The sequence below is a fragment of the Amborella trichopoda genome, chromosome 2 (genome assembly GCF_054954075.1).
Source record: "Amborella trichopoda isolate Santa Cruz 75 chromosome 2, AtrichopodaSantaCruz75HAP2 v2.0, whole genome shotgun sequence".
Classification (NCBI taxonomy): domain Eukaryota; kingdom Viridiplantae; phylum Streptophyta; class Magnoliopsida; order Amborellales; family Amborellaceae; genus Amborella; species Amborella trichopoda.
In genome coordinates, this window is record NC_142337.1 from 44849236 (window position 1) to 44993414 (window position 144179).

Consider the following 144179-nt stretch of genomic DNA (forward strand, 5'->3'; position numbering starts at 1 on the left):
AACTCCAGCCCTTCTGAGCCCATTGTTATTCCTTCTGTCCGGGAAGTGACTCCGGATCTTGGGGAGGCGCCTCTGAGTCCAAGGGTTGTTCTTGAGTCAGAGCCAGCTCTGATGCGGACTGATGAGATTGGAGGTCCTGAAGCAACTGCTCCAGGAAAGGAATTTAGTGCCAACTGCTTCAAGGGTTTAATGGCCCGATTGAGGCAAAGGCTATGATTCAAGAAGAAGGGCATGTAGTTAATGATGCCCCTCAATACCAAGAGGCCACTGCCCCCGAGGGCACAGATCATGAAGATCAAGGGGCTGATATTTTAGTGGCTGAGGTTCTAGCTGTTGAGGGTGCAGGCCAGATGGAAGAAACCATGGCTGGTGCTACATCAACGATTGGCGAAGGCCCAAGGAAAGAGGCAGCTTTTGAACTTGCCAATGTTGACATGGCAGTTCAAGAGGGTGAGAAGCATGTGGAACAGGTTTCTTTGGAGGGTGCTGGGACAGAAGTGGAGGCCCCCATAAGCGAGGGTCAAGGCAATGAGGCTGGTATTGAAGAACTCAGGCAAGTTGAGGCTGGGGCTGCTTATGAGTCTGAGAGGCAAGAAGCTCTAGACTTGGCTATTGTTCCAGAGGAGCCACTGGCTCAGATGACTATCACTTCGACATGCCCAATCCTTGAAGCCAAAGCCTCTTCAGTAGCCAAAGCCAAAGCAAAAGCCAGTGTCTGGATTTCAAGGGTCACACGTGAAGCGTGTGCTGACAGATGGAGCGAGGCATTAATGTGCCTTGGTTCGAGAGACGTCAATAGTCCTGCCCTGGTGAGCATACCTTCTTTGTGGCCATGTGAATAGTTAGTGCTTTTGACTAAAAGCCCTCCAACAGATGCCTTCTTGACAATCAGCCAAGATCTCTAAAGCTTTCAGGGTGCAGGCTTCTTTAAACATGGGCCTCATTGTTATTGAGGACGAAGAGGCCCTTATTACTGCGAATGAACTGCATCCCTCTCCTCAACATCCGGTCTCCGGAGGTGAGAGCGAGTACAACCTGGTCATCATGGGCAACGACGTGATCCCTCTTACCACCTTGAGAGGGAGCTACACACTTTCTGCTTGAAGGGAACCAATCGTAGGTTCAGCATTTATAGTTACCTCCTTTTCGTGGCAAGTCTTTCACCCTCCTGTTTGACGCATTCCGGGAGGCTTTGTTGTATTACAAGCTGTGATGCCCTTTCCTGCACAAGTCACCAGGCTTAATCGTCGTAATGTCTCTGTAGACAACGGTCGTGATCTTCTTAGAACGGCTTATCAAATTTTCAGTCGGGCTTCTCTCTGCAAGCTGATCATGTTCCCTTCTTTGGCGAAGAGGCTGATAGACAACCTCCTAGACTTCAATGTTCCTTGCGTAGACTTGTTCAAAACGCAGGTGACTGAAATGGCTCGACAAGCTTGGGAAGTTTTATCTTTAGAAGAATCAGCTTCTATTGAGGAGTATCCCTCTATTAGGCATTTCCTTAAGTTCTTTCCTAGGCCTCTAACTGTCACTGATTCCGTGGCGGCACACTTAGGTAACCTCATAACCAACTGGCTCATGTGTCAGTTCGTTCACCCAGATTTCGAGATTCTCCCTTCAGAGGTCCCCTCGATTGTTAAAGAAATCGACTTCTTTGAGAATGAGGATGACATGGCGATTCTTGAATGCAACATCAATGATCTGTAGGGCTTACTTCCTTTGGCTTGGAAGGTAGGAAAGGACCCATTCTCTCCTCAGTTGGTGCATGGGGAATACCCTCCTTTGGTCAGAAAGCTTGCTCTCCTTCAGGTGGCAACCCTGAAGGACAGAATCAAGTGGACACAATAATACCATTATAGGCTTAGTCTTGAGACTTAAGTGGTCACTCTCATTTATAACCGTTTGTACTCCATCTCTTGGTTTTGACAACATCGATAATTGTATGAATTATTGGTTATATGAAGCAAGAGTCCCTTTGTTGCTTAAAGTGTTGGTGCGACATGTCTTTTGCTCTTCTGTCTTCCTCTTTTATTGCTTTGATCCCTTGTTAGTGTGAGACGAAGAAGAATATCCCACCCCTTGCTTTGCCTTGTGACAGCCCGCCGTGGCTTCAATGACCTCGAATGGGGGAGCAATGGCTTCCTCAGCCCTTAGTGTTTGATTAGAGAGGGGCTCATAATTCATGGTTCTCATGATTCGATGAGGCTGTTAGTTGTAAATGCTCCAGTCTGGGGGAGATTTGGCTTCGATTCGAGGTGCGTTGGTCTTGATCCCGTCATAAGTCTTAGTCTCAGGGGCAAACTTTTTTAAGTGCTTTGAAGTGATGCGCATAGCTTGGTCGGGATCTACAGACCTCTTTTTTGCTTGATCCTGAGGTGGCTGTGGACCTCATTCCAGAACCGAGCTTGAGACCTGGACTACCCCATTTTCTTCAAATAGGCGAGGGCCATGTCTATGAGCTGGAGTAGGGAGTGGGGCCCAAGGATGGAGGGCAGCTTGGGTTCTTGTCTTGGAGGCTGGAGGCCTGTATCTGACATCAAGTCATTGCCCCGAATTCCTTTGTGAGGCTTGAGTGTTTGGTTGACCCAAGGCTGGCTCAATATGGTACTCTTAAGGAAGACCTTTGAGTATCAGGGCTCGAGGTGCTTGCCTGGCATCGAGGAAGCGGAGAAGGAAGAAGCTGGTTCGTGACTCCACCTGAGTATGGATCCGAGAGGGACCTGCAAAGATGGTGCATGTGCACCTTTAGAGCTACCCGTCCAGGTGACTTAAGGGTCAGCCCGGGCTTGGTCATTGAGTTCGACGTAAGCAGGTCGAGACTCAGGAGCTTGTGTTTGTGAGGGACGAGGCGGGAGCTTGTGTCTTGCAAGGTGAAGCTGTGTGTGCCAGGAGGGAAGACAGAACGGTCGACCCTCCTGTGCTCGAGGTGTCGTAGAGCTGGCGGTGCCCAGAGCTGTGGAAAGAGAATGCATGGCGCATGTAGGGTTTGGTCTGAGAAGGCTTAGCCCTGGATGCGAGTTCAAGGCAACATGAGCATTGCCTCGAGGTGTGGCTCGAATGGGTAGACCACGAGCCTTTGAGTGCTTGTGAGGGGTGAAGACCTCAAGCCGTCCACCTCTGTGTACCGACCCTCCAGGTGTGGAGGCTCAGAGTGGTGAAGGAGCACATGGGGTTGCCTTGCGGTGAACCCCAGGAGCGACGACAGTTTGCTTGCCTTTCGCAGGGATGGAAGGGGCAGCCTTCTGGCGTACCGCAATAGTTTGACTGGCAAGAGATTTGCCAGTAGCAGAGCGTGCGGCAGCAGGAGTTCTTCCCATGCAACGGGCCTTCATGGAGAGTCCACCAGGGCGAGAAAACAGGGAGTTAGGGACCTTTAAGTCTCCTCTTGCATCGATCCAGGTGAGAACCTGGGAGCCAGATCGTGAGTTCTGACTCAAAAGGAGAGAAGGGAAGGAGACTTGAGCAATGCGCTTCCCTGAGACAACCACGAGTACAGGTATAAGAAAGTATCCGACCTAGATGAACGGGATGAACAACCCAGGGGCCAAAGAAATGGGTGCAGAAAGTAAAGAAAAAAGGAAATTTGTCCAACAAGAGCAAACCGACTAAGGGGTAGTAAGTCCCCAGTGGAGTCTCCAGGCTGATTAGGTGCCTCAATCTCGCCCTCCGGATTTAGGTGATCTGGCAGCACGTGTCTGGTGAACCCGGGATTTTGAGATCGCTCTCTCAAAACATTGCTAGTGGGAAAAGGAAAGTATACCAACTAATGAGAGAGGAATTTTAGGTGGGTTCGAGTCTTTCTCAGGCTGGCTCACGTGTGCGCCCTCTTAGATCACGAAGAAAGCCCCCGAGCTGCTTGAGCTGGTTCAGAATCGCCTCCCTTGACCTGTAATTCTTTTGTTTTTTCTGCACAACACTTATATGGGTAATTTTTAAGACAAGTGGGTCGAAGGGACCCACCCTTGTCTTAGAGTAATGCACGTTCACATGAGAAGGTGATGAAGTGCAAGGTTTGGTGAAAGATAAAAAAAAAAGAAGAGAAGAGAGCTTGACGTGGGGGTGAGACTAGCATGACAACGAGCAACCACTGCCTTAGAGTGGTAGCAAGACGGGCATCGTTCTCAAGACCAGCACGACGGCAATACTACTCGAAACTGAGCTCGTCGCTTCGGTGATAGGCTAGGTCTACTCTCAGTCGAGTGGAAGGAGAAAGAGGTGAAGAGGAAAGAACGAGACGGCAAAGAGAACGGCCAGTCTAGGTGTCAATAAACAACGTGGTGGGCAATGCAAGGAGACAACGCATCCCTTGAGGATGGCGCTATCTCCTGACGAGGCATACGGCGATAGCTTCTCTTAGGTCGCATGGCGATAGACATAAGACTTAGGGAGAATGGCGACGAGCACCGGGCACACGAAGAAGGCTCGCGGACGATGACAACTATTGCCAAAGCCCATAGTGGGTGATGATAGGTATCGTCATCTGCACTAAACGCGCGGCAAGGAGAGACCCCTGCAAATGGCAACCAACCTTGATGTTTGGGTTCTTCACCGATACGTCAAAGTTACATCTATGGGCAGTGATGGATGTCGTCAGAGCCTCTAGCGGGTGGCGATAGGCAACGCCATCTATAGACTTCAATAGAAGAGAGAGAGAGATTGATGAATAGAAGTGGAGGGGGACTCGTGCATGACGCTGTCATCACCATGCAAACCCTGTGGGACCAAGGGAGAGGCATGCATGGCACTGCCACTACCGTGCATGACCTGTGCAAGGAACTCAGGCAAAGAAGAGGGAGAAAAGAGAGAGAAGAAGAAGAGAAAAAGAAGAGAGAGAAGGTTTACCTCAACCCTAGGGGTACCGGTCAAAAGTTTCTCTCACCTCGCAAACCATGTTGTATAAAATGGTTGTGGTTCCACAACAATTTGAGATGCTGAAATTGTAGCTCTAGTTATAGAGGTCCATTTCAGATTGCTAGAGTTCGATTCTGCCAGAATCGTTTCTCAGTTGCACTACCTTAGACTTATGGAAATGTGACGAAACTTGGCAGAAGACTCTTGACAGACCTTATGAAGATCTTGACCAGTTTTGGGGCTGTTTTGAGACTATCTGAATTTCGACTACTTGCTAGGCATTTATAGAGCGGAGGCCCCATATTGATGAAAAATACCTTTCAACAGTCTACTGTTCTATTTTCCTTTAGATGCAAAAGACTTGTAACCTCCCTAATAATGGTCTTTTATGCTTGTAACCTTTAACTCCTTTTACTGTAATAGAAAGAGTTAAACTTTGTTTGTACTGTCTTGCTTGCTTTGCATTGAGTCTCTTTTCTTGAATATACATCATGGGTAGTATTTCTTTAGCTATCATCCATTGATAGGGGGCATTGCCTCCTCTCCATCAGGATGTGCTAATATGTAAGCTCCATTTGGAGAGATCTTTTTTACTGTAAAGGGACGTTCCCACTTGGGCTCAAACTTCCCTTTACACTGGTTATGCATAACAATCGGCCTCTTGATGGCCAGAACTAGATCCCTACGAGTGAATGAGCGGACCTTGACTGACTTGTCAAAAGCCCTCTTCATTCCCCCTTGGTTGAGTTCGAGGTTCTGCTGAGCCTCTAACCTCTTTTAATCGAGTGCATCCAATTCTTGGTACTAGAGGTTGACACTCTCATCTTCGGTTAGTCCTTGATGTATAGTGACACGCAATGAAGGGATTTGAATTTTGAGGGGTAAAACTGCTTCACCCCCATAGACTAGGGACTAAGGAGTAGAATTAGTGGCCTTTATTGTTGTGGTGCAATAGGCCCACAAGGCTACAGGAAGCTTCTTGCGCCAGTTCTTCTTCATCTTTGATACCAATTTTCGAAAAAACATTTACAAGGTCTTATTGAAAGCCTCAGCTAGTCCGTTGGCTCGAGGGTGATACATAGTCGAGTACTTCCATTCGAAACTGAACTGGTTAACCAAGCGATCAATGTGATGACTCCTGAACTGAGGGCCATTCACTCCAAAATGTTATATGATGTGATGTTGCACAAAGTTGGCCACTATTGTCCCAGGAACTTGCTTAAGGGGGACCGCTTCAGCCCACTTAGAGAAATAAACGGTTGCAGCAAGAATAAAGACATGACCAATTACCGAAGAAGGGTCGATGAGTTCTACAATGTCCATACCCCATTGTGAAAGGCGTCATGATGCCACTATAGGGTGTAAGGGCTCTAGAGGGTTGTGAATAAGGCTTGAATGTATTTGTCACGCCTGGCACTTTTTAGCATAGTTTAAGGAATCAGCAATCATGAAAGGCCAATAATACCACAATCTGCATATTCGTTCATAGAGCTTAGGACTGGACTGGTGTAGTCCACAAATGCCTGAGTGTCCTTCTTCTGACACCTTATTTGCCTCTTGCAAGTCCACACAACTAAGAAGAATACAGTCAAATGATCGTCTGAAGAGAGCATCTCCTTCAAGGAAAGTATACTTGGTAGACATTCGACGTACACTGTTGCATTCGGCACAATCTTCCGGGAGCCTCCAATGTTTTAGAAAACTAGTGATGGGCTCTCTCCAACCTTCTACCTGCTCGACTTCCACGCATATTGAGTCAAAGAACTCCGGCTCTTGGTTTCGAACCTTAACTCCTTGACCCCGTGCCATTTTCGTGTTCAATCTTGATAACTTCTTAAGCTGATATAAGTGCTCCGAATGGATAAGGAGGGCACTTGGGGAACAGATTTCTCTCATCATCTGCATCTACCTAGGTTCTTAGTTCAATGTGTCTCAACTCTACCACCCCGACAAGTGGGGGTCCTGTTGAGGATAATTGAATTGTAGCGTCAAGTTTTGCAAGTGTGTCAATCTGCGAGTTTAGTCTCTTGGGGATGTGACTCAAGGATACATCCTCAAACTAGTCCATATACGATTTTGCAGCATCGTGATAAGGCTTGAGAGTATCTTTTCTCACGTCATAGATCCCTTTGAGCTGTCGGATAACTAACTCAGAGTCACCATAGATCTTGAGCTGCTCCAAGTCTAGGTCAAAGGCAATCTCCCCCAATTATAAGGGCCTGATATTTTGCCTCGTTATGAGAACCAATCTTGGTGAGATAGAAAGAAAGTGGTAATACTCCTCTTTTCAGGGTTAGGAATACCACTCTGACGCCTCCTCGATTAGAGTGGAAGGCTCCATTCAAATACATCTCCCATGCATAAGCAAATTCTACACATAATACTTCTTCCTCAGGGAGGTCGCTCGATAAAGGAGATTCCACCGGTATGGGGTGTGCTGCGAGAAAATCGGCCAAAGCTTGGCCCTTGTTGGCCTTTTGTGGGACATACGTGATGTCAAATTCCATCAGCAACAATGCCCACTTAGCAAAACGTCTCGATGGGCGATAATTCTTCTCAGCCCCTTGCATCCTGCAGCTGAGATAATAAAATGACGTTTCTTTTTCCTTGTCATTGTTTTGTGCTAACAATGCCCCGAGTGACTCGTTCAGAGCGATCACATATACGATGAGAGATTTTCTCAACACTGATGTAGAGAGCACTAGAGGGTTGAGTAAATGTTGTTTGATGTCATCAAGGGCTACTTGACATGCTTCATCCCAGATGAATCCCAAATGAATGGAGTATCTTTCTTCAATAGGTGCATGAAAGGCCTGCAGCGACCCGAAAGGTTTGAGATGAAGCTACGAATGTGCGCTAGTTGCCCTTGAAGAGAGCACAGTTCTAGCAGTGTAGTCGGTGATGGCATTTCTTGGATTGCCTTGATCTTGACTGGCTCAACCTCAAGCCCTCAGTGTCTAAAATGAACCCTAAAAATGTTCCTGAATGCATGACAAAATCACACTTCAGCGGGTTCATTTTGAGCTGATGAAGGCATAATAGCTTGAACACCATTTCAAGGTCTCTCATATGAGAATCTTTCCCTTCGAATTTCACCAACAAGTCATCTACATAATATTCCACCTCTTTATGCGTCATGTCTTTGAAAATGGTTGTCATTGCTCTCTGGTATGTGGCACCAGCATTCTTTAACCCAAAAGGAATCATTGTGTAACAGAAGACCCCTTTTGGAGTTAAGAACGCAGTGGCTTCCTCGTCTTCGGGTGCCATTCTTATCTGATTATACCCGGAGTACCCATCCATGAAGGAAAAGACTTGACATTGAGCCGTAGAATCGATGAGCATCTCGGTGAATGGCAACGGGACGTCATCCTTAGGACAAGAGAGATTCAAGTCGTGGAAGTCAATGCATACCCTGATTTGGCGTTTCTTCTTCTTGACTGGAACAACATTTGCTAGCCATTTCAGGTACTTGACTTTGCGAATGAAACCTGCTTGTTTGAGTTTGGTTACTTCGGCATCTATTTGCATTTTGAGGTCAGTTCTAAACCTCCTTGATTTCTGCTTGACAAGTTTGACAGTCAGATCAATGTTGAGACGGTGAATGGTGACTTGAGGGTCTAAACCACGCATCTCATGGTAATATCAAGCAAAGACATCTCGGTTCACTCGCAAGAAATTAACGAAACTTTCTTTCTATTCTTGAGACATATTCGCTGAAATGAAAGTGGCCATGGGATCGGCTTCGACTCCAAGATTTATCTCTTCGAGCTCGTCAGTATTAGCTTGACCGTCGTCTTCCCATTCTTTTGGGGGCCTCTTGCAACTCTTCCTCATTGTTTTTAAAGGTCTTTTCAACAACCTCACTTGTAGAGACCCATGACCCTGACATCTTTGCCTCCAACAGGGTTTCAGGGTAGGTCATGATTCCTGCACCTTTTTCGAATCGAGGGACAGAAGGGTCAACCTCAAACATGGAAAGCCTATCAGGCTACAGGAGCTCGTCTTGGAAATTAAGGGGAAGTTGAGATTCAACGATTGTGACAAGAGAAATATCCTCGTACGAATCACACGGTCTTTACATGGGTGTCTGCAGTGTTTGCCCCGCGCTAGCTGGTACTTCATACACTTGTATCGTGTGGCAAGCCTCCTGAGAGTAGAAGCTTTGCCCTCTTGATTCTCTCAGTCTCTGCTTGAAGTCAAGCTCAGGGGAGCACTGAGGTTTCTTTGGCTTTGACTTTTTGTGCTTCTTTGAAAAAGGCGACTCTGCTTTGGCTCGAGCTGCCAGGGTGTCAATAATTGTTAAGAATCCAGCTGCCTAGGCCAAGGTCTTTCTCAACCGCCTCTGTTGCATCCTACTTATGTTGATTCCTTCAAATTCTCTGTCGAGAGCCTCGAAGTCTGGACATTTCAAGGTTGTACCTGCAAGATACATAGAAGAGGAAGGATGAGAAGCAGAAGAAGAAGAAGGGGAAGGGTCAGAAGGTGGGGGACTTTGAAGGTCATTCCCCTCAACGGACCGATCTGGGGAGCTTTTTGCAAGGGGTCTTTTAGGTCATTCCCTTCTTTAGATCGTTGGGGAGTGCTTTTCACGTAATTACCCTCATTGGAAGTGCTCTGAGGAGAAGATGACTCGATGACATCCTCTTGATGGGAGGGAGAAGGAAGCAGCATCGTGTCAAGGATACAGTCTAGTAAAGTGGGCAATGGGGGAAGGGGCCTGAGAAATTCCTACTCAACTAGCAATTGAGAGGTCTTGTTTCTCCGGTGAGCAGCCCATGGTGGTCGTCTCCTTCTAGTTTTTTGTGGTGGTGTGTGATTCGTCTCCCTAGGCTTGTGAACAGCCCTAGCTTGGTGAACCGCTTCTTGCCTTAAGGACTTGAGTCTACTTCGCTCATGGTGGACTATCCATGGCTGGGAAGTAGAGGGTTCTGCCGGATCAGAATCATTATTATGAAGGTCTTGTGTTGGGAGGCCCTCTTGCGCCAGTGGAGCATTGACTTGGGGATCACTTACTCGAACGTTGCAAGAATCTTGACATTCCTGTATTTTCTTTGTGATTATAGAATGGAAATTGGTACATTCTCATAGGTAATGCCCCCGTATCTGATGGTTTGAGCACCAACGGTCCTCAATTCCCCTGGCAAGGCCTCGAGTTGTCGTGCCTGTTTCGGTGTGATTAGGCCCTCCTGAAGCATTATAACAAAAAAGGCGTGAAGGAGACAAGGGGCTTCGTCTTTCTCTTAGACCGTTACTGCATGGGAGGCTTCTGCTACCACGAATGCCTTTTTTAGTTCTTCAAGCTCGATCTGACCCTTCGGAATCAGAGCCTCAATAGTGTCTTTCAGCGTAAAGCAGTCATCTGTGGGGCAATGGTAAGCACAGTAATTTGCCTGAGTATCGAGTCCAAGTTGATCAGGGAACTTGGCCTCTGAAAGCGTGATCATGTTCAGTTCCAGTAATAATCGGAATAGCGTAGGGACCCATTCCTTCTCAAAGGAGTGGACCTTGTTCCTATGCCTGGTCCAATAATCTTCCCGATTAAGATTTGTAGGTGGGGGTACTCGGTTTTATAATTGTTGTTGCTTGCCTTCATAAGACGTTGTCTTTATTGTGCTCAAGCCCGTAGAGAGGTCCAAAGTTTGGAAGAGAGCCTTCTTTGGATTATTGACTGTGACAGCTCAACTGATCACTCTTTCTGTTGGTTGCCCTGGGTGTTAGTCCAAGAGCTACCATTGCCCCAGTTATTTTTTGAGCTTGCAGAAGATTGTCGTAACCCACTATGGTGGCATGATAGGCTTTCTATATGGACTGATTTAGAGATCAGCTCTGACATGGAAGTCGGATTGGAGGCCTCGACATGTAAGGCAATTTCGGGTCGCATTTTCCGTACACGAGTTCGAACTGCTTCCTTCTCAGGCCTAAGAATGGGATAGCGAGCAGCCAAATTTCTCCATCTTGATATGAACTAGTCCACAGGCTCATCAGGATCTTGGGTCAGGGTGAGAAGCTCGATGGTTTGAAGCTCTCGCTCGATCTCATAGAAATGTTGGTGGAACAGTTTTTCCATTTCCTCCCAAGTATGCATCGAGTTTGGGGGAAATCGAGCACACCACTGAAAAGCTAGGTCGTCAAGGGTTTCAACAAACTGATGGAGAAGGAGTTTCCCATCAACCGTTCTTTCTCGGCACGCTGCTTGGTAATGGGCGATATGCTGCTTCAAGGACATGGTTATGTTGAATAGGGGAAACTTCCCTTTCTTGTAATCTGAGGGAAATGGCACCTGGTCAATGTATGAAGGGTACGGCCTTTGATAAGGTGTTGCACCCTGCATACCTAAAATTTGTTTGTTCTTTAAGCTATGGGTCACCATAGCATCGATATCTGTCTACGAGACGGGGGGTGGGACAGAATTGACCTGTGAGGCATAGGGAAGGGGCTGCTTTGAAGGTGCACCATCCGAGACCTCTTCTTTAGCTGATTGTCGTGCGACCTCTATACGATCAATCTTCTCCATCATTGCATGCACCATATCTTCGAACTTGTTCATGTGGTCTTCCTGGGAGTCAGGTTCATTTATGACCATTACCCTGACTGCTTTTCCTGAAAGGTCAGCCTAAGTTGCAGTTGAGGCTCACAAACTTGACCAGTCGCACTTGGCAGATCGGTCAGCAAGGGGTCAACATGCTTCTACTGGAATCGATTCTTATATGTCGATCGCATGAGGACCGGTTCTCGACGGTCTTGGGACTGTGGCTACTGAGTGGCTGGATCAGTTTCTACAATGCAAGCCATAGTGCAAGGCGCATGTACTTATTCTTCAGGCTTCGTCATCTGAAGAGGGTAGAAGGGATTCAAGTGAAGAGGGTCATCAGAGCTAGTTTCCCCAACCGCCTTAGTCACTTCCTTGATTAGAATTTGCAGACCCCTATCACGTTTAGCTTTGAGGTTTCGATGGACCTCACGCTAAAACTGTGATCGGGGACTGCGGTAGGTCGGCTTTTCTTGCACATGAGAGAGTTATTTCCATCAGTTGCGGCAAAGGATGAGGGCTAGGGACTGGAGTCATCCTGGGCCTGGGAGGATGAAGGACTCAATCTTCCATCAAATCTTTGCCCCGAGCTCTCTTGTGAGCTTTAGAGACATGATCGAGATGACGAGGCTAGTTCAGGATGGTACTCTTGGGGAAGGTCTGTGAGTACCAAGGCTGGAGGTACTTGCTCGAAGAAGGAGGAGCAGCCAAGAGCAAGGTTGACTCATGAGGACGCTTGAGTCAAGGGCGAGGGGCTGTCTGTGGGGGAGAAAGGTGTGCACCACTTGAAGAAAGGTCATGGGTGACCTGGGGGTCAGCCCGGGCTCTAGCAAGTGGTCTAGCGTTAGGAGGCTGAGAACTGCGAGCAGTTGTCTCTAAGAGGACAGGTGGGAGCTAGTTCCTTACAGGGTGTGCTAGTGTGTGCTGAGTAGGAGGGCGAGATGGTCGTCTTCTGTGTACTCAGGTTGGCACAATAATGGCATTGCCCCGAGCAGTGGGATGCATATGATCAACATATGCAAGACCCGGCCTATGGAGGTTTGATCTTGGATGCTGACTCGAGGTAATACAAGGGTTGCCTTGAGGTGTGGCTCGAGTTGATGACCCACAAGCCCTATGGTGTGTGTGAGAGGTGGAGGCCCCAAGGCCTCGATGTGTCAAGCCTCTAAGGATAGGGACTCGTGGTGGTGTAGGATTGTGGGGGGTAGCCTTGCGGCGACCCACAGAAGCAATGGCAACTTGTTTGCCTTTTGCCGAGAGGGACTGAGCAGCATTCCGACGTACCTCAGCAACATGACCGACAAGTGACTTTTCGATGGCAGGGTGCATGCTGTGTGCGATAACAAATGTGTTGCCGATGAAAGGAGCCTTGGCGGAAATTCCACCAGAGCTAGAAGACAGGGAGTTAGGGACCTTTAGGTCCCTTCTCACAACAATCCAGGTTAAGACCTGAGAGCTAGACCCTGGGTCTTTGCTCCAAAGGAAGGTTGGGAACTAAGTTCGAGGAACTTGTTCTCTGAGAACACACATGAATTCAGGGATAAGAAAATCCCTGATCTGGATGAATGGGTTACAGAACCCGGAAGTCATCTGTACAGATACAGAAAATAAAAGGAGAAACTAGCCAAACAAGTACGATCTGACTAAGGGGTAGTAATTCCCCAGTGGAGTCGCCAAGCTGGTTAGGTGCCTCGATCTCACTCTCCAGATCTAGATGATCGGACGGCATGCGCCTCGAGTTTCAGGGAAACCCGGGACTTGAGATCGCTCTCTCAGGAACCTTGCTCAAAAACAAGGGCAAGTGGACCAACTGATGAGAGAGGAATTTAAGGTGGCACCTCCCTTAGCCTGTATTATCTTGTTTCTACAATTGCACACGTATGGCAAATGTTAAAAGACAGGTTGGTCAAGGGACCACACCTTGCCTTTAGGTGAATGTACACAGGTGTGCAAATTCAAAAGAAGAGAAGAATGAGAGGATGAAGATTGAGGTGAGAAGACTTTGATCGAGTAGTGAGACCGACACAGTGACCTGACTAGCAAGTAACTGACCTGTCGTGGTAGTAAAATGGGCTCGATAGCTCAAATCAGCTCAACAGAGTTACTACTAGTCGACTGTACCAATACCGACTAGCTAGAAACAACGACTTATCTGTCGTGGCAATAAAGCGGGCACAATAATTATGATCTGCACAACAACATTACAGCTAAATGACATAACTACCATTGAAGGCTAGTCTCAACCCTTCTTGATCAAACAAGAGAGTAAATGAAAGAAGAGAGATCAGAGAGAGAAAAAATAAGATAGAAAAGAAAGGAAATAAGAGCATTTAAAGAAGGAGAAGAGAAGAGAAAATAAAAGGAAAAAGGGAGAGAGAGAGGTGAGATAGAAGGCGATAAGAGAAGAAGAAGATATGAATAGGAAGAAGAGGAAAGAAAAAGAAGAAAGAAGAGGATGAGAGAAGATGAGGGAGAAGAAAGGAAGAAAGTCGAGAGAAACAGAGAGGAGTAAGTGAGAGAAGAGAGACGCACACGGCAATGTGATAGGGAGAAGGGAGAAATTCAAATGGCAATGGACTATTGTCTTCTTTGATGAAGAAGATGGAAGAAACGACACAGTCGGCACTAAGGTTTCGCCAGCTGGGCTAGGAGAAAGAGAGAAGAGAAAACATAGGCATTGTTAACGTTTCGCCATCTAGAACAGAAGAAAGCAGAATACTCAGGCGGCGCTAAGGTTTCACCATTTAAGACAACAGAAATGAGAAAGCTCAGGCGATGTTGAGGCTTCGCCGTCTAAGACAAAAGAAATGAGAAAAATCAGGCGGCGCTGAGGCTTCGTCATCTGAGATAGAAGAAATGAGAAAACTCAGACGGCATTGAGGCTTCGCCATCTGAGACAGAAGAAATGGGAGAGTGAGAGCACAGACGGCGATTGACTTACGCCGTTTGGGACAGGAGAGAAGAAAGGTAAAGAGAGGTCAAGCGAAGCTAGGCTTGCACCACCGTGACATAAGAGAAGAAAGAGAAAGAGAACCTAAGCGGCGCTAAGCTTACGCCACTCGGGCTAAGGCGTAGTTCACTATTCATGTCTCAGGAGTAAGAAGGCATCACACGAGGCGATAGGTCTACCATGCATGAATGGAGAATGAAATAGGAACAGAGATGCAATAGACCAGAGAAGGAAGAGAGAGAAAGAGATAAAGAGGAAAGCAAGGAAGAGAAAGGGAGAAACGAGAGAGAAAAGAAGAGATAGAGACGGGGGAGAAAAGGGAAGAGATAAAGAGATAGAGATGTTGAAAGAGGAGAGAGAAAGAAAGATAGAGATGAGGAAAGAGGAGAGAGAGAAAGATAGAGATGAGAAAAGAGGAGAGAAAGAGAGATAGAGATGAGAAGAGAGGAGAGAGAAAAAAGGAAGAGAGAGAAAAGATAAGGAGAGAGAAAATTACCTCATCGAGGGGTAACGGTCCTTTTTTTCTCTCTCCTCTCTCTCTCTCCAAGATGCACGCATGAACTCAAGTAAGAATTGAAGTCTTTATTGAATATTGAAGAATTGTGTCTATATGATTTACAATTTAGCTTTGCATGTTTATATAGAATTGGGCCCAAACATGGGTGGACGCACAAAAACTACCTAAAATTGAAGATAATTACAATTTAATTGAATTAAAAGAAATTCTAAAAATTGTTGCAAAAAAGATTGTTTTGCCCCTGCGTAACAATGTGTGGAATTTCAGAACATTCTCTACTGCTGCCCAAGAACTTGAGTGATCTTCCATGACTGATCCGGAGTTTCTCTGATGCCTATTTAATTGAAAGATGAATGTTTTCTTATAGGGCTCAGAATGGTGATCGATTTGATACCAACTTCGAGCCATGATTCATGTTTTTTGGCCACGGTCATGAGACTTGAATTTTGGTTGAATCTTGAAAACTTTGGATCAATAGTGTTCTCGTTCCTTGATGTTTTTCTTCATTTTCTTCACTGAATCACATTGAGCATATCGTCACGATCATGTTGAAACAAACGAAGCTCGATTTCGTTTCCGGACGAAGGTTTTGTGGTCTTGGGTTTTTGGCCGGAATCTTGAAATCCGATGATCAGAATTCACAACAGCTTTGATGCCTTCGTGTGTGAAATCCAACCATTCATCGTACGCGGGGTTCTGACTAGAGATAACCTCGGACCTTATGCACATAATGTAATTGGTTTTGCGTTGATTAGGTATGCGAGAGTCATGATTTGGCCGTCGAAGTGAGGCATGATGCTGCTGAATTTTCTGCAACTTTCTTCACATATCAGAAACTTATCTCTCATTTTTCTCCCTACTCGAGCATCATCACGGGGTGTACCACATATCGAAACTCTCATCTTGATGAGACGAACATGCTCACAAAATTTGAGTGCGATCCGACTCAGATCGAGTGAGATATATGCCCCGAAAATCACTATCTATGACTGTGAAAATAGCCACCTTTAATGGCATTTTGGTGCAGGAAGGCCACACGAGAATAGTGTGCGGCCTACCCCTTTTCAGTATTTTACCCATAACTTTGTCCTGAAGTGCCCGATTAAGCCGAAACTTGACCCGTAAGGGTTTTCGACCGTGCCGGATCTAATAGCGGTAATCCCCATAGCAATTTGACACACCGAAAATATAGTTCTAGTTATGAGGTCCATTTCAAGGTGCTCGAGGCCAATTTTTTTCAAAATTTTTCTTTTTGTTCACTACCTTAGACATGTCTGATTGCGATGAAACTTGGTAGGTAGCTTTTTGGAGTGCTTTTGAAGATCTTGACTAGTTCTGGGGTCATTCTGAGACTGTCGAAATTTCCACTATTTTGTCAAGCTTTATTGACCTGCTTCCTCTTTATTCCGCATGAAGGACCAAGGTGCTGAAAATGTGTTCAAACGGCTGCCTTTGTGGCAACCACAGTGCCAACAAAAGACATCACAAGATCTCCATTTAATCCATCGTCATCTTCATCGTTAAGACATAAAATCTCACCAAAGGGAAGCTTATACTGCGTCGATGGTGAAAATTTAGTCAATCCTAGCCAATAGCTAGTAGACTTCACCCTAGATTTCTTCTTGTCAACACCAATGGAGCCAATAGTTGAGTTCTCAACCTTTTTAGTCGTCATACCATTATGTTTAATCACTTCATAGATGACCGTAAGCTACACCTCCATCTTCGCATCCATGTCGTCCAACATAACTGAAACCTGTTCTTCAGAGAAGTCTGGCCCCGAACCTGGAGCCACAGCAATACCCGGCTCTAACCCACCTACTAGTGCAGGAACAACTGTTATTGGAGGAGTAGCGCATGCGATGGCATTTCTCCCCTCTTGAACAACTAGGGCATCTGGACCAAGTAAAGGAGGAGGCAAGAACTCACCTTCATCCGCCTCCTCTGCCTGAATAACATGAAGAGGGTGTACCTAACCCACTTCATCCTCTGTATCAACTACAAAAAGATCATCTTTCGACACAGAGATAACCTCTGAAGGTGGGTAAATAATGTCATTATCCCTACACCCATCATCTATTGCCACTATCAAAAGACCTTGATCTTTTGGTGGCACTCTAGGGGCCACCTCCACCAACATCTTATCCCCGCCTTACGAAACGAAAGCAAACGAGCATCCATCTTGGAGTAAATCCACTACAAAGGTTTAATAGTTGCTTCTTGATCTCCCTTAAGCACCACGAGATCAACCCTCGCAATTCTACTTCAACCTTATCAAAGGAGGCAACCTCAACACCACCTTCGCCACTCTGAAATTGAGCTTCAGAGATTAACACATCACCTTCTCCACTCTGATATTGAACCTCAAATGTGAACAATGAGAAGAGGCTAACCCTCCCCACCTTCTTAGCATCAAGCAACGGACCAACAGGTGGAGCCTCATTGGAATGACCCCAGCCGCCTCCCCCATGCCACATGGTAGTTGCCCCGTGCATGTACCCGAACTCATCTTCCTTAAATCTTCCCCCAAATCCCAAGATTCTCCCACTTTACTTTTACCCTTCACATCTTGCAAAATAACCAGCATACCCCTAGCCTCTTTAATTGGTCAATCTTTTAAATGGTTGGGACTTTAGAGGTGATGGAGGAAGATGATGAGGATGCCTGGTGTGAGAGAAGGATGTTGGTATGTATGAGAGTGGCCATCGGGCCTAACATGTCCCATATTTCTTTCTTTTATTATTTATCTTAATGATTTAATGTTTATCACTAAAAATAAGGGCTTCGTAGAGAGAGAAGATGTCGTCAGCTAATGGGTAGATGATAACTACCCACCTCCCAGGAATTATGGGCCATGTTTCTCAGAGATTCTCGGAGGAAGCTGAACGTTGAAGAATGACCTCCTCCATCCCTCTATAACTAGGCCTTTCATGGCCATGGAGAGGCATACACAGAGAAGTTATCTTTGAGTTCTCATGGTTCTGGAAAACCCTGACCTCTATGATCCACAGTCTCACGACATTGGCTTTGACTCCTGGGAATTTGGTGGGTCTATATCTTCCCTCAAGATTTCAACATTAGTATCAGAACCTAGTTGTGGACGCTTGGTTGGCTCATAACGTACAGGTCCTAGGCTCTATCTTTCGTTTTTGTTGGTGTTTATATTTTATTTTTTTTTGTTTAATTTACAATAACTTTGATATTGGGCTTTGTCATTCCTATATATCTTACTGTAAATTGTTTTTAACCTTAAATTTAGGGGTGCGGTTTGTATAGAGCCTAGGCTCTAAACAATCAAATTGGAGCCCACCTTCAAATAGTGTCGAGAAATGTGATTTCAATACTAAAAATATTTGTGATAGCCTTAAAATATTTTTTATCTCTAATAATACATTTTAAAGCTTCAAAAATAGTGTAGATTGAACAGATCTATGAAAACTTGAAAACCTTGAAAATAACGGTCCAAATATGCGTTGCAAGATACACTATTTCCAAAACTTGAAATCCATTTTTTTTATGTGCATGCATCTTGATTCCGAGATGGTCAAATTGAAAAACAACCTCTTCTAGTGAAATTTTTTAGGTAGGCTCTAATTATATTATTTAGAGCCTCGGCTCTATATAAACTTTTCCCTAAATTTAATAGTCATAAATTTTTTTTAACTCCATTCTTTTCTCTTTCATGATCCTTTTTTCTATTGACCTTTTTTTCTAACCCAATAGGCCAACACGTTTCTCAAAGAAACCATATTCTCTCTCTAAGATATTATCTACTTATCCCTTGTAAGATATTCTCTGCTCTCTGAGATATTCAGTGCTTATCCCTTTTTTAAGATATTCTCTACTTATCCCTTTTAAGATATTCTCTGCTCTTTGAGATATTCTCAGCTTATCCTTTTTTTTCAAGATATTCTCTGCTTATCCCCTTTAAGATATTATCTACTTATCCTATTTTGTCTTTCAGATATTCTCTGCTTATCGCTTACAAGATATTATCTACTTATACTATTGTGTCTCTCAGATATTCTCTGCTTATTGCTTTTAAGAAATCATCAGTATTGAAAGGAGAAAGAAAACTTTGAACCAATCCATAACGTTAAGGTCTTCATTATTTATTTTTTCTCTCTAATTCAGTGAATATCAGTGAAATTCACTGAAATTTTAGTGAACTTAAAAATAAATAAATAAATAAAATTAAAATTTTCTACTATAATTTTTAGAGAGAAAAATAAAGATGCTGCTTAAATTTCAAAGAGAGTGACAAAAAAAAAATAGTCGGCTTGCATCTTCCATTTTTTGTTGCTAAAAATTAGTGTATATTTTTCTTGGATTATTGAAAATTGTTATGCACGCAATAACTATTCAAGTAAAGGTCGACATATCAATTGCATGTATTATTTGTGGCTTATAATTTAGGGATTTTCTACATATTTTATTTGCATCATAATTGTCACTTTGTTGCATAATTATTCTATGCTTTGGTCCTTTTAAGTAAGTAAATTTCAAGATCTAGATTTTGTCAATTCATTTTTTGTGATTTATGTTACGCCATATTTTTGTTGAAAAATATTAAATATCATTGTAGACTCTCTCTCTGGAGCTAAAACATATATTTATGAAAGTTAGTCTTTTGCAAGAATTACATAAAGTAAATTGTTGTCTTACCTTTTGATTTTCTTGCATCACAGTGGTGTGAACATAAACTTTTTAAGAGAATTCTTCATTGATGCCACTGCCCATACAAAGTCAGCAACGTATTGATTTGACTAGCAGACAACCCTGTTCTTAAACACAATTGGATTTTTTGAACTTTTAGGTACTATCTAAATTTTAAAATGGCATCTAGGCTAGTCATGTTAGAACTTTCAAAACTTGAAAAACTTAATGGAACTAATTTTTCTATGTGGAAAAAAAAAATTGGATATATTCTCTCCCAAGATTGGGTGGATTATGTTCTAGATACAGAACCACTAATTTTAGAGCCTAATGCCAATGGTCAAGCCAGAAGGTTACTTAAAAAATGCTTAGAAGATGACAAAGTAGCTAGGACTACTATGTTGAGTTTTATGGAAGGTGATTTAATTAGAGTCTTTGAGGATCACACCACAGCTAAAAGTATGATGGGTGCCCTATCTGAAAAGTATGGGACCACTTCTGAGACCCATGTGCAATTGTTATTAGAAAAATATAATTCTTGTAGAATAAAAGAATCGGACTCAGTGACCGAGCATGTCAATAAAATGACAGTGCTCGCAAATGACCTTGTTGCAGCTGGAAATCTATTCCCCGACTGCATGCAAGTGTCCATTGTTCTTAACAGTCTCCCTCCATCTTGGGAACCTGTTGTAATTGCATTGAACCACTCTACACAAGGGACAACTATGTTGAATCTTCTCATGCACCTCGATATTGAAGCAGAGAGAAGAATGAGGAAGAATTCTAATGAGCTCCACGTTGCCCAAAGTTCATCTTCTCAGATCCCCAAGAAACCTTACAATAATTAGAAAAATAATAGGTATAAGGGAAATGGAAGAAATTTTAAAAATCAAAAGAATAAGGTTGAGGAGACTTGTTTTTATTGTAAGAAAATTGGGCACATCAAGTTTATTTGTCCTAAGCTGAGAAACAAAAATGGAAACCATAATAACAATCTTGCTCGAAATAATCAAAATAAAATAAATGACTTGATCTGCGTAGTCCTAGAATCAATAGTTACCAACCATGACCTAAGAAATGGGTGGATAGACTCAGCCTCCACTCGACATGTCTCGAGGACCAAGGATGGATTCACAGAGTTGAAGGAGATTGCAGTCGGTAACCAACGGATTTATATGGAAAATGACGCCTACTGTGATGTACTAAGTACCGATACTTTCAAGCTGTGTTTACCAAGAGGAACAAATATTTTATTGATTGATACATTATATGCGCCCAATATGAGGCACAATTTGATTTATGTGCATAGGCTAGATGACAAGGGTTAGGAAATAAGGTTCAAGTCTGATCGGATCACCATTGGAAAGCATTCTAGAGCATTAGTGTATTGAATATTAATGAAAGTTCATCTCTTTCTGGTTATTCTGATGCCTCTTTTGTTGCTTTTGTGTGTGTGGATGATTCATATTTATGGCACTTACGGTTAGGGCATATAAATAAAGACCAAATGAATCAAATGGTTAAAAGAGTCTCACTCCCCAATTTAGGAGAAATTGTGTTCAAAACGTACGAGCCATGTATTTATGGTAAATTAACTAAAAAGATTTTCCTCGAAAAGGTCTAGTGAACTGCTTAATATTGTTCATTCCGAAATATGTAGCCTATTAAATATACAAACACATAGAGGTATGGAATATTTCATGACATTTATAGATGATTATTCAATTTATGGATATGTATATCTAATTAGTAAAAAATCAGATGCATTAGAAACATTTAAATAATATAAAGCTAAGGTAGAAAATCAGTTAATGAGACATATTAAAATTCTTCAAACAGATAAGGGAGGTGAATATTTGTCCTTCTTATTTACCAAATTTTGTATGGAGCATGGTATAATTTACCAAACAACCATGTCATATACACACAACCAAATCGTGTAGCTGAAAGAAGAAGTAGAACTCTAATGGACATGGTGAGGTCCATGATGAGCCATTCAAACTTACCACCTATGTTTTGGGGTGAGGCTCTCAATACTGTAATGTATATTATTCATCGTGTTCCAACTAAATATATAGACTTGACCCCATATGAATTATGGACAGGTAGGAAACTTGATCTTACTGTCTTGAAAGTTTGGGGTTCTTGAGTACATGTTTGTATACCACCACAAAATAGAGACGAATTACAAACTAAAACTACAAAATGCTTATTTATAGGTTATTCAGAAAATTCTAAAGGCTGTAGATTCTATAACCACGAGACTAGATCCCTAATAAATAGCCATGATGCTCATTTTTTAGAAAATATAGATGATGAACATAATTTAACTAAGCCTATTGACTTACACAAAATTAATAGAGATAAGGGTCTGGAAGATCCTATTTCTCAATCTCCCTCTACAATTGGTGAGAATGATTCAATCGAATCAAGTATACCAGATAGGCCTAAAGAACTAGAGCCCCACCTACAACTTTAAAAGAATTTTATGTATTCATGAATGAAGATAATTATTCTTTAATGAGTGACGATTCAATAGATAAACATCAAAGCTATAGTGAATCTATTAGCTCACATGACTTACCTGAGTGGACTCAAGCCATGGATGATGAATTTGATTCTATTAAAATAAATCAAGTTTGGGAGTTGGTTGACCTTCTTAAAGATAGAAAAGCCATTAGTTGCAAATGGGTCCTAAAGAAAAAGCTTAATGCAAACGGATCCTTTGATAAATATAAAGCTAGGTTGGTAGCAAAAGGATTCACCTAAAGGGAGGGTATAGATTATATAGAGACTTATTCTCCAGTAGCAAACTTTTCATCTATTAGGATCATCCTGGCATTAGCTACATATTACGATCTAGAATTATTTCAAATGGATGTCAAAACAACTTTCTTAAAGGGAGAATTAAAAGAAGATATATATATATGAAACAACCAGAAGGATATGTAATTAAAGGCCAAGAAGATAAGGTATATAAACTTACAAAATCTTTCTATAGTCTAAAACAGTCTTCTAGGCAGTGGTATATTACTTTTCATAATTCACTTAAATTGATTATATAGCCAATAGGTCAGACCACTGTGTATATGTCTGGAATAGTAGAAGCAATTTTGTTATATTGTCACTGTATATAGATGATATTTTGATAGCCGATAATGATATTGGCATGATTAACCATACCAAATCATAGCTAAGTTCCCATGATTATTTATCTCAAAAAAATTATTTAGAAAGTATTTTAAAGAGATTTAAGATGGAAAATTGCAAGCCCATAGATACACTCATTTGTAAAGGCTTGAAATTTTCAAATAAAATGTGTCCATTAAATGATAGTGACAAAGTTGAAGTAGAAAGAATTCCATATGCTCAATTGTAGGATGCATAAATTATGTCATGTTATGTACAAGACCTGATTTGAGTCATGCGTATGGTCTTGTAAGTAGATTTCAAAGTAATCCTGGGATGGCTCATTGGCAAGCAGTAAAAAGGATACTCATATATATTCAGAAAACAAAAAATTACAAGTTGTGGTTCCAAGCTAACAACTTAGAGGTTATTGGGTACTCTGATGTAGACTTTGCAAGAGACCCAAATGATAGAAAATCAACCACAAGATCTGTATTTCTCTTTGGAGGTGGATGTATTTCTTAGTCTAGCAAGAAACAAGGTTGTGTAGCTCAGTATACTATGGAAGCTGAGTATATTGCTTGTAGCATTGTTACAACTTATGTTGTATGGATTAAACGTTTCATAAATGATTTGAAGCTGGATACAGCCGACGGACCTGTTAAAATGTTTTTTGATAATCATGATAACAATTAGAAATGGAGCTTATGATTCCAAGGGTAAGCATATTGAAATTTATTATCATTATATTTATGATATTGTTGGAAAGAATGAAATAACTATAAGTTATTTTCCATCATCATATAAGATTGCAAACCCTTTAACAAAGAGATTGAGTGCAGAAATATTATCAAAGCATATAGTTGTCATGGGGCTTAGGAATATTTAAGTTAGGAACTCCCAAATGGGAATTTTTTTTTTTTAATGTCTTAATCATGAGAGGAAGAGCCACATTAGCATGAAAAGCCCCATGACATGACTTTAGATATATTTTTTTGTTATAAGATGCATAACCGCACATGCGTGAAAAACCCCATGACAAGGATATGCTCATAAATATTAAACTCACTAAGTGGTATAAACTTTATAATATTTTAATGTATCTAGCCCTCAGGGTCAAGTGGGAAATGTTGGTATGTATGAGTGGCCATGGGGCCTAACATGTCCCATATTTCTCTCTCTTATTATTTATCTTAATGATTTAACATTTATCACTAAAAATAAGGGCTTCTTAGATAGAGAAGATGTCGTCATCTAACGGGTAGATGATAACTACCCACCTCCCAAGAATTGTGGGCCACATTTCTTAGAGATTCCAGGGGGGAGCTGAACGTTGGAGAACGGCCTCCTCCATCCCTCTATAACTAAGCCTTTCATGGCAATGTAGAAGCATACATGGAGAAGTTATCTTTGAGTTCTCATTGTTCTGGAAAAGCTTGAACTCGATGATCCACAGTCTCACAACATTGGCTTCAACTCCTGGGAATTTGGTGGGTCCATCTCTTCCCTCAAGATTCAACAAAGGAGAGGTGAGGAGATTGTCTCTGTGTCTATTGATCGGGGTGAGGTTGTTGAGGCAACTAAAGGGGTTGTTCCCCCCGCCCCTCTAATGATTTATTTGGGTTGGGTGAGGGGGATAGACATTCTTGGCGTCTTTCGTAGTCTTCAGGGGTGAAATGGATGGGTCACAACAAGTTCTTATTTTGTCTGCATTCTAACTCAGATGTGGTAAGAGCCTTAAGGATTCAGGTGGTAAGAGCCTTAAGGATTCAGGTGGTGAGGTTCATGGCAAGTAGTTATCTTTAGGCAAATGGAAAAGCTCTGAGCATGCTTCCTCCTTCCAAGAGCATTGTAGACACCTCATTTTAATTATGGTAAATTCTATGGTTTCTAAACCCCTAGGACAAATTATTCTGGTAAACCTAAATCCATAATTCAAATAGCCTACCCTGTGTCCCAGAACCAGTTCGCCTGTCTGGAACCCTACAGAAACCCTGTTTTGACCTTGATTCTTGTAAATGCCCAGTTTTACCAAAAAATCATTAAAGATAGTAAACAAATCACTTTTGACCCAAATTTTCTCTGAGTTCTTCACAAGAGGCTGAGGAACACACCTATAAAAAAAAATCAGTTTTGACTAAGTTTGACATGAGCGACACTAGCCGTGTCGCCCAGCCTAGACTGGGCGACACACTCAGTGTCGCCCAGTTTTGGGCGACACTACCCATGTCGCCTAGATCCGAGACCCTCAAGACCCATTTTTTTGGATAGGTATTAGTTTGTTATGCGTGTATATCCTTCCCAGTGGATTTTGACTCCCAAAAAATATGGTCACAACGACCGAAAAGCTGAGAGCCCAAGACAACTTAAAAGAGAATGTTGTCATTCACATGGTTGAGAGTGGAGACGAAGAAGAGGATCCCAGACAATTCATATTGACTTGTGATCGTCACTTTCAAGAACACGAAGAAGATCTTTTGAGCCTTCTAAGAGGAAGTCCTTTACCTTCAAACGTCGATAACCTTTCCAAGTGAGACCGATATGACGAAGATGAAACACTAGAGATCGATATTGTCAGGATCAACAAAAAGGGATCATCTTCCAAATAAGGGGCCAACACCCCAAAGTCTCCCATTACTCTTGCTAGGGCTGACCCTATCGAGCTTCAAGCTGGCGAGGTTGATTCCTTAACCAGAAAAGGCCGAGTGTTTAAACACATTCAATTGATGGCTGATACTCTTGATGAAAGAATGCGGAACTCCTCAAAAGCCAAACAGCCAGTAGGGCAATCAGATCACGAGCTAAATAAGGATATTCAAGGATCTGCAGCTACCTACGATCTACCGGCTCATCTCGAGAAGATCCAGGCTCAAATCTCCATCTTGGACCTACTCGCTAACTCACCAGCACACAGAACCCAGATCGAAAGGGTTCTCGCTAAGACACACATTCCGTGCAACACATAGCCGGATGAGTTGTGTGGAATGATCAACCTACTGATGGCACCAATATCAATCGTGTTCATGGACGATGACATCACAGTCAGCTTCAATCGCTTTAGTGTCCCAACCCTTACACGACATCATTTTCATGCAAGGATATGACATATAAAGAGTTCTTGTTGATAATGGGGCATCCTTAAACATATGCCCTATGAAAATAGTGAAGTAGATAGGCAAAATTCCGGATGACTTCGAGCTATGTCAACTAACTATCACCACATACGACAGGACCAAACGACAAGATGAAGGAAAACTTTCTCTCACACTCAAGATCGGCCCTACCGTTCAAGTGATAAAGTTTTATGTCTTCGACATAAAACCTTCATTCAACATGCTGCTAGGAAGACCATGGCTACATAAAAACGTCATGGTCGCCTTTACGCTCCATCAATGCCTCAAATTTCCAAAAAAAATGGTGTCGCAAAGGTATGTGTTGAACCCCCTGCTTTTTCTTAATTCTAGTATATATAACGGGAAGCTAGTCGTAGGGGTCGAGCTTGGAGAAATCCCACTCGCTTCCTTTGAGCAAGCCGATTGTGCTACCTTACTCCTAGAGGCTAGCGATCCTATTCCTCAAATTTCGCAAACTTCTGCATAGATGGATGACATTATCCAATGTCAATATCGATACGGTTTCGGATCCCTCGAAGCTCGGCAAATGTTTTTCTCCCAAGGCTTCCAACCAGGCCAACGCTTGGGGAGTCATGGGCAAGGCGTAACGGAGGCAATTTCTGAATCACTCCAAGGCAAAACTAAAAACAAAGATCGAAGAGGTCTTAGGTGTTCTCTTACCTTATTTCAAAGCCGAATGAAGCCTTCAAGCTATCTGGGCTTTGTATCTGAAGGAATTCAAAGCCTCGACTCTCTCGATACCCGTCCTTCAAAATGGCCAAAGGTGATCCTTGTTTCCCCAACAGTCGAGAATTCTTCTTCCACATCTCAGCACACACAAGAACTGGGAATTGAAGACCTTTTTGCTGACCTGGATTTGAAGGTGTGTACAATCAACTCTAATACAGCCAAGCATGTTCATCTACGAATACAAACCCAGGAATGAAATTGGTCGATCACTCCTCTATCTCAATAATCGCTAGAAGCATACCAGCGGCATCTTCAAGTCCCAGTGCCAAAAAACGGATTGGTGCAGGGTGGCCATCTATCCACCCTACGCGTCCTGTCCCCAACATTTCTCTCGTGAGTTCCATAAGGAACACCTCTGGCAATGTTTCAAAATCCGTTGAAAATTCAAAACATGATAAAATTAGTAATAATGAAAAAGAATTTTCAAAAACAATGAACACTCAAGATAGCCCAATAATGGTGCACAATACTCATGACGACGAATTGGACGACCAAGATGAAGATCAAGAGAGCCAAGAGTCTGAAGAAACCCCTCAACCTGAGGAACTCACTTCTCATGTTGAGCAATTCAAAAAGAGGTTCGACGGTGACCCAACGGCTATCATCGAAGAGAGGATCGACGTAAACCTAAGAACTGAGAAGGACCCAAAGTTAACCAAGATTGGAACCTCCCTATCTCTTGAGGAGTGAAAAAATATGATTTCCTTTCTCAAGGAATATTACGACGTCTTCGCCTGGTCATACGATGATATACCAGGGCTAGATCCCAAATTGGTGGAACATCACCTAATATTCAACGAAGGAGCAAAGCCTGTAAGGCAGAAACTCCAATGTCAGAAGATCCACCTTGAGCTCAAAATTAAAGAAGAAATCGATAAACTTCTCAAAGCGAAGTTCATTACCCCCGTCAATTACTCAGAATGGTTGGCCATAGTAGTGGTCATACCCAAGAATGACAGGAGGATCCGAGTGTGTGTCGACTACAGAGACCTCGACAAGGCATGCCCAAAAAAACAATTTTTCATTACCAAATATAGAAGCCTTGGTCGACAACACTGCGGGGTACGAGATGTTGTCATTCATGGACAGCTTCTCAAGTTACAATCAGATCCTCATGGCAGAAGAAGACCAAACCAAGATTTCATTCATAACCCAATTGGGAACTTACTGCTACAAAGTCATGCCCTTTGACCTCAAAAATACAAGAGCAACTTATCAGCGGGCAATAACTAGCATCTTCCACGACTTGATGCACACCATCATGGAAGACTATGTCCACGACATTCTGGTCAAGTCCAAGACCAGACCTGATCATCTCACCAACCTGAGAACCATTTTCGAAAGACTCCGAAAACATCAACTCAAACTCAATCCATAGAAATGTGCCTTTGAAGGTGAATCCAAAAAATTATTAGGCCTTATAGTAAGCCAAAGGGGCATCAAAGTGGACCCAGCTAAAATACGAGCCATCACTGAAATGCCCTCTCCCAAGAACATTAGAGAAATGTGTGTGCTTCATGGTTGCTTACAAGCCATAAGGCGTTTTATTTCACAACTAGCAGACAAGAGTGTGCCATTCAATAGGCTCCTTAAGAAGGATACCCCATTCATATGGGATAATGAATGCCAAGAGGCATCCGTCCAAATCAAGGAGTACCTCACCAAACCTCCCGTCCTTAGTCCCCAAGTCCAAAAAAACCCCTATTCCTGTACATATTTATGAAAGACATGACTATGAGGGAAATGTTAAGCCAATACGACGACCATGGAAAAGAACAAACGATATACTACATCAAGAAAACCATGGTCTACTATGAGACAAGATACACGGATGTGGAGAAGCATTGCTTAACACTTGTGTGGTCTATGCAAAAATTAAGACACTATGTCTTATCTCATACAATCAAACTTATAAAAAAATAGACCCACTCAAGTACCTATTGGAAAGACCAGTCCTTAATGGATGCTTGGCGAAGTGGAGAATATTATTGAACGAGTTCGAGATTCAATATGTTACTCAAAAATCGATCAAAGGACAAGCTATTGCTGACCACTTAGTTGAACACACACTACAAGATAACACTCCATCAACACAAATCTCCCTGATGAGAACCTCTTCACAATTAAGGACTCAATTTGGGAGCTATACTTCGACGGTGCAAGGAATGAACACGGGTCAGGTATAGGAGTCATATTATGCTCACCTAAAAATATTTTAATGTCAACCGCCATCAGATTGAATTTCCCAAGTATTAATAACATTGTTGAATATGAAGCCTTGATAGCCGGGCTCGAGAACACCATGGGAATGAAAATCCAACAAATACGAATGATTGGTGACTCCTTATTCGTCATAAACCAAGTTCAAGGAATTTGGAAGGTGAAAGAAGAAAAGCTTAAACCCCACCAAGAAAATGTGGAATAGGTGATCCTATATTTTAAGAAAATCACATTTCATCACGTAACTAAGGATAATAATCGGTTCGCCGACACCCTTGCGACCCTTGCTTCAATGGTTGATATTCCTTCAGAAATCACCTTGCTGCCATTCTACATCAAGAACAAACATGATCCTTCGCATCAAGGATCGAAGAAGAAATAGAAAAAGAAAATGAGAACGATGGGGAAGTATTTCTCGTGGCTTCAGATGCGCTAGTTAAGGCAAAACCATGGTTCCACGATGTTTTGTCCCAGTTGAAAGATGGGTTATACCCCGAAGGAGCCACCATAAAGGATAAAGAAGTCATTCGAAGGTTTTCTATGGGATTCTTTATAAGAGGTGAGCTTCTGTTTAAGAAATCCTTCGATGGCATGATTCTACGGTGCCTCGATCATCCAGAAATCGACCAAGTTCTGACAAAGTTACATAATGAAGGAGGTCATTCTGAGGCAGCCGCCTTAGCTCAAAAAATTAGGCGCTAATGAAATTATTGGACCACCATGGCCAAAGATAGTTAGAAGTTCGTTAAGAGGTGTCCCAAATGTCAACTTTATGGAGACCTCATCCATGCACCGTCTGTACCACTCAACTCAACACCGCCTGTATGGCCCTTGGCCATGTGGGGCCTTGATATCATAGGAGTGATCTCACCAAAAGCCTCAAACGGCCACCGTTTTATATGAACAGCTATAGAGTACTTCACAAAATGGGTAGAGGCCGCATCATTTGTCAAAATTGAGGGACAATTTGCCCGTTTCATAAAGAACAACATTATATTCAGATTCAGTGTTCCTGAGTCAATCATTAATGACAACGAATGTAATCGCAAAAATGAAAAGGTCACTAAGGTGTGCAAAAATTTTGGGATAACGCAGAAATTCTCCACACCTTACTACCCTCAAGGAAACGAACAAGCAGAGCCACAAACAAAGGACTTCTCAAAATAATAGACAGAAAAATAGAAGGTGGCAAAGATTGGTACAAAGAGCTAAAGGACGAGCTATGGGTCTATCAGACAATTGAGAAGACTCCTACTCGCATGACCCCATACTCATTGGTGTATGGTATGGAAGCAGTCCTACCCACCGAAGTTGAGATACCGTCTCTCCGAGTGCTTATTCACAAAAATTTAGATGAGGAGCAAAAGATCGAAGCACAGATCGCTGCTCTCGTTAATTTGGATGAAAGACAATTACGAGTGACACAAAATATTGTTGCTTACCAGTGTAGAATCGAGAGGGCATACCAAAGAAAAGTTGTTCCTCGACAGTTCAGAGAAGGGCACATAGTACACAAGAAAATCTTCCACACTCCTACAAATCTACACCCTTTAGGCAAGTTCAAACCTAACTCGGAGGGGTCATTCGTGGTTACCCGAGTCCACGCAGGCAATTCTTACAAGATCAAAAATCAGGAGGGGTACGAATTCAACGACCCCATTAATGCGATGTATCTAAAAAAATACTACCCGTAACGGGCTAAAAAAAAAATCTCCAAGAAGGAGTTTCCGATTCAAAACACTCAAATATAGAAAAGTACTTACAAGTTCCAACAATACTACACAAACAGACCTTGAGGACGAAGACTCCTCCTAAACCCTGCAGGTTTCCAACATAACCATCTCAGAAAGATGCGGGAGGGTGACATGAATGGAAGACCAAAGTGACTTTGACGAACCCTGGAAGAACGTTGAGACTTCTCTAAGATGAATGTCCTGCAAGAATCCAGATAACTCTTTAAGGATCCGTGAAGCACATGATGAAAGCTCCAAAGGTAAAAGGACAACTTTGAGACCTTTGAGTTCTCACGATCCCACAAGGGAATCCTTTCATCATCTTTAAGTAAAACTTAATAAAGAAAATGACCACCAAAGGGACCACAGGTGGCAAAACTGTAAGGCCCATCCCTTTTGAAAATTCCCTTTTCAATTTGACTCTTAAATCATCCATTTTAAAAAAAAAAAACCCTTTTAGAAAGGACTTCCTCCATCACTACAAGAGGTTAAACTGTTAGTCATCTGGCCTCGTTCTAGAAGCCAACTTCCTACACCTGTTATGAAAGCTTGAAACTGACCAGGCACTCCATGGTTGTATGAGTATAACTACCAACTTCTACATACCAGAGATGGGCGAACCTGGTCAATGACAAAATTGGCTAGTCTAAGAGCGTTTTTCTCTTGCTTGGATCCCCTGAGGTAAAATGAGGCAAGCTTATCCCTATGTGGGTGTATGATGGTCCGATAACAGGAATTTGATAAAAAAAAAAAGAAACCTACAACTAGAGGGCTGAGTTTGTAAAAATTCAGTTTGAAAAAGTGTGTGCAAAGAAAATATCACGCTAAGGTTCGATGAATCAATTGCACACGTACAAGTCAAAAGACTCCCCAATAAGGGCAACAACAATAAATAAATAAATAAATAAAAAGAGATCAAGCATAAAAGAAAATAAAACTTTGGGTATCTTAAAATTCTAACGTTATTCATCTATTGAAAATGGACTTATTATATGCATTTACGCAAATTAAACTTAGTCTTATGACTGAAATTCCTACTGTCTCAATGGACTTCAACACAAATAAAACTACTGAAAAATAATGTTGATCATGAGATCAACTTATTCATGCCAAGAAAAATAAAGAAAAGAAAATATATGGCTATTCAGTTTTCGGCTTCGAATCAACATCCTTCTCCTTGAGTTCCGCCACGAAGGCCACCCACCGAGCCAATTCAACTTCAGCCTCTTCCAAGCTGATGTCAGATGTGTCCTTATTAATTATTTGAACAAGAGGTGTCATCTTCTTGATGAGGCACGAGATCCTAAGCAGGAGCAGAAGGTTTGTCAAGGTCTCAAAGATCTGGGGCATAATGGACGAGGACATGCACATTCCCACTAGGAATTGTAGTTGGACGTGGTAATTCTAAGTGTCATTCTAAGTATGGAGAAACTGACGAAGCACCCTCTGAGGGAAATACCCCTCTATGAAGTGCTGCCCCGCCAGAATAATACATGAATGCCCCATAGCAAGCAGCAATAGAGACACATTTTTGAGACCCTTGATCACCCAATCAAAGGACGACAACTCATCAAGAATCCCACGATAATGGTTGATGTAACAAGGACAGGTGTTATCATTGACATACGCCGGTCCTAAAGCAGCAGATACAACCGTCGTTGATAGAGGAGGGCAGACAACAGCGATGTGTTCATAAGCCCAAATCTGCAGAAAACAAGAGTCAAGATTACCCCTAAAGGTCGCAAAACAACACCCCGAACCCAAGAGCCATATAGGAACAGTTTGACCTGGGTGACCCTGGCAGTGTCGCCCAGCCCAGACTTAAGACCTTCCCGGTTCAATTCAGCCTTTTTCAAGTTAATTCCTGTGGAAAAACTATGAGATCTAGAGCCCAAAACTGGACAAAAAACTGAGTTCCAGGGGCAAAATAAAATAAAATTGTATTAAAAAATATACCTACAAAATCAGGACACTGCCCTCAATAAATAGGTCACCTCGAGTGACCTTGGTCGTGAAGACCCTAGTAAATGCCCGCCATCATGGTCAGAACAATGGCGTAACCCGCTCGTTCCCAGAAGGCATGGACTAAGGGAATAAGGGAACTACGAACCATCTTACGACCACTCGAAAAGAGAACGAAGCCTAACAGCACAAAAAGAAAAATAGGGATCTGTTCGGCAGCTTGAGATTGCTCTTGATCCCAGACCAGTAACTCCATATCAACCCACTGACCATGTGAAAAATAAGCAGCCCCCAATAGTCGCGCACCCATGATAGAACGGTCGTCAGTGGCAATAGAAGGTTGATGCGCAATCCTGGCTAGGTTTAGGCCTAAAATCCTGATGACTTCCTCCAAAGTTGGTGTTGTCTAGCCCGTAGGAAGGAAGAAGTTGTTCGTTTGATAGTTGAACCTCTCAGCAAGAGCCTCGAGGAGCGAAAGTTCACATGACAAGAGGCCATATTCAAGATGCCTATCATTGAAATTGAAGCCAGAAAGGCCGTGAGCTCAGGCAGTTGCTGAACGGAAAGAAACCAATCCCGGAACCAGGGTCCGATGATAGGAAAGCCATTGACGCGTCAAGGAACTTTACTCGATTGAAGGCCCTACGAGATATGAGAGGGCAGACCTTCAGGGAATTGCCTAACCCTAGGAAAAAGATGGGAGGCTTCTTCCTCTCCTTCATTGCCAACCCGCTCGAAAACCTTCCCCTTGCCCTTGGAGATCACGTTGTCCTTCCTAGATACCATGAAAGCCTGAGGGTGAGAGTAATAAAAATTAGTAAGATCAGAGGGAAGATGATGAAGAAGGAAGAGGATGAATATGAGAGGAATAAAATTGAGTTTGAAAGATGATAAAAGAATGGGAAGGGGATGATTTTTTTTATAGAAAAAAAAGAAACCCGTCCCAAAACGGGTCCTATAGTTATCCACTTTGGCCAATAGCGGTTTTAGATAACCCTAAAACCAAGAAAAATCATAAAAAAAACTTTTGAGGGTTGGAGGTCTGAGCGACACACCCCATGTCGCCCAATTCCGTACTCAGACTTGGGCGACATTACCCGTGTCGCCTGGGCGACACCACCCGTGTTGCCCACATATTTTTTGATAAAAAAGCCCCTTTTTCATCCCATTTCCAAAATAACAAAAAAAAATAAAAAATAAAAAATCATATGGCTGGCACTAGCCGTGTCGCTCAGCTTGCGAGGGCGACATTCCTTGTGTCGCCCATATATTTTTGTCAAAAATTTTATTTTTTAATTTCCTAGTGTTCTACTTAATAATATATATATATATATATATATGGGCGAGACATGTTCTGTGAGGGCGACACTCCTCGGTCGCCCGAGCGACACTCCTCGTGTCGCCCGAGCGACACCACTAGTGTCGCCCAAATCTTTTGTCCAAAAAAAATTTTTTTTTAGTATTCCCCCCATATTTCCATTTAATAAAAAAAAAAAATCAGGTGGGAGACAACAGCCGTGTCGCCCAGACCTGGGCGACACCACCAATGCTACCCAAGCGACACGGCTAGCGCCCCCAAAACATTTTTGTCCAAAATTGCCCTGGCTCATTTTTTGAAGTCTTTTACAGATTAAATTTGGTTATATCATGCGTTTTATGACTGGTTTTTAACTCTCTGTTAATTCTCAAAACCTTTCAAGCGCTCCTCGATGACATGAGCCTAAACTGCAAACCGATTTCCAGAAAAATAAAAATCTCAAAAAAGAATTCAATAAAAAAGAATAACACGCTCCTTAATGGCACAAGCCTAAACTGCCAACCAATTTTCAAAAAATAAAAAAAAATCAAAAAATAAAATAAAAAAGAAAATGTTCCTAGGTGGCATGAGTCTAAACTGCCAACCAAAGTCCAATCTAGGGAACAACCACCCTCTTCAATGAAAAAACGTCAAACTCGTGCGACATAAAAGAGCCGAGACAGGAAAAACATCAAACTCGTGCCACGTAAAAGAGTCAAGACAGGAAAAACGTCAAACTCATGCGACGTAAAAGAGTCGGGACAGGAAAAACGTCAAACTCGTGCGACATAAAAGAGCCGAGACAGGTACAGTCTAGCTCCGTCTGACGCAAAAGGTCAGGTGTGACCAGGGCACAACCACCATGTTCAATGGAAAAACGTCAAACTCGTGCGAAGTAAAAGAGCCGAGGCAGGTACCGTCTAAGCCCGTATGACACAAAAGGCGGATGTGACCAGGGCACAACCACCCTATTCAATAGAAAAACGTCAAACTTGTGCAACGTAAAAGAGCCGAGGCAGGTATCGTCTAGCCCTGTATGATACAAAAGGTCAGGTGTATCCAATTCAAAGGCAAACTCGTGCGACGTAAAAGAGTAGAGACAGGTACCGTCTAACCCCGTATAACACAAAAGGTCGGGTGTGTTGAGGGCACAACCACCCTGTTCAATAAAAACATCTAACCCGTATGAAGTAAAAGGTCGGGTGTGTTCAGGGCACAACCACCCTGTTCAACGAAAAACATCTATCCCCATATGATGCAAAAGGGTAGGGTGTATTCCGTCTATCCTTGTATGACGTAAAAGGGTCAAGTGTATGGTCCATTGCTGCATGACACTAAACTGCTTAGAGGGCTCTATGGTTGTAGGAGTTAAAACTGCTAACCAACTTGGTTTTTTATAATATCTTTCTCTTTTCAAAATTTTTACTACATGTCTATGTTTTCAAAACTTTAATTTCTTTGTTAAAATCGTAACCTGCCCCTGCTTCGAGTTCTATTTCAAATCTCCCCCTACTTTCAAAACTTCTAAAATGACTTTTAAGACAAATGAGTTTGGAAACCCGTATATCATGATTACCGCATTGTCACGATTACCGCGTTGCTGCCTCGTCTCTCTCTTCGAAAACGGCCAGACAAGTCTCTTCTTATAGAAAGCCTTTTCCAATAGACAACCTTAGAAAACCCTAAGGAGATCAAAGAAGATGCCAGGGTTAAAAATTTCAAACTGTAAAGCCCCTGAAGTTAAGTGGCATGGCCATAAAATTCAACTCGAGTTTCATGCTTGTGTAACTCACCGACATCTCACGCCGAAAACCCTAAGAAGAAAAATGCCCTAGGTGGGTGAGCTCCATAAGCACAATGACTTTGAGGGATAGTTAGTGTATCCTCTGACCACGTGACATCAAGAAGAAATCTTTGACGTTCACCTGTCCTTCGAAGGATAGGGAACGCCTGAGTGTCTACTTCTTTGCCACCCACCTGCCCCTTGAATGACAGAGAGTGCCAAAGAGGGGCAACTGTAGACAACCCATTTTAAATCTAGCAAATTCTATGGTTTTTTATCCCTTAGGGTCACATTATCCTAGTAAACCCAAAATCCATAGTTTACACTGCCTACCATGTGTCCTGAAACCAGTTTGCCTGCTCGAAACCCTGCATAAACCCTGTTTTGACCTAGATTCCTGTAAATGGCATGTTTTACCAAAACAATCATTAAAAATACTAAAAAAATCCATTTTGACCCAAATTTTCTCTGAGAGCTTTACAAGAGGCTGAGGAACACACGTGGAAAAAAACAATTCAATTTTGAGTAAGTTTGACTTGGACGACACATCCAGTGTCGCCTGTGTCGCTCGGATTTATGTGACACTACCCGTGTCACCCAGATCCGAGACCCTCAAAACCCATTTTTTTGGATGGGTATTGGTTTGTTACGCGTGTATATCCTTCCCAACTGATTTTGACCCCTATAAAGCCTCTTTTCGAGGACATTTGACGGATGACAGAGATCAAAAACCTGAAAGAAATCAAAAACCCTAGAGATAGCTTTAGGAAACCGTAGCTTCTTGAGACCCTAACCCTTAAGCCTGAGAAAACCTAGATCTAGGGCACAACAAACCTAGATCAAAACTAGTCCTAGGGCACAACAACCCTAGATCTAACCTTTTACACCAAAGATCTGATGGTCCACATCCAAATCAGAGAGGCAAAGAGGACGCTGGTACTGATACGGACGAGCCCTCAAAGGCCAAGAAGTACTGGGTCATCCAGCCCGGTTTGGTATTGTTTATTCTTCTTCTTTTTCTTCTTTTTCTTCTCTTTCTTCTTTTACTATTTTGATTCTATTTTATTTATTTTGATCTATTAATTTGCTTTAAAAATTGTATTTTAGTGTCTTGGATCATGCTGGCGCTGCTACATATATGAGAGCAGATCTGCTCGTTTCCAGGCAGATCTGAATTTGAGTTGTCCCACTTTGTTTACCACTTTATTTCCTTCATTTTCATAAGTTTAAGGTCTTAAGATCCGACAGATCTTCATCATAAGATCTGTCAGATTTTCATTATAAATAAGCATATGTTTTGGATTAAATTTTGGGGGGTTCCTATTCATTTGTGGAGCGTAAGAGTTTTCAACGTCTTGGGAATGCATGTGGGGATTTTTTGGGAGTTGATTGGGATGCGCTAAGAGGTGACGATTTGTCCTTTGTTAGAGTTAAGGTTAATCGGAATGTTCATTCACCAAACCCAAGGAAAGTTTTCCATCTAAGGACCCAGGGCTAACCCTGTGGGTGCTGCTAAGGCCCATGGTCCCAAGATCCTAGATAATCATTGGACGGAGGTGACATCAAGGAGGAAGAAGATGAATGTTTTTGATCGGGTTAGGACCTGCAACAGTGAAGCTGACGAAAGAAAAACAATGGAAGGAATTTCAACCGATCATATCTTTTGGAAGGATAAGCCACGTGGTGGTAGTCCATATGGCCCCAGATATCATAGGGATTTTGGTCAGTTTCCAAAATTCAAAAAGGTGTGGAGAGCTAAATCCGGAAACGTGAAAGCAAGTAACAGTTACAATGGACATCAAGAAAACTTAGTAGGTCATGGCCAATAGAGATTCGATGTTCAATCCCCACCTTCCATCATCAAGAACATACGGTCAATCAAATTTTATGCTCCCTAATAGTGCAGTTGTACTTCACCAAGGAGAAATGGATCTTGATGATGACGCGTGGCCTAACCAATAGTGATGGGTCTATGCAACATCATATAGTTGCTCGAAAAAAGTGCTATACAAGTCAGTGGACCCGCTGACCCGTGAATGTTCATCTTAAAGATGGATGTCGTGTAAAGGGCGCCGGATCAAATGATATATGGATGCCACAAAAGAAATCCCCCCAAAAATTATATTTTAAAGTGTTTCCTTTTTTTTATTTAATGTTCATGACCAGCTTGGCGTAGATCATAAATTCTACAATTTTAAGTAAAAAACACATATTTAAAGGGAATTTTATTTTAAATAAAAAAACATCTTTAAGGGGCATTTTAAAGGGAGGCTGACTCATAGAAATCTATCCTACTTGCTGATGCATGCAATATCCAGATCACAAATGCGGACTCATAGAAACCCATCCTACTTGCTCAGGACTTCATGATGCATACAAAAGTCCACATCACAATGCTGACGTGTACATGGTTTAAAGACGAGTCTCATTGGCCGCTCTGGACGGACGGCTATGATTTGCAGATCGCGGATGTGCATCCATAATTGGTGCCCACTCGATGAAGCCAACTGGAATCTGGGCCGTTCATTTAGAAATGGCAATCTTTAGTTCCTTACCTTGAGAGAGACAAGTGTCGCGTAGAACGTTGATAGGTGGAGTGTTTTGTTGTTATTTAAACTTATACACCACGCACGAACGCATTCTCACGCATCCTGGTGAGAGAAAAGACACTACCGCTTTCTCTCTCTACAAAGAAATACCTCTTTCTGTATCTAGAAAACACTTCCCCATCTCTCTCTCTTTCCCATGTTTGTAAGGAAAGAATCCTATATCTCCCTCTCTAACAGGAAGAAGCGTTTCTCTCTCTTTTAAGGAAAGAGAGAGGTCTCTCTCCTTCTAGATGTCTTCCCTCTGAAATGCATATTCTTAGACTTCCAATTTGAAGCGTTCTCGATGGCGACCACGCTATTTTACCTCTGTATAATTGGGCTGGTTCAGAAATCAAATGCACTCAGTAGAGCTCATTTCCCACATGATTTCGTTTTCGGAACCGCTTCTTCAGCTTACCAGGTCGGTCTCCCTCTCTCTCTCTATCTATCATGAAAAGAATAAACTCAGACTTGTTCTCATATGTGGTTCCAGTTTGAAGGAGCTTCGAGTGAAGGAAAGAGGGGGCAGAGCATATGGGATACGTTTTCAAGGAAACCAGGTTCGCAATTTTAAATTCCAAAACTGAATGAGAGAATACAAGGAAAGAAGGGAGGTAAAGTAGGGATTAGTGGGAACTGAATTGGGGAATGACAATGGGCAGGACGTATCTTGGATTTTAGCAACGCGGATGTTGCAGTGGATCAATACCATCGATTCAAGGTACACGCGCTTACATTCCTAATTCCACAATTGCAAAAAAAAGAAACGGAAACGGAAACGGAAACGGAAACGGAAACGGGGGAGGGCAATGTGCGTATCAGATTCAGACACGTAAAGTGCAGCGAGCGTAGAGGAGAGAAAATTTGTATACGAAGATCAATGAAAATATTTTAAAAGGTGTATAATAATACGTTGGCACATGTTCTATCAAAAAAACAATAATAATGCGTTGACACATGTAGCCTTTAAATTTCATGTATTTTAATACTTATCAACTGCTCACGGATTTTGTTGAATGTAGTATATATATGTAAATAGGGAAAGGTTTATATGCTTTCCTTACTTAATAAAAGTTCTATCCTTTACCATTCAGGCGTTCAATTTTGATGAAGGGAGTCATTCACCGTTTGATCTTAGATCTCGACATCTTCAAGTTTTTTTTTTTATATAAATTATATGAATATAAAATTTAGTACGTACCATCTTCTCGTTGAGGCCCACCTATAAAAAAATATTAAAAATAATTTTTTGATAAAAATAAAATGACCAAATACCCCTTAAATCTTTCAAGGGTATTTTGGTCATTTTATTTTATAAAAAAAAAAATTATATTTTTCACTAGTACGAGTTTAATAGAGGAATAGATGTCCAAAAATTGGTGTCAAAATAGTTTATATTAAAACAATTAAAATTAAAATAGTGTAGAGACATGATATTGTGATTGGGGCAATCTTAGCTCTCCATTTAGAATAGATAGTTGGATAAGGGGGAGCAAACCCAAAATAACCTAATTACATGTTTAGAGAAAGAAACCAACAAATCTATTTTATGATTAGAGAGAGGGAGAGTTTTAGAGAGAAAAACCAACAAACCTATTCATATTTTAGAGAGAGATAAGTTTAGATAGAGAAACTAACAAACTCATTTACAGTTTTAGAGAGATGAATATCAATGGGGAGATAGGCTTCGAGACAAAAATAAAAAAAAAGGGAAAAGGTGAGAGAATATTTTGATTTTTGTTAGAGCTACTAATAAGGGAATTCTTATTACAAATAAAGCCAGAAAATAATCCTAGGGAAAAGTATTTTGGGGTGACAGGTATTATGGAGGGAACATCTGAACTTAGGGGTTACTGAACCAAATAAAAAAAGCCACAAGCAATCCTAGCAATCAGATATGAAATTCAGGGTGTTCCAAAAAATTATTTTTGAAGGGTTCAATAGTTTCACGTCTAATGGCTATTGAATATATGAATCTAAGTTGGGAGAAATGTCCCGTTGACTTTTTTTTTATTGCCTATGGGTACCCTGGCATATACAAAAATTTTGGATGCTTCTCTCGTAAGGCCCATTAGATGTTAACTAATGGTAGCGTAGACAACCAGAACTTGCCTTTGTAAAAAGGAAAAACTATACATAACGTTCGCATTTTTATTTTTTTATTTTTTTATTTTTTTATTTTTTTTAGCATTGTATATAAAGTTACAACTTTAAAATTTAAATTTAAAGATGCACCTCACAAAAGCATCATAAAAGGTTGTGTGGATGTTGGAAAACCTCTAATTGATCATCTCGACATCGAGATATATGATTATGAAAAGAAAAAAATATTCGAGACATATGAATATGAAAAGAAAAAAAATATTTCGGGTTTGTGAAATGGTATATTTTGCAACACATTATAGCACATTGTCTGTATCAACTATTTTCAAGATTTTCATGCGTTTATAGATCTACTTAATTTGAATCCTTTTTAAAGTTTAAAATTTTATACTTAGAGATAAAAGTAGATTCTCAAGCCATCCTAAAATATTTTATAGGGTAATGATTTCATACAACAGTTGTATCATAGTATAATGCAATCACACTTCTTAAAAACCATGTTTGTAGTATTTGCAAGACCCGAAATTTTGCACACACTCTTCATCTCAATAATGAATACCAAAAAAAAAAAAAAAGTTTGATTTGAACCCTATATATGGTCAAAATGAGTCCCCCTCCAACAACGAATCTAGAATATTTATTTGGTCAATTTCAAAATCTTAGCTTTTACATACTCAAAATCATTTTTTTCTTCTTTAACGTTGTTCATCTAATGTTAGTAAAGCCATATAAAAAAATTGAAAAAGAAAATATCCTTCTAAGGCTTAGATCTAAGCATCTTATCAAAATGGACGGCCTATGTTAATTGGGCTAAAAAAACATATTTTAGGTTGTGTTTTCAAAATATTCTTTTTTGTGATTATTTATTAGAATAAAAAGAGTGTATATTTAAAAATTTAGATCAAACAAATGATCTTAACATAATTTTTGAAGACTGTTATATTATACTATGATGCACCCGTTGAATTAGATCACTACCTTTTTTATATATATTTAAAAATACACATTAATTAGATTGTTTAAGGTTGCAACCTTAGGCAAACTACACCCTTGTAAAATGCTAGATAAAGAAAAGGGGCGGCGGCCATGCAGATAAGAATAAGCAAGGCATGATGCCGCGCAGACATGTAAATCTCTTCACTGGATAATATGACACGAGGGAATACTTTTGGTCCACCGGGACCACCCCCCTTTCGTCCTTTCGCACCTTTACTATACATTGATTTATTGATTTGGTTTTGGCCATGGAGATAAGGAAAGGTTGAAAATAAAATAACCCGCACTCTTCGAAATTGAAGGTGCCATAGAGGTGGTCATTTGTGCATAGTTTTGCTATTACATCTTTCTACAAAAGCATGCAGAAAGATGCAATAGCTTTGCAAGTCCCTATTTTCAATTAAAAGACCCATGACAGACACTTATGAGCTGTCTTGGGTTGACCGGGCCCAACCTAAAAACCTATCGATTGTCTTAATTTTATTTATTTTAAATGATTTTTTTAATATTTTTTGTGTATGATGTTGAAAAGTAAGGGCATGTCAAATTTGAGCGTAATCAAATGTATATAAAAAGAGATAAAATTAAAATATAATTTATATTCTCAAAAATGAACTTGATTATAAAATATGAAATATAGAACTACTTATAAATATTAAAAATAAAGTAATATTAAAAATAAAGTAGGATTTATCAGTAAATTTCCATTTAACAAATACATATGCAAAGTACATCTTTTTCTAGTTATTGCAACAGAAAAATGCAGAAAAGCTCCCTAAAGCATACCAACAGATCTCTCAGTATAAAACATAGAAGCAATCATACTGATAACCATAAAAGCCATCATCGTTACATTGGAACTAAATTATTGTGTGCTTAAATATTATTTGTTTCGAAGATTTTCATTCATGAAGCATTTAACCAAATACTGGAATTGATCCTCTTTCATATGGATATTCTATCTCAGAAATGTACCTATAACTAGCACAACACGCATTATATACAAAATTGAATCTCGCATTGAGGGAATTTAACTTGTAAATATTTTTTTAATATTTAGTTGTGTTACTTGAAAAATAAGAACATATATACATGCATCAGATCTGCGGGAGAGAGAGACTTTTAATTGAAGAGTGCAGTACTTTTAGAAGTAAGGTTGTGATATTGTATGCCGTTCATTTTAGTTAACTAGTATAGAATTGATCCATCTTTTAAGACATTAATAAAAAATGGCATGTCTTTTAAGATAGTATCAAATCTACATCACTCAAATAAAATAGATATCTTAGATTATTGCGACCTTACTTCTACATGTGCTTGCAACCTTATATGAACATATTTCTTGAGTGAAATCCAAATCCAATAAAAAAAAACCACCATAATAATTGCTATTGGCAGGCCGACATAGACTTGATGAGGAACTTGGGAATGCATGCCTATAGATTTTCCATCTCCTGGTCACGAATCCTTCCTAGTAAGTGCCAAAACTCTTTGCAAATTAAAACTTTAATAACTCTTAAAATAAAGGGAAAATATCTTATTATCTTCTATTTTTAACTTATATATCTCATCAGATCTAAAATTTGAAAATATTATTTATAAGCAAAAAGAATCTATTTTTTCTATCTTCCAACCCCCTAAACCTTTTTGACCATTTATTATTGATCTCAACAACTTATGAAATAACTCTATCTCTCTCTCTCTGAAACTCTCTCTCACATCATCATCTCTCTCTAAAAATTCCATCTCTCTAAAATCCAAACTCCATCTCTCTCTCACACACATCATCGTCTCTGTCTCTCAAAACTCTATCTCTCTCCCTAAAACTCAAATTCTATCTCTCTCTCTAAAACTCCATCTCTCTCTAAAACCTAAACCTTTTGCTGGTAAACCCATCGAGAAGCGAAGAGAGAGATAGAGTTTTAGAGAGAGACATGGAGTTTGAATAGAATGTCATTTTAGTATTTGTTTGAGTCAAAAATTTATGATCAAAGAGGTCCAGGGGTTGTAAGATAGAAAAGATGAAGATATTTTGCTTACAAGTAATATTTTCAATTTTTAAGTCTCATGAGATATGGAAATTAAAAATAATGGATAAAAAGATATTTTTCTTAAAATAAAATATATTTTTTACTCTTATGTCATGCCCTATCCCTAACTTATAAGCTTACTGTGACTCAATAGATGGTACAGGACAAGTCAATCCCGAAGGAATCAACTACTACAACAGTCTCATAAATGCTCTCCTAGAAAAGGGTCTTACTTTAACTCTCCTCTTCAATGTTGTTTTCTTTTTTTGTCTGTTTTTTTTTTTTTTTACACATAGCTGCACATATCATTCTCACCGATTTCTTCAATATTACGACGAACTCATGAGTTTCGACCACAGGAATCCAACCATATGTTACTCTCTATCACTGGGATCTCCCCCAAGCCCTTGAAGACCAGTACAGTGGTTGGTTGAGCCCACTGATAGTGTGAGTCAAATTGCCCAAAAGTTTTGGTATTCTTGTTCGAATTCGAATCAAGCTTTTTGAACATTCTTCCACATGATATTGCAGAAAAGACTTTGCACATTATGCACATACGTGTTTTCAAGCATTTGGAGGCAGAGTGAAACATTGGATTACCTTCAATGAACCTCATGGCTTCGCATTACAGGGCTATGACCTTGGTGTGCAAGCTCCAGGAAGGTGCTCAATTTTTGCTCACTTATTCTGTAAGAGTGGGAGTTCAGCGACCGAGCCTTACATAGTCGCTCACAATATACTCTTAGCCCATGCTACCACATTTCGTATTTATCAACACCACTTCAAGGTTCCCTTCATGTTTTTTGTCCTAAAATTAAGTATATGAGATTTCTCCTGTGTAATGTTCTTAACCTAACTGGTACAATGGTCAAATTTCAGGAATCTTTCGAATTTAAGAATTTGTATTAAGAGAAATGGCGAAGTTTCTGATTTATTTTGCAGGAAGAACAAGGAGGTCTAATTGGGATTGCACTGGATTCCAAATGGTATGAACCAATATCTGATAATGATGAGGATATGGAAGCCGCACAAAGAGCTATGGATTTTGAGCTCGGATGGTAAGAAACATAATTATTCTAATCACATTGATCTCTAAAAAATCAATTCTCATTATCCTGTGGTAATAGAACTTTGCCAAAGCAGGTTCTTAAATCCCCTGTTCTTCGGCAAATACCCTGTTTCTATGCAGAACTTGGTTGGTAATAGATTACCAAAGCTTACTCCCGAGATGTCTGGATCATTAATTGGATCATTGGACTTTGTGGGTGTCAACCATTACACGACATTATATGCCAAGAATGACAAAAATAGGATCCGCAAGCTAATTTTACGCGATGCATCTTCTGATGTGGCGGTCATAGCGACACGTAAGATCAATTATGTTCATAGGAAGCCATAATTTTCATTTTCTGTTTTGTTATTTCTTTTGAAGTAGCTTTCATTTGTAACTACAAACGTTTTTTCTTTCTGTTTTTTACTTCTTTTGAAGTAGCTTTCATTTGAACTATAAACTTTGATTCCATTACTCATCTTGATGCTCTTCCCCTGCAGCCTTTCGGAGAGGAAGACAAATAGGAGAGAGGGTATGTTTCTTTAGAAAAAGTTGAAATTCTAGAAAATGTATAGGAAATATTTTTCTTGCGAGGAGGTAGGGTTCAGTTAAAGATACCATGAACAAACAAAACTGAAAATTAACTCAAGCAAAAGGAGGCCGCCCTTCAAATATCTCCAATTAGGTTTAGAAAAAAATTTATATTAATTTCAATGAACATGACGACCACATTATGACATCATTACAACTTTTGTTTATATAGCATTGCCTATGTTCACCACATAGAATTTCATATGGCTTTTGTACGATTATTGAAAAACAATTTTTTAGAAAGAAAGGGCATGATAGGCCATATTGCCAACATGCGGGGATATCTCTTCAGTATGTGGGATACAGTAACCATTGATTATCAACTTGCGCCATAGTATGTAGTTTTGAGTTGAAGTTCTTGTATTTATATGCATTTTTAGTAAAGATACATCTTTACTACCACCTTCCTGTACACTGCTGACTATTGCTTACCAATCACATTGGTGAACTGGCCGGGTAGTTTAAAAAAAAATCAAAAAAATTATACAAAATCCCAAAAAGTAAGAAATCTTTATTTTATTAATGTTTTTTATCATTTTGGTAAAGATTGAAAAAATTTTAGCCATTAATACTTATTTTTACATTTCCCATCTTTTTTAAAAAAAAATAAAAAATACCCTTAAATCTATTTTTTTTATTAATTTTCAACTTCATTTGGATGTGCTTGGTTTAATCATTATTTTAAATATAATTTTCATATTTCATTATATTTTTTTTATTTTCTAACGCAGTATTTACCACCAAGAAGTCACTCGGTTGGATTGGTTGAACCGACCGGTTTACTAGTTAGTATCGAGTATCCGCTTCCGGCCTCATGTCCGGTTAATCATTCCGATTCAATTTTTCCTACACTGTTGCAATCAAGGGTTTAATACTCGGCACAAGCTCTGCACCTAGCCCCTACAAAAGTTTGAGTAACTCAAAGCGAGTCTGAGTGGGACTCTCGACCTAGTATAGAACCCAAAAGGGCTAAAAGATGAAAAAAATGGAAAATTTTATTAAAACTAAAAATTATTAAAGACACGAGAGATGAAAAATGCAGGGTGGATCTTCCGCCTCTTAAAGAAAGTGTATGAGAGAGAGGAAGAAAAGGTGGATCCCCTTTTAGAGAGAGAAATGAAATGAAGGAAGAAGAAAAGGGAGAGGATGGTTCTGCCCCCAGAGAGATGGAGAGATGAAACAGAATGGCAGAGTTCATAACCCTTTAGAGAGAGAGATGAAAAAAGGAGTGAAGATCTCTGCCTCCCTTTTGAGAGAGAGGAAATCAGGGCGACTTGGCTGAGTTTTTGAACGCTATGCTTTATTATGAAATTTATCAATACAACTCATTTCTTTGTTTTTTTAGTTGAAGTTGTGTTCACTCATGCCCATAAATTTCTTATTTTTCATTGTAACATCACTTCTTTTATCCTCCCACTAACATTAAGTTCATGTAGCTTCTTAGGCTTAAAACAATAATTACAATGAAGTTAACAAATCTCATGGGTTTCCTACAGGCTGCATCAAGATGGTTACACATTGTGCCTTGGGGTATCCGCAAGTTAACTACATATATTAAGGACACTTATGGGAACCCACCAGTTATCATTACAGAAAATGGTGATGCAAGTTGTTGCAACTCCATGCACTGTACATCTTCTAATAATTCCTTACATTCCTTCATAACTCACATTCCTTCATGAGCAGGTATGGATGATCCAAACACTCATCACTTGGTCTTAAACGAAGCACTGCAAGACCATAAGAGGATAAAGTACCACAATGAGTATCTCTCAAATCTATCAGTTGCTATAAGGTACTTCAAAATAAAAGTTTTCCGATTCATAATACAATGAAAAAATATACAACGAGACCATTTACCTTTGGTACAAAGTGATCACAATTAATTTTGATTATTAAATATGAAATCGAGCGCTCCATTTATTCTAATGACCAAGCTCAAAGTTCAAAAGAGATTTTCTTAAACTTTGTGACACCCAAGTTATTAAATTTCATATTGGATGGTTGCAAATACTTGTGACCACCTTGTACAAAAGATAAATAGTTTCATTATATATAATCTTGTATGTGGAAGTTTATTCGCATGAATATCATTTACTGCTAAATGAATGAGTGCAGAGAAGATGGATGTGATGTGCAAGGCTACTTCGTATGGTCTTTATTGGATAACTGGGAATGGAACATGGGATACACCGTAAGATTTGGCCTCTATTTTATAGACTACAACAATAATCTTACAAGAATCCCAAAGGCTTCAGTGGAATGGTTCAAAGGCTTCCTTAAAGAAACATGATATCTGAGAACAACGAGTGTTGTTTTATATGGATCTACAATGTGTATAATGTCCAATCATATTGTGATTCATGAGAAAGCAGTTTAATACCATTTGGCTGAACTGCATTGTGTATATGTTTTTATGTTTATATGCAAGTTGCAAATTCATCCAGACTCTTCTAAAACAGACGCGCGGAGGGAGGGAGGGAGGGAGGGAGGGAAAGAGAGAGAAACTAAGCAAACGAGTATGCTGAGCAGTAGACGAGGGGAACAAATGGATTGAAAAATAATACACTTGGAAAAAACCTTACTTAACAAACATTTTTTACAAAAAAAAAAAGCACCTTGTTAAACTGATATTGAAGTTGGCAGGCATTGAAACTTTTTTTGGATTGAACTTTCAGAACGCTCCTTCATTTCCTTAACGTATGACTTAAATTTCTTTTTTTCATCCGTTTAATATTATCCCCTGGAATTTCATTTTTTCACCCCTTGAAATTGTTTATATAAGGTCTCAACCTTATCTTATACTACTGCCATAAGATGTACCTCAAAATCATCTAATAACGCAGTAGAAAATAAAAAACTATGAGAACTGCGTGAGAAAATAAAAAAATAATGAAAAATATAATGAAACTGCGTTAGAAAATAAAAAAATATAATGAAATATGAAAATAAAATATATACTACTGCCATAACGTAGACGTAGTAACAACAATAACAACAATAATAATATTATTAATATTAATAATAATAAGAATAATAATAATAATGATAATAATAATAGTAATAATAATAATAGTAATAATAATAATAATAATAATAATAATAATAATAATAATAATAATAATAATAATAATAATAATAATAATAATAATAATAATAATAATAATAATAATAATAATCATAATAATAGTAATAATAATAGTAATAATAATAGTAATAGTAATAGCAATAGTAATAGCAATAGTATAGTAATAGTAATAGTAATAGTAATAATAATAGTAATAATAATAGTAATAATAATAATAATAATAATAATAACAATAATAATAATAATAATAATAATAATAGTATTATTATTATTATTATTATTATTATTATTATTAGTATTATTATTATTATTACTATTATTATTATTACTATTATAATAATAATAATTATTATTATTATTATTATTACTATTATTATTATTATTATTATTATTATTATTATTATTATTATTATTATTACTACTATTATTATTATTATTATTATTATTATTATTATTATTATTATTAGTATTATTATTATTATTACTATTATTATTATTATTACTATTATAATAATAATAATTATTATTATTATTATTATTACTATTATTATTATTATTATTATTATTATTATTATTATTATTATTATTATTATTACTACTATTATTATTATTATTATTATTATTATTATTATTATTATTATTATTATTATTAAATCCTCAAATAGACTACTCTGTACCAGTTTTAAAATTTAAAATTCTATAACTAGGAATAAAAGTAGATTTCCAATCTGTCATAAAGTTTGACACTGAAACTATTTCTGCAAACAGAACTTAGAAGTGTGCATTACTTCTACGCCTCATACAACCTCACCCTTAAGATCAACCTCCAAAAAAAAAAAATTTGTTAATTTAGAAGTGTGCATTGCTTTTACGCCTTATACAACCTCACCCTCAACATCAACCTCCACAATTTTTTTTTGTTAATGTAACAAAAAAGAATGCGACCTTGGGATTCAGACTATAAACTTGTGCAACATCAACAGCCTTTAGCCAACTAGCTTCTAGCCAACTCCATTATTCGAAATACAAAATACAAAGTGTATGGCGATCGAGATCGCTGATCCACATTAGTGGCTCGGCAATCACCCCCAGAATCCTTTTCAAAACACTCGGTACAACGAAAGAAATTCTCACTATCATCAATGAGCAACACCTAAGATAACGAACGATAAGTACTCATTCTCCGAGTAAGCATTTGATAGCAAAAAAAGCTCCAAAGTCTCCTAATAGTACATTTATGGCATAAAAACAGAACTCCCTAAACTTTGTAAATGTGCGTCTGGCACACCAATCCCTTTTAAAAAACTTGACATTGGGGGTTCAAACCCATGGTCAGGGGTTCAAACCCATGGTCAAGGCACTAACTGATAGAACTAATATCAGAATAGAACCAGAGCTTTCAAATATATTGAAAGAACAAAAAGAATCTAATGAACCAAGATGTAACATTGGAAAATGTTCCATACAACACCGGGCAGGGCCTACACCTTCAGGGTGGGGTTTGAGAGGGGGGATTCCTGGCCACAGCGCCTAGGTGGCCCAAGTTTTCTTGAAGTTCTTCAAGATTTCTAAGAGGAATATGGTTTTTTTCGAGTTTTTTTAGCTCTAAAACGTCAAATATTCAAGTTTCATCACTAGGAAAATGATGGAAAATTCCCTTTCACGAGGGGCATTTTCACCCTGGACACAACCCTAAGCGCCTGCCCAGGGCTAGGTGCTGGTCCCTAGGAAGGCAACCAGGAACCCACTGCCCAGAGGCCTGCCTAGGCTTAGGCAATGCGTTCACGCCCCCCTGGCCACTGTTTGAAACAAATGGGTAGATATATACGTAGATAGTGCGCTTGTATGAGCCCACATGCACAATCTATACACACAATGCGCATGTGCACAGGCTGGCACCCACTAAACAACTCATGCGCAGTGCACAGACTCTAAACAGAGAATAGATGACACATATATGCGTACAGGAAAGAAAAGATGCTAGAGCCCCCACCTAATTCGCATGGGACTGATTTGATAACTCATATTTTGAAATCAAAACAAGCATAATTGCCATAACTCTATATACTTACGAAGTACTTCTCATACACTTCCTTGTAAGTTTGGAAGACCCAAATACAGGAAAATAACTCCAATGTAACAAATTGTCTTTAGAACAAACGATGACAAAGATCCGAGGGTGCAGGGTGAAAGAAACAACAACGTCATTAAATCAAGCATCAGTTGAAGGTTTTCACGACCCAAGATCCATTCCGCCAGAAAGATTAGAACTCAGATCAAGAGCTTCTCAATTGCATCCTATGAATTCAAAAGCATTCATCAGTACAATGGAACTGACTAAAATAGAAACTGAAAAACCAAGGATACTAAAGACCAGAAGACCACCTTTAGTTGTTGTATTTGGGGTTTCAATTGACTACCCTCATTGCTGGTTACAGAACACGCAATCACTGCCCTTGTGACTCCACATGCTCGACCAAGAGCTTGCTTTGAAGGAACAAAGACATAGGGTACATTCTGCAATTCCCAAACACAAAAAAATCAATATGCATTCCTTAAATATTATTTACAACTATGACACTGACAAATAATATGAAACACACTTAGAGTAAGTTGTATATCTGACTACATCCCTTCTTTTGTTTTCCACCATAAGGCAAATGAATGGTAAAGACCATGACTTGTCCTACACTAGAAAATAGTACACTAGGATAACAGTTTTCCAGAACAGAACTAATAATAATCTCAAATCATAGACCTGACACAATCAAGCTCTCACGGCCCTTGAAAATTGTAAACAGATACAAGGCAAAACCTAAACAGGTTGCCTATGCCAAAAGATTTCATTTTCTCAGAATCAGGTTTTAGAACAATGCGAAATGTGTCCTAAAAATTACAGAAAAACCAATGAAGCATGCCAAAAAGTGAACAGACCCTCGTATTGCAATGGAAAAAACCATCAGAATTCAAAGTAGCTCGATCTAATTCAAAAATATCACAACTGGGAATGCCTAGCATATTCCTTTGCATCCTTGTGCTTTCCCAAACTAATTAGAAGTCACGATCCTGTCTCTAAGCAAAGCAGCTTGAACTGTTTACATGAACGAGAGAAAAACAAACTCTGTGATCTAAGCCACTTCACTGAGAGAATTGCTCTCTCTATCTCGGCTGCTTTCCCTACTACCGGCACAAGAGGGACTTTTTCTCTAAAGCCTACTTCCTCTCTCTGATCTCCAAACCTAACTTCCACTTCTCGCTGGAAAAGTGATCGCCTGCCCTATTTTTGAATGAAAGAAAGGCATGATGAACCCTAGCCCAGTAAGCCCACACCTGTAAATCTGCCCATTTTGATATCTCTGCAGGATCTATGTTTCCCAGCCACTAAGGTTCCGTTCGGTCCTCTTCCCCATGGGTCTTGTATATGAATTGGAGAGCAGGGCATCAAAAATCCTTCTATTCCAATAGGCCGAGTGAACAGCATGTGTCCTACCTCTGGAGAATCACGCCTATCGAATGAATGATTGAAGAAAGAAATGCACTCTGTTCATAGTTCTTTCGACACATCTTTTAGCTCGTAGTAAAGCTTCAAAAGCGCCATAGCGCCCTGAGTCATTAAGAAAAAATAGGGGTCCGATCAAGTCATTAAGCATCATTTATACAAATAAGCAATTACAAGCATATATCAATCTGCACACCTATCCATCTAGACAAAATCATCATCATCATCATCCTAGTGCTTTCCATAAGTCCCAACTCGGTTCTCCACTCTGCGCTATTAAAAGTCATCCTCAATGAGGCCATAAGTCCCTATATCTTTTCGGACTACTTCCAACCACATCCCTTTGGGCCTACCCCTTGCCCTTTCAGTCCTGCCACTTGAACTAATTCGCACCTCCTAACAGGTGTTGTACTTGGTTGGTACCACACATGGCCAGCCCACCTAAGTCTACTCTCTCTCATTTTATCGCACACCTGAATTCTTCCAAAATACACACAAAAAAAGTATGCTGACACATTGCATGCCAATAGTATGCAACACATCATCTCTATCAACCCATAAAAATAAATTGTTCCATATGACAGTTTTTTCTGTCATAAATGCAAATGCAGAGACAGAAGAAGGCATGAATGCACTCGTGCAGGCAGACACACAGATAGGTACACGTGTATATGTAACTGTGTGTATATGTAAGCATCTGTCTGTGTTTCAGAAATATTATAAAATAGGAGCAAGAAACAAATAAACCTGGAATATTAAATAGAACAGATAAAACAATGTTTATCAGGCTATCAGCTAATTAAGCCAAGGATCATTTTTAGGAATACTTTAACAGGTAACAATACCCATTGAGCCTTTTCGTAGTAATTGTTCTTCTTATGAATAATATGATCTCCACAAACACCTGAAGTTTCCAAACTGCACCACCTCACACCAAAGATATAGCTGCCTTTTGTTTATAACAATTTAAGTGCTATTGATCCTCGAGAGTGGGAGGGAATGCCCACTGAAAAGCGCTCCTTCAATACCCCATCTCTAAAAGCATGAGTAATGAAGACCAACCCATCTTAAATCTCTTTTAGAACATCAGCTAACCTCCACTGTATCACTATGGCTCATGTTAAGCAAGCCATAGTCTGCCATCAAGGCATACTCTATAATAATTGCAAGAGCCAAAAAATCATCATAATCCACCCCATATCCCCAATTATATCCAAGTGGATGAGTCTAACCTTATTATACCCAACAATTACACCAAACAACAGTGTTCTTTGGTAGACACAAAATTGATTGCTCTCCTTTGTTTCCTGTTTCTGAATATTACGTATTTGACTGAAGTTGGTAACATCTTCAAGATTGGGAACATTACTGACATAATCTAGGTCGAAGGAAATTAGGACCATGGTATGTCAAATAGCCAAGAGAAAACATATCTACTAGAATGAGAAGTCAGATTAGATCTTTTGTATAGGATGACCTTGTTAAGCCTGAATGTGTGCATCAGATAAATAAATATCTGTAACCAGCTTTAGGGAATGCAGGCATAAAAGAAATGTTTAGGATTACAATGGGACAAAGGCTTATGTATTGGAGTGTATATTCTAAAAGAGCTCATGAGATTCAGATATACAACGTAAAAAAGAAAATCCAAATTCAGAAAATGTTATCCACCAAGTAAAGGCCTTTAGAACTTTTCAATATATCATTATCAACATCATCATCATCATAGCCTTTTTCCAATTAATTGGGGTCGGCTACATGAATTCTGACCCGCCATTCTGCTCTATTCCATAAGTCTCCATATCTTTTCGGACTACTTCTAACCACGTCCTTTTGGGCCTACCCCTTGCCCATTTCCGTCCTTCCACTTGAACTAACTTGCAGCTCCTAACAGGTGTTGTATTTGGTCGGTGCCACACATGGCCAGCCCACCTAAAGTCTACTTTCTCACATCTTATCGCCTATTGGTGCTCATCTTATCGCCTATTGGTGTAACACCTAAGTTTTCCCAAATGGATTCATTTTGAATTCTATCCCTTCTTGTCTTGCCACTCATCCATCTCAACATCCTCATCTCCGCTACACTCATTCTATAGGGATATTGTTTTTTGTCCGCCAACATTCCCCTCCATAGCGCAAAGCTGGTCTCACAGTTGTCCTATAGAACTTTCACTTCAGCTTCATTGGTACGCGGCGATCACATAAAATTACAGTTGCACATCTCTACTTCGCAGACCCAGCTCTAATTCTGTGTGCCACATCTACCTCAATCTCTCCATTTTCTTGGATTATCGACCCATATATTGAAAGTGTATTCCTTTTTATACTTCCTGGCTGCCAATATTAACTACTTCCTCATCCCTACTATTATTACTAAACTTGCATTTCATATACTTTGCCTTAGCACGGATACTTTTAAAACCTTTGGATTCTAAGGCATCCCTTCAAATTTCTAACTTTGTGTTGACATCGTTTCGGGTCTCATCGATCAAAACTATAACATATGTGAACAACATGCACTACGGTACCTCATCATGTTCGTGCCTAGTTAAGTCGTCCATAATTAAGACAAAGAGGTATGGGCTCCATGTTGACCCTTGATGCAGACCTATTGTCACTGAAAACTCACTTGTCTCTCCATTAGTTGTTCATACACTAGTTAGCACTCTATCGTACATATCTCTCGCCAAGTTGATGTAAGGTCTGGAAACTATTTTCTTTTCCAACACCCGCCAAATCAAATCTCAGGATACTCTATCATAAGCTTTCTCTAGATCAATAAAGACCATGTGGAGGTCTTTGCCCTTCGCCCAAAACTTCTTAATCAGTTAGCTAAGTAGGAAACTCAATTGTTGACCTTCCTGACATAAAACCAAATTAGTTTTCAAATACACTCGTTTCATGCCTTAGTCGTTGCTCAATCACTCTCTCCCAGAGCTTCATAGTATGGCTCATAAGCTTGATCCCTCAATAGTTTGTACAATTCTGTATGTCTTCTTTGTTCTTGTAAATAGGTACCACAATACTTTTCCTCCATTCATCTAGCATTTTCTTTGTTCTCAACACCTTATTGAACAGCTCCGTCTGTCAGTCAATGCTAATCTCACCCATGCACTTCCAAACCTCTATCGAGATACCATATGGTCCTAAAGCTTTTTCTATCTTCATCATTTTCAAAGCTTCTTTCACTTCCGACATCCTAATCCTATGAATGTATCTAAAACATGGACTGTTAATTTACTATGCTTGAATAATATAAAGCTAGATAAATATACAAATAAAGCACAAAACTCAAAACTAACAGTAATTTCATTGATAATTTTTATTCCACATAAATACAATGCAAAACCTCCTTACATTAATTGATACACAGGAGGGCAAGAGTTCTTAGAACAATTGTGACTTAGACCTAGATGTTGCAATCCAGGATAATGTAGTCCCGTTTGTATGTCTTCATTTTCTTATTTTGCGATAGACTCTGCATTAGCAAATGTCATCATTGTCTATTTTATATATATTATTTTGGTTCCAACCATAGTTACTGGGATCAACCTTCATGGGTAGAGTTCCGACTCTGGATTCTAGCTCTCGCGAGTTTTTTTTTATGGATCTCGATCCCCTCTCTTAGAGATCTCAATCCTTCAAGACGTCATTTTTATTGTACTAGGGATCTTGATTTTCTTATCTTAGGGTTCACGATTTTCTCATCTTTGGGATCTCAATCTAGAGACTAATAGGAGCCAGACTTTCAAGGCATCTTATATGAGTGGTATTGTTACACCAGACCGAGGTCCAGACAACAACGGATCAACATTCCATTAACATGGTTTGAGATTCAAAACCCAATGCATTGAATTTTCATTATCATCATCCAAGCCTTATCTCAATTATTTCAGGTTGGATACATGAATCCAGTTCCTCCATCTCTCTCTATTGGTTATACACTCAGTAAGACCAAAAGTCACCATATATTTTCTCACCACTTCTATCCATGTCCTTTTAGGACTTCCCCTTGTACTTTTCAAACCTTCTACTTGAACCAAAACACACCTCTTAATCAATGTTGTATTAGGTCTTCGCTGCACATGGCCAGCCCACCTAAGTTCCCTCGTATGTATTTTTCCTCATCTTATCAACTATTGAATCCCACCTAAGGTCCTTCGTATGTATTTATTCTGAATTCGATCCTTTCTTGTCTTTGCTACTCATCCATCTCAACATCCTCATCTCAGCTACACTCATCTTATGGATATGTTGTTTTTTTATTGTCTAACATTCCATCCCATAAAGAGTGGCTAGTCTTACAACCGTCCCATAGAATTTCCCCTTCAGTCTCAACAATGTGCTACGATCACATAAACTCTGGATGCACGTCTAACCTTTGCCAATTCAGCTCTTATTATATGTATGACATCTTCCTCAATCTCTCCATTCTCTTGAATTATCGACCCTAGATATCAGAAGCAATTTCTTTTAGGTATTTCTTGACCATCAATCTTAACTATTTCCTTGTTTCTACACCTATTATTACTAAATTTGCATTCTCATATATTTTGTCTTAATCCGACTAATTATAAAATATTTAGATTCTAGAGCATCCCTCCAACGTTTTAAAAACCGGACCGCCTAGCACCTAGGTAGGCCAAGGGGGGCTAGGCATAGGCTGGCGTCCTAGAAAGGCATCCACAACGCCAAAGGGCGAAAATGGCCATTGTTGAGAAGGCATTTTACGATTTCTATTTTTTCTATTTTTGTCTTTTTCTAATTTAAGGTTTGAAAAAGAGGCTGGGGGGGGGGGGGTGGGGGTGTTTTATTTGAAACCTAAACCCCATTTGAACTATTTTAGAGCGAAACACTTCAAAACTTTGGGATTTCGTGGTTTCCATAAGATCGAAGGATTTCTCAAAGTTTCTAGAAATCGATCCAAACATCTACCTTTGAATTTGGATTTACCTTTGAAGATTATTTAAGCTTATTAGAGGGCTTTTTAGAAGATTTTGATATTCAAAAACATATCAAAAGTGGAAGTTTGAAGATCAAGCAATCAAAGTTAATTAAAAAATTTTGTTTTTCAGATTGCTTAGAATAATTTGAGATGTTCTCTTTGGTTCTAATAGAAGTGGTGATCTGTGCTGGGAATATCGCTATAACCCGATTCCTTTAGATAAAACCTTTAGATAAAACTGAATAAGATGCAATTATTGGGAAAAGGATATAAATAAGGGTATATGTCGGTTTAAGAAACATCTGCCAGTATTTGGGGGGATGTTGCCCTGTGTATGAATTAATGGTTCGAAATGCATGGAATTATAGAGTAATGATTATCGATGGACTATATGTTATGTATTCTTAATGTGTAATATGCCTCAATATGCATTTTTTTAGCTTTTACACAAAATCTAGCCCTAAAACAGTTGGATCAGACACCTTCTTATGCTTTTTATTCTACCTGGGCACCCGCCTAGGTGGTAGGCACTTAGCAGCCTAGACCGCCCTTCGGCCGCCTAGGCGCTGCACGGCCCTTTTTGTAACACTAGGTCTAACTTTGCATTGGCATGGCCTCTAGTCTCATCGATCAACACTTTGTCATCCGCGAACAACATACACCACAGTACCTCATCTTGTAGGTGACTGGTTAACTTGTCCATAACCAAAACAAAGAGATATAGGCTCAATGCTAACCCCTGATGTAGGTCCATTACCACTGAGTCTCTCCACTAGTTGAGCAAACACTATTAAGCATTATCTCATACATATCTCTCACTATGTCAATATGGCCTCTGGTGACTCCTTTCTTTTCCAACATCCACCAAATTAATCTCTAGGTACCCTATTATATGCTTTCTCTAAATCAACAAAGACCATGTGGACATATTTCCCTTCGTCCTAAATTTCTCAATCAGTTGTCTAAGTAGGAAAATGCCTTCGATAGTTGACCTCCCTGGCATAAAACAAGATTGATTTATTGATATACTCATTTCACGCCTTGGTCATTGCTCAACCACTCTCCCCCACAGCTTCATAGTGTGGCTCATAAGGTTAATACCTGGATAGTTTATACAATTATGTTTGTCTCATTTGTTTTTGTAAATAGGAATAACAATACTTTTTCTCCATTTGTCTCGCAGTTTCTTTGTCCTCTACGCCTTGTTGAACAGCTTGATAAGCCAGCATATGTCAATCTTCCTGCATTTCCAAACCTCTAATAGGATACCATCTAGTCCTAAAGCCTTTCCTATCCTTATCTTTCTTAAAGCTTCTTTCACTTCAGATATCCTAATCTTGTGAATGTAACTATGACCTTCGCCCTCATTCAGTCGTTGCTCACTGAAATTTTATTTTGTTATATTGTTTTTGGATTGGAAGTTGGAACACAAACCTATTGAGTTAATATGATCAATCAACAAAGTCACAAAGTAGTAAAGTATCTTTTACAAGTAATAAGAGGACAAGACTTAAGAATAAGGTTACACTACACAGTCGCCAGGTAGAGTAGATCCTAGAAGGGAGGAGAGACAATGGAAGAGTCATTGATCCAGGGAGGGAAAGGAGAAAATTTGAAATAACTATATAGAGTTATAATTAACATGGCCCCTACTAAGAAAATGTTAAAATAACTTTATACAATACACTAGGGCAACACAGTAGTCATGATCCCCAAAGTTGAATTACAAATGTCAATTATCTTCTCTTGTGCATGCACAACATCCCCTTCTAGTGGCATAAAATCCTCTTCACGCTATCAAGCTAAGGCTGCTAAGCCGTAAGTACTGACAAGAACACAGTCATATGCTACTAATGCAATATATTGATTCTTTGATTTCATTTCATTACTACAAGGACTCAAAATGTAAGTTTTGTAGGTCAATCGATGACCGGGTAAGTCAATGGATCTCAATAAGATGATTATTGAGAATTTTTAGGACAGAATAAGCGATTATTGTTATGCTTATACTTAATATTCTGGCAATGATATTAATAATGATTGAAGATATCAAGGCTAACAGCTAATATTAATTATTAAATGAGAAAGGTTAGGGTTTCATAATAAATTAACAAAAGGCATCAAGCGTCCATCTTTAAGCTGAAGTATGTGCGCCATAAAAAAGGGTCACTCAACCAAAACCTAAAGCCAACGATGTAATAAAAAATATATATATAAAAATAAAAATAAAAAACCATTCAATGATAGCACTTACAAAATTCACATTCTATTTATTTGTTCATATTTGTGAACCCCGTGATCTAGATTATCTTTCCCAAAAATTTTGGTTCTAAAATCCATCACTAAGATGGGCCTAAGAGTGAGGAGGGGAACCAGTTGAACAAATGAGCAATACGTGGCAAAAGTCAGAGGGAAAAAAGCAATTTGAAAAGACCGGACAAAAACATGGAATATAGAAATAAGCATTGTCAACTTTTCACTTGGTTTTAGTATCTTCTCCCGATGAAATGTTCAGATTCCATGCTCAACCGGCAAAGCTGCCATCATGAACTATTGATGGAGAGTGTATGTGGGTCCTTGAGAGGGTCCTTTCCACATGATTTTTGGAAATTGAAAGAGAGAAAAGCTTAGGATTTTGCAACCCTAGTTTGGGTGTAGAGAAGAAACCCTAGATTTCTTTGAATCATGCTTGTGTTTGGCTTTGTTGCTGCTAATATTACTATTCCTCAAATTTCCTGCATCAACTATTCGCTCTCTACACAACCCCTCCATGTTGAACTTTCTCAAAGTCTCTCTATTGCAGCACACCTCCTCCTCCCTTCTCCACAAGCCTCTTTCAGTGGCCATTAAGACAAGCAAATGTTCCCTCTATAGGATCCCCATACGAGTGGTAAGAGCAAGTTGGAATATGCAATTGGAAGTTGGAACTCGAGAAAAAGAGAAAGATGGGTCTCAGTGAGTTTTAGAGAGAGGAGAGGGTGAGAGACAAATGAGGGTACAGAGAGAGTGACAGCATTAAGTCCTTGAGAGTTGGAAAGAGGATGCCATCATGGCGGAGTGTAGAACCACCGGGCATACCAAGCAACTCAAATAGGCGAGCAAGCCTCTTTGATAACATTTAGAGTTTCTGATGTTTTTAGGGCATTCACAGAAAGGAATAGTAGGCGTCATCGGTATGATGAGGAAAGATTGTGTTTATTTTTAGCAAATTTTTCCTATTATCAGTGAAGTTGTTGATAGTTATTCTTTGTTTTTTTAAAGTGTTAACTTTACTGTTGGTAGTTTCGGCTATACCAAAATAAATAGATTGTTTTTGGCTAGAGGATGCCTCTGTTAGTTGTAGACTTTCAAATATTAAGACAAAAATGGATGTAAGAGGTTCAGACTTCTCTCTCTCTCTCTCTCTCTCTCTCTCTCTCTCTCTCTCTCTCCACCCACCCCCCACCCCCCCTTTCTCTCCCTCCCTCCCTCCCTCCCTCTCCGAGAAATTCTTCGGCCCACCAATTGTGAAGCTTTTGAAAGTCTATGAACACAATGAGCCAATGTTTTAATTCAAAGTCCTCTCCCTATGAAACTATTATGCAAATGATTTGTGCAGCTTTGGATAGTTTATGAAAATGATGGTGGTCCAAAGCTAAATGGACCATCCTCTCTCTCTCTCTCTCTCTCTCTCTCTCTCTCTCTCTCTCTCTCTCTCTCTCTCTCTCTCTCTCTCTCTCTCTCTCTCTCTCACACACACACACACACACACGCACACACATATGCACACACGCACAAACACAACAATTGAGAAAAGTTGTACCTGCTGAAAAAACTTACTAAGAAATTTAGAGCTCTTTATTTACATTCACAAAGCCTAAATTTAATAGGAGGTTGTGGAGTGCAAGTCAATGGTTTCGAAGCCTATGAAGGGCCTTATAAAGGTTGGGTTCCATAGCAAGGGCTGGTGGGAAGGTTCGAAAAACTCAGCAACCGAGACCGAAGGCAAGCTACAAATTACAAAAAGGTTTTTAGTTTCGCCATCTCTCATTAAGGGGACCGTCCCCAATCCAGAGAACAGCCTAAAAAGAAACCATGTTTCCACGATAAACCTTGAAATTTAGAGATCGAAAAGATTGGCCCCAGAGGCATGGATGCTTCTATAGAAACCTGAGCACCGACAACTGGCCCTTTTAAGGGGAAACTAGGTGAGGGAGTTGGAGGCATATTTGTGCATGACAGCCTCACCCCAAAGAAAGTCAGGATTTGTGGCATAACACCACCATTTCCCAAGAAGAGTGAGATCCATGCATTTTAGGTTTCGGATACCTAAAACACCTAGGTGCATAAGGAAGCCCACCTGATCCTACGCCACAAGAAAGAACTTCCTATGAGGCCACAAGAAAGAACTTCCTATGATTCTTGTCTCCAAACCATAAGGACACTTTCATAATGTTTTCTAAGGATTTGGCAACACTGCTCCGTATCAAGAAGAGGGACATGTAGTAAATGGGTAAATTGGAAAAGGGTAGCATTGATGAGACTGATTCAATATCCTAGGGACATTCTAGCTTTCTATGGAAGTTGTGATAACCAGAGAGGTATGCCAAGGTATTTGGAGGGATTCAGTAGCACAACCTAATATGGAAGCCAGGATAATAAAGGGCATCATGAGGGAAATGGACACCCATAAGCTTGGATTTCAGAATGCTGATATGCATCCAAGTGACCACCTCAAAAAACACGTAAGGAACAACCAGATAGCATCTACTTCTTCAAAAGGCACTGCAAAAACAAGGTTGTCATCTATGTCTTGTAGGTGCGAAACAGTTTTACCTATCCTCATTGTTTTGAAACCAAACAGGCAACCCCTATTATAGAGCCTGGATACGGACCTACTAAAAACTACATCCACAATAGCGAAGAGAAAGGGGGGGATGGGGTCATCTTGGAAGTCCCTATAGAGGAGTGGAAATATCCTTTGAGAACCATTAATGAGGACCGAGAAGGAAGCAAAGGAAACACATCCTTTAATCCAACGCCTCCTGCTAGGGCCGCAACCCATGAGACCCATGACCTGTTCAAGAATGGACCAGTTGACATGATCATAAGCCTTTTCCGAATCGAGATTCTAGATCAGGCCTGGAGTTTTGAAGAAGTGTTGAGTATGAATAACCTCTGACCAACCAGAGCCCCATCAAGGATCTGACGATTCTAGACAAACCAATATGGTTGGGAAAGATGAGGTGACCATGGAAAAACTTGAGCCTAGAACCCAGGACCTTGGGTGAGGATCTTATAGGAGGTGTTAAGGAGGCTAATTGTTATGAACCCTTGATGAGAGCAATGAATGGAGTTCATGCTTCTATTAATAGTCGCACAATGGTAGAATTTGCTAAAAGAAAGAGAGGTCGGAAAAACATGGCGCCCTAGAACCTAAAAAGATGATAACTAGAAAACCATCTAGACCCAGGGTTCCATCATTACCTAGGTCAGCGATGGTGTTACATATTTCATTAGGGACAAAAGGAGCCTCCAAGTTGTTTGCCCCACCCTAGGATAGGGAAAGGAAACCAAGGTGTGATATGGTAGGACGTGGACCAAGTTGAACTGAGAAAAGGTTCTAGAAGTGGGAGGAGATGGCAAGGACCCTTGGTCTAGGCAATGTTGTGATGATGATCCCACGCCATCAAGAGCTAGCAACTTCATGGAAGAAGGTTGTCTTCCTATCTCTGACCTTGAGCCATTTAATGTGAGATCTTTGAAAACATAATATCCCCTCTTTCTTGAAGCGAGTCTCTAGTAAGGAGTGACCCTCTTCCTATCTCTAACCCTGAGCCATTTAATGTGAGATCTTTGAAAACATAATATCCCCTCTTTCTTGAAGCGAGTCTCTAGTAAGGAGTGACCCTCTTCCTTGCAAGCGTGAGACACCTTATCAAGAGGCCCAATGCTTCAAGGGAATCAAGATTCTAAGTGTGATCCATACGATAGTTTTTGGTTGAGGTGAAGTTCGATGAAATATTTAGGCTCCAGGTTTTGATGGCCAATTTAAGGACTCAAAGCTTCTTCTATATACGAAAGCCAGCCCTACCAAAGACCAAAAAGGAGGGCTACCAAAAGTTAAACTTGGCGTCAATATCCGGTTCTTCTAACCAAGCTAGTTCGAACCTCAAAGGTTTAGAACCGGGGGGTGGTGTCTAGAATGATAGATTTATGGCCAGATGTAGGTTTGGAGAGTGTAAACGATCAAGTTTTATTAAGGTAGAATAGCAAAGTGGTCCTATCAGGTGAAAGAGGAAACAGCTAAAGGAATTTCAAGGAGATTGTTGTCCACGATGAAATTTGAGAAATCCATCATAGCAAGAGAGATCCTAGAGGGCCTGTTGGTCTCATGGAGCCACCGGATGTGTGGAAACCCCCCAGAAATCACCCAAGGATTAGTGCTACTAAAGCATAGGGTTACCTTCAATGACATTAAACCAAATCAATTTGATTAAATAGAAAGTATCATTCACCATTCTTTCTTTAATCAACAAAGATCTTTGTAGTTGTGGTTTTGGTTATTCATACATTACTTCATTGCTCAAATGTCAAAAAAAATTTGCAACATCCACAATTTCCAATAATAGTATTACCTAGCTAGAAACAATCAACATGGCATGGCCAACTCAGGGTCCCAATTAGAGCTAGTATCTTGCTTGTTATTCCTCTAGGGAATAGGGAATAAGTGATAATCGTTCAAAAACATGGAAGAAAATCATAGAGTTATGATCATCTCAAAAACTTGAAAAAGCAGAATTAGTACAATAAATGAACTAGACTGCAGAGGTTGAAAAAACAGGTCTTAGAATTACAAAACATCATCACATCATGGAGAACAACCTATAGATATGAGTAAAATGAGGACTTCATGGCTCTAGCAACTTTTATTTCACAACAAAAGAGAATTTAGTCGTGCTCATGCCATTGATAGGTATATGAAGCTCCCAACAAATAATGATCAATTTTGGAACTTGAAATGGCAACCAAATAATTCAAATCATCAAAATGATGATTACAACATTTCTCTATAGATTATCGATGTCCAACAATTTGCAAGTGTCAGAGACATCAAACCCAACTGTTTTAGCATAAAAAAGTATATAAAATACGTAAAAAATAAATAAATAAATAAATAAGAAGATATGTAAAATCCATAATAAGAAGGAAACTTAGAAAAGGGTGTATAAAAAAATTAATCCATGCAAAAAAAATTCAAAATATCAGTCCGGTAAACATATAGCATGGTTATTGCGCCAATGCACACATACATCAAAGTATAGGTAGAGAAACTTAACATTGTATGCAGTATGTAAGAATCCTATGAAAAGAATACCAACCTAAAATTTCAGGGTTTTGCAATCTAACAGTGGGGCAAAGGGATTTCCAACTAAAAATGCAAATACAAAAATAAAAGAAAAAAGATTGTGCAATAGAGTTGAGGAGAGAGAGAGAGAGAGAGAGAGAGAAAGGGGGGGAGAGAATATGTCAATGAGAGATGAAAAACAATGGCCAAAGAGAGAGACAGAGAGTAAAGAGTGAGGGAGAACTATAAGAAGAAAGGGCAGGGACACTTTGCACTTCCTTGGGTCCACTAGTCAACAAAGAACAGAGGCCTTGGGGATTCAGTGACCTCAGTTCAGCAGACAGCACATGATCACCGTTCATGGAACAAAAAACAAAAAAGCCAAGGCCAAAGGGCCCAAGATACTTCATTGGAACAAGGAACAGCAGTCGCAGGCCCTTCATGGAGTAGCCAGCCGATGAACCTTTGTCAATCAAGTATTTGGGAACCCTAAGAAAACCCTAGAGTTGGATTCAATAATGGGAACTAGAAGAGAGAGAAATCTCGCAGATTGCAAGATTATTGATATCCCTTCTGAGGGTGACTTCTAGATGCAGATGTGAGGTGGTGACACCCCCACTTATGTGCTCCTCACAAGTTGACATGTCTAACAGGTTCATAGGGTCGTGTTAATACTGGTTGACTACACTACTCCAAAACAAAACCCAGATTCTGTTACACCATTATTGTACACTAGGTAAGATGATGCTTTAGATGAAATTATGTCGACCATGAAAATGGAATATCAAGAGGGAACCCACAATAGAACATGAAAGTTCTTTGTCTCAAGAACCTTGTATTCACAAGCCTAAAACTAGCACTCTTGGCCACTCTAATACCATTCCATTTCCCAATAGAATATTGTCTATTTGATGGCTGATTGCTTTTTGAGTACTTCCTGTATGTTTCTAGAAACTGTAGAAAAGATCATGAACGCCTACTCAAAGCCTATAAGAAGAATCTATGGAAACTTGCCATACTAAGGGCAATGTAAGGTTTTTTTTCCCTTTTTTTTTTTTTCCTTTTTTTTCTTTTATGAAAAGGAAAACAGCAGCCTCATCGTAAGTTTAACAGCTACTTTCCTACCCATACCACCGTTGCCACCAAGCCAATGTCTGATAAGGTAAGATTAGCATATTGACAGCTTTGTAATGAGCATCCATGTCATCTATCATGAACAGAACTCCAACAAAAAATGCAATCCCATATGCTATAAAGAGAACCCATATGTCACAGAGGCATAAACAATTTATTTTTCTGCTTATTGGAACAGAATGCTTAAAAATTGGAATGGATACCTTATCTTCAGCTAGCAAAGGGAGATGGAGAAGGATCTCCAGTGGTTCAGTATCTGCTGCCATCACGATAAATTCTGAAATACCCCTATTCAAAGTCTTTGTTGCTGCACCGCCAGAAAAATAAATAAGAAACAAAGGGGGGGGGGGGGGGGGGGGGGGGGGGGGGGGGAATGGGCAAAAGAGAGAGAAGAAGATACTGCTCGCTTAAACTTCACATAAGCCACAACAAATCAACTTAACAAAAACAAATATGAGCTAGAAAAATCAAAACTCACCCGAATTTTACTTTCCGGTTTGAAAAATATATATATATAATCAAAAGAAAACAGGACAAACGAAGGCCTGAAAAATACCTTCATTGGCTCCCTTCTTGAGTTGCTTATAGTTGGCGGCTTGCTGAATGAGGTCCAAAATAGTGATGGTAAGCTGAGCATCAGCCAACGGGTATGCTTTGGGGTTCACAGCTTCAGAACTCTAAATAAAGCAGTAAAAAAACACAAGGAAAAGAGTTAAGCATGGCTATAAAGAAAACACCAGTAAATCTCAGACGCATCAGAAATCAATATTCGATTATTAACACAAAAAACAACAAAAAAGAAAAAAAGGAAGGAGAAAACAGTGAGAAAGGAGAAACTGAACAATATTTTACTCGGTGCAAATAATACAGAAAGGAATAAAAGGCATGCAGAAGAGCCCAGAATAGTAGTTGAGAGAAGATTAGTTACCATGGTTCTAGGGTTTTGGTTTCAGTGGAAGAGACTTTGGAAGGGTGTTGCGTCGCCGTGGCTCTGAGCGGGAAGAATGAAGAGCTACGCACCCGCATTTAACAAATGCGATCGTCGCCTTATATTAGAGGGAGTAGTTTTGGGAGAGGCGGAATAGACTTTTGGGTAGTTTAGAGAAACAAGAAGGCCACAAGATCATACTAATGGGAAAGCTTTCTATGCTTCCCGGACAGCTGAGAAGATCTATCCTCCCCCTCCTTTTTAACCATTCATTTGAAATAGGTGGCTGAGATTTCCCCCATCTTTTTAACCCTTGATTTGAAATAGGCGGTCTTTTTAACTTTTGATTTAAATAGGCGGCTGAGATTAGAAGACACTAAATATCACAAAAATATAGTCACGAGTTAAGCCGGTAACCCATCAAAATAACCTATAAAAAAGAGTAACTTGTTTCCCTTATTAGAGAGAAAGCGTTGGAAAAGAAAGGAAAGCCATGATCAAAAAAAAAAAGTATAGAAAAGAGGAGATAACCAGCAAACTAAAGAAGAAGGTGAAAGCTATAAGAGATAGATTTTAAACTCTCATCGGATCGTATACCCATTCAAGGAGTCTGACAAAAGGGGCTTTCGATGATAAAAATTAGGTAGGTTTTGTTTCATCTGTTACAAGTGTAAAGAGAAATAACGCATGTGGGTATTGTATTTAATTTTTCTCTCTTTTATTTTGGGCTATTGGATTTCATCTAATCCAATAATTGTGGCGTTATATGAACTTTACTCTTTTAAAGTGATTAAAACCCATTTGTTTAAAGAGAGCAATAGTAAGAAAAAGATAGAGAGATTTGGTTGCAATTGGGTTTTCTCTTGAGGGTTATTGTATGCTTTGTTTTAGAGAGAGAAATTAAGCAAGAGCTTGAGCCCATTGTGGATTTGTTGTATGCCATGTTTTAGTGAGAGAAAATGTCAAAGAGAATTCATTTTTTGGTGTTCTTGGTGCCTTGTTTTTTGGGCATGTTTAAAGTGAGAAATGGTTGCTGGAAATTGCTGTTTTGAGATCGATTTCACCTTGTAATATTTCCAAATCAGTAAGTAAAGTATTGTGTCATTCTCCTATGGATGTAGATCACGGTGACCGAACGACATTAAATTACTTGTGCTCTGTGAATGCATATTGCTGGATTTTTCATTCTATGCTCTTGCTTTGATATTGTGTAGTTCGCATTGCTTATTTATATTGCTATGAATGCACAATGGATCAGATTTTTCTGATTTTTACCAATCGATCCCAACAACTAGTATCAGAGCCTAGGGTTTGTTCTTCATTGCGTCTGTAAAGAAAGGGTTTTTTGCTATTGTGGTTATTTGTTGTATTTTTTTAAAAATGAAAAGGGCAATGGAATTTGAAAAATTAAATCAAAGTAATCGGCCAATATGGAAAATGATGATGGAAGATTATCTTTTTCGAAAAGAATTGGATCTGCCACTTCGAGCTAAAGAGGTCATATATGTTGGAATAGAAGATTGGAATAGGATGTTCTTGATCATAAATGTTTGGTAGCTATTAGACCATGTATTTCACCATTAATTTTATTTGATGTTTTTCAATGTAAAACATTTGCAAAGTTTTGGCAATCTTTTCAACAACCCTTTGGTTCAAATAAAATGCATGCCATGAAAAAGTTGTTTCTTTTGAAAATGAACGAAGGTACTATAATTAGAGCTATGTTAGTGAATTTAATTCAATTTCTGCACAATTGAGGTCTTTGAAAGTGAATTTGGATGAAGAAGTTTTATGTTTGCTTTTGCTGAGTTCTTTGCCTGCTAGTTGGGATATCTTGGTTACCACTGTGATTGATACAATGGTTAACAAGTTTAATTTGAAAGATGTTTTGGCTTCATTGTTGAGTCAAATCAAGCATTGGCAGCAGGAGATAGAGGAGAACCCAACATAGAGAGCAGGAGATAGAGGAGCAGGTCCAAGTCACAATGCAAGAATGTTACCTGCTGGTATGCTCTGAAGAACAAAAAAAAGCCAAGGCCAAGGATGGTCATGCCGAAGCAAGTACAGTTTCATATGGTAAAGATGTGGTCACTTTTAGTATTTCATGTACAACATTATTGATTGCATATACTTGGGTTTTAGATTTTGGTGCTTCATTTCATGTTTGCTCAAAAATGTCATATTTTTCATCCTACACAGATGTGGATGGTAGCTTGGTTTATATTGATGATGAACAATCTAGCAAAATCTTGGGCATTGGAAATATTGTTATCAAGCAATCAGATAGAAATAAGTACACATTGAAAAATATAAGGCATATTCTTGAGTTGAAGAAAAATCTTATTTCAACCGAGTAGTTAGATGACTTTGGTTTCATAGTGACTTTTGAAAATGGGTCATGGAAGATTTCAAGAGGTATGATAATGTTGAAAGGGCAAAAAGATGAAAGTCTCTACACTCTTCATGGCATGGCTCAAAGGAATGATGCTACAAAGAAGATCGTTGCTACAACTAGTAAGCAAGATGATATGAAGATTTGGCATACTCGATTGGGTTATCTCAATGAGCATGGTATGAAGGTATTGTAAACTCGAAATCTTATTCCTATTTTTAAGCACTCATTTCTTGATTTTTGTGAACATTGTGACATGGGTAAGCAGCGTAGAGTTAATTTTAAAAGAAATGAATTTCATAGAAAAAGTAAAGTATTAGAATTGATTTATTCTAATATGTGTGGTCATGTTAATGTTAAATCTCTTGGTGGAGCTTCTTATTTTGATACTTTTTTAGATGATTATTCTAGAAAGTGTTGGTTGTATCCTTTGGCATCTAAGGATAAAGTTTTTGAAGTTTTCAAGGTTTTCAAAGTCAAACCTGAAAAAAAAAAAAAACAAAGAGATTTATAAAATGCTTGCAAACTGATAATGGTGGCGAATATTGCTCGAATGTCTTTGATACTTTTTATAGAGAAAATGGTATTCGCAGGGTAAGGACTATTTTTGGGACACCACAACAAAATAGTGTAATTGAGAGAATGAATAGGACCATCATTGATAGAGTAAGAAGCATGTTATCACAATCCGATCTTGGTAAGCAATTTTGGGTTGAAATTGCTAGTACAACTATGTATTTGATCAATAGATATCCCAGTGCACCCTTGAATGGTGAAATACCTAAAAATCTGTGGAGAGGTAAAAGTGTGTCATATGAACACTTGAGAACATTTGGGTGTGAAGCTTATGTTCAAGTGCCTAGTAAAAGTAGAGCCAAGTTGGATGCTAAGTCAAGAAGATGTGCTTTATTGGACATAGTAGTAATGATAGAGGTTATAAGATTTGGGATCCTATTACAAAGAAGACCATCAGAAGTCGAGATGTTCTCTTTAATGAGAATGTAATGTTTGCTGAAAAGAAGTAGGAACAACCAAAACAAAAAAGACTTGTTGTAGATATACAAGAACCAAATCTCAGTCTTTCACCTCAACAAATGCATGAGAGTCAAGCTCAAGCTCAATATAGTTTTGATGGAGGTGATGCTCGTTATGAGGATGACACTGAATTAATTCAAGATGAGGAAAGACTATCAGTTACACCTGAACCAGAATTGAGAAGATCTATACGCCCTCACAAGCCCATACAAAGATATTATTCTTCCTATATTATGCTTTGTATACTAATAATAGTGAACCTGAGTCTTTTCAGGAGGCTATTTATTGCCCTAATGGTAAAAGGTGGTATAAGGCAATGGAAGAAGATATTGATGATTTCCATAAAAATGATATGTGAGAGTTGGTGGAGCTTCCACATGGGAAGACAACATTGAAGAATAGGTGGGTATATGTTATTAAGTGGGAGACAAATGGTCTTATGCGATATAAGACCAGATTTGTGGTGAAAGGTTATGCGCAAAAACTAGGTGTTAATTTTAATGAAATTTTTGTTTCTATTGTTAAGCATAGCCCTATTAGAGTTGTTTTATCTTTGGTTGCTAAGTTGAATTTGGAGCTAGAACTATTTGATATTAAAACTGTCTTCTTGATAAATAAATTTATAAATGCCAACCTAAAAGTTTTGATAACAAAACAATCCTAACTTGGTTTGCAAGTTGAAAAATGGATTGCATAATGTGAAACAAGCATCTGGGCAATAATATAAGAAATTTGATAGTTTTATGCTGGGTGAAGGTTATTCTAGATGTGAATTTGATCACTGTGTGTACTTCAAAGGTTCAACATATGGTTCTTTTAGAGATTTGTTGCTTTATGTTGATAATATGCTTATTACTAGCAATGATCTAAATGAAATCAAGTCTTGAAGCTTGATATGTCCAAATATTTTGCCATCAAAGATCTTGAATAAGCCAAGAAGATATTGGGCATTCACATCCATAGATATAGAAAACAAGGTAAGCTTTGGTTAAGTTAATCTGGATATATTTCAAAAGTCCTTGAGCGTTTAATATGATTGATTGTAAACCTATTTCTATGCCATTAGTTGCACATTTTAAGCTATAAAAAATGATAAATAGAAACAAGATGAAGAATGTTCCATATACTTCTGCTGTGGGTAGTTTGATGTATGCAATGGTTTGTACTACACTAGATATTGCCCATGCAGTGGGAGTTGTTTCTATATTTATTTCTAATCTAGGTTGGGAATATTGACAAGCAGTTAAGTAGATCCTTCGGTATTAAAGGGGACACGAAATGTATGCTTCTGTTTTAGGAATTCATTATTGGAAGTTGTTGGTTATGTAGATATAGATTATGCAAGATGCTGTGATACTAGAAGGTCTACCACTGTATATATTTTCAATGTTGGTGGTGGTGTAGTCAACTGGATGTCAAGGATGCACGATATTGTTTTCATGTCATCAACTGAAGCTGAGTATGTGGTATTGACTGAGGCAGTGTAGGAAATGACTTGGTTGAGAAGGTTGCTCGACCAGCTTGGGGTGAAACATGATAAATATGTTATGCATTGTGATAACCAGAGTGCTATTCATTTGGATAAGAATGCAGCTTATCACTTCAAGACAAAGCATATAGAGGTCAGATACCAATTTACTTAGTTGGCCCTTGTGCGTAAAGATTTACAGGTGGAGAAGATTCACACTAAGAAGAACCTTGCTGATATGTAGACAAAAGCTGTCTTAATTGAAAAGAATACAATGTGTAAAAGACTTTCGAGGTTGGGTGAGATGTAACCTCGAGTAGATGGAGAATGATGCATCAGCAGTTATTTCAGAGGCTTTGTAATTTGTCTTCATGTGGAAGATTGTTATATGTGTGAAGATAAATCACACATGTGGGTGTTTTATTTAACTTTTCTCTCTTTTATTTTTATCTTGGGCCATTGGATTACATCTAATCTAATGGTTGTGGTGTTGTAAGAACTTTACTCTTTAAAGGGATTAAAACCTTTTTGTTTAGATAGAGAAAGAGCGAGTAAAAGATAGAGAGATCGGGCTGCAATTGGGTTTTCTCTTGAGAGTTGTTGTATGTTCTACTTTAGATAGAGAAAGAGAGCAAAAGCTTGAGCCCATTGTGGGTTTATTGTGTGTTTTATTTTAGTGAAAGAAAATGTCAAAGAGAACCCATTTTTTGGTGTTCTTGGTGCCTTGTTTTGTGGCCCTATTTAGAGTAAGAATGAGCTGCTAGAAATTGATGCTTTGAGCTCAATTTCACCTTATAATCCTCCCAAATCAGTAAGTAAAGTGTCGCATCATTCTCCCATGGATGTAGGTCACGAGTTGTGACTAAACCACGTTAAATTGTTGTGCTTTGTGAATGCATGTTGCTAGATTTTTCATTTCATGTTATTGTTTTGATATTGTGTAGTTTATATTGCTTGTTTATATTGATATGAATACTATGAATGTTATAAACCCTTCCATCTTCACTTCTTAAAAGTTTCTCTTTTTAAAGGAAATCAACGCACTCTCAAAAAGATTTTTTTCGTGCATTGAAAATAAATAAAAACGAAGAAACTCAATACAACTTTCTATGAGAAGAAATACAATCCAAAACCCATTTTTTGGATTGGGGTTTTGAATAGCCTAAAAGATAAACTAAAAGAGATTGTGTAATTTGCAGTAAAGTTTGACTTGAAAAGATAAACTAAATCCATGGAAATAAAAAGATGAATTTTTTCCTCAAGAGTTTGGCTAGAATTGTCTTCATTGCGCATTGAGTGTTGATTTTCAGCTGCCTTGGCCAACTCTACATCTGATTTGAATTTTAGCATATAGTACTTCTACTCCATATTATACTTTTGCTTTCTTCTTTATTTTATATCTAAAGGACTGGTTTTTGAGAATTGATAGTGCCACTTGTACTTTTTGCCATCTATTTTGAGTTGGTTTTGGCTTTGAAAACTTGCTTTCATACCATGATTTTTCCATTTTCTAACACAAGTAGGATATGTTGTTGTGGCATTATGAATCCTTGATGCGAGTTGTATTATTTTGTAACCTCTTCAGTATGCTCTTTATTCTTCTTCAAAACCTTGAGAATTGGAATTGGGGAAAGAGAGAGATAGAGAGATAAAACCAAGGTTCGATTCAAGATAAATAGTGTTTTTGCTTATGGAGTCTAGAGATAGAGCCAGTTCTTCCTCGAAGAATGATGAGCCTTCTTTATTTGGGATTAGAGGAAGAGTAGCTCAATAAAAATCTTTTATGGTACTCCTCAAAAAAAAAAAAAAATTTAAGTGATTTTGGTTATATTTTATATAGATTGTATCTTAAGAAACTTAATTTCGAATGCTCCCTCTCTATCTCTGCATCGCTTATTGTGATTTGTAGTAGTGAATTTTAAATTTTGTAGTTGTTTTGCTATCAAGTTATATTCAATTTTAGTTAGTATTTTTTATTTATTGTTCTATTAGGGATATATTTATTTTGAAATTCGTACTTATACTTAAATTTTGTGTCTATGTGATATAGAAATGAATTTGTGTTAATTACTTATATTTAGGTATTACTAATTAAAAGTTATGGACATCACTAGAGAAGGTGGAGGGTGCTCAAGTGGTGACATTATTGCTAATATGGAGCCTATTGAGGCTTACATACCCATTGAGGCACTCGTACCTGATGCATCCTATGAGATCGGACTAGGATGAGTTCTATAAAGACAATTTTATGGATGGGAGTTATGATGATATATTGATAATACATTTGCACTAATTGATTTTTATGTTAAATGCTTAGTTCTTTCCACTTGCAATTGTTTTCCATTTTGAATTGGTTACCGAGTTAATGAATGTCCCAAATATTCTATGACTATATCAGTTTGAATAACAATGCAAGAAATCAAAGAAGATGACATATTAAGAACAAGACTAGAGTTTTTTTTTGCAAGCCCAATACTTCTTGGGAATGGAGATTCTAAACCGAATTTTTGTATAGCTTCCATATGTTGCAAATTCATGTTGAAAGTAGAAATTTGTATAGTTTGAAATGCGTACGTTGAATAGCTTTGAGATGGAATTTTTGTATAGCTTTCTATTTTGCAATTCATGTTGCAAATAGAATTGTTGTATAGCTTCAAAATGGATTTTTTGTATAGCTTCCACATGTTGCAAACAGTATGTAGATCTCTCGCATTATCCCATGACTTAGCTATCCCACTCTCTCTCTCTCGCTTTGCATGTGTGTTTCTCTCTCTCCCCCTACAAACACTATCTATGGTTTGCGCTTTCAATAGGACTCCTTAACTTTTAACACTAAAATAATAGTACTTTAGATCATTCACAAAAGAAAAATCTATGTATGCCCAATTACTTATGTGCCCAGAAGGTCGGTCCAACACATTTTATTATCAGTCCGACACAAAACGTTTTGGTACCCAGAATGCCGGTCTGACACATTTTATTCTCGGTTTGGCACAAATTCTTCTGGCGCCTAGAAGACCAATCCGATACATTTTACTCTCGGTCCGACACAAAATATTCTGGTACCCAAAAGGCCGGTCCGACACATTTTATTCCCAGTCTGGCACATATCCTTTTGGTGCCCAAAATGTCGGTCCGACATATTTTACTCTCGGCCTGACACAAAACATTATGGTTCCTAGAAGGCTAGTTCGACACATTTTATTCTCAGTACGACACAAAACATTGTGGTGCCCAGAAGTCCAGTCTGACACATTTTATTCTCGATTCGACACGAAATATTATGGTGCCTAGAAAGCCAGTCCGAGACAATTTATTCCCGGTCCAGCACAAATCCTTATAGTATCCAAAAGTCCGGTCCGACACATATCCTTATGGTGCCCAGAATGCAAGTCCGACACATTTTATTCTTGGTCAGACCAAAAGATTTTGGTGCTTAAAAGCTTTGTCTGACATAGTTTATTCCCGGGTTGGCACATATCCTTCTGGTGCCTAGAATGCCGGTCCGACGCATTTTATTCTCGGTTCGGCACAAAACATTTTGGTGCCCAGAAGGCCGGTCCGACACTCGTTATTCTCGATTCGATACATATTGTACTAGAACCCAAAATGTCGTTCAGACACATTTTATTCTCAGCCCGTCACGAATGCTTCTGGTGCCCATAATGTTGGTCCGACACATTTATTCCCGGTCTGGCACATATCCTTCTGGTGCCCAGAATGCCGATCCAATACATTTTATTCTCTATCCGGTACAAATGCTTATGGTGCCCATAATGCTGGTCCATCACATTTTATTCCTGGTCTGATACAAAACTATACAATTCAAGAACTCTTCTAAACTTGCAATTTATGAATTTCAAATAGAAATTTTGGACATATAAATGTTAGGAAATAACCATAAAATGTATAGGCGTGGAGATAGCCTTCATTTCTAATTTACGTCAGATAGAAATGTCATTTCTAATTCCCTCATATTCATACATCAGATAATATCAGGTAAGTAGTAGATATCAAGACCGAAGCATACATGCTCTCAAAAAATTACCCAAATTTGCTTCTAGTACTATGAGAAGCAGTGGTTTAAAAACGGATCACTGCCTAGGATCAAGCACCCCAAAAGCCCATTTGGATTGGTGAATTGGCGTTTCGATTCGGGAATCGATCGAATTTAGCCTTAAAAAAAATTCAAAAAAATTATTAAAAATCATTATAAATGTTTTTTTTAGGAATCCAATAAGAAATGAGGGTACTATATTAATATTTTTTGTTGTTTTGCATCAATATGCGAATATTGAGATGTTCTTTCCCTGTATGAAGATTCTCATCAAACATTTATTAAAACCTAACTAAATACAATATTATACATTGAAATTAGAATTATTGGTTTGTATTTTTTTATTTTATCATCACTTTACTATAAAAATAAGAATAAATTGAAATTTGTCTTATAATATCATCTAATTTAAAAAATCTAATTTACAACTATAACAAAAAATAATACATTGCATAATTTATAATGTAAATAAATTAATAAATAAAATATAATATTTAATTATCATTGTATTTAGTATAATTATTAATATTATTATTATATAAACGTGATTCAAAAAACAAGGGTATGACCCTCACAAATAAATAAACCTAATTTATAATAATTAGTGTTGATAGAAATATAAAATTTAGTACCATAAATTTACAATCATATTTTAATAAAATTAAAAAAAAATAATAAAGAAATTCATCTTTGCATTGTGGGATAATTGTTAAAGCAACTTAAAATAAATTCTAAAATGGTATGAGCTAGTGCTATTTTTCTCTCTTAAAATATCTCATAGACTAGATTTTCTTTTTATTGTTCAATAAACCAGTATTAATATTATTAATATTATTATTTAATATCCTATAAGCTAGTACTGATTTTTTTAATCCCAATTAGCTAATAGCCTAATACTATTAGTCTCTTTTTTTTTGGATAAGTAAATTTAAATTGTTTTTGGTGAAGGATAGGGGTGATGGGCCCTATCTACCAATTATTATTTTTAATAATTTTCTCATCTTTAAATTAATATTCTTAAATTTCTATTAAAGGCCGCCATGTTATAAAAGAAATTAATATAATTACGACATCTATTTCTTGGTAAAAAAAAAAAAATCTAACAAATAGCAAACAGGTATTTATATATGAGAGAGAGAAAAGAGCTAACACTTGACAAGGTGAATGGGACAAAATATCCCACATAGAACATCTAAGATACCTTTGACATATATAAAACCCTCTTCATTAATACTCTCATGTGCATGCCTGGAAAGAGGTAAGGCATATTGACATGTAGGACAAAGAAGCCCTTGTAGGATAGGGGCACATGGCCCAATCAAGGCATATAAGACAAGAAGCACTTGTACGTCCAATCACAGTTGCCTCAATTTTTAAACAAATTACAAAATTGCTCCCTCGACTTAAAAAATTACAAAAATTCCCCCCCAATTTTGAAATAAAAAAGGGTGATGGTTGGATCCCGTTTTATGCCTAGATCCGGAACGGTCTAACTGATACCCGATCCGGATTGCCCGATTCCAGATCAGATCGGTGATTTTTAAAACACTGATGAGAAGCGATTAAAACCACCACTAATTGCCCATTTTAACATTTTTAATACCTAAACCAAAATCCTTGAATCAAAAGGAAATACCAAGCCTAATCGAAAGAAAATTCCCTAGGAACACAGTTTGAAGAACTGAAGTCCACGATTCCCACAAGGAACTATTGTGTATTTAAGGTCTTGTTTTCCAAGAAAAAGATAAAATGTGTAAAAGAAATTGACAAACATGACCTTAAAAATTCATTGTCTCAACTCCCAATTCACCAGAAAAAAGACAAAATGTGAGAAATAGAATTTCAGGGCATGGCTAAACCTGCTAAGAATGAACAGAGAAAACAACTTAAGGTAATTCATTTGAGAAATGTTACTGTCTTAAATAGATGTTAATAATATATAGAGTTTAAGGGCAAGGCACTACATCGAAATGCTTGCAGAACTGAGTTTGTACATATCCAACTACAAATACTTTAAATTACAAATATGTAAGAAGCCCCTATCTAAATACACCCTTCCCCTTCACCCTTGGTCAAAGTTCCCATCTGGGTTCCTCAGGCATAGAAGGACCGTCATTCTGGTCCTTTCTTATCTTTGTTTTCTTTTCATCATCCTCCTCGGCTTCACTCTCCTTTCCTCCATTTTGCTCCTCACCTTCCTCTTTGCTTTCACTATCCTCCTCACCATCCTCTTCGCTTTTACTCTCCTCTCTCGCATCTGGTATGTTCTTTACTAACAATTCATGGGTCACGACTACACAACGCTTGGAATCCCTTTCGTTTTCAAGTGAGGCTTCTAACATCCCCATACAGGTGTGTTGCTGCAGTTACAACATGCCTCTAGTGTCGTCCCTCTCCTTGATTCGTAGAAGAGCTAGATTGGCCCTTTGGTCCTTCGACATGGTTTTTGCCTTGTAATGCTAGATCTGAAATTTTTAAAGATGACAAGAGATAATATCAAACTAGAATCATAAAAGTTGAATTACAATATTGGTATTCGACTAAAATATCCTTCCACATAGAATTTAGAATATACAGAACTATGTGAGACAAAATAAGCATGAAATTTTACATATAGAATTTAGAATATATAGAAACATGTGAGACAAAATAAGCATGAAATTTTACATATAAAAATCTTATAACTATGTGTGTGTGTGAGAGAGATGCAGACATTTGTAGTCTTCTTTCATAGAATGAGGCTGAGAAAAGCATCTCGAGATTAAGAAAGTATATGATTGTTTCATAAAGCATCTCAAGATTTAGGTGAATGCAAATAACATATTTATATACTAACTATGGAGGCCGTGGCTGTTATGAATACAATGACAGAAGTAAAATTAGCTGGTTAATCTTATCAACTCATCATGATCAACAAGTATGATGGTTCCAATGATGATCCTACATGAATTGTGTGTTTATCTCGTAGATAAGATTTATAATTTTTCGAGCATTAACTTGGTTCATGTGTGTTTTATCTGTAACGACCACACATTTTGGTGTAACTGATTTTTCCTCACCTTGGGATCTAATTGGTTATAGGGCAGCCAAAATCATGACTATTATGCATGACGCTACACGGCTATACTTATAATATGATCGATCACCTCGAGTTATTATATCAAAATTTCTGTCATACATCCTTCGAGTAATGAAAATCCAATTTTTCTCTTGAACAACCTTTTGGGTTTATGTGGCCATTAAAGGCCTTAAGAGTGATTGTAATAAAAATATTTGATATAGTGGAACATGAACTCAGTGGGAGTGAGGTCCCACATGGACCATACTATGCAAACAATATTTGCATATACCAGACTGTGCTTGATGGTCTAGGCCAGTTGGTTGGGAAAAACCTATGTTACCTAGACATAGAGTATACACCGATAAGGGTTCTAATGAGTCATCCCTTGATGAGGTCGAAGTATGCCTAGATGAGTGAACCGAGGGACTGTTGACCCTTCTGTGTGATGGTGGCCAACAGAGACGGGGGTCAAAGCCTCATCTATGTACCATCACATGGCATTCATATTGATAGACCGTTTCGGGAAAGCAAACCACCTTCAGGATGAAGTGTATGCATGTGCAAGAGATACCCCTATGCACTATAGGACCTGTGGTCGCATCAAGTCTAAGTGACCTTGACTCGTCTCTAGGGGAGAACCTAAAATCCACATACTGGGATTGTGACCCCTTGGCCCATCGACCAGCCTTTGGTGACCCACTAATGAGCCATTGCTTGGACTGTTGTAGATATCTCATTTTAAATCTTGCAAATTTTATGATTTTCTGAACCCTTAGGACCACATTATCCTAGTAAACACAATATAATTACCCTCAAAACTACCCAAATCCTATCCCAATTTGAAGTAGAACCCAAGAGCTTTCCAACAGTCCAAGAATCACCTGAATTAGATTTGCGGATAAAATGATATAACAAATGATAATTTAGTCCCTGTGAGACCCAGCTGTTGGGCCGCGGGGCAGGTTATAACAGGCTCGACAGCCCAGATGCGAGCTAATGATGTAGTCAACGCATCTAATGATGCAGTAAACGTGTTTTCTGTAATTAACGAAGGTTAAAACTTCAAGATAAACTCAAAAAAATTCCGAAAAAACTCCAAAAAATTTAGGAAAAATCACAAATTGAATCTTATAAATACCCCCACTCCCCAACCAAAAGGGGAGAGAAAAAGTGACTATAAAAACCTTAGAAATTCCTGAAATTAGGAAAATTATCCAAAAATACAAAAAATAGAAAAAACTCTTAGAAAATTCCTAGAAATTTAGGAAAAATGCTCAAAAAATTAGAAAAAATCTTATAATTCATATTCAACCTCTGGAGATTACAAAACCCTTAGAAAACTAAAGAAATTCTCTTACAGATCTTGAGAAAGACCGCCAGCTTTAGAAAAATATCTAGATTAACCCTAGAGAAGATAGAAACCTTAGCCTCCTGAAGTCCTAACCCTCAAGACTGAGAAAACCTTGACCTAGGGCACAAAAACCCTAGATCAAAACTAGAATTAAGGCATAACAACCTTTACACCAGAGATCTGCTAGCCAACATCCGAACCAGAGAGGCAAAGAGGACCGGTTCTGATACGGACAAACCCTCGAAGGCTCGAGAATCCCGAGCCATCCGGCTCGGTTTGATATTATTTCTTCCTCTCTCTTTCTTTTTTTTTTACTGTTTTGCTTCTTTTATTTATTTTTGATCTGTTAACTTGTCTTGAAAATCGTATTTTAATGCTCTGGATCATGCTGGCTGTACCACAAATCTGAGAGTAGATCTACTCGTTTCCTGGCAAATATGGCATCAGATTTGAATTCGATATGTCCCACTTTCTCTACCACTTTATTTTCATCGTAAACAGTTTGGTGCCCACCATGGGGCTATTTAGAGCTTGATCCAAGCTTCAAAATACGATTTTTATTCACAATTTTTCATTATTTTAAGTCACAAAAGGTCCCAAAAGCTGCTTTTTGCTGGGCGACAGTCCCAGTGTTGTCCAAACTCAAAGGTTGTAAAAACCTCTGAAACTATGTGGATCTGTTCTAGGCACTCTCTTTTGACTGCACAAAAAATTTTAGATCAAAAGAAAATTTTAAAAAATACAAAAAAAAAAAATTTCCGTTCAATCTAGGCTTTTCTATTTTACTTTATTTTAATTTATTTCATGATAAATATTTTTATTTACCACTTATTCGAAGTTTAAATTAGTTTTATTTTATCAATATTAACAAAATAAAAATAAAAATAAATAAAATTTTTTTTTTTTGGGCGACACCAGCCATGTCGCTCACCTTGCAAGTGTGACACCACTAGTGCCGCCTGGGCGACACCAACCGGGTCGCCCAACTGCAAGTGTCCCAGAAAAATTTTGGGACCCTACAGGACCATTCTAGGGGCTTTTGACTCTCTGTTGACCAATTTTTTACCTAAATAAAAATTTTAAAAATATACAAAAAATATTTTAGTTCAGATAGATCTGTTATGTTTCTGCCCTTTTGATTTTATTTTAGTTTGCTAATTTTGACAGAAATAATATTTTCCCTACTTTCACCATGCTTAGTTTAATTGTGCTTCATCAAAATTAAATAGATAAAAAAATTAAAAAAAAAACATTAGGGTTGTTTACCCCTCCAATCCTAGACCCACTCTTGGTTCGATCCGAGACTCATGCACCATCTAGTCTAGATCTTAGTCTAGGTTCTAGCATAGGTCTAAGATTAAGAGTTGCCTCTAGAGCTAGACTAGGCTTACCCTAGGTCTTAAGTCTAGGTTCTAGCATAGGTCTAAGATTAAGAGTTGCCTCTAGAGCTAGATTTTAGTATAGGTTCTAACATAGGTCTTAACCAAAATCCATTGAGTCTAGTAAGTTTAGGTTCCAGCCTAGTCTTAGCCTAGGTCTTAGCTAAGGTTTTTTCCCTTAGTGTCAGGCTAGGTTTGCCCTAAGTCATTGAGTTTAGATCTTACCTAAGTCTAGATTGTAGAACCCAGCCAAAAGCAATCACTATGTCAGTCACTCAAGGCGACCATGATGACTGCTCCACGGCCGACTCTAAGCCTAACCTGCCCAAACCTAAGGACCAGTATGCTGCAATCCCTTGGAGTTATTGACAGACCTCAGGACAATCCATTATCCAACGCCCAAGTCTTCAATTAGAGGCAGAGTCCCAAGCATCCACTCCTAATCCTGAGAACTGTGTGGCCCGAAAAGTCGGCTTCCCCCGAAAAATCTTAAATTGTTAGGGAGTCCGACCAGATGTCATCCTACAGGAGATTTTAGGCAACTAAAGTAGAAGTCAAGTGAGGGAAGAAATTCATGCAACATCTAAAGCCAATTCCTGTAACTCGAACTAAGATAACTGTGAGGTGTATCGATCTCAAAACCAAGACCCACCTAGGTCTAGGGGATCTGACCCAACCTCGAGCCATCATAGTACAGCTCATGATGTCTTAAACATTGTACGAAGCAGAGGTGTCGACTCAAACCGAACCTTAAGCGAGATAAGCATCCAAGCTGCCCTCAAAAGTCTGGTTGACCTAGGTTACATTGTTCATGCCCCAGCTTACGGGTCGATCCCAAACCAAGTTAGTGGTATAGGTCGACCCTTAGCATAGTCGAGTCTGCCGATTCTTCAATCGGTTCCTCTGGTTCCTTCAGTCCAACAAACCGTGCAATTTCTGCAACCGGTGGCGACACTTATGGGTCAGTATGCCCCGCAGGCATCAATGTATCAAACCACCCCAGTGACTGCGGCTCATGCCATTTCCCTAGGATTTGTCGTCCCAGAATTTTAAAACAAGTTCCATGGGAAGAGCGATCTAGATACTCATGTCAACGCATACCTCCTCTCCGTTCGAGCTTTACGAGACAAGCCAACCAACTGAAGGCCATCTTTTCACAAACATTGACCGGTGAGGCCTTAAACTGGTATCAGAGAACAATGTCAGCTCGACCACACATCACTCCAGACGTAATGCTCAACCTATTTGTCTGTCACTACCGTGGGTCGACACTAAGACCTCTCTCCCTGGGCGAAAACAATGCAATAAAACAAAACTCAGGAGAATCCTTCGAGGATTTCATCGTTCGATTCCGCAAGGCAGTAATGCGGGTCATAGAATGTCCAGTTACAGACCTAGCCAAGATCTCCATAGTCTTAGAGAATGCTGCTCCTGAGTACAGGACCTTTTTCAGCCAAGGTCCTATCCCCCACTCTTTCGAGTCTATGATTGAGCGGGTTGTACGACATGAAAGGCCAGAGGGACACCCCTCAACACCAAGCCCGACAACAAGCCGATAACAGCTCCCCAAAATAAGAACAAAAATAAGGGGAATGCTTCCGGTCAAGTTAATGAGATCATCGTTAACGGATCGGCCTAAGGTTCAGTTGCTCAACGCAACAATCATAATCAAAACTGAAGGGGTCAACCTAGAGACAACGCTAAAAATAATAACCAAAGGCGAGAGGATAATTTTAGCCCTCTCAAAGATCCATTAGAAAAAGTGTTGAAATTACTCTTGGTTAAGAATATGGTTTATCTCCCGCCACTATCTGAACCACCATTTTTAGTCACGGATAAAACCAGGTGGTGCAAATGGCATCAAAACCATGCACATGATACTCAAAACTACATATATTTGAAACAGGTGATTCAAGGGTTAATCAATAGGGAGACATCATTGTTGCACCTAAGAATCAACCTGTCGAATAGCTTAATCAAAAGATGGGTATCTTCACAAATCCTCTCCTTAAAAAGATGGTCACAATAATCGAAAAGCCGGGACCTCAAGACAACTCGAAAGAGAACGTTGTTATTCACATGATTGAGTGTGGAGACGAAGAAGAGGATCTCAGTCAGTTCATATTGGCTTGTGATCATCACTGTCAAGAACCCGAAGAAGATCTTTTGAGCATCCTAAGAGGAAGCCCTTCGTCTTCAAACCTCGATAACCTTCCCAAAAGGAATTGATATGACGAAGATGACACACTAGATATTGATATGGTCAAGACCAATGGAAAGGCGTCATCTTCCAAACAAGGGGCCAACATCCCAAAGTCTCTCACTACTCTTGCTAGGGCTGACCCTATCGAGCTTCAACCTGGCAAGGTTGACTCTTTAACTCGAAGAGGTCGAGTGTTCAAACCCCTTCAATTGATGACTGATACTCTCGATGAAAGAATGGAAAATACCTCAAAAACCAAATAACTAGCGAGGGTCATAGATCATGAGCCGAACAAGGAAATTCAAGGATCTGCAACCACCTATGATCTACCAGTTCATATCGAGAAGATCCAGGCCCAAATCTCCATCTTGGAGCTACTCGTCAATTCACCAGCACATAGAGCCTAGATCGAGAAGGTCCTTGCCAAGACACACGTCCTACACAACACACAGCCGGATGAGTTGAGTGGAATGATCAACCAGCTGATGGCACCAGCACCAATCGTGTTCACAAATGATGACATTCCAGATAGCTTCAACCAATTTCACGTCCAACCTCTGCACATCACCTTCTTCATGCAAGGATATGAGATACGAAGAGTGCTTGTTGATAATGGGGCATCCTTAAACATATGCCTTATGAAAGCAGTGAAGCAGATAAGCAAAAGCCTGGATGACTTCGAGCCATGTCAATTAACTATCGTTACATACGATGGAATCAAAAGACAAGTTGAAGGCATACTGCCTCTCACACTCAAGATCGGCCCTACCTTCCAAGTGATAAAGTTTTATGTCTTGGACATAAAACCTTCTTTCAACATGCTGGGAAGACCGTGGCTGCATGAAAACCTCATGGTCACCTCTACACTCCATCAATGCCTCAAATTTCCAACTAAAAATGGCGTCGCAAAGGTATATGCTGAACCCCCTGCTTTTCTCAATCCTAGTATACATAATGGGAAGCTAGCTGTAAGAGTCGAGCTCGGAGAAATCCCTCTCGTTTCCTTCGAACAAGTCGATTGTGCCACCTTACGCCTAGATGCCGGCAACCCTGTTCCTCAAATTTTACAAACTTCTGCATCGATGGATGACATTATCCAATGTCAACATCTATACGGTTTCAAGTCCCTCGAAGCTTGACACATGCTCTTCTCCCAAGGCTCCCAACCAGGCCAAGGCTTGGGTAGTCAAGGGAGTAACAGAGGCAATTTCTAAATCATTAAAAGCCAAAACTGAAAACGGAGATCGAAGAGGTCTCGGGTGTTCTCTCACCTTATTGCAAAGCCGGATGAAGCCTTCAAGCTATCCGAGCTTTGTATCTAGAGACATTCAAAGCCTCGATCCTCCCGATGCTCGTCCTTCAAAACTGCCTAAGGTGATCCTTGAATCCCCAACGGGGAATAACTCTTCTTTCACATCTCAACACACACAAGAACTGTAAATTGAAAACCTTTTTGCTGACCTGGATTTGAAGGTATGCACAATCGGCTTTAACACATCCAAGCGTGCTCATCCACCGATTCAAACTCAGGAATGAAATTGGTCGATCACTCCCCTATCTCGAGAATCGCTGGAAGCATACCAGCGACACTTTCAAGTCCCAGTGCCAAAAAGCTGATAGGCACAGGGTGGCCATCTAACCACCCTACGCGTCCAGTCCCCAACATTTCTCTCGCTAGTTCCATAAGGGACATCTCTTGTGTTATTTCAAAAACCGTTGAAAAATCAGAACATGAAAAAACTGATAATAATTAATTTTTTTTTCAAAAATGACGAACATCAAGATAGCCCGATAACGGTGCACAGTACCCAAGATGACGAATTGGATGACCAAGACAAAGATCAAGAGAGCTAAGAGTCTGAAGAAATCCCTCAACCTGAGGAACTCACTTCCCATGTTGAGCAATTCAAGAAGAGGTTTGATGGTGACCCAACGACTATCATCAAAGAGACGATCGATATAAACCCAGGAACTGAGAAGGACCTAAGGTTAACCAAGATTGGAACCTCATTGAAGACCACATTGGTGCAACATCACCTAATATTCAATGAAGGGGCCAAGCCTGTAAGGCAGAAACTCCGACGTCAGAAGACCCACCTTGAGCTCAATATTAAAGAAGAAATAGACAAGCTGCTCAAAGCAAAGTTCATTACCCCCGTCGATTACTCAGAATGGTTGGCCAACACAGTGGTCGTACCCAAGAAAGATGGGAGGATCCGAGTGTGTGTTGACTACAGAGACCTTAACAAGGCATGCCTAAAGGATAATTTTTCATTACCAAACATAGATGCCTTGGTCAACAACACAGCGGGGACCGAGATGTTGTCATTCATGGACGACTTCTCAGGATACAACCAACTCCTCATGGCAGAAGAAGACCAGACCAAGACTTCATTCATAATGCAATGGGGAACTTACTGCTACAAAGTCATGCCCTTCGACCTTAAAAATGCAGGGGCAACTTATCAATGGGTGATGACTAGCATCTTCCATGACTTAATGCACACCATCATGGAAGACTATGTAAAGACATTCTGGTCAAGTCGAGGTCTGATCACCATTTTCGAAAAAACATCAACTCAAACTCAATCTGCAAAAATGTGCCTTTGGGTTTAATCTTACAAATTACTGAGCTTTATAGTACGCCATAGAGGCATTGAGGTGGACCCGTCCAAAATACCAGCCATCACTGAAATGCCCTCTCCCCCAGAACATCAGAGAAATTCGTGAGCTGCAAGGTCACATACAAGCTATAAGGCGTTTCATTTCATAACTAGTAGACAAGTGTGTGCCGTTTAATAGACTACTCAAGAAAGATACCCTATTCATATGGGATACTGAGTGTCAAGAAGTGTTTGATCAAATCAAGAAGTACCTCATGAAACCTCCCATCCTTAGTCCTCCTAGTCCAGACAAACCCCTTCCTATACATGTCAGTGAGAGACAAGACCATGGGGGCAATGTTAGCACAATACGATGCCCATGAAAAAGAACAAACGATATACTACATCAGCAAGACTATGGTTGACTATGAGATAAGATGTACGGATGTGGAGAAGCATTGCTTGACACTTGTGTGCACCATGCAGAAGTTAAGACACTATGTCTTATCTCATTCAGTCAAGCTCATCTTAAAAATAGACCCACTCAAGTACCTATTGGAGAGACTAGTTCTGAATGGACGTTTGGCGAAATGGAGAATGCTATTGAGTGAGTTCGAGATCGAATATATTACTAAATAATCGATCAAAGGATAATTCATTGCTTAGCTGAATACGCACGGCCAGATAACACACCAGTCAAGATGGATCTCCCTGATGAGAACGTATTCACAATCAATGAATCAATTTGGGAGCTATACTTCGATGGTGCAAGGAATGAATACAGGTTAGGTATAAGAGTCATACTATGCTCACCCGAGAAGATTTCAATGCCAACAGCCATCAGATTGAATTTCTCATGTACTAATAAGTTGCTGAATATGAAGCCTTCATAGCCGGGCTCGAGAACGCCATGGGAATGAAAATTCAATAAATACGAGTGATTGGTGACTCCTTACTCCTCATAAAACAAGTTCAAGGGATTTGGAAGGTGAAAGAAGAAAAGCTCAAACCCTATCAAGAAAAGGTGGAAAGATGGTCCCATATTTCAAGAAAATCACCTTTCAGCATGTAACTAGGGAAAATAATCAGTTCGTCGATGCCCTTGTGACTAGTATACATTAGTATATCAACCTTGCTTCAATGGTTGATATTCCTCCATAAATTACCACGCTGCCATTTTATATCAGGAACAAACATGATCCTTCCCCACCAAGGATTTAAGAAGAAAGAGAGCAAAAAAATGTGAACGATGGGGAAGTGTCTCTCATGGCTTTAGATGTGCTAGTTAAGGCAAAACCATGGTTCCACGATGATCTGTCCTTTCTGAAAGATGAGTTATACCCTGAAAGAGCCACCAAAAAAGATAAAGAAACCCTTCGAAGGTTTTCTATGGGATTCTTAGTAAGATGTAATCTCCTGTTCAAAAAGTCCTTCAATGACATCATTCTATGGTGTCTTGATCAGCCAAAAATCGACCAAGTACTGATAGAGTTACACAATGAAGGAGGTCATTCTAGCACAGCCGCCTTAGCTCAGAAAATCAGGAGCCAAGGCTATTACTGGACCACCATGGCTGAAGATTATTGGAAGTTCGTAAAGAGGTGTCCCAAACGTCAGCTTTATGGAGACCTCATCCATGCATCGTCCGTACCACTCAACTCAACACCACATGTATGGCCCTTTGCCATGTGATTTCTTGATATCATCGAAATGATCTCACCGAAAGCCTCAAACGACCACCATTTTATATTAACAGCTACAAAGTACTTCACCAAATGGGTAGAGGCCGCATCATTTGTTAAAATTGAGGGACAACATGTTGCTTGTTTCTTAAAGAACAATATTGTATTTAGGTTCGATGTTCCTGAGTCAATCATTACTGACAATGAATCCAATCTCAAAAATGAAAAGGTCTCTAAGGTATGTAAAAAGTTTAGGACAACGCAGAAATTCTCCACACCTTACTACCCTCAAGGAAATGGACAAGCAGAGGCTACAAACAACAGACTTCTCATAATTATAGACAAAATAATCGAAGGCGGCAAAGTTTGGCACGAAAAGTTAAATGACATGCTATGGGCCTACCGGACAACTGAGAAGACTCCTACTGGCATGACCCTATACTCATTGGTGTATGATATGGAAGCAGTGTTACCCATTAAAGTTGAGATACCGTCTCTCCGAGTGCTTATTCATAAAGATTCAGATGAGGAACAAAAAATTGAAGCACGAATCGCTGCCCTCGTTAATTTGGATGAAAGACAACTACGAGCAACACAAAATAATGTTGCTTACCAGTGTATAAATGAGATGGCATTTCCTCGACAGTTCAGGGAAGGGGACATGGTACTCAAGAAAATCATCCACACTCCTACAAACCCACACCCTTTAAGCAAGTTCAAACTTAATTGGGAGGGGTCATTCGTGGTCACATGAGTACACACAGGCAATTCTTACAAGATCAAGAATCAGGAGCGGTGCAAGCTCAACGATCTCATTAATGCGAAGTATCTCACAAAATACTACCCGTAATGAGCTCAAAAGAGTGGTGAAAACCTAAAAAGGAAAAACAAAAAATAAAAAATAAAAAAAATGGATGTGGTGAACACCCTAAAGGGCATCACGGGTAAAAAAAAAAACAAAAAAAAAAAATCCAAGAAGGAGCTTCTGATTAAAAAACGCTCAAGTACAAACAAGTACTTGCAAGTTCAAATAATACGACACAAGTAGACCTTGAGGATGAAGACTCCTCCTAAACCCTGTAGGCTCCCAACAAAACCAACTCGGAAAAATACGAAAGCGTGATATGAATGGAAAACCGAAGTGACTTTGACGAATTCTGGAAGAACATCAGGACCTCTTCAAGATGGAAGATCAACAAGAATCTAGATAACTCTTCATGGACTTGCGAAGCACAGGTTGAAAGCTCCAAAGGTGAAAAGACAACTTCGAGACTTTTGAGTTCTCACAATCCCACAAGGAAATCCTTTCATCATCTTTGAGTATAATATAATAAAGAAAATGACCACCAAAAGGGCCACAGTTGGCAAACTGTAAGGCCCGTCCCTTTTAAAAGAATTTTTTCAATCTGATTGTTAAAACTCTCCAATTCTAAAACCCTTTTAGAAATGACTTCCTCCATCACTACAAGAAGATAAACTATTAATCGATTTAACCTCGTTTTCGAAGCCAACTTCTTACACCTGTTATGAAGGCTTGAAACTAGCCAAGCACTTCATGGTTGTATGAGTATAACTACCAACTACCACATATCGGAGATGGGTGAACCTCACTATTGAGGATATTGGCTAGTTTGGGAGCGTTTTTCTCTCGATTGGATTCCCTAAGGAGAAATGAGGCAAGCTCATCCTCATGTGTGCGTACGATGTCCCAAAGTCGAATTCAGAAAACGTCAAACCCGTGCAATGTAAAAGAGCCGAGACATAATAAACGTCAGACTCGTGCGACGTAAAAGAGCCGAGACATGATAAGCGTCAAACTAGTGCGACGTAAAAGAGTCGAGACAGGTTAAACGTCAAACACGTGCGACGTAAAAGAGCCGAGACAGGATAAGCATCAAACTCGTGCGACGTTAATGAGTCAAGAAAGGATAACATCAAAAGGGGAGAGAAAAAGAGACAAAAAAAACCTTAGAAATTCTTGAAATTAGGAAAATTATCCAAAAATACCAAAAATAGGAAAAACCCTTAAAAAATTCCCAAACATTTAGAAACAATCCCCAAAAAATCCCAAAAAATTGGAGAAAATATCAGACTTCATATTCAACACATCGAAATCACAAAACCCTTAGAAAACTAAGGAAATTCTCCTCCAGACCCCAAGAAAGACCGACAGCTTTAGAAAAATCTCTAGATTGAAAACCTTAAAGAAGATAGAAACCCATCACCGGAAATCCTTTTTTGATGATCCACCAAAAGTCCAAGAAACAATGCAAAAGGAAATAACACCTCTTGCAAAAACACTCAAAGAAAACCTTCTCTAGGCTCGCAATCATCTCAAAAACACCACAGAGACCATCAAAGAGTTCGTAAAAACCAACTGAGTACCTCCACTCACGAAGGAGATTGTTGCAAAATGATAAAAAAGGATCAAAACAATCACAAGGAAACAAACATCAAGAATATAATAATAGATCAAATCATCTCATACTGCAAGTACCCGGGAAGAACTCTCGAAGTTTTGACGATGGTGACGGGCTCCTCAAAGCCGGACAAGTCTGTCATTCACGTAAAAGAACTTAAAGGAATTTTGGTCATTGTACCTAATTTCAAGAGTTTATTTTAACTACTTTTACTTGTATTTAGGCTTAATTTTTTAGTATCCACCCCTGTTTGTGGAAAACTCTATATAAACAGGCTTAAGTCAACTGTAAAAAGGGGATTACAATTCAATAAAGAAGAGGCATTACGCTTGATTTTGCTTGTCTTTTCTCTTAGCCCAAGCGTCCAAAGGAGAGGAGATAGAAAACGTTTGCAAGAAAGGGAAATACCGCCGACCGCGCAGGTACGCACTTCCCTCTTCTTGAAGATGTTTATCGCTTCCGAAACTTTCTCTCTCCTTCTCCCACACACATGTAAGACTACGCTGACCCGAGCAAACCGGAAAGGGTTCGAATCGACGTGCGTCTGTGTCTAATCCCTCTTCCTCACTTTGACAACCTTATAAGAATGACAAAGATCCCCACTCGTTTGTTCGATCAACGAAAAGAAAGCCAACTTCGAAACGAAGAATCAAGACATCCATCGAAACTTAGACTTGAGATGAGAGAAGAGGGTAGTAGCATCTGAGAGAGTCCCTGATCAAACTACGCTGATGAACAGCCGGAGGGCTTTTGTAATTGATCTAAGAGGGCAACCCGCCCGAACATGTCCCACGAACCCGCAACGACGAGGTAAGCAAATCAACCCTTCCCCATCATAAAATCTCTCTCTTTGTTGGTAGCCTATCCACACTCTAAAAAGCTAGCGCGCCCACATCACCTGATGTGCCACGGGTGTGATCCTTCAACGGTTGTTTGAGAGAGGATCTTCTCCTCGGGCCCCAGCGCTAGGGAACTAGAGAAAATCAGGACCCAACCAACCGATGACTCCATTGGGGACACGCCACCTCATAATTGGCGCGAACTGTTTTTAGACAAAACTCCTCTTCTCCTCTCTTTCTAAAATATTGATGGATTCTCAGTCTTCTCCTCTCCTCCAAATCGGGGACTTTCTCATCCTTATATCGGTGACTCATTCATGCACGAGTGAGTTAACGAGCCCTGCCACCCTAGTCCAATCTAGGGTAACACGGAGTATGAGCGTCCACGCCGCTACTCCTTCCTCCACCCTTGACCGGAGCGAACCCATTAGGGTTAACTCCAAGGACTGCGGCGCAGTCGCTCTTCCACACCGTCACGGCTGACACCTAGTCAGTCATAGGACATGGGCTTCCCTGCCACTCAGTGAACCCCACCAGGGCTGCAACCTCCACCGACGCCCGTAAAGTGGGACGGCCTGTTCCAAGTGTCATCCACGTAGGGTCGTCCTCCTTCACACGCACTCTCGCCACTGCCGATGGCTTAACAATCGCGATGGCAAGTCGGGGTGGATGGCAACCCATCTCGATCCCTTCACCCATCTCGGGTCTCTTCAGACCCAAGTTCACCACACACAGTCCGTTGACCGCCTCCATGCCACATGACAAACTCACCGCTCAGGGCAATCCACACGGGGGGCCCATTCAGACAGACGGCCTTCAAATCAACCAGAGGTCACCAAGAGCCCTGCACATATATGTCGAAATCCATAAGGCCCACCAAACAAGACAAGCAGGTATCCCAAGTGCCGAGTTCTATGTAGCAATAAGGGATGGACCTAGGCCCATCCCAAACATTCTGGTAGCTCGCACACACCCATGCAGGGATAGGCGCCACACTAACAAAAAGGAGGGCGCACTGAAGAAGACTATCCAGCTGACCCCCCATGCAAAGGGAGGAGAGCCGCGAAAGACGATCGTGAGCTCTTTAACTTTGGAAGACCTGCTAAAGAGAAATAGCTTTTATCCACTACAACGGGCGGAGGAATCCAGAATCGACAGTGTCACCCGAGCCCACAACGACGAATCAAGTTGGCTAACCCTTCAGCCTCAAGGTTGTCATGAGCAAGTCCAGGAAGCCCAACCCCAGAAGCATCACTGTTACAACCCGTCGCAACGTTGGTCCAAAGGCCGTCGAGCATCCAAATCCATGACAACAGATTCTCGGTGGCCTTCCCCAAATAAAGCATTGGGAAACCCAAGAAGACCCACTTCGGAATTGTCAACAACTTGCTACATGTTGGCATTCCATCAAGGACATACCCCGGCTCCGGTCGAGAAAATGTGACTACGATCAGGCAAGAGGTTAAAATCGGACTGAAGAAACCCCTTGTCCAAAACTTTGAAATACCCAAGACCGCCACTGGTCCCCTATCCAGAATCGGTCCCGCCTTCTCATAGATCTATCTTCAGGTCGGGCCAAACTGAGAGAACTTCACCCCCATGACCGGAGACGCCTTCCAACCACGCTCGAGCTACCATGCTGGCATCGCCCCATTCTGTCCCTCGTGCTCATGCCACAGCGGTACCCCTTGATTCACCCTGCCGACCTGAAAGAGTAACAACCACCCAAGCTTCACAAGCGAATGCAACGAACCCCTTGCTACTAAAAAATTCTCCGCCTCGGGCCACTCCTCCAAGAGTGGTGGAAAGACAAAAGGCTACCTCTCATGAGACTGATAAAATCAAGTATGACGTCGTCGGACACTTTAGGAAACTTCCCACTCTCCTCAATGTCTACGATGCCCATATGTTATCCAAAGATTTCAGAATGGCTCTCATACATGGGCTCTCCACCCCGGAGGTCTACGAGACTGAGGTCGAGCAGATTGAAGTAGACCTTGCAGTACTCAGTAATTGCATGGCCATCACCTTCTCAGATGATGACCTACAACTAGAACACAGACTATGTAACCGACCCCTCTTCATGACAGACAAACTCCATGCCTGTTAGATCAACCGGATCATGCTGGACGAGGGATCAACAATAAATTTAATGCCACGAAGAATTCTTAGCCTGCTTAGTCTAAGCATAGACCAACTCGAACCAACGACCATAACCGCTCAGCGATTCAACCAGTCTGGGGAAAAGCCGACTGGAACAATTCGACTTAAACTCAAGATCGGAGATTTAAACGCCACCACGTTATTCCATGTCATCCTCACCGACACCTCCTACAACATCCTACTCGATCGCCGTGGGATCCATTAGCAAGGAGTGGTCCCATCCACCCTCCATCAATGTCTCAAATACAACCGAGACGGGAAGAAAAACACCGTCTATGCTGATAAAAGGTTGTTCCCCATTGCTGAATCACAATATGATGACGTAAAATACTACTTCACGAATCTAATGCTACCCTAAAAGCTCAAAACATTAGTAAAACGGAGCTTGAATCCACGGATAAAAGAGACTGCTCCGACCTCTCACGAAGATGTTGTAGACATGACAAAGTCTCTCGACTATCGTTTTACGTGACGACGACCCCCCTAACACCAGTAGATGGGAACCTCGCCGTTGACATTCCAAACCAGAAAGGAGAGGAGGGAGTCCACCATGAAGTCTTGCATCACAAGAATCCCTAACTGTGGAGACTGAAGATGGGCACAATGAAGTCACAATTGCCAAACTAATCCCACTTACGAACGTTTCTGAGCAATAAGGCATGAAAAGATTGCACATCCCCACCTCTCTCAAAATGAAGACGACGCTTGGAAGCTAAGAAAAAACCACATCGAAAAATTCTGCGCATACCATCCTCATTAAAAATAGAGGAGAAGACACCGACGGCCCATACTGACAAGAAGCTCAAAGTATTGTTGATACTTGAGGCATTGCATATCAAATACCGCAAAAAGGGCCTACGACAGACTCCTGCGACACGGCAACAGAACTCTCTTAAGACCCTTCAAATCCCTGAAACTTTGTCTATCACCATCCCCTAAAGAGAGAAAAGAGAGGTCAAGTCCCTGAGTCAGGAAACGAGGAGCGACCCATCCTCCCTCGCTCATGATTCCCCCAACATCCTTGACCAACAGCGTGGACCCTAAGCACAAGCCTCAACCTCGACTGTGGGACAATACGAGCAGAGCACCCACAATCAAGTAGAGGCCATAAGGAAAGGGAAGGCTAAAATAGAGAAAAGGATACCCCTAAGACGCACCTTCGAATCCTGACTTGGGTTTACCCCAGAAATTCAGTGAGTAGACACGCGAATGAACGCACAAAATGATCCCCTCCTAGAAGCCACCGTCGTTCCTAAGTGGGATCTATATAGTCCTGAAGCTCATCAAATCATGAAGAAAATGGACTATGAGCCATCTCGAAATCAAGGGTTGAATGACGGCAAGGGAATGCTAGCACCTTTTGCTGTCATTCAAGTCACAACCTCTTTGCCTCACCAAAAAGAGGGCATCAGTTACTCAGGACGACCAAGCTTCCCTCCACGGCCCTCTCATGCTGATCAAGCTTCTCACGTGATGACTTTGCAAGAGACGCTTGTAGTCCACCGAGGATGAACCTCAAAATAATCCTTCAACCAAGAGTCCTAAGAAACGACAGGACCCGACTCGAGGCATGCAGAGCTAACAAGAGGAACACAAGAACTAGTTGAGGATCCATCTACGCCTGAAACAGAAGAAATAGAAGAAGACCTGGAAATTTTAGAAGACAGCGGACAAGCCATAATCGACAATCTATAGGAAATAAACTTGGGTGAAGACGTCGACCCAAGACCCACATTTATCTCCGTCGTCATGCCATTAGCAGAAAAACAGGAATACACTGAATTCTTGAGGGCTAACCGAGATGTGTTCGCTTGACATTATGAAGAAATTTTGGGCCTCGACCTGCGAGTTGCAGTCCACAAGCTGCCCTTCGCGAAAGCCAGTCAAACAGAAATCAAGGAGGTTCAGAGCAGAATTAGAAATTCAAATCAAAGCGAAGGTGGATAAACTCAAGGCAGCACGATTCATTCGAGAAGTCAAATACCCAAGGTGGTTGGCAAACATCATCCCTGTCAGAAAGAAGAACAGACAGATCAGAGTCTGCATTGACTTCCAAGATTTGAACTCAGCCTACCCTAAGGACGACTTCCCGCTCCCATTCACTGAGCTACTTGTCCACTCGACCACCAACTGCCAAGCATTCTCCTTCATGGATGGCTATTCTGACAGTAACCAAATAAGAATGGCCCCAGAAGATGAAGAAGCCAAAGCATTCCTAACTCCGAAAGGAGTCTTTTGTTATACAGCAATGCCAAAATGGTGGCACTACATACCAAAGAGCCATGACCACTGTTTTTGAGGATATGCTCCACAAAGAAGTCGAGTGCTACATCGACGACCTCGTTGTCAAATCTACCGATAGGGGCGACCATATAAGAAGCCCAGGGAGCCTCCATCAACTCAAGATGAATCCTTTAAAGTGCGCCTTAAGTGTACGATCCACGAAATTCCTGGGGTTCATCGTCAAATACGAAATCGAACCTCTCAAAATCAAGTCCATTCAGAAATGCCACTGCCTCACAACTTGCGAGAACTCGGGTCTCTCCAAGGCCAATTGGCCTATATACGGAGGTTCATTTCCAATTTGTCGGGACAATGCCAACCTTTCTCCCACCTGCTAAAAAAGGAGGTACCTTTCGTATGGGATGAGGTGTGTCAAATAGCCTTTGAAAGTATCAAAAGTTACTTATTCAAACCCTCAGTCCTTTCTTCACCAATATCTGGAAAGCCCCTCATTCTCTACGTGACCATGTTGGATCAATTGCTCGGTGCCTTACTCACTCAAAACAACGACGACGGGAAGGAAATAACATTGTATTATCTAAGAAGGAGGATGCAAGAGGCAGAGGAGAACTACTCGCCAATAGAAAAGATGTGTTTAGCCCTGGTCTTCGTAGTTCAAAAATTGTGTCACTGCCTCCTTTCACATTAGATACAACTTATCTTCAGAGCAGATCCGATAAAATACCTCCTGTCGAGACCATGCCCGATAGCAAAATGATCGTTGATGCTCATGGAATTCGACATCACATACGTCCCCCAGAAGGCTTTAAAAGGGCAAGCCCTAGCGAACTTCCTAGTCGCCCATCCTTTGCCACCAGGTTCCCGACTCATCGATGATCTTCCTGACGAGGAGGTCTTCCAAACAAAAGCCTCACTTGAATGGAAAACGCACTTCGATGGAGCGTTCCAGGCTGAAAAAGGAGGAGCGGGGATTGTATTCACTACCCCCCATAACGGTCTCATCCCCCTGTGATTCTCTCTCTCAGAGGTAGTGTCGCACAATGAAGCGGAATATCAAGTGTTCATCATAGGGTTAGAGATAGCCTCCAACATAGACCTAGAGCACTTGAGTATCTACGACGATTCCGAGCTGGTAATCAGACAGCTCAGAGGAATGTACGATGTAAGGAAAGAAAACCTCAAGCCCTACTTCGAATTAGCGGAATCACTACTCACCCAATTCGTTGAAGTCATCCTAGAGCACGTCCCTCGAAGGCTTAATGCACAAGCTGATGCACTCGCCAAATTAGGGGCAACAATACAAATGTCGCTAAGAAGAATCACGCTGATATGGGTAGTGGAATGGAGATCTGCCAAAGTCATCAAGGAGCCTAAAGAAGAAAAGCGAGCAAAACCTACTGTTCAAGAAAAAACAACTCCTCAGATACGCCCCCCCTCCACGGATTCCTCAACACTTGACGCAGGAGAAAGACTAGACGAAAGAATAGAATCATCTTGAGCAAAGGTGGAGCGGACGACCGATTGATGCATCCCTATCAAAATTTACCTTCAACATAACCAACTCCTTGAAGATCCAGTCAAACGAAACAGGATCCAAAGATTAGCTACGCAATACACATGCGAAAATGACACCCTATTCCGAGTCTCCTACAACGATCTACTCCTCAGATGCATCAACCAAGGAGAGGCAGTAAAGGTACTCAAAGAAGTCCACGCAGGGATCTTCAGAATGCACCAATCGGGGCTTAAACTCTACAACATGATTGCTCAGATAGGTTATTACTAGCCTACCATGAATGCCGATTCCATCGCATTCGCGAAAAGCTGCCCTGTATGCCAAATTCACTCGAGTCTTATTCATCAGCCCCTGGAGCCTCCCCATCCAACGGTGGCATCCTGGCCTTTTGCCCAATGGGGCATGGATATCGTGGGTCCCATTGATCCACCATCGTCCTCGAGGCACATATTCATACTTGCTCCAACATACTACTTCTTTAAATGGGCCGAGGTTGTCCCCGTTAAGAAAGTCCCTGGTCCTACAATGGCCAACTGTGTGTGCCATCACATCATATACATGTTCGGCATTCTTGACTGGATCACTTTTGATAATGGTCCCCATTTCCGATGTGGCCAAATCAATAAATTGAACAATTCAGATTTACTTGGGTCTATGCAACAATGTATCACCCAAAGGCCAACGGTTTGGTTGAAGCCTTTAATAAAACTCTCTACAACGCCCAAAGGAAAGTTGTCTCCGACACTAAAAGAGACTAGCACGAAAGACTACCAGAGGTTCTATGGGCATACCACACTACCACCCAAGGCCAAAATCAATCGACCCCTTTTTCCCTAGTATATGGAGGGGAAGTCATTGTGCCCCTGGAAATCGAACTACCTTCCCTTAAGATAGCCCTCCATCATAAGATAATGGAAGAAGAACAAGTTGCTCTTCGCCTCCAAGAGTTAGACACGCTTGACGAAAAGAGGTTGCAGGCACAACAGAACCTCGAAATCCACAAGAATCGCATCTGGCGGGCTTTCGACAAATCTATCAAAATAAGGACGTTTGCAAAAGGAGAACTAGTCCTAGCAGTAAGAAGGCCCATCGTCTCTCATGGACGAAACAAGGGAAAGTTTGAATTGAAGTGGGAAGGTCCCTTCGTAGTGAAGAAAGCCTTCCCCAACGGGGCATATCTGCTAATCGACCATGAAGGCGAGAAGGCTATGCCTCTAATCAACGGCCAGTATTTGAAGAAATATTATCCCTAAGCGAGGGTAATTAAAAAAAAAAAAGGAAGATGTTGGGCACATGGTGACAAGCATCCTTCTCCAACTCCCAAGAGCGTGAAAACAACTAGAGGGCTTTAGCCCTCCATAAAAAGGATTACCCATTTACCGAGCTTTTTGGAGAAAGCTCAACACTAAACAAGCAAAGGAAAGTTCCATGTGCTGCATTTCAGCCTGAACGCCCCCTTTTGTAGAGAAAACTGCAGGCTCACCAAAAAAGTGCCTGCCATTTCCCGAAAGGACACCTCGTACAACTACACCAACACGTGTCATCGAATGATGCTCCGACTCCTCAAGCAGTCAGCGTCTTCACCGCCATGCCTTCCAGGCGCCATTATCACTAGATCATGAGGCGGATTTCGCGTCGACGCTTCACCTACCAAAAACGTCACCTCATCGAAGGAAGGCCTGCCACACCTTTCCGAATTCCATCATCTCCTTCGACCATGCGTCACCAATCAGCATCAAGTCCCCCAAAGTAAACAGCCAGACCCAACACTCCCGTCTTGGCTCTCCCTTGATCCTCACTGCAACGATGAGTTAAACCGGGCATGGCAAAAAAAAAAAACCACCATCGTGGCGCCATCCATGATCCTAGTGTAAACCTGAAAAGGGCACTTAGAGCAAAAACAAAATTTCGGCCTCGGCGCCAACCCCCAAAACAAAACTTTAGGCCTCAGCGCCACCCCACAAAAGAAAACTTCCGGCCTCAGCGCCATCCTCCAAAACAAAATTCAGGCCTCAGCACCACCCTCCAAAAATTTTCGGCCTCCGTGCCACCCTCTAAAAATTTTCGGCCTCAACGTCAGCCTCTAAAAAACTTCCGGCCTTAGTGCCACCCCACAAAAAAAAAATTCAGGCCTCAGCGCCACCCTTCAAAAGTTTTAGGCCTCAGTATCGCCCCACAAAATAAAAATTCTGGCCTCAGTGCCACCCCTCAAAACAAAATTTTGGTCACAGCGCCACCCCATAAAACAAAATTTTGGCCTCAGCGCCCCTCAAAACAAATTTCTGGCCTCAGCGACCCTCCAAAAAATATTTTCGACCTCAGCGCCACCCTCCAAAAAACTTCCGGCCTCAGCGGCACCCCACAAAACAAAATTCAAGCCTCAGTGGCACTCCACAAAAAAAAATTTCTGGCCTCAGCACCACTCCTCAAAACAAAATTTTGGCCTCAGCGCCACCCCACAAAACAAAATTTCAGCCTTAGCACCACCCCTCAAAACAAAATTTCTGACCTCAGCGCCACCCTTCAAAAAACATTTCTGGCCTCAGCCCCAACCTCCAAAAATTTCTGGCCTCAACGCCGCCCCACAAAAACAAAATTTTGGCCTCAGTGCCATTCTTCAAAAACTTCTGGCCTTAGCCCCCCCAAACAAAATTCTAGCCTCAATGCCACCCTCTGAAAATTTCTGGCCTAAACGCCACCCTCCAAAACTTTCTGCCCTCAGTGCCACCCTCCAAAAAATTTCCGGCCTTAGCGCCACCCCACATAAACAAAATCCAGGCCTCAGTGCCGCCCTCCAAAAGTTTCAGGCTTCAGAGCCGCCCCACAAAATTCAAATTTCAGCCTCAACGCCACCCCTCAAAACAAAATTTTTGCCTCAACACTAGCCCACAAAACAAAACTTCGGCCTCAGCGCCACCCCTCAAAACAAAATTTCTTGCCTCAGTGCCACCCTCTAAAAAAATTTTCCGGCCTCAGTGCCACCCTCCAAAAATTTATGGCCTCAGTGCCACCCCACAAAAACAAAATTTCGGCCTCAGTGCCACCCTCCAAAAAGTATTGCCCTCAGCGCCACCCCACAAAAACAAATTCAGGTCTCAGCGTCGACCTTCAAAACATATTCAAGCCTCAGCTCCACTCCAAAAAAACAAAATTCATGCCTCAGCTCTGCCCTCCGAAAATTGTGGGCCTCAGCACCATCATACAAAACAAATTCGGCCTTAGCACCACCCTCCAAAAATCTTTGGCCTCAGCTCCACTACAAAAGACCTCTCGGCTCAGTGCCATCCTAAGGGCACACGACTGGCAAGTCAAAGGATCAACACCCCCGCCAAAAACTCAAGGTGAAATCTCGTGAAAGAGACTGCCTAGAAAACCCTCCCTATCGACTGATCCAGACTTTTTGGGATAGGCCACACAAAAGCCCTCGACTGGACCTGATAGGATAAGAACCGGAAGAGGTACCCTTACCAACCAAAAACCATCCCCAAGCTCCAGTGAAGCAGCTCATGCGCCTGCCAAGGGCTCTTCTACCGTCTATCTAAGGCACAAGCCTCCAAAACATCGTGGTAAGGATTCTAAAATGATGAGCTTCGACGTCAAAAACCACTTCTTTCTGAATGTTACAATTCTCACCTCTCTCAAAGCGTAGCATCCGTCAGGGCAAGTTGTTATACATCATTTTTGAAGCACCTCAACCCTTCAATCAAATAAAGGAAGAGAGCTGGCTACAGCCCGGTCACCGCAGCGCATAAGACATAGCCACGCTGAAAACAGTAGCCGTAGATGAAATAAACCGTGAAATAAGGATAACTGAAGGAAAAAGATGCCTACACGAACAAGAGTTGAAAGTGTTATCCCCACCGCTGTGTGTATAGGAACTGGATGGGCATGCCAAACCGCCACCGACATCTTCCAAGACAAAGAAGGGGGGCCGGGCTCAAACGAACCAACCTAGCGGCCCTAAGCCCGGACAATCACGAAGTAGGGCAGAGGCATGCCTTCCACCGTATGGCCTCACCAAACCAGTTGATGGCCATGGCGATTCCTCAACCACCCCTCGACGAACTCATAACTTCTTCCTCGCAACAAAAGAGTGCTCGAAGGCCTCAAACACCCATGAAAAGCTTCGACGAAACTCTTCCCTTTGACGAACAAGCGCAAAAGACAAAGCCTCCTCCACGGAAAAGAAGAAAGGAGGCATGGGACCATGGACGCCAGAATATTCAAGATTATGTCTTAGCACTTCGCAAAAGAGGACACAGCCGTGCGAAAACTAATATCAAGAAAATAATACTTCCATGAAGAAAACCCAAGTCAAAACACTACAGGAAGCATTCAAAGCAAAACAGAGAAAGGCACGAAACACAAGGTCACAACAACAAAAACAAGACGATCCCCATCGCTGGAAATCTTTTTTTGATGATCCACCAAGAGTCCAAGAAACAATGTAAAAGCAAATCAAACCTCTTGAAAAAACACTCAAAGAAAACCTTCTCTAGGTTCGCAATCATCTCAGAAACACCACAAAGACCATCAAATTCGTAAAAAACAACCGAGTACCTCCACTCATGAAGGAGATTGTTGCAAAATGATAGAAAAGGAACAAAACGTTCACAAGGAAACTAACATCAAGAATATAACAATAGATCAACCCATCTCATACTGCAAGTACTAAGGAATAACTATCGAAGTTTTTACAATGGCGGCGAGCCAGAGAAGGACGACTCTGTCATTCACGCAAAAGAACTTAAGGGCATTTTGGTTATTGTATCCAATTTCAGGAATTTATTTTAATCTTTTAATTTTATTTAGGCTTAATTTTTTAGTATCCACCCTTATTTGTAGAAAACTCTATATAAATAAGCTTAAGTCAATTGTAAATGGGGGATTACAATTCAATAAAGAAGAGGGGCATTACGCTTGATTCTGCTTGTCTTTTCTCTTAGCCCTAGCATCCCAAGGAGAGGAGAGAGAAAAAATTTGCAAGAAAGGGAAATGCCCTTTACTGTGCAAGTATGCACTTCCCTCTTCTTGAAGATGTTTATCGCTTCCGAAACATTCTCTCTCCTTCTCCCACACATAATCCCACGCACGTGCAAGACTGCATAGACCCGAGCAAACTAGAAAGGGTTCAAACCGACGCATGTCTATGTTTAATCCCTCTACCTCGCTTTGACAGCCTGATAAGAATGACAAAGCTCCCCAATCATTTGTTCGATCAACGAAAAGAAAGCCAACCTTGGAACGAAGAATCAAGACATCCATCGGAACCTAGAGTTGAGAGGTGAGAAGACGGTCATAGCGTCTGAAGAGAGTCCCTAACCAAACCGCGCTGGTGAACAGCCAGAGGGCTTTCATAACTGATCTAAGAGGGCACCCTGCCTAGATGTGTCCCACGAACCCACAACGACAAGGTAATCGAATCAATCCTTCCTCGTCGTAAAATCTCTCTCTTTGTTGGTAGCCTATCCGCACTCTATAAAGTGTGCCCACGTCACTCGACGTGCCACGCGCTCGAGCCTTCGGTGGTTGTTTGAGAGAGGATCTTCTCCCCACGCCCCTGATTGAGGGAACTAGAGAAAATCAGTCCCAGACCAATGCTCTATAAGCGTCGTCCTCATTGTCCAAGTGACGACTCATCTCAAGCAAACAAAGATGAGTATGACACTTGGAAGAAGAGGAATTGAGATGTAAGAACATTTTTTTATGCTCCATGACTGACTCGTATGCTTCTGAGTATGAGTCAATTTATACTGCAATTGTAATCTTTGATAGACTTGAGAGAGAGTATAATGATCCAACTCTCATAACACAACCCATGTCTATAAAAAAGTATAATGAATTAAAGATGGCAGAGGGTATTAAGTCAGCATATCATGTGCACATCTTTCGTGCCCTAGTCAGAGAGGTGGAAGACACCGGCATGAAATCGACTGAACCCATGCAAGTGATTCATCTTATGAATTCACTTCCTAACTCATGAGAAACTTTTGTGTCCTCACTCTCGGCCAAAAGGAAAGCACCAAAGCTGGATGAACTTATCACGACAATCAAAGAAGAATAAGAAAGGAGGAACTTAAGGTATGCACTGACAATAGCTCCAAGGGAGGCCATAAACATAATAAAATCTCCACCCTCTTTTAAACTTAAGAAAGGAAAGGGTAGAAATAATTTTGGAAAGAGAGAAGACTTCAAAATGAGAGATTTTGGTAATAAAGGAGGAAAAAGAGAGACTATGACTTATTTTATTTGTAAGAAAGTGAGCCACATAGCCAAGACTTGTCGGTCCAACAAATTTGAAGGGACCAACAAGGAACTGGCTTTTGTGATCTTTGAGGCGTTATTGAATGATCTCAAGATAGCTTCTTAGTGTCTTGACTCAGGAGCTACGACTCATATCACTAACACCAAGGAAAACTTCCGTTCTTTTACTCCCATGGGTTGGGACACCAACATATCTCTATGAGAGGTAATCAGAAAACTGATGTACATAGAGTTGGAGATTTCGAGCTGAAATTGAAAGATGGGAGCATCTTGATCCTAAAGCAAGCACTTTATGCTCCTGATATGAGTAACTTCTTAGTTTCAGTTCCCAATATGTTTATGGCTAGATTCATGACCACTTTCAATGGGGAGAAGATGGTGGTCAAGAAAGGGAATACTGTTGTCATGACTGGATGCCTTGTAGACTGGTTATTTGCTATTGAAATAAAAGAGAACGTTGCTTATGTCTCGTCCCCTAATGAAGTAGAAGCCACCATATGGCATATGAGGTTAGGACATACTAATTTCAAAAGAATAGAAAGATTGAAAAATGATGAAATTCTTCAAAATTATAAGGGAGATTTATCGAAAGTGTGTGAGCCTTGTATGCAAGGAAAATTAATAAGGAAAAATACCACCACGACAAAAAGAGCTACTAACGTTTTAGAAATCCTTCATAGTGATGTGGACCTATGAATATGGCTACTAAAAGCGGTAAGAGATATTACATCACTTTTATAGATGACTACTCGCGATATGGCCATGTATATCTTATTTACACAAAATTTGAAGCCCTAGAAAAATTCAGAGAATATAAAGCCGAGGTAGAAAATCAAACCAACTTGAAAATCAAAGTTTATAGAACCGATAGAGGGGCAATATTCATCTGAACGTTTCAAAAAACTTTGTGTTGAGAATATAATCATCCATCAGTACACTATGCCATATACTCCAGAAGAAAATGATGTAGCCGAGAGATGAAATATGACCTTGGTTGAAATTGTAAGGGATATGATTGGGCGTGCAAGTCTTTCCCTAGACTTTTGGGGAGAAGCTGTGTTAACAGCATGTTATATCCTCAATCAGACTCCCACAAAAGCTACACCACTCACGAACGAAATATTAACAGGTCGTGCTCCCTCCCTTGATCACTTAAAAGTTTGGGGTCGCTCAGGTCATGTTCTCATCCCGCACTAAAATAGGACCAAACTTCAACCCAAAACTGTTAAAACCATTTTCATTGACTACCCAGACCATGGTAAGGGGTACGATTCTACAACCTTGAAACATGGGCAGTCATGGAGAGCTGAGATGCTCACTTCTTCGAGGAAGAATTCCTTGAAGCAAGAATGAGCCAGAAACAAGCCGACTTCTTTGAGGAGCAAGAAAAAAGGTTGTGCTTTGAGAACCCAAACTTGAAACTTCCAATAGACTTGAGCTTGAAATCGATCCCTATAAACAAAATGGACTAGAACCCGAACCAAGACGAAGTAATCAAATTAGTAGACATCATCTATACCTAGAACAATTTGTCTACCTGGTAGAATATTTTGATAGACTTGGGGAATATCCAGATTCTGAACCTAAAACTTACCATGAAACCTTGACTTGTCCTGAAAAAGAATACTGGGTAGAAGCCATGAAAGATGAATATGCTTTCATTAACCAAAACCATGTATGGGAACTAGTATCTCTACCTCGAAACGTAAAGCCATTGGCTGTAAGTGGATCTCCAAGAAAACGTTGAACTCAAAAGGGAAAATAGAAAAATACAAAGCTAGACTGGTTGCAAAGGGTTTTACCTAAAAAGAAGGGATAGATTATGAGGAGACCTTTTCCCATGTTGTCAAATTCCCATCTATCCAAATCCTTATAGCCATAGCCACCCATTTTGATTTTGAGGTTCATTAGATGGATGTCAAGACAACATTTTTGAATGGTGATTTAGAAGAAGAAATTTAAATGACCCAACCGGAGGGATTTGAGGAAAAAGGGAAGGATAACCTAATGTGTAAACTTAATAAATCTCTCTATGGCCTAAAACAAGCATCGCGTCAGTTGTACATAAAACTCCAAGAGACTTTGGCTCTTACAGGGTTCTCCACAAATAATAAGGACTACTATATTTATCAAAGGGTCAGTGGGAGTGATGTGGTTTTTTTCTCTTAGATGTGGATGATATGTTAATTGTTGGTAGCTCGATTGCCCTAGTAGTAGAGACAAAAAGTTTCCTTGCACAACCCTTCGATATGAAGGATCTTAGAGAAGCTTCATATGTATCGGGTATCAAGATAATAAGAAACAGAAGAGATAAAACTATCCAACTTTCCTAAGCAACCTATTGCAAGAGGATACTAGAAAAGTTTGATATGAATATGTGTAAGCCCATGTCTACCCCAATAAACAAAAAGGCGAAGCTAAGTAATAAAATTTGTCCTACCGAAGATATGGATATAAGAGTCATGGAGAGAGTGTCTTATAGGAGCGCAGTTGGGTCCCTTATATATGCCATGATGGGAACAAGGCCAGACTTGTCTTTCATCATGAGCTTCGTCAGCCGATTCCAAAGCAATCCTGGAGAGGAGCATTTGAAAGCAGTCAAGAGAATCCTCATATATTTAAAAGGGAAAATGAACTATGCGCTTACATAAAAAGGGGGGAAATAACAAAAGAAGGATATTAAGATGCAAGCTATTTCACAAATCCAGATGATGCAAAATCTACATTTGGATATGTGTTTATGCTTATATGGGGTGCAGTTTCTTGGAAGTCAAAGAAACATGATATAGTGGCGTTCTCCACCATGGAAGCTGAATATGTGGCATGATGTCTAGCGGCTAAGGAAGATGTATGGATTAAGAAGTTTTTTAATCAGCTCAACTTTCATCCCATACGTTGTGAGGTAGTGCGGATTTTCTACGACAACACGATGACAATTTGTGTTTTTAAGAAACCTCATTTTCACAAGAATTCCAAGCATATTAAACTATACTTCTTCACTAGAGGAATGGGGTGAGATCGAGAGAGATCGATATTAGCTACATATCCACAGATCTGATGATTGCAGATCTTCTGACTAAAGGGGTTGCCCCTAATATTTTGTAAGACATGTAAAAGAGATGGGAATGAGAGAAACTGAGGAAGAGAGAATGTAATGCATTCAAAGGCTAAGTGGGAGATGTTGGGTTTATGTGACCATTAAAGGCCTTATGAGTGATTGTAATAAAAACATTTAATATAGTGAAACAGGAATTCAATGGGAGTGTGGTCCCACGTGGACCATACTATGTAAATAATGTTTGCAAATATTAGACTGTGCTTGACAGTCAAGGCCAGTCGTTGAGAAAAAAACCCATGTTACCTGAGCATAGAATATAAACCGATAAGGGTTCTAATAAGTCATCCCTTGATGAGGTTGAAGTACGCCCGAATGAGTGAGCCAAGAGACTGTGTGACCTTTGTGTGTGATGGTGGCCTATAGAGACAGGGGCTAAAGCCTCATCCACATACCATCACATGACATGCATATTGATAGACCGTTTCAGGAAAGTAAGCCACCTTCAGAGTGAAGTGTATACATATGCGAGAGATACCCCTCTGCACCATACGAGTTATGGTTGCGTCAGGTTTGACTGACATTGACTCATCTGTAGGGAGAACCTGAAATCTAAAGACTGTGATTGCAATCTTTTGGCTCATCGGCCAGACTTTGGTGACCTACTAATGAGCCCTTGTTTGGACTATAGGTCATAAAAAATACTGGGTCGGCTTGATAATGCAAGTGTGGTCTATAGTCCACAGTTGAAGGTGGAATGCTCCATGATTATTGATTTAATTCTTAAATCATATGGATCATTTTCCCATCAAATTAAGTTATTTGTGTTTGTTTTATAGTGAAAATTATTTTTTAATTATTATTTGAATTTTTATAAATCTCTGGATATTTAATTTATAAAATTTAGATTTATAAAATTAAAGATATTGATTTTACAATGGTTTAAATATTCAAATAATACTCTAAAAATTATTTTATTAATTTTTAAATTTATAAAATTTCATGGGGGCTCATTGTGCATATGGGACCACCATATTGCTAAAAGGTGGGGTCCATGAGTGCCTTCCTTGGGTGGCATGCCCCACTCTTCATTCTCTTTCTAATTTTACAAGATTTTGATATGTGGCCATATGGTTGGCTAACTATTGACTTGATATAACTTTGAAATATTTTGAGAAAGAAAGAGAAGACTTGTGCTATTTTATAGAATATACAATATTTTGATTAGATAATTTTTATTGATGGGAAATGGTTTAGGAAAGAGGGATAAGAGTTGATGCACTTTCCATGATGTTAATGACCCATTTATGGAATGAATGACTCAGATCTCTCACCCCACAAGTCATCATTGATCAACGGTTCACATTCAATCTCATTAAGGAGGCAAACTATGGAAAACCCTAAAAAACCGTAAACATAAAATTGTTCTATAAATAAAGGACCTCCCCTCATCTATTCTCCACACATCACTCTCTTCTCTCTCACATCTCTCTCTCTTCCCTCTCTAAGGGGCACACCTCACTATCTCTTCTCTCCCTCTCTCTAGACCTCTCTCTCCTAGTCCACGCTAGAGGGGCACGCCCCAACCCTAGACTATCTCCTAACTCTCTCTCTCATATTGACTAAACCTAAGGGTTGGGTAGTAGAGGATATACTAAAACTAGGTCTTGGGGGGTTAGGACCTAGGTTCAAAGCTTAGTGGTTCAAAGGGAGTTCTAGATAGTTTCATGGAATAGTTTGGCTTAATATTGCTTCCCGGTTGAGATTGAAGCTTGCTCGTTGATCTCGCGCCAACTCAGTGTGGGGTGTACTAAGCCCGGTTGAGGTAATCTCCGGCACTCTATACTTTTATTTCCTACAATTTCATTTTTATATTCTCAAGCATAAAAAATAGTTATTTCAATGGCATCAAGCTTCAAGATCTTGGTTTTATTGTTTTGTTGATTTTATTTTGAAGTATATGTTATTTTAATAAGACCACTTGTAAGTGATTGTTGGCCAAAACAAAAAAGGTTGAAAAAAATGGAAAAATTTATTCCTCGATAAAAGATCACGTTTGTCTTTCTTTCACAACCTCGATATCAGGAAAATATTTTATTAAATCCAAATTTGTCATCTCACAATTCAAATTTTATTGCTTCCATTAAAAAGTCAATCATATTCAAAGCAATAACCGGTAAATAGAAGATCACCCATATATAAATTTTTATGAGCACTTCTTACAAGTATTTCTCTTAAAACATTTATCAGTAATTCAGTCCTATGGTATCAATTAGGAACTCGAGTTTAGAGTTCTTATAACTTGTTGTTTGGTGCCAATTTAATAATTCTTCTCTTATTTAAATTTTAGCGTATAATTGGTGTACAAATAATTTGACAAATCCTTCACTCGCAACAACCACTTTGTGAAGAAATCTAATCCCAAAACAATACCCAAGTTTCTCTCTCAAGAATATTAGCAATACACAAATAAGGACAACAATACTAAACATTTCTCAATTGAACAAACTAAATGTAGGAGATCAGGATACTATCCCTTATGCCCTTATGCAGACTCTTAAGTCAAAGATAATGCATAGTTACATACACATTGAGCAAAATCCCAATACACAAACAAAAATAGAATTGTAAGAGAAAAAAATCAGCATAATAATTCACAATCACGATTTCAAGCGTTCTATTCACAATGTTCTTACAATGACAGATGGAAAATTAGGCATACAACATTTGACATATCTCCCTTATAATTATTATATAATAGTTATCCTCATTTCCTTGTAACATTGCATCTAAAAGCTTTGAATTTAGAAATCAAATCCACATTCCTAAATTAAAAAACAAAAATCTAGAATAAGTTTTCAAATAACCTCCCAACCTATCCCATCAGACCTACCTCTTGTTGATGGCCACTACAAATCCACCTCAAACTAGAAGAATGAGCCCACTCTTTCTCTCTGTAAAACTACCCCATGTCTCTGCTTGCGTGCATGAGAACAAAAGAGAGAGAGAGAGATTAGGTATTCATAACCCCAATCCAAAAACCCATTTTAAGGGAAATCAACGCATTTTCAAAAAGATATTTTTCGTGTATTGAAAATGAATAAAAGGTAGAAACTCAATACAACTTTCTATGATCAATACAACTTTCTATAAGCAAAAATACAATCTCAAAACCAATCTGATTTTTGTCAGTGAAATCCCCTTTCATCAGAGGCCTTAAATGGGTATAAGATCTAAGAAGAGCTTAAAATCTACCTCTTGTAACTTCCACCTTCTACTCTAGTTTGCTAGTTATCTCCTATTCTCTGCACATTCTTTCTTGACCATGGCTTCTCCTTCTTCTCGCACACTTTCTCTCTAATACGGGAAATGGGTTTCTCTCTCTCTCTCTCTCTCTCTCTCTCTCTTCTATGGGCTATTTTGATGGGTTACCGGCTTAACCCGTGACCCTATTTTTGTGACTTACTATCTTCTAATCTCAGTCATCCATTTCAAATCAATGGTTAAAAAGGTGGGGGAGAATAGATCTTCTAAGTTGTAGGGGAAGCATAGAAAGCTTGGTGTGGTTTGTAAAAAGATGCAGCTTTAAACAATCAAATTAAGGTGCACCTCAAATTTTATCATAAATATAATTTTGTTATCAAAAAATATGAGGATGGCTTGAGAATCTATTTTCATCTCTAATTCAACATCTTAAACTCCAAAAGTGATTCAAATCAAGTAGATTTATAAATACTTGAGAATGGATGGTCCAGATAATGTGTTATAAGATACACTATGTTTAGGACTTTAAATTTTTTTTTCATTTCATATTCATACACCTCGATGTCGAGATGATCAATTCGATGGTTTGCCAACATCAAAACAACCTTTTATGATGGATTTTTGATATACAACTTAATTCTACATTTTAAGGTTGCAACCTTATATAAAAATTTTCCATACTAATATATATCCTTTTTCCATACTAATATATATGTTGTTTGATTGATTCACACAAGTGCCTTTGTTGGCATGTGTGGGGTCCTTTTTAACTTAATTTACATATTGAATCCATGAAATTTTGATTTTTGAATTTGAATTTCAAAAATATCTTCACACATGTTTGAAGCGGACATTAAGCTCATTGTGGTTGGTTTAAAATATTAGATCTATTAGGTGATTGGCTTTCATAAGGGTGTACTTTTCCACATATATGAGTTTTATCATTTACTTTACTGCCTATTGCCCTTGATGGATCTATGCACTATTTGATTATTTAAAACTAAAGGCTTTTGTGTCAGGGCAAGTTGAAATTCACTTGGAATAAAAATATGGACCTAAGGACAAAATGGTAAATGAAATTTTTTAGGAAATGTGGGTGATAAGGGTGTTAAATCCCATCCCTTCAGCCTGGTAGTTGGATGGGGATGGGTGGCTAGGGTATATTGGCCTCTCAAGTACTATTAGATAGGTGCATCAAGGGTGTTGATGATATCCAATCTTATACACTATTTATAAATACTTCTTTAAGTCTCAAACCTTAGGGCCTCCACATAATCTCCTTTCCTTTTGATGGTTCCCATCCTCTATGGATGACCTTTGAAGTTTCATGGTGGTCCTTCACTCCATAAGAGCATGCTCACCAAATTCTACGGTCAATATATCTTTAAACTAAGTTTTTCTCTATTATAGTTGAGTTAGTTCTTTATCAAAAGTTCTTGAAATTTCATGATGTTTTATTTCATATCTTTACCATTCTACTCTTTCGTAGTGTGGTCCCTCATATGATCCCAAGCCTTATATTTGATATACCTTTGATCTTGAGTAGTGTTTATAGCCATCTTGCCCATGATTTTTCCATAGCATGTCTTTGACATGTTTCTAAAATCTCAAAGATGCTTGATTCATGTTGGAATTGTGATTGCTCATTTAGAGTTGGAACTTTTGCATGAAAAGTTGTTGTGGTGGACCGGTGGATTACCATATGTAGTTTTTCCCTATCTTACCCAATATTGATATGATTTTCTCCATTCTTCTTGTAACTATTTTAAATTGATTTTGTGGACTATAAGAAGTGGTTTTAAAATTTTAAGGGCATACTAATTGAATTAGACACCCTCGAGATTATAAACTACTCTTGCATTACTTATTGAGATAAAATTAAGTTCCTAAAAGGCTTGAATTTGTAGCCCCAACACATGGGGCTCAAACCATGGATTCCCACTTGTTTTCATGCATGTTTATTTACTGTATTTACAGTTATTAAATTATTTATGATTGATAGAACTGGGTATGTTATGTGAATATTGAGATAGTTCTTTAATCTTATGGAATGAGCCCTAATGATATGCTTTATTGTTTTCATGAATTGAAATGTCGTTGGATTTTCTTTGACCAAATATATGGTATATGTGTAACATGTGGTACATGATGAGATGAAAATTGAACATGTAATTGCTATGTAATTTGGAAATATGTGGAGTTTTGAGTACATGTAATTCAATGAGTTGTAAAGAAAAGCATATGTGACTACATTGTATATATTTGTATTTTGAGAAAGGGATTTATTAAAGGACCTATTAAAGTTGGATTTTTCAATAATCTAAGATTTGTATAAGTCCAAGTTTTATGCAATTAAAGCATCATGTTTCAATAAAATGGAAAATTTTAAGTTTAGCATCTTATCTTTTGGTCTTATACCACCCACATACTTCCCCTTCCTTACCTCTTGCTTCCATTTGTGATGACGACTTATCTCTCCATCCTCATATAGAAGGCCATTGTCCATTTGAGGTGTCTACTAGCATTTTGGAGGCCTTTGAAGACCTTATCACCAGCTGGTCCTTTCAATTTAGGTTCACCGCTTCCTGTTGGCACTCCAATCTCGATCTTTGTACCCAACATGGCCGAAGCTTTCCCTTCAGGTCTTAATCCATCAATCTCTTACTTCTTCTTTATTTTCTATTATTTTATCAACTCCCATGGTTTTGCAGGTACTTCTTCTTGTGACGAGGTGCTAGAGGATGTTCTCAAGCCAGCACCTACTCGTGCCACTATCGAATCACCAACTAGTGCTTCGGATGTTATCCCTCCATTTGCATTAGTTGAAGTTGATTCTTTCGAGGGACTAGGAGATAATTCCGAGTGGACTTTAGTCCATGTTTCCACTCCTTCAAAGGATCTGGTGGAGTTTATGATGAAGGCCTTCGCTGCCTTAAGTGAGGGTCAAAAGAAGGTAGCCCAGGAGATGGTGAAGACCAACTACTGATTGTTAGGCGACTTTTTCCTTGGTCAATTTTTTGCGGCTTCGGCCTCCCTATCCTTGGCAATAGCAGCGGCTGCTTCAGCAGAAACCAATGAGCATGGTTTTCATCTTAGGAGGGCCTTAACAGACAATTTCTCGGTTATGATCTCGTAGGGCAAGTTGGCGGTTCCTGACGGCCTTCGACGAGTGGCTGAGAGGGAGTTGTTGCTTTTAAAGGCTTGATGAGAGCTCAATAAGTTCGAGAATCTAGTAACAGAGGGAGAAGCTTGTTGCAAGGCGATGGAAGAGCGAATCTCGTAGCTTGAGTGGCCCTTGAAGCACAATGGACGAAGCTCCATTAGGAACGACAATACATTCAAAATCTCTAGGAAGCAAGGCGTCCTGCAACATTTAAGGTGGCTGAGGTGTCTGATCATGCGCACACCAATCTCAATGAACTGAACGCTACTATGGACACACTTGATGAGGCGATTGAAAATAGAGAGAGTGCCGAGAAGCGTATTAAAGAGACTGAAAACTCTAGCCTTACCAAGACAATAAAAAAATTGACAAAATGCTTAAAAAAGATAACCTTCCAACATGTGTCTAGGAAAAATAACCAGATAACCGATACCCTAGCCGCTCTTGCATCTATCATGGACATTCTCCCGCAAATGAGTGTCTAATCTTTCTATTTAAGGCATAAGAGTGATCCTGCTATTCCCAAGATGGAATCAAAAGAATGTTGGATATATGGCCTTTCAAGGCATTATATGTAAAGACTAGCATTGTTCAGAGTCACAGTGGGAGTGACCAAGAACATGGTATCTACTGGTAACCTTATGTACTGAGATCTGTGTAAGCTAAAATAACCTTGTTTGACTGAGGCAAGGTTCTTGGACCATATTGTGAATCGAGAGGTTTAGAGTTTTCCTTTAGTCAGGGTCGGTAAGACTGAAATCATCTCATGTTGTGTGAGCTAGGGCATGTGATAAGTGGATTCCAGTTTTGTTTGAGTTATATTAACTATAAGCTTTATGTGAGCATAGTTAGGCTATAAGATGACATAAGCCCAAAATCCTTGACATATATAGCTTGCTCACAGCATGTGCATAGACAGTCACATTTTGGGAAGCCGTTCTGATGAGGTAAGATCCACCTATCAGAACAGTGCAAGCGTGCTGAGAGAGGAACCCCGCATCCGCAAGAATGCATATCCTTAGGGGCACCTATAATCCACTGAACACCCTGGAGTCCATCCAAATGTTAGTTAGTTTTGATAGGTCTACTCATGTCTAGACTAAAGTCTTTGACTCATAGGAGTCTGTTGGGTTGGTTCGTCTAAAAAATTGGATTGGGTTTCTAGGTCTAACCTAATGGAGTACCATACAGCTCGACCCCCAGTGAATCCCATTTTTTTACATCGAATTTAATAAAAAATGATTTATCATGATTTTAGATGATTTTTAAAAAAATTATTTCAAAGGAAAAATGCCTTGACAAAATTGTTGTGTTAATTCCAATTAAAGATGTCCACACATGTGGCATGTGACATACAAATGGCCAATGTTTGCTATACTGCATCCCATAGGGCAGCCACATCATTGCCAAATGGGCATGACTTGGAAACCCTAACCCTAGATGTAAGACCTTTTTTTTGGATATGAGACATAACATTGATAAGTATATTATGTTTTATGGCACATATATGAAGCACATGTGTGTTGACGTGTATGTGTTTATATGTGAGAGTGTAGAGATTTTATATTTTCATATATTAATTAAACTCCTAATTTTATGATTTGATTACACCTTAGATATTTGAAATTAACGGTTTTAATTGGTGAGAAGAGGATAAAGGGGCACACCATGACATGAGATTATGTAATGTACCCCTAAGAGACCCTTGATAGATTCATGATGATCAATACCCTCCTCAAGGGAAATACTCAGAAAAGGCTCACCATCACCCCTAACTCCTATGATCTTAACTACGCCCTCAATCATAGGACCCATCTCACCAGTGGCGAAAGGAGTAGAGTTTGTCCATCAGATACAAAACTTCATCCGTAAAGAGTGGTTTATAACAGAAGGCCTAATCCTACATGTTTCCCATAACCCTATCATAACCAATGCCTGAACCTGAGTTGGCGATAGAAGATCAGACCATCTTCAGATGGTGACCAAGTGACAGGATGTCTTTGCCTACAGTCCAAGCAAAAATATCACCAAACAAACATAAAAGAAGAGAATTTGGAGAATAAACTGGAAGAGTTCCAGATTGACTCAAAGACAAAATAGAGACTCGATAATTTATTCGGGGATAAATGTCCTAGGGTAAGTAAAAAATGATTTCTGAAAAGAAAAGAAATAAAAATGACGGGAAAAAAAGGATGTGATTCCAGGATCACCCTAGAGAAGGCATTCACCTGAGCCCTGAAGTGGGGACAACTTGATAATTTTACATGTTCTCCCAAGAGGAGTTGTCATGAGGAAAATCTGTGATATCTTAATAAAACTGATCATGCACATAAATCCTAAACTAATTTTAAGGGTTACAATGCTATGTGATTGAGGCTTTTCTCATAAGTGGTGCCACATGCCAAAATATATCAGGAAGCTTACATTCACAAATAAAAAGATCATAAAATGATCAGAATTCTCCAAGGCTGGGAAAAATATGAAATCAACATGAAAGGATAGTTGTATTGCAATCTTAGATTGGAAAAATAAGCCAGTTACGATGATAAAAGAAATTCATGAATGTGCTTAGTTATGCAATTCTACAAGTCTTGGTTAGAATGATGTGCTAGCCAAGTCAACAAAAATGAACTGTTTCGTGCACCAATATTAGCCATGGAGATGAAAAACCTTCACATTCATAGCATGATCAAGAGAAATAGAATATCTTCAGTGAAACATGTTATTGAACCCTTGGTTTGCATGATTCATAAAAAACCCATATTCAAAAAGAGAAACAATCATACAATGGATACCTCGGTCCTAATTTTCATCAATGAGTGAAAACTTTAGGGTAATACTTTCATTTAGGGTAATACATTATAACAATGAGGAAAACAATGAAAATAACATAATCAAAATGAGCCAACAAACTAAAGAAAACACTTGTCTGACATTTTTTCCTTACGCGAGAGCCATGACGGTCCCCGAGCCACCACCATCATTGATCCCCCACATCGAAATAGAAATATGGGAAAATGAAGCCTAAAAGTGACCAAACACGGGAAAAATAGGTGCAAGCTGCCCAAAATCCAAGAAATGACAGAAGTGGATGAAGTACGGAGACTCTTAGGCTCGAGACTTGGAAGAGGAGAAGAAAAAGGCAAATAGAAATTCAAGTGGGGCCAAAGAGGCCTCCCACGTCCTTTTCAATGCCTCGTGGGGTAGCACAACACGTTGCATGTCGCACCACACAACATGACCTAGTGAAAAGGCCAAAAAAATATAAAAAAAAAAAAAAAAATTCCAGAAAAATAGGTTAGGGACAAAATAGCCCTTGGACCCAAGAAAAAGGAAATGATCATTCTTTGGTGAAAGAGAATGTTCTCACAATATTGAGTGGGAAAAATTTGAAAATGAGTTTCTACAAATGAATTTTCTTCCATCAACTAAGGACGAGAATTTATTACAACAGACTTAAAAAAAAAAATTCCAAAGATCTAACTATCTACCCTAGGAAACTAGAAAGACAAAACTGAAAGGCTAAAGATTCTAGTTCTCATCATGAAGCCCAAGATATACGTCCATGCCATCTTCCTCCATATCACCTTCATCTAGTGCTTTTTCTACTCCATGGGCCTCCATTCATGCTTGAAGTTGTGAGAGCACAACTTTGTGCTTCTTCCATAGAAACAGGTTCCCTCCATTTTCAGATCTAGATTTCTTGGTAGGAGGTTGGGAAACAACAACCTCAGGTGCTAGAAGAGCATGAGAATTTGTCAGACATAAGGTACCAGCCTTCTCGCACCATGATAGATAGATACGAGAACAGGTTAGATCATTCTTCTTTGCGATCATTGAAGTAGTTCTTACCTTCCAAGTGAGTGTCACTGACCTCAAAAGACTAAAAGAATGTGGAACTAAAGGATATATGAGTCTTCGGTCAGCAATAGCAGCAAGAGGAGCGACATAATACTAGTTGAATCTAAATTGCCTCAGCACCCTATGAGGAAAGTAATGCTCTATGAAGAACTGTCCCTGAGAACTATTTGAGAATGGCCGGGGTGAGACAAAGTCCGAATGACATCTTCTAAACTACGAAACACCTATTGGAATTCTGAAAGATTATCCAATATTTCTATGTTAGAAGTGGATTCAACAATCTCCATCTAAATGGTCGTGTAAGCCAGAGCCCTAGCATCCGTGCTAGTAATCTGATTCCGAATTGGACGATAGAGCACTTCACTATGCTCAAAAGCCCAAGTATGCCAAGATGACAAGTAAAAGGGAGAAAAAGAGTCATAAAAGTAATACCAAATAATGAAAATTTATTTGGGATTCTTTTCAAGAATACAAAGATGAAAGCAAATTAATAGACGTAAATTATGGGAACCAAATAAAATAAGACAGAAAAAAAAGAAGAGGGTTACTTGTATTATTATCATGCTTCCTTCTAGATATTGTTGGCCATACACCAGATATGGTAGATACCTGCCAATATGGTAGATATCTGCCAATATAGAGTGAACGATGGAAGTACTAGAATTTTGCCACAAGCCGAAACCAAATGAATTAGAGAACTTTAATACATTTCAGTCCAGTAGGAAGTAGAATAAGACTAACTAAGCATAATACAAAAATATGAAGCTGCTCTTCAGGAGAAGAGTTATCTTTACAAGAAACCAAACTTTCCATATCAATCAAATCGCCAAAAGGAGCAAAGGCAGCTCTTAAGAATTTTCTACTAAGGATCGAATGGTTATTTGTGCTAAAGACCGATTGGTAGGGAACATCAGCCAGAGACAAGCTAGAAATCATAACATTATCCTCTAAAGTTAATGTAGCCTCCCCAATCAAGAAGAAAAAGTTGTTATTATAATTAAATCTCTTAGCCAAGGCCTCAATCATAGGAAAGTTAATAAGGGTTTGAGCCATGTGAACGGTACCCTGGAGACAGTGGATCCTAAAGAAAGGTTTTAAGTCATCCTATTGGCATGCTGAATCGTACCAAAGCTAAAACCATGCCAAAAGGATAGGACATCCTCGAACCTCTCTAATTTGTACCCCTCTCAGGATGCTGCAATAAATATGAACATGAAAGGAGTCAAGAATGTGACATACCTCTCAAAAGGAAAATGAAGATTCCTCTTTTTATTTATCTACTGATGATGGTGGAAGACGTCTCTTTGGAGTATGGGATAAGAATTCTACTGTAAATTGAAGAAGGAAAATTTGAAAAATTGAGGGAAAATAAAAGAAGGAAGAAAAAAGAAATATAGAAGAGAAATACAAGAAGAAGAATGAGTTTAAAATGAATAAAATCCATCCAAGAAATGCCGTATTTACATAAGTGAAAGGGAAATCCTTATCCAAGTCAAATAAAGACTCAAGGGGTCAAAAGCAAGAAGCTTCTGTAGGAATTCCCTGAAGGGTACTGGTCGTTCAAAAGGATGACCCCTCAATTTTTTTCTTTCCATCATGTCTTAGGTGTTTACTTCTTTGCCATTCACCAAATATCCAAAGTAAATGCTAAAGAGAAGAAACTATAGATACCTTCCATCAAAATTCTAACAAAGGAAATTTTTAAAATATCTTAATTTTGAACCCTAAGGACCACACAATCCCTAAAAGACCCTAGTACACCTCAACCCAATTAAGTAATCCTGAATCCATTCAAAACCTGTCTTAGGTCATAGTAGACCTCGAGAGCTTTCCAAGGGTCCAAGAATCACTCAAAACAGATCCACAGATTAAAAGTTAGAGCCTCAGAGGAAACAAGGAGACAAATTACCAAAATACACATGCCCGGGCCAGGTGAGGCACTGTGCTTCCGACTGCACGACAAGTCGTGCCTCGAGCGATGCGATGGGCCTGGGGTGGTGGAGACCTTTTGAAAATATTTTGGATTAGCGATTTAGGTCAGTCTTTTATTCAAATATTCCATAAATTCTAAAATTGCAAGACTTCTTGACTGAATCTAGACCCTTGGATCAAATTGATCTATTTTCAACTATGCCCCTAATTCAACTTATAAATACCTTCTCTAAAATTTCAGGAGAAACATTTGAAAATTATCTCAAAAATATTGAAAATAGAGAAAAATCCCAAGAAAATATCTCATAGGAAAAATCCTTAGAAATTAGTTGATAAATTCAAGAAAATAGGAAAAACCCCTAGATTAAAGATAAAAATTAGGAAAATTCCCTAAAAATAATGGAAAAGTTCAATATTCGTATTTGAAAATAGGAGCCCCAAAATCCCTTAAAAAATTATGGAAAGCTATCTCTCAACGTTAAGGAATATCAGGTAAACCTTACCCAAAAATTCCTAGCTTTCTAAAATCTTAGGAATCCGAGATCTAAGAAAAAGAGTATTAGATCTAGCAAATTCCAGCAATTAAAGGCATTCAAAAAAATGAAATGGTGGCACGAGAAGAGTTGCCTGATCAAAGCTCGAAACTCTAGGTTTTGGTTCCCTAAGGTAAATAACTTCTCCTTCCTCTTTAATTTAGTTATTTTTCTTTAATTTTAGTCTATTTTTCTCTGCATTTTCTTTATCTTAGAGTTACTAAAATTTTAGGAGCATTTAAAAGGTCATATACATATATTCTGAAGCTGGAGCTACCAATAGACTCATAAGAGAACTTGATTTGTATGGATCTGCGATGCTTCTGAGCCTATAATTTGAGCGACATCATTCTCTCTACCATTTCATAAATTTAACTCATTATGCATGGTATTTGAGTTGATCTCGCTCTGATATCGGTGCAAATGCGAGTATAGACATGAGCAAAGATAGGAAAATATGGGAAGTGGCTATCCTTCCATTTTAGAAGTTTCATGAAGTCTTTTCTCTTCATATTTCATTGAAATTCCAATTCCAACACTATTATTAATTCTCCACCCCCCGCCCCCCCCCCCAAAAAAAAAAAAAAGAGATTCCATTTTATTTCAAAAAGAAAACCTCCTTTCTCCAAAATTTCAAACAACTCATTTATTATTTAAAATTGGTTAAAGGCTCTTCGAAGTTTCAAAATACCCTGATGATTTCAAATTCCTTTGAAAAATTCACCTAGCAAAACCAAAAGAGTAGAACAAAATCCTTGAAATGATGATAATTGTCCCATGCTTAATACCTTTTCATTATGGAGAAAACACTTGGTAAGGCATCTTGGTAATCCTTACGATCCTCTAGCCCAAATCACAATTCCTAATTTCTTAGGATATCCTACCTATTCATTAGGAAAAGTCATGAAAAAAGGAACTCAGAAAGAAAAGTCAATTTTATTTACGTCAATCATTTCATTCAGACTTCAAAAACTCAGAATTGGTGACATTGTGGAAACTAAGCAGCAATCCCAACATAAACTGCATGTAACCAATCTAGAGAACGCTCATCCCTTAAGCCCTAGAAGCAAAAAATTCTAAGTAGGCAACTGAGATAGGGTGGCAGTCAATGTGTTGATGGACTTGATTGGATGACTATCCTCTAAGCATTCTAAGTCCTTATGTCATTCATCTAGCTGTAGGTGTCTACATCATTGCTGCCCCCACCAGCCCCTCAAAGGACAAGGTGTGCCAAAGATGGCAATTGTAGACACCCATTTTGGAATTGACATCTCTAAATTTCTAGATCTTAAGGTTTATAAATGACCATAAAATAATAGAAAATACCTTAGAATAACAATTCAACCCTAAGGATCACACTAGCCTATTACATTAGGGACCACAATAAACCATATCACACCAGACCATAGTCCAACCCAAAATAATCCAAATTCATCCCAAATCCCATATGATTCAGCTTTAAGAAACCCGAACCCTAGGAAAAGGTAGGTTCTATGGACAAAAAGGAAGGAAATATTTGGAGAAATGACAAACCATGTGTTTTTTATTAAAAATTGCACGTACACTCTCTGAAAATAAAATCCCAAGAAAATCTATGTCAATAAGCAGATCGTGCTACAAATTGCTTCGCAGAAGACATAGACCATGTGTTGCAGAATGCAGCAGGCCTAGCTATCAGCTCCAAATTGGCACAGATAAACCAACTTCTAAATATTAGATCAATTTTGTCTATCCCCTCATTTTGAACCCCAAAGGTTCGACACTCAAATGAAACCTTAATCGTAATTGATCTAAACCCTATCCTAAATTCTCAAAACCTAAAACCTTAGTTCATCTTTAGGAGCCTCAAGCCCTAATTTTCTAGCAAAATAAACTAAAGATTGGCCTAGATATTTGTTTGAGGTATAGGTGCGGTTGACTCATTCATTTCTTTTGTTTATGCCTTAAATTCATATCAGAGAGAAAAGGCATTAGCCACTAGAGACCGACTTTATAAAAGTACCTTTGGGCTCCTCATTGAGCCTTATTACCACCTATTTATCAAATAAATCTATTCATTCCCCAATCATGTAATGCCTTAAATCCTGGATCTTTAAGGACCTTTACAATCTGACTCATTCAAGATCCAAAATAATTCATTCATTTCAAGAAAAGAAGGTTTCAATCACTCAAATCAGTCTCTGATCAAGGCTCCTACTTCGGGTGCCAAGCTGGAAGGCCCTAGCTAGTCTGTAAGTTCTTTATTTTGTTTTATTTTCAGTTTAGAATTTCTTGATTTTCAACATTTGATCTTTCTTACTGCAATTTTTTAGGTCGATATCTCCAACGTAAATGTAATAACAGCCAGTGTTGTCGATGATTCAAAGAGAGTTTGATCTCTTAAGTGACATTTGACCATCGATAGGACCCTACATATTTTAAGTTAACTGCGTATAGAGTGAATTTGTGCCACATCTAGTATAAGGTCAAGCTTGGATTTAGCTATGTACACCTTTTAGTACTATATACAACCTTACGGAATGCATTGCATAGGGTTTTGTTGAAGGATTCAACTTGGCTATTAGCCTATGGACAATAAATTGTGGAGTATTTCCACATGAAATGATATTCTTGTTTGAGCTTCTTTACATGCTAATTCCTTAACGAAGTCCCATTATCGGAAACTATCAGGTCTAGAACCCCATATCAAAATGTGATGAGTTCGAGTGAAATTGGCTATTGCCTTCCTTATGACATTCCACAAATGGATAACCAAAGCACATTGAGAAGAAGTCAGTAGCCACAAGAGTAAGAGTATGACCAACAGATATAGTTGGATCCACTGAGCCTATCACATCCACGCACAAGTTAGCAAAGAACCAAGAATTTTTTTTTTTTTATTGAGTAATGCGTATTTCATTAAGGCAATGAAAAGTTACAAAGAAACAAGAAAAATGAAGAAGGAGAAAAGAAAGAACTGAAAAGACCATAACCACAAGAATAAAGAAAGAAGAGAAGATAGAAGTTACAAGTTTGGCTAGATCATCGACATCGGAGTTGAATCCCTTCCTGATATGAGCGAAAAGCACCTCACAAGACGTCAAAACCATAATGATATTATCCATAATAACACTCAAATTCCAGGGCATAACATCTAGCCATGTGCACCATTTGATAACATTCATTGAATCCCCTTCTATAATAACTTGGAGATGTTCCGAGGCAAGTCGAGCCATTTCCATCTTGAGTGCTCAGAGTTATGCCTTATTGATTTCACAATCACGCAACCTCCCGTAATAAGACCATAAGGTTGCTCTATGGTTATCTCTAAGAAGATCACCATAACCACAAGCATTGTGACGAACACTGCCATCAAAATTGAGCTTCATCCATCCTACAGGAGGCCTGGTCCAACAACAATTCATATGCCTAGGAATCCTCATAAAAAAAAAGAAGCTCTCAAAGATGAGAAAATAAAAGTTTTTTGGGAAAAGAAGCATAGGCAAGGAAGCAAAAGACCACATGGTGATGGACCTCTTAATGGCCACAGAAGGGTGGGGAAGTCATGAGCTCGGCCTTCGAACGTCCTTAGGTTCTTCTCCTTCCATAAGTTCTATAGAGACGCAGCAACTGCAATCCTCCACAAACTATTGCCCAAGGATGAAAAGGGTAGTGTTCAGAACTGTTGTAAAAGCTCATAAATCCCCTCCAGACATGGAGTTATCCAGCTTGAGATTAACCTTAGCCAATCCCACATGCTAGCTGCAAAAGGGCATTGAACAAAAAGGTGATCTATGGTTTCCTCAGCACTTTTGCAAATAAGACAAACATTGGGTAGGATCATCCCCATATTGCGAAGCCGGTCAATATTGAGAAGACGTTTAAAACCTAGCAACCACATGAAAGATTTAACCCTATTGGGTGCATTACATCTCCAGAACTTAGCAAGATAGCTCCTATCATCAATGAAACGATCTCTATATAGAACCTCATAAAGAGAGCTAACTAAAAAACACCCACCAGGCTTCAAGGTCCAGAGCAGTTTATCTAGCTTTCTAGGGAAAAAGCAAAAGTTATATAGGCTTGATAGCAAAGTAAGCTATAGAGGCTTGATAGCAAAGGAATATATTAATCTGCCACCCGCTAACCCACCCTCCTCATATTCAGCAGTACATTCCAGCAGGGCAAACCTCCTTCCAAAGAAATGAAATTGGAGGCTATCTCTCGAATGTGGATAGAACTCGTGTAATCTCCAAGCCATTTAGCATATTAGAACCTAGTGGCTCTCCGTCTCCAACCAGCATCTTATTATAAGTAAAAAAATAAGGGTCGAACAACATTAATGGCTCGCCACACTGTTGATAGAGAGGCTGGTCCAGTGCATCTTTTTGTAATGAAGTCGTATGGGTCTTTGCCATATTTACCCTAGATGACTTGGCCCACATCTGATTTTGCTTAGTAGAAAGCCGCTACCACCATTTAGTCAATAAGGTTTCATTTACTGCCCTCAATCTGCATATTCCCAATCTTCCTTCTTTGCAAGGAAGGCATACAGAAGCCCAATTTACTAAATGAAACTTATTTTTTCTATTGGGAGCTGCTCCACAAGAAATTTCGCATTAATTGCTCTATCTTCTTAATGATCGCACCAGGATCGTGAAGCATAGAGAGATGGAAGACTAGGAGGTTAGAGAAAGTTACTTTAATAAAGGTTGTTCAGCCAACGAAGGACAAGAACCTTGATTTCCAACTATCAAGCTTGTGTTGTGCCCTCTAAATGAAAGGATCCCAAAGGGACCGAGGGGCGCAACTATCAATAAGTAGCAAACCCAGATACTTAGTTGAAAATGATCGATCTCATAATTCAACCATATTATCCAATCAGAAACCTCAGATGCATCCCAGTTGATCCCTATGATATGACATTTAGCCATATTACTGCGAGCACCAGAGACAAGTTCGAATATCTTAAGAAACAGCCAAACATTTTGAACATTTTCCATAGAACCCTCTAACAACATCAATGTGTCATCTGCATAATGGAAATGACTTAAGATAATTCCATTGGGCCAAGCCCGTCAACCCTGGATCAAGCTTGAGTCCACCACCCCTTGAAGTATTTTGCTCCGCTACTAAGGTAAAGAGAAAGAGGGATAGAGGATCACCTTGACACAACCCCTGTGAGGCTTTGAAGTTCCCAGTGTCCTTGTTCCTGATCAAAATCAAGAAATGAGCTGATGACAAACATCCACTGATCCATTTCCTCCAAATAACTCTGAAGCCCATGAGCTCCAAATTATTGTCCAAAAAATCCCATTCGATTATATTGTAAGCTTTTTCAAAATCCAACTTCATAAAGATTCCTTTAATTCATGAAGAGGATGTGGTATGTATTGTCTCTTGAGGTAAAGGATGCCATCTATAATGAACCTATCCTTGATAAAAGCAATTTGAGGCTCTTCAACCATATCATTGAGAACTAACCATAACCTGTTTGCTAGCATTTTAGATAGGATCTTATAGCACGCAGAAAGAAGGTTGATGGATCTCACATCCTGAGGAGATTTAAGGGATAATTTTTTCAAAATGAGAGAAATAAATGTGGAGTTAATCGCTTTGCATACAATTTCCATCCTGATAGAATTAATTGACTTATAAAAATAAATCCTCTTTGATGACTCCTCAGAATTCTTAGAAAAAAACTAAAGGGAACCCATCTGAGCCTGGAGCCTTGACCCTCTGAAGGTTAAAAAGTGTATTTTTAATCTCTTCTATCGAAAACGATACTTCTAGGCTTGTAAAAGCTTCCTGGCTCAATACCTTATGAGGTACTTGCATGAGGTCAAAAGACATTCAGGGTTCTGAAGTAAATGCATCTTCAAAATGCAAAATGAGAGCTGCACTCTGATGATCATCATTATTGATGTTCGATATCGGTATCTCGCGAGTACTAAGACTATTAGTCTGATATCTTGAATTAGCCAAGACATAAAAATATTTGGTATTATAATCCCCTTCCTTAACCATTTTGAATGAGATCTTTGGTACCAAAGGATTCGATTTTCTTATTATCTTTAACAGTTTTTAGGTGTACCGATAGGCCATCATTGAGTTGTACCCAAATTTACTTCTACCCAAATCGATCAATTTACTCTTTGAGGATTTCTTATTTTTGGATGATAACGAACCTAAGCCAACCTACCACTGGGCAGCCAGGAAGTCATTGTTGAGTGGAGAGGTTCTGACGGTGGGTGTAAGTAGTTGTTTTCTCGTGCGTCACGCAGTCTTGTGACATAGTAGGCCAGAAATATCATAGGCGTTGAATCTGAAAGTATAGTTTAGATCCGACCTTGTAGAATCTACAAGTTACCTCATGGGCTTCCATTAAAATCTTACGAGGATACACAACGGAGGAGAAGTCCATCGAAACTTTGTTAGTAAATAACTCCATTAATGAGAGGGAATCTTAGTGCTTTCCTACTGATTGAACCCGTCGTCTGTTTGTCTTCCAACAATTTCCCATATTGAATTTAATCTATGTATGGTTGCTGCTAATCTATTGCTTCCACATTCGTAAGCAGACCACATATCATCCCAGAGAATTATCAGAAGGGGTTGAAGGAGTTAAGGGATCAATGGGTCCTCGAGTGCTACAGTCTCAACTTCCAAGTGAGGCCAACATCCATTTTTGTAACACCCAAACCTACAATGCCCCGAAGCATGGCAATGTGATTGAGGCACCCAATTCAGTCAAAGCATTTGCCTAGTTGTTCTGGCTCTCGGTAGGTGTGAGAGATGTACCTACTCAAAAGTTTTTCATCTGGCTTATAACTTGTTAATAATATGGCTGAAGCTTCACCCTATGAACTTTGTAAGTCCTTGTATTTGGCGGCTTACTAGTTGAAAGTATCCATATATGGAAAGCCTCTTTATACTGAGTGCAATTACCATGCGAAAACCGGTAAGAAGAGCTTCATATCCGGCCTAATTGCCTGAACAATTGCGTTCCAGATCCTATGATCACACTGAAACCATCCAATTTTTGGAGGGAATGATCTAGATGTTCAAGAACTCAAACTCCAAAAATTTTCTTGGAAAGTAATTATCTACCTATAAGTAGACGAATCCCAAAATTTTCAAATAAAAAACAAAATCTCCCAAGTAAGAGTTTTACTCAAGCGAGTAAATGTATAGTATGCTCCCAAGGGAGCATATTATATTCCCTCATTTTTTAAAGGTGCAACATGGAGTAGCATAAAGTTTTTGGGGGCGAGGCGCTCCGGAATACATCATCAACATGTACACATGATTACATTTCAACTTACAGAGAGAGAACTAATGAAACCCTTGTGAGGGATTCAAATGTGTAATATGTGCTAAAGAATAATCTTAAGAAGTAGTTAAAGTGTTGAAGATCAAAAAGCTTAAATTTGAGACCATTATGATTATTAGTTTTTTGCATTTCTAACAATTTTTCATAGAAAGTACAAAACGGAAACATAGAAGTTATTCTTTTAGCTCCCATGGAAATGGCGAAAAGCATGAAATCTCATCTTCAAGGCTACCACCAAGATAACCCTAATATAGTCCTCCAATAGTTTAAGAGAGGCATAAATTCTCTACTTTTTTTTTCAAATTTACCATGGTTTTCCGAATCTAGTAATACCTACAAACCATCTACGCGGAACAAAAGTTATGGGCATTGGATAAGCTTAAAAGTTTTAAGGCTTATGGCTGGCCCGCAAAAGATAAGCGAGTGTGGGTCCTTTTGAGTCAAGGTAAGGTAGGCCCAAGCAGCGCACAAGAACCTTGTTTTTTTTTTTGAGAAACATTTAACCATTTATTTCATCATTAGCTCAGAGTACATTTTTTTTGAGAAACATTTAACCATTCATTTCATCATTAGCTTTTGAGAAACATTTAACCATTCATTTCATCATTAGCTTTTGAGAAACATTTAACCATTCATGTCATCATTAGCTCATAGTACATGAGCCAAAAAGACTCAGAACCAGTGATTTAAAATTCGGCGAGTCGCAACGGACTCGCCCAAGTCGGCATGGGGAATCGGTTATCCCGTGTCGATTCCAGTGTAAAACTGGGAACCGCCCGGTTCTAGAACAAAATAGAACCGACCGGTTCTGCACAGTGAACCTTCGACTCCAGTGTAAAACCGGGAACCGCCCGGGTTCTAGAACAGAACCGGGCGGTTTTACATAGTGAACCGCTTGTGTGACATCATTCACGAGTGAAAATCGCCCGTATGATGTCACATAGCAAGTTAGCACGTACCAAAACAACACCGATTCTATGTAGTCCACCCGTGGGAAACTACCGTTACCCACTGACCGCGCGTGGATGGCAACCTCAAGCACACGCGTACAACAGTTTAGAAACTTACAAAGCAATTTATAGACACAAAACTAAAACTCGCTGTTGGATATAGAATAATTCATACCGTGCACTAAATGTGACGGAATTTGGATAAGTACTATTAATATAGAAAGTAATTATATGGCAGAGTGGTTATCCCTTCCACGGTAAAGCCTTCACTTCTCAAGTTCGATTCCGCCTTGGACACATTTTATTTTATTTTTGTTGACAATAAAAAATAAGCAGAAAATAAAAAAAAAATTAAAAAATTTATTTTTTTTGAAATCCCTCTCTTTCTATTAACAATCTTTTTTTACTAAATCTATTCTATAAATCGAAAAATTTAATTTTTTAAAAAAAAAATTTATTCCATTTGAAATCTTTGTCTTTTTATTAACAATCTCTTTTACTAAATTTATTCTAGAAATCTAAAAAATTAAAATTTTGAAAAATTGAAGTGTTCTTTCGAAAATTGGTATGTATTCTAATAATTTCTAACCAAATTTTTTATTTTATTTATTAATTTTTGCATTATAAATCATGTAATTTATTGTCTTTCTTACAGTTCTCAATAATACATTTTAAATTAGATCGTATTACAAAAAATTTTGGATTTGTTATTATTTGTATGATAAAATAATTATAAAATTTAAACCAACAATTTTAATTTCAGCATAAAACATTATAGTTAGTTAGGTTGTAATAAATTTGGATTATAGTTAGTTAGTTTGTAATAATTTGGGTTTTTTTAGGGGATTAGGGCTTTTTGCCAATTTGAGATTTTGATGGCCATTTTTTATCGATTAAATCTACTCTTTATAGTAGTCCGTGTATGATTATATATTTTATCCATAATAATTATGTGATTTTTCTTATGTGTGATGTAAATTTAATGGTTAACATAAGTTTATACAGAGAAAAAACATATCAATATTCATAAATTAATGAAAAAGTGAAAGTTAACAATGGAGTACCCTCATTTCTTATTGGATTCTTAAAAGACAACATTTATAATTAATTTTAATAATGGTTTTGGATTTTTTTAGAGCTTAATCCAACTGAGTGGGCTGATTCTCCATCTGGATTGCCGATTCATCGATCCAGATGGGTTTTTGAAGTGCCCGATCGCACCGATCCGTTTTTTAAATCACTGCTCAGAACCAATTATTACAATCGTACAATAAAAAACAAATTAAAGTAGAAAACCAAAAAGCAAACACTACAAAACAACATTTAAACTCACCAAAGCAACTTCTTCTTTAGCAATCCGATCAATTCATGAAACACCAAATCTCACATTCACATCTTCACATTCAACATTCACTTCTCTTACTATACGTAATGGCCAAGGCAACTCAACTTCTCTCTTTATTTGCTTAATTACATTAAGTGAATCCCCTTCTATCATAACCGGTTTGTTAAATTGTTTACTCAATTTGACCCCTTGACGCAAAGATCTCCACTTTGCCTCATTTGCCGTTATAATCCCAGCTGGACCTGAATATTTTAAAAATAATGCTCCACCACACATGTATCTTTCACTCCTTGGCTGAATTCAAAAGTTAGATGAGAACTGTAAGACTAATTTGTTAAAACATAATAAAAGGCACAAATTTGCCATGGGTGCGGTTTGTATAGAGCTGAGGCACTAAACAATCAACGTAAAGCACACCTTCAAATAATATCAAGAAATATGGTTTCAATACTGAAAATCTTTGTGATAGCTTTAAAATATATTTTTATCTTTAATTATAAAATTTAAAGCTTCAAAAATAGTGTAGATCGAGTAGATCTATAAAAACTTAAAAATTTTGAAAATTGACGGTCCAAAATGCGTTCCCAGATGCACTATTTTCAAAACTTTAAATCTATTTTTTTCTCATGTCCATGCATCTTGATGTCAAGATGACCAATTTGAGGATATTGAGGCATCAAAACAACCTCTTCTAGTGAAATTTTTGAGGTGGGCTCTAATTTGATTGTTTAGAACCTCGGCTCTATATAAATGTTTTCCATTTTACGATTAGGATCCAAGTCATCCCTATATAAAAACCGAGTGGAATTTGCAATTCACAATTGGACCCACAAATGTCAGATGATTTGGCTAAGAATGATGGAAAATGTTAAAGAAATTCAAAAGACAAATTTAAATTGATCTTTAATTCAAAAAGTGATCAAAACCATTTAAAATCAAGGGAAAATTTCTTATAGAACCCTAATTCCTCATATTATTTCATGGTAGACTGTCATTTTGTTTTTCTTTCAAGCGGCAAAGGAAACCACTAAAGATTTCACCATACCCCCTCATCTCTTATCTCCATCTTTTATTAACTTTGATCATAAAAATTAACTTCAAAAAATGTTTTTATATCATTTCAACCTAAAAACTTTTTTAACCCTCTTTTTTCCTTTCCAACCATAAAAAAACATTTTTGAGTTGAAATGGTATAAAATGATTTTTTGGGGTTAATTTCTAAGATCAAAAGTCAATAAAAGAATGAGATAAGAGATAAGGGGGTATGGTGAAATCTTTAAAGGTTTCTTTATGCCGCTTGAAAGAAAAATGGAAAGAGGGTCTACCATGAAGTAATATGAGGAATTAGGGTTTTATATGAAAATTTCCCTAAAATCAATCATTTTGAAACTAATAAAAATCAAGCTCTCAATAGAAACAACTGATTTTTATAATAATGTGAAAAGTGGTTGAACTGAAATTTGAATCAAAATAATTTAAATCAATTGTTTTGATTCGGCCCGTTGTAATGGCAACGAAGAACGATTGAAGTGCTCGAGCTTAGCATGAATCACCGATGTGAATCATTGATTTTTCTCAATGATGAAAAATTGTAAATAGAATGACTGAAATTGAATAGTTGGTTTATCAAAGTAAACAAAAATCAACCCACCCATATAACACGTTTTCAAAATTGAAATTAGCTCATATTTCAAAAATAGTACATCTTGCATTACATTTTCTAAACCGTCCATTATCAAGATTTTCATGTGTTTATAGATCTACTCAATTTGAACCATTTATGAGGTCTAAATATGTTATAATAGATATAAAAGTATATTATCAGGCAATCCTAAGAATTATCACACCAAAATTGCATATAATGACAAAGTTTAAAGTTATGCTATTTAATATGATATCATCCTAGGTGGTAAGGGTGGTAAAGTGCCACAACATAACCAATAGAAATTTATTCCGGTCCCAAGTTAGCATTCAAGAAATAATGAGTGAAAGGAAGTTTCAATGTTGTAATCAATAAAATTGCCCAATAATTCACAAACATTAAGCAATTCTTGATATTAACCAGAGAACCGTCCATTTTACTACAATAAATAGAGCAAACAATTTCAAATCGATCTAAAATTCCGTATCAAGAACGGATCAAGTTGATAAACCCTACTCCAGTGTTTTCGAGTTAGAAAGAGCGAGACACGACAACCCCAGTGTGAGCTTGGTGGTACAAGGCATGTCCGAGCAAAACGAAACAACTCAAAATCTTAAAATGTAAAGCAGTGTACATTGGGTCTACTAATCGGTCATGGCCCAGCCGGATTAGTTGGATCGACTCTGACTTAATCGGCCGATTAATGCCAAGTTTATACTTTCGAATGAAATGGAGGAAAAAAATTCCAAAACTCTCTCTCTCTCTCTCAAATCAAGTTCTTAGTTATTCTTCCATTTGTTGCTCATCACGGGAGACATTAGGTACGTCATTTCCAAGACGACAGCCTCCTCTGTAATCCACATCTTAGCCGTCACCTCGTGTGCAATCTTGCTTTTCCTAGTTATAAAACCATTTTATTTTCTCTCATCGTGATTCAACTAATTAATAAACGGTGTGGTTTCTATAAGGTTGTAACTTTAAACAATCCAATTACAGAGCAGCTCCAAATTTTATCATACTATGTAATTTGGTATAAAAAATTCTTAGGATTATCTCAAAATCTATTTTCATATCTAATTATAAAATTTTAAACTCAAAAAATAGTTAAAATCAAGAAGATCTATAAACATATGAAAAACTTGAAAATTGACGGTCTAGATAAGGTGTTGCAAGATGAACAATTTCTAGGACTCAAAATCTTTTTTCTTCATATTCATACATCTCGATGTCAAGATGATCAACATTAAAGATTTTCTATGTGTATATGTAATTCTAAAGGTTGCAACCTTATATAAACTTTTTCCATTAACAAAAAATGGGATTTGGTGTATACACATTGGTTTCTTTTATGGGTGTGGCTTGCAACTTTAAACAATCAAATCAAGGGGCAGCTCTAAATTTTAACATGAGACGTAATTTTTGGAAATTATCACAAATATACCTTAATTTTTTGTCCTTTTTATTTTTTTTAAAAAAAAACAAACTTCAACTTTCAGAAACCTCACCCACACCTTTTTTTTCTTCAATTTTGAGCCTTTTTTTACCAAATCAACTTTCACGGTAGTCATATTACTGTGAAGCCAATTATGGTACTTTAATTACCGTAAAAACTAACCCATGTTTTATAGCATTTTAAGTACAGTAAAAACTAACTCATTTACGACACTCAAAATGCCTTAAATCATTTTCTCCTATTCATATTTATCCCTTTCATCTCTCTTTTTTTTTTTAATGTTCATCTCTTCTTTCTCTCTCTAATTCTTTTTAATATTTATCTCTTCTTTCTCTCTCTGAATCTTTTCTCTCACTAATTCTCTTTCTATCTCTACTTACTTCATCAACTCAACAAACACGATCGAAGGGACTGTTTATAAGGGATGGGGTTGAAGGAAGCTTTTATAGGGAATAGTAAGGTACGCACATGTTATTATACAAGTGTCCTTGAAGAGAGAAAAAGAGTTAAAGAGATAAAAAATTTAGAGAGAGGAAGAGATAAAAAAAAATTAGAGAGAGAAATAAGAGATAAATATTAAAAATAATTAGAGAGAGAAAAAAGAGATAAATATTAAAAAGAATTAGAGAGAGAAATAAGAAATAAACATAAAAAGAAATAAAGAAATGAAAGCGATAAATATAAACAAGATGAAAGAGATAAGTATAAACAGTAGAAAAGAGTTACGGCATTTCGAGTGCCGTATAAAATTGGTTAGTTTTTAGGGTATGCCATATTACATGGGTTCGTTTTTACAGTACTTAAAATGCAGTAAAACATGGGTTAATTTTTACAGTACTTAAAATACCGTAAAATATGGGTTAGTTTTTATAGTACTTAAAATACCGTATAATATTTTAGTTTTTACGCTACTTTAAGTACTGTAATTGTGTACTTAAAATTCCATATAACATTTTAGTTTTTACGGTACTTTAAGTACCGTAATTGTGCTTCACGGTAATACGACGACTGTGAAAGTTATTTTGGTCAAAAAAAAAAAAAAAAAGGTCAAAATTGAAGAAAAATAGTGTGGACGAGTTTTATGAAAGTTGAAGGTTTTTTTCTAAATAGATGAAAATTAAGGTATATTTGTGATAATTTTCTTATAATTTTGGTACGAAAATTCTTAGGATGTACAATAATTTATTTTTATCTCTAATTATAAAATCTTAAACTCTAAAAATAATTCAAATCAAGCAAATCTACAAATTTTGAAAATGGACAGTCCAGTTATTAAACTATAAAATGTATTTTTCTTAGGACTTAAAATAACTTTTTTATATCTATTTTTATACATCTCGATGTCAAAATAATAAATTAGACGTTTTTCCAACAACAAAACAAGTTTTTTCAAACGATTTTAAAGATACACCTTAATTCCACATTTTAAGGTGTCAACCTTCGGTAAACTTTTTCCTTCTTTTAATAGTGTTTCAAAATTTGGATTAATTAGATGGGTTCCTCATCTACAAAAGATATGTGTCAGATCCCTAGTTTGATAATTCAAATCAAGTCTGGATGACTTCAAATAGGTGATTTAAAAATATCAAAAAATAGATATAATATAATATAAATTAAAAAATGAGTTTATAGAATGGAGATCTAAAGGACACAAAAAAATAATAGATAAACTTAAAAAGCAAAAACCATATAAAAAACTTTGAGTGGGAATTGAGTCAGGACCCATAGTAACCAATGTTCTTCAATAGAAGTATTAGCAGGGGATGAAGGGAATTATTTTCTTGCCTATTTGAACTCAAAAGAAATATTCCGCATTATGGTAGAAAATATCGGACACTGTGATGTGAGAATGCCCCTGACTTTCTCCTAATTCCTAAGAATATCCAGAAAGCTTTCATTGAGTGATAGACTCCAAAAAGAAAAGATTGAAGGGGACGTGTCTCCGCGAATGTTATAATATGCAGATCGGTGGAGTGGAAAAAGAAAGTTCTTTTTATATTCCTATCAAGAAGGAAAAAAATAAAGTTTTATTGATATGTTTTTTTGATGTCTTGAGATATATTAAAAAATTTATTCAAAAGATATGTTAAAAAGTTAACATTAAAAAATAGATCTAAGTCACTTCATCCACAAATTACATTTAAAGGCCTAATCCAAGAATCTGGACCAAATCAGCTATTTTAGAAACAATACAGTTTGTATCAAACCTCAAACAATCAAAGTAAGACGCATATTGAAATCTCACTAAATGATACATTTCCATTGCTGTAAACCTTTCCAATAGACCAAAAATCTATTTTCATACAAGATTATATTATTGGACTGGTGATCAATAATTCCCCTCCAAATCACTTATTTTAGAAACACTACAGTTTGTATCAACCTCAAACAATCATAGTAAGATGCATATCGAAATCTCACTAAATGATACAGTTCCATTGCTGCAAACCTTTACAATATACCAAAAATATATTTTCATACATGATTGTATTCTTGGACTGGTGATCAATAATTCCCCTCCAAATCACCTATTTTAGAAACATTACAGTTTGTATCAACCTCAAACAATCAAAGTAAGACGCATATCGAAATCGCTAAATGATACAGTTCCATTGTTGTAAACCTTTACAATAGACCAAAAATCTATTTTCATACATGATTATAAAATTTGAAGCTCTAAAAACGACATAGATCGAGCACATCTATAAATACTTGAATTAATGTTTTGAACCCTGTGATTTTTTGTCCGGATTGTTGATCTAAATCCATAATCGGTCGGGATTGACCAATTCTTGAATGGTATGGGTTCGTAACGGTTCTCCCTAAAAACCTCATTTCCAATTTTTTTATTTTTTTAAATCTTATCTTATATTGTCTTTGGTCCCCCCTAAATCCCCACCCCACAAACCTTTCTTTTAATATTTATTGTATTTTATTTCATTTATTTATTTTTCAATTTTCTAGATCTATGATCTAGATGATATGAGAATGATCTGAATCGCCAATCCAGTCGATCTAGATTGAGATTGGGCAATTCATTTTTTTAAATACAGTTTTGAAGATTTGTAAATGTACAGTCTAGATAATGTGTTACCAGATGCACTATTTTAATGACTTGAAATGTTTTTTTCTTTCATATCCATGCATCGAGTGGTTGAGATGATCAATTTTAAGGTTTTCCAATATCAAAATAACCTTTTTAGGTAGATTTTTAAGGTGCACCTTACTTCTATTGTGTACGGTTAACACCTTATATAAACTTTTTTCTCGAGAAAAACTCGTCTGCATTGCACTTTTAGTTTGGATATTAGATGTAATGAGATTCATGGTAGTATTAGTGTAGGGTGAGTAATTAAATGAAATTAGGAAAACTATTAAGCAGCCCAAATAAGGACAGATTTATCGTGGTAGTAGAAACAAAAAGAAAAGACATTGCAGCAGTAGGGAAGTTTTTAGGGCCAAGACATCTGTATTTCATTGGAAAAGCCTCAAAGCCCGTGTTATAGGCAACCCCTTAGGAAAACTATGAAAATGTACTAAAACTATAAACAATTTCACATTTTACATTATGTAATTTTGATATTTTCAAAACCTAATTACATTATGTAATTTTGACTTAATTTGATACATCATTGATGGTACCGTAAAAATTAACCCATGTTATAAGGCATTTTAAGTACAATAAAAACTAACCTATATTATACGGTATTTTAAGTACCGTAAAAACTAAAGTATCGTAAAAACTAACCCATGCTATACGTCATTTTAAGTACCGTAAAAACTAACCACCTATATTATAGGGCATTTTGAGTGTACTTGAAATGTCGTAAACCATTTTCTCTTTATGTTTATATTTATCTCATTCATTTTTAATTCTTTTTATATTTATCTCTTCTTTCTTTCTAATTTTTTTTAATATTTATCTTTCTTTCTCTCTCTAATTCTTTTTTATCTCTTCTCTGTCTCTAAATCATTTCTCTCTCTAACTCTCATTCTCTCTCCGAAAGATTTGTGTGAGTACTTTACCCTACCCTATAAAAACTCCCTTCAACTCCATCTTCTATGAAAATTAGATGGAGTCAGATCTGTATCGTATTGGAATCACGTTTGTTGAGTAGATGAAGTAAGTAGAGAGAGAGAGTTAGAGAGATAAAATATTAGAGAGAGAAAGAAGAGATAAAACCTTAGAGAGATAATGTAATAATCCTAAAATTTCAAAAAAAAAAAGAGAGAAAATAAACTTTTAATAAATAATGATCCATATGAATATGATGGTCCTTAAGGACCATCACTATTTTCAAAAGCTTTTCCTTTAAGCTTTTCCTCACCTTTGCCACGTGGACGTAGGCTTTAAGCGTATACGAAGTAATATAACTATTACACCTCATGTGTAACTTAATAAAAGAATATTATATGGTGTCGTAAGAATTTAAATAAAAGAAGTGAGGACTCTCATCCTAGAAAATTTTGAGATCTCTCTCTAATCAAAATGCAGTGAGCTCTTTTTCTCTCTAGCTGAATTTTTATCCAAAACTCCCTTTCAAATATTTTAAGTAAGTGACTTCATTATCTTGAAAAATAATCCGTTCTTTTTAAAAATGAAATGAAATAATTACTTCTGCTTATTATCATGAATTTTAGGCGCGATAAATTTTATGCGCAAGCCACCTCTTTATTTTGAAAAATAATCTTTTTAATAAAATTGTGATATTGTATCTATGTTATAAATTTTAAATGCTGTAAATTCTTAGAAATAAATTTACTTATTTTTCTTGTCTATTGTTAGAAAATTTTAGATACTGTAAAAGTATTAGAAATAAATGTGATAGTTCTGTTTTTACTAAACTTGTGAGATTTCTTTCTACTGTTTTTTAATATTTAGACATTGTAAAATTCATGTGCAAATGACTGCCTTATTATCTGAAAACTGACATTTTTGCAATTGATTATAGCATTGTCTGTGAAATGTTTATTTGTGATTTGACATCCTATAAATTGTGATAATTCCGTATTCTTGAATTTCTATAACAGTTTTTCTATACATTGGCAATTATGCTAGAATGTCTTTACGAACTGCTACCTTTCTAAATTTGAGCCCAAAATATTTGATTGGTTATTTTGGAAATGTTATTGAAAGCGACTGTTATTAATGGTTTCAGTGAAATTCATATTAGTGATTTCAGTGATATGTTGAGTACATGATATTGTTGCTTTCAGATGTTTAAAGATATTTAAAAATACTTTAAGTATGCAACTGGACTCATCCGATTCGCAGGTGAGGTATAAGTGGACCTATCTGGGACTACAAAAGGAATTAAGTGGACTCATCCGGTACGTCGGTACGGTATAAGTGGACCTACAGGGATTAAGTGGACCTATCTGGGATGCCGATAGGGATTAAGTGGACCAATCAGGACGCGGATGGGGTACATAGGGGACTTACTTGGGACGCCAGTAAGGTATTTTCTGAAATCCTTTGAATTATGCACTGTCGTTAAAGTGTTATATGCATTTCAATTATTCGGATTATACTTAATTATGCATTTGTTGAAAGTGAAACTGTTGATGCATTTCTTTTAATAGATCTCCTTTTTGAAAATATTGATATCTTTCAACCATGATTATTTTTAGGATTATGATGATCACTTACTGTGTAGCCAAACTCATCAAACTATGGTAAACTTTTTTTTTTCAGGATAAATGCGGATTCATTTTGAGTGCTAGTCAAGATCAACCTTGGAAGATATTGTTGTTGTGCTAACTTTCTTTTGTTACCTTGTAAGAATTCGCCACTGTAAATTTGTCCTATCAAGAAATGTATATATGTTTTAACTGTCAAATCTTAGGAATATCAATATTGTATATTCTTGGGGTGTGACAATTATGGTATCAGAACAATAGGTTTAAAATTCTTAGGAAATTTAAAAAGAATGTACTTAAAATAATATTTATTGCATGTACAGACCGAGACAAAGTCAAGATCCAGAATAGCTGAAGCTATTATGGAAGGAATTCACAAAGCCTTGGAAAATATGGTTGCTCTAATGCAACATCAGATGGAAAACAACAATCTACCAAGGCAGTCAGTTACGGGAAATGGTGGGAGTGATATCGAACAATTTAACAAATCGAGCCCACCTTCTTTTAAGGGTGTTGTATACCCATTGGAAGTTGAGGGATGGATTATGCAATTGGAAAAAATATTCGAGGTAATGGAATGTCCTGATGATAGAAAGGTGGCCTTGGCAGTTTTTATGTTAGAAGGAGAAGCACAACATTGGTGGCGAATGGTAAAAGGAGTATTGGCCAAAGAAAATAAACCCTTGACTTGGGAAGTATTTATAAAGGCATTTAATGAAAAGTATTTCCCAGATTTTATTCGAGACAAAAAAGAAATGAAATTTCTGGAATTATTCCAAGGAAACCGGACAGTAGCACAGTACGAGGCCAAGTTCACTGAATTGGCCAAGTTTGCACCACATATGGTTAACAATGAAGCAAGAAAGGTGAAGAAATTTGAAAAGGGTCTCAGACCAGCTATTATAAGCGGAACATCAGTCTTAAAATTGAGAACTTATGCTGAAATAGTGGATAGAGCCCTAATTGTTGAAAAATATTTCGAAGATTACCAAAAGATGAAAAATCAGAAAAGCCATGTTAGACCTACACCATCTAATCGACAACAGTTTGAAATGGCAAATAGGAAGCCAAGGCCCTTGCCGCTTCAAAGCCCAATAGAACCATGTAAGAAATGTGGGAAAAACCATGGATCCAGCCCTTGTTATTAGAATATCGGAGCCTGTTTTAAATGTGGAAAATTGGGGCACCAGATTAGACAATGTTCTAGCTTATAGATGCAACAGCTTCAAAAGCATAAAGAGATAGCTCAAAAGCCTCAAATGAAGGGAAGAGTATTTGCGATCACCGAGCAAGATGCTCAAGCCTCAAAATCAGTGATCCAATGTACTCTTATTATCTTTCAGAAAGTAACTCATGTTTTGATTGATCATGGACTCTACTCATTCATTCGTGTCACCACACTTTGTATGCCACTGACAGGTAAAACCAAAACAATTAGAATACATTCTAGAGGTAGCCATACCGATGGAAAATTCAATTGACACCAACATAGTGTACAAATCATGTGTAATAAAGATAGAAGAAAATGAACTGTTGGTTGATTTAATACTCCTAGAAATTCAAGATTTTGATGTAATCTTAGGCATAGATTGGCTTTCTGTATACCATGCAAGTATTGATTGTTGCAAAAAAATGGTTAGCTTTAGTATTCCGAATCAACTAGTATTTTACTTTAATGGTATCAAAAAATACTCACTATTAATCTCCTGTATTCAAGTTAATCGCCTCCTTCAAAAGGGTGTCAAGGCTTTCTTGCCTATATCGAAGAAGATAGGAAGGAAGAGATAAATTTGGACACCACTCCGGTTATTCGAGAATTTCCCAACGTTTTTCTAGAAGAATTTCCAAGATTACCGCCTGACAGGGAAATTGAATTCTCTATTGAATTATTGCCAGGGGTAGCCCCAATTTCTAAGGTACCTTATAGAATGGCGCCTATAGAACTAAAGGAACTGAAACAACAATTTGAAGAATTATTAGATAATGGTTTTATCAGGCCAGTGTGTCACCTTGGGGTGCTCTGATATTGTTTGTTAAAAAGAAAGATGGGACTATGAGATTGTGTATCGATTATAGACTGTTAAACCAAGTGACAGTGAAAAATAAGTATCCATTACCTAGGATTGATGATTTATTTGATCAATTACATGCTACAAGAATGTTCCCAAGGCAGCTTTTAGAACAAGGTATGGCCATTATGAATTTTTAGTCATGCATTTTGGATTAACCAATGCACCGGCGACATTTATGGATTTGATTAATCGGGTCTTTAAGCCTTTTTTGGATAAATTTATTGTGGTATTCATTGATGATATTAATTTATTACAAGAATCAGAAGGAACATGAGTAGCATGTAAAAATGGTATTGCAAATATTAAGAGAGAAGAAATTGTATGCCAAACTTAGTAAATGTGAATTTTAGCTTTAACAAGTGACATTTTTAGGACACGTCAGATCAAAAGAAGGTCTATCAGTTGATCCTTCAAAGGTTGAAGTCGTTGTTAATTGGAAACAACCAAGAAATGTGACTAAAGTTCGAAGCTTTTTGGGATTGGCAGGATATTATAGAAAGTTTGTAGAAGGATTTTCTCGAATCGCAACCCCATTGACTCTATTGACACAGAAAAATGTAAAATTTGAGTGGACAAGTGAATGTGAGGAGAGTTTTCAAGAACTAAAAGTTTGATTAACTTCAGTACCTATTTTAACTATTCCTGAGGGGAGTAGAGGATTTGTGATTTATAGTGATGCTTCACATAAAGGCTTGGGCTATGTATTAATGCAATATGGGAAACTAGTAGTATATGCATCCAGACAGTTGAAAGAATATGAGAAAAAATATCCAATTCATGACTTGGAACTGGCTGCAATATATTCGCTTTGAAAATGTGGAGGTATTATCTATATGGTGAGTAATTCGAAATATACACAAATCATAAGAGCTTGAAATACCTCTACTCTCAGAAGGATTTAAATATGCGGCAGATAAGATGGATGGATTTCTTAAAAGATTATGATTGTACAATCCATTATCATTCAGGAAAAGCTAACGTTGTGGCCGACACTCTAAGTAGAAAATCTACAGGAGTCTTAGCTCATCTAATGATCCAAGAAATGAGATTGTTAGAGGAAATAGTGGATTGGCATCCGGCTCCGTCCATTATTGGTGTGGTAAGTATGATTGCCAATATTAAGGTAGAATCCCAATTAATCCAACAGATTCGATCGACACAAAAGAAAGACCCTCAGCTTATAACAATTGTAGAAGAGGTGAAGCAAAGAAAGAAGGACGAATTCTCTATATGTAGTGAGGATTTGCTAAGATTCAAAGATCGGATTGTGTCTCGAATGATGAGAGTGTGAAGAAAAATATATTGGAAGAAGCACATCACTCTCGTTATACGATACATCTCGGAAGTATTAAAATGTATCAGGAACTAAAGAAAACCTTTTGGTGGAATAATATGAAAAAAGAGGTAGCGCTATTTGTGTCTAAGTGCCTAACATGCCAGCAAGTAAAAGCTGAGCATCAAAGGCCCACTGGGTTGTTGCAGCCTTTACCCGTGCCAGAATGGAAGTAGGAGCACATCTATATGGATTTTGTCTCTGGCTTACCTTGAACAAATTCAGGACATGATAGCATTTGGTTCATTGTGGACCGGCAGACCAAAGCTGCCCATTTTCTGTCGATTCGCACGACATACACTTTGGATCGACTGGCCCAGTTGTCAATTAGGGAAATAGTGCGTTTGCATGGAGTTCCGGTTAGTATTGTATCGGACAGGGATACTCGGTTTACTTCTAAATTTTGAGCTAGGCTACAGTCAGCCATGGGGACGAGACTCACCTTTAGCACTGCCTTTCATCCCCAAACTGATGGACAATCGGAGAGGACAATCCAAACTTTGGAAGATATGCTAAGGCCTGTGTCATTGACTTTAAAGGAAGCTAGGATGACCATTTACCCCTGATTGAGTTTGCTTATAATAATAGCCTCCAAGCCAGTATTCAGATGGCACCAAATGAAGCCCTGTATGGAATAAAATGCAAGTCACCCATCTGTTGGGACGAGGTTGGTGAAAGAAAGCTTTTGGGGCCAGAACTTGTCCAGATAACCACAGATAAAATAGCATTAATTCTAGAAAGGCTCCGGACAGCTCAAAGTCGGCAAAAGAGTTATGCCGATAACCGAAAGAGAGATCTTAAATTTGAGGAAGGTGATCGAGTTTTCCTGAAAATCTCACCAATAAAAGGCATTATGAGATTCGGAAAGAAAGGAAAGCTGAGCCCACGTTACATCAGACCATTTGAAATCCTGGAAAGAATCGGAGGTGTCGCTTATAGACTTGCCTTACCACCCGAATTGGCAAACGTCCATAATGTCTTCCATGCATCATCACTACGAAAATATCAGCCTGACCCATCCCATATCTTGAAATATGAACGTTTACCGATCAGGAAGGACCTATCATTCATTGAGCAACCAATTTTGATACTGGATAGAAGGGTGCAAGTGTTGCGCAACAAGGAGATTCCTTTGGTCTGTATATTATGGTAGTACCATTCAAGAGAAGAGTCGACTTGGGAACGAGAAGACGATATTAGAGAAAAATATCCCAATCTTTTTCAGTATTCAGGTACACAAATTTAGATGACTAAATTTCTTTAAAGGGAGAAGAATGTAATAATCCTAAAATTTCGAAAAAAAAAAAGAGAAAATAAACTTTTAATTAGTAATGGTCCATATGAGTATGATGGTCCTTAGGGACCATCACTATTTTCAAAAGCTTTTGCTTTAAGCTTTTCCTCACCTTTGCCACATCCTTCAGTGGACGTGAGCTTTAAGCGTATATGAAGTAATATAACTGTTAGGTGTAACTTAATAAAAGAATATTATAAAGTGTCGTAAGAATTTAAATAGAAGAAGTGAGGACTCCCACCCTAAAAAATTTTGAGATCTCTCTCTAGTCGAAATGCAGTGAGCTCTTTTTCTCTCTAACTAAATTTTTATCGGAAGCTCCCGCTCAAATATTTTAGATAAGTGACTTCATTATCTTGAAAAATAATCCGTTCTTTTTAAAAATGAAATGAAATAATTACTTCTGCTTATTATCATGAATTTTAGGCGCGATAAACTTTATGCGCAAGCGACCTCTTTATTTTGAAAAATAATCTTTTTAATAAAATTGTGATATTGTATCTATGTTATAAATTTTAAATGCTGTAAATTCTTAGAAATAAATTTATTTATTTTTCTTGTCTGTTGTTAGAAAATTTTAGATACTGTAAAATTATTAGAAATAAATGTGATAGTTCTGCTTTTACTAAAATTGTGAGATTTCTTTCTACTGTTTTTTAATATTTAGACATTGTAAAATTCATGTGCAAATGACTGCCTTATTATCTGAAAACTGATATTTTTGCAATTGATTATAGCATTGTCTGTGAAATGTTTAGTTGTGAATTGACATCCTATAAATTGTGATAATTTCGTATTCTTGAATTTCTATAAGAGTTTTTCTATACATTGGCAATTATGCTAGAATGTCTTTACGAACTGCTACCTTTCTAAATTTGAGCCCAACATATTTGATTGGTTATTTTGAAAATGTTATTGAAATCGACTGTTATTGATGGTTTCAGTGAAATTCATATTAGTGATTTCAGTGATATGTTGAGTACATGATATTGCTGCTTTCGGATGCTTAAAAAGATTTAGAAATATTTTAAGTATGCAATTGGACTCATCCGGTTCGTCGGTGAGGTATAAGTGGACCTATCTGGGACGCCAAAAGGGATTAAGTGGACTCATCCGGTACGTCGGTGAGGTGTAAGTGGACCTGCAGGGATTAAGTGGACCTATCTAAGACACCGATAGGGATTAAGTGGACTCATCAGGACACTGATGGGGTACATAGGTGACCTACTTGGGACGCCAATAGGGTATTTGGTGAAATCCTTTGAATTATGCATTGCCGTTAAAGTGTTATATGCATTTCAATTATTCGGATTATACTTAATTATGCATTTATTGAAAGTGAAACTGTTGATGCATTTCTGTTAATAGATCTCCTTTTTGAAAATATTGATATCTTTCAACCATGATTATTTTAAGGATTATGATGATCACTTACTGAGTAGCCAAACTCATCAAACTATGGTAAACATTTTTTTTTCAGGATAAATGCGGATTCATTTTGAGTGCTAGTCAAGATCAACCTTGGAAGATATTGTTGTTGTTGTAACTTTCTTTTGTTACCTTGTAAGAATTCGCCACTGTAAATTTTTCTAATCAAGAAATGTATATATGTTTTGATTGTCACATCTCAGGACTATCAGTATTGTAAATTCTTGGGGTGTGATATAATGTACTCAACATATCACTGAAATCTCTTTAAACATTCGAAAGCAGCAATATAATGTACTCAACATATCACTGAAATCTCTTTAAACATTCGAAAGCAGCAATATAATGTATTCAACATATCACTGAAATCACTAATATGAATTTCACTGAAACCATTAATAACAGTCGCTTTCAATAACATTTCCAAAATAACCAATCAAATATTTTGGGCTCAAATTTAGAAAGGTAGCAGCTCGTAAAGACATTCTAGCATAATTGCCAATGTATGGAAAAACTCTTAAAGAAATTCAAGAATACAGAATTATCACAATTTATAGGATGTCAATTCACAAATAAACATTTCACAGACAATGCTATAATCAATTGCAAAAATATCAGTTCCCAGATAATAAGGCAGTCATTTGCACATGAATTTTACAATGTCTAAATATTCAAAAACAGTAGAAATAAATCTCACAATTTTAGTAAAAGCAGAACTATCATATTTATTTCTAATAATTTTACAGTATCTAAAATTTTCTAACAACAGACAAGAAAAATAAATAAATTTATTTCTAAGAATTTACAACATTTAAAATTTATAACATCGATACAATATCACAATTTTATTAAAAAGATTATTTTTCAAAATAAAGAGGTCGCTTGCGCATAAAATTTATCGCGCCTAAAATTCATGATAATAAGCAGAAGTTATTATTTCATTTCATTTTTAAAAAGAACGGATTATATTTCAAGATAATGAAGTCACTTATCTAAAATATTTGAGCGGGAGCTTCCGATAAAAATTCGGTTAGAGAGAGAAAGAGCTCACTGCATTTCGACTAGAGAGAGATCTCAAAATTTTCTAGGATGGGAGTCCTCACTTCTTCTATTTAAATTTTTACGACACTTTATAATATTCTTTTATTAAGTTACACCTCACACATGAACCATTACTTATTAAAAGTTTTTTTTCTCTTTTTTTTTTTTTTTTTTGAAATTTTAGGATTATTACAGAGAAAGAAGAGATACATATAAAAAGCATTAGAGAGAAATAAGAGATAAACATAAAAAGAATTAGAGAGATGAAAATGATAAATATAAACACAAGGAGGGTTTACAGGATTTCGAGTGTCGTATAAGTTTGTTTTTACAATACTTAAAATGTCGTATGGGTTTACATAAAGTACCGTAATTGTGCTTCACGTGGTCAAAAAACACCCAAAATTGAAC

At 38.6% G+C, this 144179-nt stretch overlaps 2 protein-coding genes and 1 long non-coding RNA gene across 4 annotated transcripts; 1 reads left to right on the forward strand and 2 right to left on the reverse strand.

The window, feature by feature from the left end:
- Positions 1-38236: 38236 nt before the first annotated feature.
- BGLU41 (beta glucosidase 41) lies at positions 38237-47298 on the forward strand. 2 transcript variants are annotated; one of them, XM_020671514.2, is made up of 13 exons: positions 38237-38502; positions 38575-38641; positions 38744-38802; positions 42579-42654; positions 43365-43436; positions 43570-43657; positions 43742-43997; positions 44153-44268; positions 44354-44577; positions 44762-44793; positions 46349-46451; positions 46539-46647; positions 46971-47298. In XM_020671514.2, exons 1-13 carry the CDS (start codon positions 38386-38388, stop codon positions 47143-47145), a joined length of 1494 nt encoding a protein of 497 aa, XP_020527173.1. In that variant the 5' UTR covers positions 38237-38385; the 3' UTR covers positions 47146-47298. The 2 variants fall into 2 exon arrangements, 1 of the variants encoding a protein (XP_020527173.1); XR_016050623.1 differs by lacking the exon at positions 44762-44793.
- A 2668-nt stretch (positions 47299-49966) lies between these two features.
- Positions 49967-65886, reverse strand: LOC18440993 (uncharacterized). Its single transcript, XM_006851123.4, has 5 exons — positions 65774-65886; positions 65402-65522; positions 65049-65152; positions 50326-50457; positions 49967-50238 (listed from the first exon to the last, which is right to left on the reverse strand). The coding sequence occupies exons 1-5, from the start codon at positions 65774-65776 to the stop codon at positions 50212-50214; spliced, it is 387 nt and encodes a 128-aa protein (XP_006851186.1). The 5' UTR covers positions 65777-65886; the 3' UTR covers positions 49967-50211.
- Positions 65887-76596: 10710 nt separating this feature from the next.
- LOC110007836 (uncharacterized) lies at positions 76597-108969 on the reverse strand. The gene is made up of 3 exons (XR_002282120.2): positions 108761-108969; positions 108399-108480; positions 76597-77190 (listed from the first exon to the last, which is right to left on the reverse strand). It is a non-coding gene; the product is annotated as an uncharacterized LOC110007836 (long non-coding RNA).
- Between the last annotated feature and the right edge of the window lie 35210 nt (positions 108970-144179).

Coding starts and splice junctions, on each gene's coding strand:
- LOC18440993 (XM_006851123.4), bottom strand. Junction 65,153..65,401: donor CAAGAAGGGAGCCAATGAAG/GTATTTTTCAGG, acceptor CTGGCGGTGCAG/CAACAAAGACTTTGAATAGG. Junction 50,458..65,048: donor CTTTGCTAGCTGAAGATAAG/GTATCCATTCCA, acceptor TGGGAATTGCAG/AATGTACCCTATGTCTTTGT.
- BGLU41 (XM_020671514.2), top strand. CDS start 38,386: ATGGCGACCACGCTATTTTACCTCTGTATAATTGGGCTGGTTCAGAAA. Junction 42,655..43,364: donor CTGGTCACGAATCCTTCCTA/GTAAGTGCCAAA, acceptor GTGACTCAATAG/ATGGTACAGGACAAGTCAAT. Junction 43,658..43,741: donor TGGTTGAGCCCACTGATAGT/GTGAGTCAAATT, acceptor ATGATATTGCAG/AAAAGACTTTGCACATTATG.